Below are 136611 nucleotides of genomic sequence, written 5' to 3' on the forward strand. Positions count from 1 at the left end.
CTAGATGGATGAGGTCATCTTTAGAAAAATTTGTAACCAAAATGCTTGAATTTCAGTCCTGGTTCTGACATATCTCAACTGTATTAGTGCTTTAAATCATTTAAACTCTTAGAACTTAAATTCTTACATTTGTAAAATAGCAATAACTACCTTACAAGGATAACTATTAGGAAAGTGCTTCAAAAACTGTTTTAGGAATCTAAAATGGGTTATATTTTTTATTCCTCTAAAACTAGTAATGATCTTTCTCTTTTGGATTCTACAACATTCCTATCCCTCTAATAGCCCTTTATTGATGTATATTTACCATGAGACCTAAAGAAGGAGCACCATGAATTTCACGTTAGAGTCAATACTTCAATCTGGAAGTCAATCTTATTTCTATACTAACAGTGTGACCCTGGACAAATTATACTCCAGAACGATATTTTTTTTCCAGTGTAAAATGCAGGAATGGAGCAGACAAATTCTACAGACCCTTTTAAAGCTAGTATTCACTTCCCCTACTTAACAGTTCAAAATGTTTTCTGTTTCTACCTCCTTGGGGAAGTTGTATTTGCATTTTTTTTATTTGTTTTGTTTTGTTCTTAAGAATTAAGGGACTGGGAGTCATGGAAGCTTCTTTGAGTTTTTGGAGGTCTCACATGGAAAATATTAAGGTTATTTTATATGGACTCAGTAGCCAAGAGTATAAGTTGCAAAGAGGTAAATTTATGTTGCTATCAGGGTAACTTCCTACTTCAGAAGGGAATGACTACTCTTTTCTTGGAGGCCTTTGAAAAGAGATTGGGTGACTACTTGTCCCAGATGGTGTACTGCAGATTCCTTTTTGGATATCAATTGGATCAGATGGAAGAGTCCAACTTCATAATTTTGTGATTCTGCTGTTTAATGTAGCAAGAAAGGAAAAACCCATATGTATCTACAGCTTTAAATTTGTTGTTTATTGTTTTTAGATCTGTTGTTTTTTTTCTTACTTTGTTTTCAGAAAATATTTTGTTTTACAGAAAATAGTTGACCTTGGGATCCTGGATTAACTGGAGTTGGTGCCCCCCCACCTTTGCTTAATTTTATTGAAAGGGACGGTTGGGGGCGGCTAGGTGGCGAAGTGCATAAAGCACCAGCCTTGGAGTGAGGAGTACCTGGGTTCAAATCCAGTCTCAGACACTTAATAATTACCTAGCTGTGTGGCCTTGGGCAAGCCACTTAACCCCATTTGCCTTACCAAAAACCTAAAAAAAAAAAGGGATGGTTGTATATTGTCTCTGCTTGTTTTGAAATGAGAAGTATCAGTTCCTTTAAAGAGTTCTGTGGGTTTACTCTGATACAAAATAACATCATATGTTTTATAGAGCTGAAAGTGGACTTTAGAGGTGATCTTGTCCAGCCCCATCATTTTATAGATGAAGGTATTGAAGTCCAGAGAGGATCAAGGTTGTACAAGCATGGACCACTTAGGATTTAAACTGACTTCTCTGATTCCAGATCTATAAATCTTGTCATTATATCATACAACTACATCATATAATACATACATAGCTATTACAATAAATTTTTAAGTATCTACTGTGTGCACAGAACATTGTGCTAGGCACATGGGTGGGAATACAGAGCTGTATCCTAGATTGGTTGAAGGATTAGGATTATTTCAACTTTATATTTATAAAATTTATAATCTCTGAACATCATAAGTACAAAAATTTGAAAATAGAAGCACAAATGTAGAAGTACCCTGGTTTCTCTGAGCTCTCCATTTTGTCTAGCTCTTTGATATACCAGTATCAGCTATGATGGAAGTTACAGGGAGGGGAAAATAGAAAGCCTCTAAGAGCTCATTAATGTTTGTCCCAATCTGAATCTCAGAGGTCTCAAGCCATTTAGCTTTAGACAAAGGAACTCCTAACCTCTGCATTCATCTTTCTGGATTTCAGATTCTCCATTTGTAAAATAAAGGGATTTGACTAAATGGACTCTGACTCTTCTTTTCAACCCAAGATTCAGTGATCCTAGAGTTAATAGGTTCATTTGCTTAGACTGTGTATTGGGGATAAGACTTCTGTATTCTTGATCCTCTTATTCTCCATCCTCTCCTTCCCCAAATGCCTTTACCTCTTTGAACCTTAGTTTTCTTTTTGAGGAGATGTAACAGTTACAGTTCCCTTCCTTTTCCCACAAAATGGGATGATTTGAAATGAGATATTGTTCTGGGGAAGTTGTAAATAGCAGGTCACAATTTTTAGAATCCCTGCATTTCTGTATATTTTCCAAAATATATTCCTGGATATTCAGTAATACTTCAAAGGGATGAGAGTAGATACAGAGAAAAGTTTGCAGCTGGGCCTGGAATTGGGGTGGGGGAGAGGGAAAGGGAGTGGGAGAAAAAGAATTAACTAGTCTAATCTCATTTTGATGTCAAGAGGGGAAGTGTCCCATACAAACATAGAGCAGCAATTTCGTGGCATATCAGTGAGTTACAATAGCACTTGTCTCTTGACTCCAGGTCCAGCTGAAGGGTATTGTAGTAAGGGAAGAGATAGGGGTGGGGTAGGAATGGGGGAATCAGAATGTACTATACGGAAAATGCACCTACTAAAAGAAAATGGAAATGGTAGGAGGAAGTGGGGGAGTTAGGGTAGAAGGAAGCAGATTCTCTAGCTTCCTCTTTCTCCCTTTATCGCTCTCCCCAACAATAAACACTCTTTCGGGTTACCCCACCTTTCTATTCAAAAGTACTTGTGCCAGTGATCGGGTTTATCAAGTTCTTGGGATTTGGGGTGCCAGTTGTACTTTTACTTTGTTGGGATGAAGCCGTGAAAGTCTCTTTTCCAGTTATTTTCCCAGCTGCATCTAATCCGCGGACAGACATGGAGCGAGACTTTGCTGAGATGGGCAGGGAGGGGCTTGAATTAAGAAAGAGGGGCGGCTAGGTGGCACAGTGGATAAAGCACCGGCCCTGGAGTCAGGAGTACCTGGGTTCAAATCCGGTCTCAGACACTTAATAATTACCCAGCTGTGTGGCCTTGGGTAAGCCACTTAACCCCATTTGCCTTGCAAAAACCTGAAAAAAAAAATAAAAGAAAGTGGGCCACAGCAGGAATCCCAAAGTCCTGTAGAATAAAGACTGGGTTCCGCTAACTGGGGCCACTTTTCTCCCCGAGGTAGTGAGCACCAGCAACTTAAATTTTGTAGGGCGTGGCAGCAAGAAAGCTTCGGGTGTCCCGTCAGCTCCACTCCGCCCCATTCCGGGGCGAGACTCCACGGCTGGGTGGGGCTGGCCCGAGGCTACATGCCCCCGCCCCCCGAAATTCAGACTTAGCCGGTGGCAGTCGGCTGCTGTAGGAGTGCGAGGTCCGGAGTGGAGGTTCGGAGCTATGGTGGGGGTCCAAGCACAGCTACACAGGTAGTAACCAGACAACGAGCCGGGAGCTACGCCACCTCGAGGATGGGCAAAGTGCCCGGCCGGGGCAGCAGGTGTGTTGGGAGGGCGGCTGAGCCTAAAGCCTCGAGGGAGCAGGTCTTGGGGACGAAACGCGCGCGGGGTGGAAGTGGAGGGGGGAAGGCAGATGAATGCAAACAGCTTGGGGGGGTAGGGCAGGGAGGGGATAGAGGCTGGTGATACTAGAGGACTGAAGATTTAGGGCTTTTTAACACCCCCTCGTAAACTCACCTCCCCCCACTTAATTTAACCTCTATTTGAAATGTGGTCTGGGTATAGATATAAAGTTTAGCGATGTAAATTATTTGTATCAAACTTTCAAATTGATGAAACCCAGCGACCCAGGCCCCATGAACCCAGACTGAATGTATGGGTTCAGAAGGAAAGGGAGACTTAGGAAGAAAAAGGAAGAGGAGCTGAAAAGTACAGGATGTGGTCCAAAGTTAGTTAACAAGCCTTCAAGCTAAGTCAAGGAGGGGGAGGGGAGAGGAGGTGGGGGGATTGTGGGAGTGGAGGGGGGAAGTCTTAGAAGGCCAAATTTATCTTTAAAACTCCGTAGTTTTTAATAATCCACAACCAGCGACCCAGAGACTCCATCTAAATTTACTCCAACCCATTCCCTGAAATCCTAATTTTCAATTTAGAAAATAATCAGTTAAAAATGGCATGGGATCGTAGATCTAGACCTGGGAGCCCAAAGTAGTCCTAGTCATAAAATTAAACTTCTGAAACAGAATTTGAATCCAAACCCTGTAACTTCAGAGTTTTTACTCTCAGACTTGCAGCATTTTTATGAAATTGCAGACTGTACAAGCTGTTAAGAAACCTAGAGATCTTCTAGTCCAACACCATTTTTTGTACATGAGGAAACTGAGGCCTAGAACAGTGAAGTCCTCTCTGAAGTTCCTTTTTAAGTTCAGAAAAAAGCTGTAATTCGTAACTTAATTCAATGTACCCCAACCTAATGACATATGTATTTTAACTGAGATTTTCTGGAGATACAATTCCTAACTAAAGGGTAGCTATAGGTAACATGCCTAAGTAAGTCAAAGTTCCTCTCCCTTGATATAAGAGAAATTGTTGTTATTATTAATAACTAGCATTTATATAGCACTGAATTTGAAGTCAGAACACTAGCATTTATTAAAATGCTAGATGCTATCCTTACTAATTGTGCAAACATGCCAGAATCATCAGACAATTAACAAGTATTTATTAAGCTACTTACTATATGTAGGTATTATGCTAAAAACTGGAGCTATAGCTATAAATTAAAAACAGTCCCTGCTTTCAAGAAACTTCCATTCTAATTAGAACATATTCATAAATTGGGAAATACAGTTAATTAATAATAATAATAATAATAATAATAATAATAGCTGATACTGTTCAGTTGTTTTTCAGCTGTGTCCAACTCTTCATGACTTCATTGGGGATTTTCTTGGCAAAAATACTGGAGTGGTTTGCCATTTCCTTTTCCAGATCATTTTTCAGATGAGGAAACTCAGACAAATAGGGCTGAGTGACTTACTTAGGGTTACACAGCTCTTAAGTGTCTGAGGCCAGATTTGAACTCAGAAAGAAGAGTTTTTCTGACTCCAAACTCTGGCACTCTACTAATATGACAACTATTTATACCAAGTGTTTTTCAAATATTATCTCTTTTTATTCTCCCAATAGCCCTGGGAAGTAGATGCTAGTATTATTCTCATTTTTACAGATGGGAAAATGAGGTTAATGCAAAACAAGCAAACAGCAACACAGGATTACTATGGAAACCAATTATATTGAAACATATTTTGATTACATATATTAGATAAATACATATATATATTTCAGATATGATGAGTATATCATGAATATATAAAAAGAAGATTTGCATATACACTCACATACACACAATCCAAGTTCACAAACCAGAATTCTGATCCCTAGTAGAGGCAAAGGCACTAGTATAGGGAAAGGCAGACCAGAAATGCCTATTAGAGGAGCTGAATCTTTAAGTGAATCTTAAAGGAAGTCTTTTATTTTATAAGGTAGACATTTGTGGAGAGAAAGAGAATATTTCAGGTACAGGGGATGGCAATGGCAAGGCTTTCAGGTAGGAAATGGAACATTACTGGAGCACTATTTTTGAGGAAAAGCTGTTGATCATTCTTAAGTGTTTTTTTTTAGTTTTTGCTAGGCAATGAGGTTAAGTGACTTGCCCAAGGCCACACAGCTAGGTAATTGTGTGGTGAGGTCGGATTTGAACTCAAGTACTCCTGACTCCAGGGCTGTTGCTCTATCCACTGCGACACCTAGCTGCTCTCTTAAGTGTTTTAAATGTCAACTATAGGAGTTTATATTTGATATTAGAAGTTATAGAGAGCCATTGGAGTTAGCTGGGAGAGGTGGGGGGGAGACATAGTCAGGGCTGAGTTTTAGGACAATCACTTTGACAGTTGTGTGGAAAATGGAGGGGAGAGATTTGAAGTAAGGAATTTAATTAGATGGTTATTACAAAAGTTCAGGAGAGAAGACTGAGGGCCTGAACTTGGTGGTAGTAGCTTGTGGTCAAAAAGGGATATTTGGGGAAAAATTGCAGAGAAAGAAATTTCCAGATTAGGCATATATGCATATATGGTGTGAAGGAGATGACTAGAAGATGACACTAAGATTTTGACCTCAAGTGACTTGAAGAATAGTGGTACCTTTGACCATAAGGATTTTCACTCTAATAAGGCTGACAAATAGTCGTTTAGCCATTCTTGAAGCTCTCATGGGAAGGAGGACCAATTATCTCTTAGGACAGCTCATTTTACTTTTGGATATATTGAATTGTTAAATTTTTTTTTCAATTGAGTGGAACTAAACTTGCCTTTTTGCAGCATCTATCCCACAGTTCCTAGTTCTTCCCTCTAAGGCAGAACTTTCACATTATAGTACTTTGAATCCATGGAAACATCTTTTATGTCCTCTCCTAAATCTTTACTTCTCTGGGCTACTCATTCTCAATTCCTCCAACAGAGCCTTATATTTCATATTAACATGATTTCCAGGGTCTTCACATCCTGGTTGTCTTTTTTTCGTTGGTCTTCTTCATCTTGTCAATGCTGTTCTAAATTGAAGTTTCTACAAATGAACATAATGCTCCAGATGTAAGTGAATCAGAGAAAGAAATTACCTTAGCTTTTTAGCCTGCTATATCACATTGATGAGACATATATATCACCCCAAATTTTTTTCAGAGGAATTTCTGTATAGCCCTGCTACTTCCTCATCTTATACTAATAGTCAAGTTTTTTGAACCCCAAAATAAGATTTTACCTTTATCCCTGCTAAATTTCATCTTAATGTGTTGTTATTCATTTATTCAGTTGTATCCAGCTTTATGACATTACAGCATACTAACCTGTCTGTGGAGTTTTCTTGACAAAGATACTGGAGTGTTTTGACATTTCATTCTCTAGTGAATTAAGGCAAAAGAGGTTAGGTAACTTGACCAGGGCCACATAGCTAATAAGTGTCTGAATCTGGATTTGATTCTAGGCCCAGAGCTCTATCCATTGGGCTATCTAGTTACCTTTATAGTCTAACTTGTTAGAATCTTTTTTGGATACTGATTCAGTTATATGGTGTTTTTGCTATTCCTTTAAGCTTAGTGTCAACATTTTGATAATTATATATAGCATAAGGGCAAGTACAGATCCTTGGGGCACTCTTCTCACCAGATGCCATGCTCCTCTGTTCCGGAATCATAATTACGATAATTCTATCATTGCTTCATGTAGGGATGTATTTACTCTCCTATGACCTAATTCTTGTCACCAAAGAAACACTCCTTGGCCACTGCAGCCTCACGTGTATTGCCTTCCTACATTAAATTCTTCTGCAGTATATCTAAATGGGTATGTTACCTTAAAATTAAAGATAATGCTATAAAATTTAGAAGAGAAGTGATTATCTTTTGAGCCAATGACAAGATAAAATATATAACTTTGATTACAGGAAATTGAAAAGTTTCTTTCCAATTAAAATTAATACACCTATGTCAAGAGGGGAAGTAGTTAATTGGGAAAGAATCTTCACATCAAATTTTTCTAATAAGGGTTTGGTATCTAGGATATGTAAAAAATTAATGCATATGCATGTGACCAAAAGCCATTAGCCAGTACATAAGTGATCAAAGGATATGAAGAAAATTATGAGTTATTAACAGCCATATGAAAGAATTTTCTAAATGACTAATAATAAGAGAAATGCAAATCAAACAATCTGGGGCTTCATCTTATATGTTGTAAATTGGCAAAAATCACAAAAGATGGGAAGTCAGTGCTGTAGGGGTTATGGGAAAATAGATACACTAGTGTATTGTTGATAGAGCTGAGAATCAGTGCTACCATTTTGGAAAACAATTTGCAAATGTTTTTAAAAAGGGGATTAAAATGTCTATATCCTTTGATCTAGAAATTTTATTACTAGGCTCATATTCTGAGGAGGCTACTGATAAACAAAAAGCTCCATATATCAAAATTTTTGTGGCAAAGCGCTATAGAAAAAATACTGAATATAACTATTTTGAGATAATAAAGAACTGGAAATAAAGTAGATGTTCAATGCTTGGAGAATGACTCAACAAATTGTGGATTGTGGGAAATGAAATTTTATACTGTAAGAAATGATGTTTGAGGAATACAGAAAGATCTTCATGAACTAAAATACAGTGAAGTAATCAAAGGAAAAAAGAAAACTATACATAATGATGGCAACAATGTATATGGAAAGAACACAAAAATATAAAAAATGATTGTTTCAAAATTATAAAGAATAAGTATGGTTATAAATATACATATAACCATTCTTATTCCTAAGAGCTCACTGTGTATCAAGCACTCTGCTAAGCACTGTGGAAACAAAAGCAAAGCAAAAATAATATATTTGGAGAAAATCAGTTCTTTGATGTCTTGATTTTTTTATATCACCCTCTCCTCTCTGAGGGCTATTCCATATAACAAACAGTATTTTTAAAGACAGAGGAAAAAAATCAATATAACTTGTCAGTACATACAAGTCTTAATTTTTGATATTCACTATTTCCTACTGTGTAATAATATTCCATTCTATTCATTGAAGGAGGTTAAGAACTAGACCTTTGATTTCACCATGAAGGGAGCTACTCATAAAGTTTTTGTGAGAATCAAATGATGTAATATTTATAAAGTGCTTAGCACACTGTCTGGCACATGGCTTGTGCTTAATAAATGTTTCCTTCTAGCTTCTTCCCTCTTTCTTCCTGCTACTTCTTTCTTTCTACTTGTCCAAGATCACACATGGCCATGGGTTAGAGATTGATCTCCCTGGCTTCAAGAACATTCCTGTTTTCACTATCACATTCTACTCCATCTCTTCTCTTTGGTCCTAATCAGCTTTTTTCTGTTATTCTCACTTTTTTCCCCCTGCTCCCCAATCTCTTCCTCTCTTCTCCATACCAAAGAGGAGTTTGTATTATCTTAGCATCTATGATGTTTATTTACTTATGTAGGAATGAGATTTTATTCCTTAAACATTAATTCATGTATTCTACTTACTTCCCCCTAATTTTTTTCATTGCTATCTTTGTCTTCTCAATATCTCAATATGCAAAACGATTTTTTAAAAAGTTAAACTATAAATAGTAGGATTCCTCCAATCTTATGTTTGTGATTTTTTTCTGTCCCTTTTTGTTGTTATTTAGTCATTTCAGTCATGTTTGACTCTTCATGACCCCATTTGAGGTTTCCTTGGCAAAGATATTAGAGTGGTTTGCCATTTCTTTTTCCAGCTCATTTGACAGATAAGGAAACTGGGGTAGGCAGGGTTAAATGACTTACCCAGGATCACACAGCTAATAAGTGTCTAAGGCCAGATTTGAACTTAGTTCTTTCTGACTTCACTCTACATTATGTCTATGACCCCATCTGGGTGTCCTTGTCTGTTCCTAACTTCTTGAAAATGAATATTTCATTTCTTAGGGTTTAATTACTCTGAAGTATTTCTCTTGCTTCTATTTGGGCATTTTGTATGTTGACTTCTGTGTTTCTACATTTACAAATTCTCTTTGATGCCTCAGCTCTGAGGTATCAACAAAATTTTACTTTTTAGAATATCATATTCCAGTTGATGTAAACACAATTGTATTTTTCTTCATATAAACACTGATTCTTTTTGGAATATGTAAGATTTTTTTTCCTTGATTCCTATATAATTTATTTAGTATTGTAATTCTGAAGTTTGATTGTATTTCTTGTTGAGTTAAATCTGCTTCCAAAGTTTTTGGACCATTTCCTAATATGTTTCTTGAAGTGTGGTTTTCTTTAGGACCAGAATTTAAGAATATCTTGAAGGACTAAGACCATTTTTGCACTAATTGACATTGGTTAATTTAAACAATTGTTTTAAACGATGTTTTTCTTGGAAGACTTAATACTTCTTAGATTTCTTGATTGAATCTTATCTTTGAGTTTAGTATTATAGTTTTATTGAGCTAATTTTTTTATTTTTTAATTTTACAAATTTCCCCCTAATCTCGCTTCCTTCCCTCTACCCCCAACAGAAGGCAATCTGATAGTCTTTGCATTGTTTTCATGCTATACATTGATCTAAATTGAATGTGTTGAAAGAGAAATCACATCCTTAAAGAAAACAAATAAAATATGAGAGATAGCAAAATTACATAATAAAATACATTTTTAAAAAAATTAAAGGTAATATAATTAATAATATAATAATATAATTAATATAATTAAAGGTAATAATTCTTTCTCTGTATACAGATAGTATTCTCTATCACAGATACCCCCCAAATTGTCCCTGATTGTTACACTGATGTAATGAGCAAGTCCATTAAGATTGATCATCAACCCCATGTTGCTGTTGTGGTGTACAATATTCTTCTGGTTCTGCTCATCTTGCTCAGCACCAGTTCATGCAAATTCCTCCAGGCTTTTCTGAATTCTCATCCCTCCTGGTTTCTAAAAGAACAATAGTGTTCCATAATGTGCATATACCACAATTTGTTCAGCCATTCCCCAGTTGAGAGACATTTACTCATTTCCAATTCTTTGCAACCACAAACAGAGCTGCTATGAATATTTTTGTACAAGTGATGTTTTTACTCTTCAGAGTATAGACCCAGAAGTGGTATTGCTGGATCAAAAGGTATGTACATTTTTATTGCCCTTTGGGGCATAATTCCAAATTGTTGAGCTCATGTTTTATCTTATTTTTAAATCGTTTAATTGGTTTTTAATTGTTAATTGCTTGGCAAGTTTTAAATTATTTAATAGGTGATTTCAATTGTTTTTAATTGTTCTAATGATTTTATTTTTGAAATTGCTTTTGTTATTTTTCATCTATGAATATATTTATGAGGGGCCTGGAGTCAGGAGGATCTGAGTTCAAATTCAGCCTCAAACACTTAATAATTACCTAGTCACTTAATCCCATTGCCTTGCAAAAATTTTAAAAAAATGTTCTCATTTTCAGAATTTATCAAAAATGTTTGTCTTAAGGGGTGGCTAGGTGGCGCAGTGGATAAAGCACCGTCCTTGGAGTCAGGAGTACCTGGGTTCAAATCTGGTCTCAGACACTTAATAATTACCTAGCTGTGTGGCCTTGGGCAAGCCACTTAACCCCGTTTGCCTTGCAAAAACCAAAAAAAAAAAATGTCTGTCTTTTGTACTAAATTTTCTATTATCTTGTTAGCCTTTTTGAGTTTTTACTTAGGTTTAATTTTTGCCCTCATTTCTTTATGTGATTCCCACACACTCCCATCAATTCAGTTTTATTGTTCTTCTACATCTCATTCTGGAGGTTCTTGGATTTGCTGCTCTCTCATTGTAGAAGACTTTGCAGAATTTATTGTAAATAAAAAAATACCTTACTCATGGGAATTTTGACTCCATTTTCTTTGTTGCAAAAAAACTTGTTCATTGATATGGCTCCTTTTTTTTTAAACTTGTTCATTTCTTGTCCTTAGCTTTTATCTGTCTTTACCCATCTCTCTGTTGATATATCTATGTTTTCTTTGATATAAACATCATCTTGCAGGCAGTCATTTCCCTCCCATGAGCCAGAGCTTTTGTTTTTCTCCCTCAGCCCCTGCTTCCTCTTCTGTGTTTTTTAAGATCACAGAGGTTTGACATAATATGTGGCCCTGACAGAGTGAGAGTGACCTGTTAGAACACTGATCCAAGGAGATTGAGAGGCCAGTTTCACTCTTACAGTCTTTACTCTCTTTTCTGAGATTGACTTTTCATTTCGACGTTTTACTCTGGGGGGCCAGTCAGGGTTTTGGGAAGCATTGGAGAGAAAGAGAAGCCTCCGACAAGCCTTTGTAATTCCACCTTTCTTTCAGTATTTTGGGGATGTTTATTTCCTCCTGTGTAGTAATAGATCATTGTAACCAATGTTGTACTATCTCTCCCTCCTCCAGAATTTTGTTCTCCAAAGCAACCCCCTTTTACTCACCCTTTTCCTTCTCTAGAACCTTGGAATAGTTCTGAATTAAGTCTTCTGGGAATGAGCTCCCTCAGGACCCACACCTAAAGCTGCAGCTATTAAGAGGGTCAAGAAGGGCCCTACAATCCAGTGTGACTGTGTATTGTAGTGACAGAGATGAGGGGGAAGCTGGGACAAACAAGAGAGCTGATTTTAAGGCATTTCCCCCAAAGATTTACCTTGTTTCAGGCTCTTTAAGTTAACCAATAAGTATTTAACAACTGCTTACTATATATCTGGTACTCTATTAAGCATCAGGGGTTCTTAATATAAGGGTGCTTAAAAAACAAACATTCCCTGCCCTCAAGGAGTTTGCATTTTTGAAGGAGGAAACAAATACTACAAGATACATATAAAGTAGGTATAAGGAAAGTTACTAGCAACTGGAAGAATGAGTAAAGCCTGAGTTGAATCTTTAAAGAAGCCAGGGATTCCTAGAATTGGAAATGAATATGGAAAACATTCTATGGGTGACAGTTAATAGGCATGGAGATGAGAAATAAAGCATTGTTTGTGAAAATGGCAAATAGAATGCATGGATAGTAGGGTAGGAAAATTGGAGAGAAGAGAAGGGGATAATTGTAACATTTCAGTCTTCACTTTGGGAAAATTATTTTGACTTTGTTGGGGATAGGTGAAAGGATGAATTGGAATGAGGAAGGGCTTCAGGCAAAAATTTAGGTATCATAGTGGATAAGTGTACTGGGTTAGAGTGAGAAAAATCTAAATTCGTATCCTTGCTCAGACATTTCCTAGTTGTGTGACCCAGAGAAAGTCATTTAACCTCTGTTTCCTCATCTTAAAATGAGGGATCTGGATTTGATGGCATCTACAATCCTTTCTAGCTCTGAATCTGTGATACTAGATGATTAGGAAGTTTTTATAATGAACTAGAGAAGAGTCTATGTGATGATGAAAGAAGGGAATATACGTATGAGAGATTGTGCAGCTAGGAAAAACAAGATTTGATAACTTTTTAAGGGTGGCGAAAAAGGACAGCGTCCAGGATGATATTAAGGTTGTAAAACCTTAGAGACTAGAAGGATGATGATGCCCTTTACATGAATTAGGGAGTTTGGAAAGAGAAGTTTTGAGGGGAGTCTGTCTTATTTTGAACATGGTAAGTATGAAATGTTTATGGTTTATCCTTGAAATGTCCAATAGGCAGTTTGTAATGCAAGATTGAAACTCAGAGGAAAGATTGGGAATGTGAGTGTGTGTGTGTGTGTGTGTGTGTGTGTGTTCAAAAATGAGACAGAGACATATTTATAAGTAAGCAAAGGAACCAGTAGATATGTAGAGACTGAAGATTGGTGGGGGAGATGATAATGAAGGGAATAACCTGGAGAAGATAGGAGGGGACAAAAATAAAGAAAACAGAAAATTTGATCTTTTAATTTTCTCTTCATATTGTTGCTATTTTTGCCTCATTTGCAGACTTTTATGTATTTGAGCTGGTGAGGGATGAATTTCATCTCAAGTTAGCTCTTGTTATTCTCCATGTTCCTAAGATTCCCATATACTTGTGTCCATACAAACTGATCTACCTGCATTCTCCAAAGTCTATTTCTAGTCTATTTCTGTGTGCATTTTGATGCACAGATCTCTACACCTGGAATGTCTTCCTTTTTGCTTTTGCCTCTTAGAATTCTTAGTGTCCTTCAAAATTTAATTCAGGTACTAACTCTTAAATGAAATCTTTTCTGATTCCCTCAGTTGTAGTGTTCTCTTCCTGTTCAAATTACCTTCTCTTATTGTGAACAACAGTAAAATATAAGGTTGTTGATGGCAGGGCCTGGTTCATTTTTGTTGTTATATCTGAATGCTTTGTACAAAGCCTCTTATGTTGTGGTTTCTAATAAATATGTGTTGAATAAATGTGTGACTTATGTTTTAGGTGCTTGAATGTGAAATATGAGAATGTGAATATTTTATACAGAGGAAATATTTTAAGATAGCTGAGATTGCCAATAAGCAACCCCTGGATAAGTAACACTTTATAAAGGTTAAATTGAATAACAGGGGTGAATCAGAGATTATGCTGCTAAATTAGAGAAAAATATGGTTTATCTTGGAGACCTTCCTTCCCCAAGAAGTTATGACTTTCCACTGAATTAACAGAATGTTCTGAAATGGTGAAATTTAAGAGAGATTTAAGAAAAGGGACAGAGTGAAAGGAGAGAGAAAAATATAGTATATGGTAGTGGGGAAGTACGAATGGAGGGAGTTGGGATCAGCATTGTCAACGGTGGAAAAATATGGAAGAAACTTTTGTGAAGGACTGTCATAAAGAATGTGATCCACTTGTGACAGAGCTGGAGGTGTTGGAACACAGACTGAAGCACACTTATTATTATTATTATTATTATTATTATCATCATTATTATTATTATTATTTGCGGGGGGTTGCAGGGCAAATGGGGTTGGGTGGCTTGCCTGGGGCCTCACAGCTGGGTGATTGTTGGATGTCTGAGGCTGGATTTGGACCCAGTTGTTCCTGGCTCCAGGGCCAGTGCTCTGTCTGCTGTGCCACCTGGCTGCCCCTATTATTATTATTAGTAGTAGTAGTATATTTTATTTTGGTTTGGTTTTGGGGGGTTTTTGCTGGGCAATGGGGTTGGGGTGGCTTGCCCTGGGTCAAACAGCTGGGTGATTGTTGGGTGTCTGGGGTCGGATTTGGGCTCAGGTACTCCTGGCTCCAGGGCTGCTGCTCTGTCTGCTGTGCCACCTGGCTGCCCCTACTACTACTACTACTACTACTACTACTACTACTACTACTACTACTATTTTTATTATTATTATTATTATTATCATTATTTTGTTTTGGTTTGGGGGGGTTTTGCTGGGCAATGGGGTTGGGGTGGCTTGCCCAGGGTCACACAGCTGGGTGATTGTTAGGTGTCTGGGGCTGCATTTGGGCTCGGGTGCTCCTAGCTCCAGGGCCGGTGCTCTGTCCACTGCACCACCTGGTTGCCCCCTCAATTATTATTAGTATTATTATCATTATTATTTAATTTTAATTTTAATTTTTTTCTTTACTTTATTGCTCATGTGGGTCTATATTTTTTGGGGGTATTATGTTTACTCTTAATCAAGAATATTTTAGTAATGTATAAAAAACATCATTTGTATAAAAATAAGAATAAATAAATAAAAATTCAAAACTTTAAAAAAAATGTCTGTAGTATTCTGAGCCCTGTAGTGATTAAGCCTTACTTTTAGATCCTTGGGCATCTTCAGTTTCTTCAGGACTTCAGAAGTTCCTTCAATTTCTAGTCCTTAAGACCTATTGAATATAGATAGATCCAGATATGTCACTCTCCTGCTTAAGAAATCAGCCTGGATGATAAAATTTAATGCCTGGCTTTCAGAGTCTCACTATTTCGAGCCATCCTCGCTTTCTTTCCTACCTTCTCTTTGCATGCCATCTGTTCAACTTTATCTTCCCCCACTTCATCCTCCACTTGCTTCATGTCATTTGTTATACCTGAAATATACTTATTTCCCCACTTCTGTTGAATTCCCACCCAAATTTTTTTTTTAGGTTTTTGCAAGGCAAATGGGGTTAAGTGGCTTGCCCAAGGCCACACAGCTAGGTAATTATTAAGTGTCTGAGACTGGTTTGAACCCAGGTACTCCTAACTCCAGGACCTGTGCTTTATCCACTACGCCACCCCCCCACCCAAATTTCAAAGTCTGATCCTACCAGTTGAACTTTTCTCTCAGACTCACTAAGCATTTTGTTTTCACCTCTTTAACCATACTTATCAGGCAATCAATCAATCATACATGAAATGCATACATGCCAAGCACTATGCTAAGTGTTGAGATTACAGAAAGAGGTGAAAGACTATCCCTTCCCTCAAGGAGCTTCCAACCTCATGTAATGTTGTTTATTATAGTTACCTTTGTGGGTGTTGTATCCTTCAACTAAACTCCATGTCTTTATCAAGGACTTTGGATCATCCCCACTATCTAGCTGCAGAAAATTCTTAATATTTATTTGTTGAATGAAGGTAACAGGAGAGGCAACCAGCCACTTCTAGATACCATTATAGTTATTTGCTGATGGGCAATCAATATAGCAATCTACTTCATTGTTTTCTTTATGGGCAACCCTTTAAGAAAGCAATAGGATGGAGATTTTCCCTGTCCATTTTTGGCTGCCTCTGTTGTGTTCCAATGCCTTTGTCTACCTTGGCTGCTCTGCTACTTATCATCACTAAGCTATAAATCAAATTGTCACAGTAGGATTCAGAAAACTTGGTCTCAAATCCCAGCACTGTCTCAGACAACTTCGGTAGATTTGAGTGGTTCACTTCCCCTCTAAGAAGCCATTGTTTCTGCCTGTAAAATGAAAGAACTGAATTAGATGACTCAGAAGTTCCTTCAATTTCTAGCTTTTTTTTTTTTTTTTTGCCATGTCACTGAAACAATAAGAACACCTGCAAATTATTGGATAACTGAGGGTGGAGTTAAGTTGGGGCAAGGAGGTAGCAATGGCATTTTTTGTTTTGCATTTTTTTCTTTTTTTGAAGGGTGTTGTTGACCTAAGCAAATATAACTTCCTTGTGGGGGATGGGGTGAGAGAGGTAGTCAAGTATTGTGAGAGCCAGCAGTTGTTCTGTGACTCAGCCATGGACCAGGTTACTGAGATGGACCAGACTGTTACAGTGTAGCAGGAAGATTGAGATCATTTGAAAGAGTTTTGGGGTGATTCAGACACTCTTAAAGGATCCCTTCAGGATTTTGGAATGAAACTTCTTTGAAACTGACAAGCAAATGGAGACATGTGAAGAGCATTGAAATTGCCAGGAAATCCTGCTGCTGGTCACTTAGCATTTGTGACCAAGGGCAAGTGATTTGATTTATCTGGGCCTAATTTGTCCCATTTATAAAAGGAATAACAATACTTTTAGTACACATTTCACAGGTTGTAGGAATTACATGAGATAATGCATTTTTCAAACCTTATAGCTTTATGTGTCAATTGTAACTTTTTTTATTTCCTGAGGCCTAGGGAGATGGAATGATGCTTTTTTTTTCTCACAAAGATAGAGAATTACAGGGAGCAAGTTAGGTGGCGCAGTGCATAGAGTATCAGGTTTACAGTCAGGAGGACCTGACTTCAAATTTGACTTAAGATACTTACTAGCTATGGGACTCTGAGCAAGTCACTCCCATTTCCCTCAGTTTCCTCAAATGTAAAATGAGCAGGAGATACACTCTAACATCGTTGCCCCCAAATGGGGTTTTCAGACACAACTGAAATGACTGAACAACAAATAACTAAGAAATTTATGAAGCTAGTATTCCAACCTAAGTTCTCTGACTTAAAAGTCAAGATTTCTCCTAGACTACCATGCTTCTCTGTAAATTCCGTTTTACACTTGAAGAAAATCCTGTATTTCTCTATAGTGGAGATTGATATTATTTCCCTACCCCAACCAGAAACCATTCCAAGGTATGGAATTAGGGTTTGGTTTCTCTTATGTGGTCCAGTACTCTGAAACCTTATCCTGGAGCAGCAATGTGGCCTGAGGAAATAGGATTGGAGGAAAAGAAAGTTGGCTTTGGAGTAGAGGAGGTGAGAAGGGAAGTGGCAAAAGTTCAAATTATCTAAGTGGAAACAGTAAGGATATAAAAAACATCCCATCTGTACTTTGAAAAGAGTAAACAAAACACCATCTCATTTGAGTTTCAAAATAATACTGGGAGGTATGTACTATAGGTATTGTCATTCAAAATTCACAAAAATAGGAATTGTGGTTCCTAAAGTTTTATTTATTTTTCCAAGGCTACATAATTAATAATAAGATCTGGCTCTTTATCCATTATACCATTCTCTCCTAAAAGGGAAGCAGGGAGAGAAATGATTGCACATTTGAGAATAAAAAGACAGTTTTATTTACTGGTGGGTGGCCTTTGATTATATCTCATAATTTTATAACTAGAAGGGATCTTAGAGATTATTTAGTCCTATTCCTTCATTTTTTTAAGATAAGGAATCTGAAGCCAGTAGAGGTTGGGTAACTAGGGTCAGTAAGTTTTATCTTTCTTAGATTTCCTTCATGAAGATAGCTTTTTTACATTCTGTTTCTTTCAAACTATTCAGAACAATAACCCAGTGATGGTCTTCATGCCATGAAGTCTGTGATACTCACAAATCTCTCACCCTCGGTTTAGGATACCTGATTATCAAAACTTGGTCATTGGTATATAGATACTTGAGGCCATGGGTTTTACTCTTTGATTCTTTCTTAGATCCTTCTGTGACTTTGGGGCAGGATAGGATTTCAGCTGCTATTCTTCCTTCTTTGTGCTTATTTTCTGTAATATCTAACTTGGCAATACATATAGATTCAGTGTATGTGTATACATATTTACACAAATGTAATAATTTTATGCCAATCTTTGTTAGATGTACTCCTCTGACCTATTATCTGTCAACTCTGTTTTAAGGTGTGATCCAGAAATCTACATCCTGTTCTCAGATACCATATTCTTGGTCAGTTGTTTACTTCCCAAATTAATTTTTCTCTTCTGGATCCTTTTCCTTCAATGAGTGCTTACTTGAAGGGAGACATGAGGGTTTCCTTTATTTTTCCATAATGGTTCAGTTTTTTTTGGTGTTGCTTCTTGAAGCTACTCCTAGTAGTTTTTATCTCAACCCTAAACACTTGGCTAAATTTTTTTACAGTCAATTATGATGTCTTAATTACCTGACAACAGTCACTCAGATTTCTTCCTGTATTTCAGCAACAACTTCACAGTCACAATTATACTCACCTCCTCTTTAGCCTTCTACCAATTTTCTGAATATTTGCTCCTCCCTCTAACACAATTTATTTAACCCTCATATTTTTCCACTTACCCTTTTTACTTACCTTCTATCATCTTGCCAACTAGCTACTTCTTTTCCTTCTTGGGTCTGTTTATTCAGTTTTTACTTTCAATTTTCTTAAATCCTTTTCCAGCCCCCTTAATTTCCTTCATTTGTTTTCTCTTACAACTCAGAAGTGGGATCTGAATCAGTCTCAGACCTTAGATGCTATTTTTCAACATCCATTCATCCTGGACTTTGCTAAATTATTCTCCCGAATTCTACCTCTGACCAACTTCATAACACATTCCTTCAAGTTATTTATACAATTGTCTTCTTTGGTTCTAGTGCTTTCTTTTCCTCAAATAAAATAGTTAGGGGTAATTCAGGGAGAAAATGATGAATTTAATTTTAGGCATTTTGATTTCAAGACTTTGATGTGATATCAGATGAAGATGTTCAGCAGATAGTTGGGGACATGAGACTGTAGCTGCAGAATTGGGTAGGTTATTAGTTGTGTGACCTGCAGAGGTAGATTCAGGAGTCATTTATAATTTACATTTTTACAAACTTATTACCATGATGAAAGTTGAAACAGGGTGAGTTTGGGTTGAATGTATATGTAGGGGCTATGTCATGAAATGCAGTAGCTGACAGGCACATGAAACTCCCTCCTCCCAGCTTGCTCAGTGCCTTATTAATTCTTATTCTAGGTTCTGTGTGGTATGTGGTACAGTAGATAGAACACTGGGCCTGGAGTCAGGAATACTAGAGACACTAGATGTGTGTCTCTGGGCAAGACACTTGACCCCTTTCTAGCAAAATGACATAATAAAGTACTTTGCAAACTTTAAACTGCTATATCAAGGTTAACTAGCTTGGTGGTGATGGTGGTAGTAGTTAGGCAATCTAGAGATGTCTTCTGATAGTCTTCATAAATGAACAAAATTGCAGCATCTCTATAATTAATTTATCAGTGAACTCTGAACCCTATACAATTTATTAAATCAGAGAAACCTCTTTTCCTTTAGGCTTTCATCCATGTCTTTCTGATGATCAAACCTTCCCCCCTAAAAAAAATTCCTAGGCTTAAATAAAACATGGTTATTAACTATATATTATTAACTATATATATGTGTGTGTGTTTATCTATATATATCTATATCTATCTATCTATATATATATATATATATATATATTCATGATGTCAGCTCTGAGAACCATTATTGCCAGAGTACCCTTTGATTTTTTTATATAAATATTTTGTTTTTCCATTATATATACAATGATAGTTTCTACCAATGAATTTTTTTGCAAGGTTTTGAGTTTTAAAATTTTTCTTTCTCCCTCCCTTCTTTTCCCCCTTCTCCTAACAGAAGGCATTCTGATATAGGTTTTACATTTGCAACCATGATAAACATAGATCAAAATTGTGAGAAAAGAATAAGATCCAAAAGAAAGAAAGAAAACAATAGATACAACAAAATTACATAATACATAGGATAGCTTTTAAAAATTGAAGACAATACGCTTTGGTCTTCATTTAAATTCCACAGTTCCTTCTCCAGATATGATGGCATTATCTATCATGTCCCCTAAAATTGTCCCTGATTATTGCATGAACAAGTCCATCACCCCATGCTGTTGTTAATATGTATATTCTTCTGGATCTGCTCATTCCATCCAAGCATTAGGTCATGCAAGTCTTTCCAGGCTTCTCTGAAATCCTGTTCCTCATGATTTCTTGTAAAACAATAGTGTTTCATCAAATACATATACAACAATTTGTTCAGCTATTCCCCAGTTGATGAGCATCTCCTCAATTTTCAATTCTTTGCCACTATAAAAAGAACTGCTATGAATATTTTTTGTACATGTAGGATTTTTACCCTTTTCCATGATTTCTTCAGGATACAGACCCAGTAGTGGTATTGCTGGATCAAAGGGTATGCACATTTTTACTGCTCTTTGGGTATAATTCCAAATTGCTCTTCAGAAAGTTTGGATCAGTTCACAACTCCAACAATAATGTATTAATGTCCCAGATTTCCCATCTCCCCTCCAACACTGATCATTTTCTCTTTTTGTCATATTGACCAATCTGAGACGTGTTAATTTGTTTTAATTTGTATTTCTCTGATCAATAATGATTTAGAGTAATTTTTCATTATGACTATAGATAGTTGATCTTTGTCTGAGAATTGCCTTAGTATATCCTTTGACCATTTGTCAGGTACCCTTTAATTGTTGCTGCTATCACTGACATCTCTTCAATTCGGAAATTCTCTCTCAACATTCAGTTCTCAGTATATGGGTTAAAATATTCTCAAGAATTTATTCCATGTTTCTATACAAGATGTGTTAAATTCAGTTTATCCAGAAAATGTCTCTTCAAACTTTCTTCTTTAAAGGTAAATCTCTCAGTCTTTCAGGAAAGAAGATTTCTTAAATTTTTTCTATTCTCAAACAATCTCTCTAGAGCTGTGATAATTAAAACTCTGTTAGATAAGAATTATATTGCTAGTCTCCTCATAGACTGCTCATAGACAACAAAGTGTTGCTTTTCAAGATTCTCAAGAGGCACTGAGAATTGTCTTTAGGTTTAGGATGGATCGTAAGATGGAAAAGGGATTAGATTTGAACTTCTTGACTTGAGAATATGGAACTGGGAGCAATAGATAGAATTTGCTAAGAGGTAAATTTAGGTTTGATCTAAGGGAGGGAAATATAATAATAATTGTAATTATCCTAAAAGAGAATGGGCTACCTTGGGAGTTAGCAAGTATCCCTTAACTTAAATAAAAGTTGAATGACTTATTTTTTGTTTATTATTATAGAAAAAACTCTTATTCAGAGATTGGTTGAACCAGATGGTCTCTGAAGTCCCTTTCAACTAAAATTCTGGTATATTGAGGCCATCAAGTAGGAGGAAATCTTATGAAAATAAAGGAAAGGATGTTGAGCATTAGATAGTTGAAAAGAATTAGATGATGCCCTTATTGAATTATAGTTAGATATCTAAGTGGAAATTTCCTTTTGAGAGATGGAAATAGAGGTGATAGGCCAATTACCTGTCTTTATGTACCCACTTCACTCCCAAATAATTTTGTATTTATTTTGCATATATCCTATATTTACTTATCTATGAACATGTATTCCCTCTTCCAATTAGATATAAGCATTTTGAGAGTAGGCATATTTTTGCATTTCTGTTCCCACAATTTCTTTCATACTCACTGTGCATGTGTGAGCAGGAAGGGGTGCTTATGTGGCACTGAGGAAAGGAACTCAGCATCCAGGTTGAAATGTGGATTACTCAGTATGGGAGAAAACTAAGACCTTTTGAGATTCAGCCCCTAAAGAAACTCCCATTAGAAGAATAAGAGTTGGACAAAGAACAATAGGAGAGAATAAGGAGGTGGGGGGCGGGTGGGAATTACCAAAGATCTCAGGAAGAAAACTCAAAGACCTTAACCATAAACAGATAAATCAATAAAGAAAGCATAAACAACAAATGGAAATATGGTCTCCAAATTTCCATTTGGTTCAGACATCTATGAATAAATGCCTCAAAAAAAGGAAAAGAGATCTGACATTTGATAAGATAGAGAACTTCGTGGATTTTTAGAAGAACATAATATCATAATATGCTTTTCCTGAGTAGCTTAAAAGAGAAATAAGAATTATGAGAGAAGAATTTTTGACTTGCACAGCAAAAATTGTGACAGAATAGAAAAACTGGAATCCACAATGGTCTAGAATGCGGGTCTAGAGTTGAAAGAGAAACTTGGTGTGGCTAGGTGGCGCAGTGGATAAAACACCTCGACCCTGGTGTCAGTAGTACCTGAGTTCAAATCCAGCCTCAGACACTTAATAATTACCTAATTGTGTGGCCTTGGGCAAGCCACTTAACCCCATTGCCTTGCAGAAAACTAAAAAAAAAAAGCTTAGCATTAGAGATTGTTGTTGAAGGAAATCGTAAACATTATTCATAATTTTATATGTGAGTAGATTAAGCAATCCAATAAAATGAAGAAAGAACGATGGATTGGATAAGAAAACAAAACCCTACAATCTATCATTTACAAGAAACACTTTAAAAAAGAGACATTTACAAAGTAAAATTGAGGGGATAAAATATACTATATAGCAAATGAACTTTGCAAAAAGCTTTAAAGCACTTTACAAAAAATCATGCCAACAAAGCAAAAAAAATTTAAAAAATAAAAATAGGTAAATAAGGAATCTTAATCTTATAGAATCTTAGTCAATGAACCAATTAGTAATAAACTAATATGTCTTCAAAAGTCCAAATTGTACAAGAAACTTCTGAGCTTCAAGAAAATATAGGGAGAAACACAAGAGTATAATGGAATTTTCTAAATAAGATATATATATATATATATATATATATATATGTATATGTATGTATATCTCAGAACCTCATGAAACTTTTGCAAAAAATGACCATATAAGGATTTCATTGTTAACTCTCCATTTGAGCCTGTCTTTTGTTTATTATCCCTCTGATGACTATTTTTACTGCAGTTTGGTACAGAGAAAAGAGATGTTTAGACAAATGTAAAAGGGCACAAATAGTTAATAAATCCTTTACAGACCAAAATACAATAAAAATAGTCATTGGTTCAGGGATCACAAACAAAAGACATAGATTCAAATGGAGATTTAAGAATGAAATCCTGGGGACAGCTAGGTGGTGTAGTGGATAAAGCACCAGCCTTGGAGTCAGGAGTACCTGGGTTCAAATCCAGTCTCAGATACTTAATAATTACCTAGCTGTGTGGCCTTGGGCAAGCCACTTAACCCCATTTGCCTTGCAAAAAAAAAAGAATGAAATCCTAAAAAAAAAATGAGTAGATCAAAGAACAAATAATAGAAACAATAATTAAGTGGAAGAAAATTATTATGATGCAACCAAATTAAAATTTCTGGGATGCAGCTGAAGCTATCTTAAATAGAAGAAAAAAAGCAAATCTCTGAAAATATTATATTTTAAGGTTGCTTTGATTTCTGTATCTTTTAGGAACAAAATTGAGTATCTTTTCATGGGGGAGGGTGTTAACTTTACATTATCTCCATCATCTGCATTATCTCTATCCTTTGACCTTTATTTCATTGGAAAATGTATGGTATTCTTAGAGTTCTGTGCCAGTTAATTATAGATATCTTATTTTAAAAATCTATTTTTTTCTTATTCAGTTTTGGGGATTTCCTTTAAGAATTTTGCTGTAGAATTATTAAATGCATACATATTGAAAGTTGACATCATCCACCTATATCTTAATAATGAGGAAACCAAACTTTTAATGACAGCAATAAAATGATTTGCCTCCGTTCTCACAGTAAGTGACTAGGGTTGTATCTTTGTGTGATGGTATAATTGCCTCATCTTCTTTACATTATTTGGCATAAGGGAAAGTCACATGGTAAAGTTTAGATCAATCTTTTATTTTGAATCCGCTTAGATCTTTCTATATTAAATATGGTTCCTGAAAGCAACATTTTGTTGACTAATGCTTTTCAGTTCTTTCTGAACTGAATGAACTTATATTCATTCACCTAAGGAGTTAAGCTTTTTTTCATTTGGCTTCTTTCCTTTAGACATTTTAGTGGAAGGGAATATGAATCAAATTAAAAACATACCTCTTTATCATATTAATAACTAGGTAGGCCCATGAATCTTAATTTTATAAATGTTGAATTCCAATTTCTGTTACTATCCTTGTCTTCCTTGAATGGTCTCCTAGAATACTAATTATTAATCTTTGGTAAATGGTCACTTTTCTTCTGGTCACTTGTGGTATTTTTCCCTCTATTTTGTATCTTCTAGTTTATTTATGATATAATTAGTCCTATTAAATCTTGAGTTCTTTCTTGTGGATGTGCTATGGACTTTATAGTTGTATTTCATTGGGTTTTGCTAATTCTTAGGAATTTTCTTTTTTTTCCTGAAATATAGAGTGTAATTGAAAAAAATCCTAACTTGTCTGCAATGTTAATAGTACCAAAATTATTCCATCATGGCTTATTTTCCTTATCTGTCATTTGGGTATCTGTCTTTGAATTTTTAAAGTGTCTGTATTTGTTTTTTTTTTTGCACATGTATTTCTGGCTACTATGCTTTGTTCACATTTCTCTTTTCTGCTTTAGGAAGATAATTTATTATTACAGTAAATTTTCTTTGGAATTTTTGTTATTTCTTTTTTCAGTCTTTAATTTATTTAATGTTTGTTATTTCTTTTTTTCAATTTTTATTTAATTTATTTAATTAAAGCAAATTTTAATCCCTTTCAAATTTTTTAAGATCTTATGACCTTTTTAGCATTATCAATTAATGTTTATTTTCTGCAATGAACTGAAAAGTAATTCAAACTCCAATATCCCATACAATTGCTCATATAGCCTTTTATTGAAGACCTCCAATAATAGATGATCCCAATACTTTTGTGGTAGCTTACTTTACTCATTTTATTCTAATTAATAGGAAGTTTTTCCTGATACCTGAATTAAATTTGTTTCTTTGCATTTTCTACCTATTCTTCCTGGTTCTGTATTCTAGGACTGAACAGAACACACCTGTTTCCTCTTCTAAATATTTGAACCCAGGTTATCATGTCCCTTTTGCTTCTTCTCTATGTTGTACATTCCTAGTTCTTTCAGTAGATCCTCATGTGACATGAACTCAAGACCTTTTACCATCTTAATAAATTTCCAGCTCATCAATATCTTTCCTAAACTATAGTACTCAGGACTGTCAGGGACAGAATCCATAGATAATATAATATCTTTATTCCTGAAAGATATTTCTTACTGTTACCCAAGATCACGTTAGCTTTTATGGCTAACTGTAAATGGACACCATATCAAACTATGATTTTCCTAATGATGAATTTCTTTGGAGTCCTCCATTTTGGGGATGGGCCCAGGCTGGCCTCACTTCATTCCCCTCTTGGCTATGCTTTTTATTCTAAGGTCTTTCCCACCATGCCCTTGTCCACCTGGGCAAGGTATTCCTTACCTTACTCCTCAGAACCTTTTCCTAATTTGTCTTTCTCCACTGGAATGTAAGCATCTTGAGGACAGCTTCTCTTTGTATCTCTTATACAGACAGTATCTGGCAAAAAGTACTTTAAAAATGCTTGTCACTATTAAAATCCTCAGATTGTTTCCAAACAAACTGTTCTGTAATCGTGCCTCACTTGTCTTGTACTTATAAAGATGATTTTTAAAAACACGTCAGACTTTTTATCTTTTTTAAAAATCTTAATGTTTGAGGTTAATTTTCTAACTATTGAATTCCATTTTATTAGATTCAACCCAGTGCACTAGCCTGTTATAATCTTTTTGGATCCAGATTCTGTCATTCAATGTGTTAATTATCCCTTTCAGTTTTTTGTCATTATGCCAGTTTGATAAGCAAGTAATTAATAAATATGTCTCATGTAAAAGGCCAAATGCAGATATCTTGGGTACTCCACTAGAGAATTCCTTCCAAGATACCAATAAATAATTTGTTATAACTTTCATGTGATTGCAACATAAAATTGTCTATACAGTCAGTTCTCAACTTAAAGGTTGATAATTTTGCTAGAAAACAGCATGACAGTAAAAAGATCAATGTTGATACATTGAATCTATGAGAATTAGGGGGTGAGTTTCCCTTGATCAGCTAAAACTAATCTTTTGTTGGAGATTGCTGAAAATACACTTTTTTGCATATAGTTCTTTATAATACAGGATCATTAGATCTGAAACTGAGAGGGAATTTATGGATCACCTAGTCTTCCTCATTTTATCCATAAGGAATTTGAGACAGGGAGAAGGGAAGGGGATTGCTCAGGGTTACATAGATGTAGTTAAGCAGCAACCTTGAACTCAAACTCTTGTTCTCAGATTCCATTTCAGTTTACTTTGGTGGTAATGTAATTTCTTTCCTTGGATTAAAGGAGACAGGTTAGCCATTTATTGAAGATGACTAAGGGAGAGGAATGCCTAGATGACTTTTGAAGATGCTTTCTACTTTTAAGACCCTTCAGGTTGTTTACTGCCACATCCTGTTCCCCTGCTGAATATGGTAAGCTCTCTACAAGCAAAAGCCAGATGTGCAAATTCTGTGGCAGTGTATGAGGCTCAACATAGCACAGCTTTCTTTTCTTGGAAATCATTGGTAATTTGTTAGAACAACAGGAAATATTGGGCTGTCAATGCTCATTTTGACTTTTTTTTTTTTTTACTCTATCTGAAACCTGACTTGCTCAGGTCATAGTTATCCATTTTTCAAGCCTCTCTCTTTTTTTTTCATTTTTTTCTTCTCTCTTCTTTGCATGTGCCCCTCCATTCTCTCTTCCATCTTTAAAACTGTAAAGATGGACCTGGTCATTACAAATTAATAACTGTTCTTAAAATTTTAAATCTATTGAATATATTTCCATGTAAATATTTCTTTTTATTTATGATCAGGGCTAGCAAGGCAGGAGAGGTCAAAATTCTGTGAAGCAGAGTAGAACATACAGTAAAAGGGTTGCATGCTTCTGTTCTGTTGTTGATGAATCTTTATGATTTGGGGAATAGACCAGGGAAGAAAATTCACAAAACTTTGTCCCCCTTTCTCTGTTTTTTTTTCTATTCTGTTCAGATAAGGTAAAAATAAGCATCATAGAATTCCAACACTCTGATTCTATGATATCAGGAAAGTCACTTAATCTCTAAATCTTAATTTTCTCATCTTTAAATTCAGAGGGTTGGGCTGGATAACCTCTGAGTATTTTCTGTAATGTACTTTGGCTTTTCTCTAGTATTATATGTTCCTGTATGAATCACCATAAGTTACTTAATCTCTTAGAGCTTTGATTTCCTAACCAGTAAAATAGAGATAGTAATTCTTATCATAATCATAAGAGCTTAGAGTTGGAAGAGGCCATAGAGATCATTTAGTCCAACCCATATTTGAGGAGCTTCCAATAGGAAATTCACTACCTACCAAAGTAAAACTTTTGGGTAGCTGTAATTGCTAGAAAACTTTCCCTTAAATTAGGCTAAAATATACCTCGGACTTTTACCCATTTATTCTCCTTCTGCCCTTTGAACTCAAGCCCAGTAAATCTAGTCCCTCTTTCTTATATTCCTCGAATATTTGAAGAATACTTGATTCTCCTTCCTATTTCCTTCCTTTATTGTTCTTTTCTTCCATAGACTACATGTCCAGTTGCTTTAAAGGATCCTGATATGACAGTATTTCCAGTCCTCAATATTCTGGCCATTTCAAATCAATGCCCCTATTAAAGTATGGTGATTTTAATTAGGCAAAGGATTCTCCTATGGTCTAACAGCCTGTAATCTTGATACTTCACCTTTTCTTAAGGCAGTTCAAGTTCTCTTGTTCTCTCTGTACCATTTAGAAATGCTATTATTAGGTCCAATGAGATAATATATTATCTCCTAGAAATGGCAACTACTGTCATTATTGGCCAGGACTCTGCCTTATTTGCTTCGTAATGAAAGGAGGGAGTATTCACTAGTACCTGATTTTAGACTGAATGTGTTTGTTTTGTTAATTAAAGCCTCAATGAAGGTCATTCCTACAATCTCCATTCTAGAAATTTTCTAGTTTCACTTCTGTGCACTTAGGGCCCTTAAGGGCAGGCAGGATCAGTGAGATTTTCTGAAGCTAAATCTAGATTGACTCTAGGGTCACAGATATCTGATGCCTCTTGCCAAGGGTAGTATGGGAGGGGGGAAGGGGGAGAAGAAGAGGTATTCATTTGGTGCAATAACCGCAGCTTCTAGTTTGGGGTTTCCCCTCCATTCCTAAAGGGAGCTCTACTATAGGGCTTGCCTTTCTGAAGTCATATGAAAAGCTCAGTATGAGAAATTAGAAACTCCCTAAACCCATTCTTGGGGGCAATTTTATTTGTTTGTTTGTTTTAGGTTTTTGCAAGACAAATGGAGTTAAGTGGCTTGCCCAAGACCACACAGCTAGGTAATTATTAAGTGTTTGAGACTGGATTTGAACCCAGGTACTCCTGACTCCAGGGCTGGTGCTTTATCCACTGCACCACCTAGCCGCCCCTTGGGGGCAATTTTAAACAAAGTTTTATTGATACTTTTTGTCTTTACTTTGCATTCTTTTCTGCAGGAAAAAAAAAAGAAACCCTCCTACTCTATCAGTTTGGACTGTCCCTTGTGCTCTCTCGACCCCAACTCCTGCTATAGTGGTCACATCTGACAAATATATACAACATTCTGTTTTAGTCATCTCCCACATCTCTACTTTGAGGAGATTTGTTTCATTATATCTTTTATCAATTTTTCAGTTATTTAGAGCTGGACTTGCTAATAGTGATCTTTTCATCAGTGATATAGTCATTGGATAGATTGTTATTTTGTTTCAATATATTTAAATCTTTTTCACTTCATGTAAACTTTCCAATACTCCTCCATTTGTCATTTCAAACTGCCTGATAATTATTCAGAAATTTTTCGACCTTCTTCCAATCAACAAACACCTCCTTTGTTTCTAGTTCTTTGATACCACAAGGAGTGCAACTAGGAATATTTTGGTACATAGTATATCCTTGAATATAACATGTATCCAGTTAAGCAAATACTAAATATATAAAAAAGTAATACAAAGTAGCTTCAAGAGATGAGAACACCTAGGAGGATCAAGGAAAGTATCTGAATTGTTCTTTGAAGAAAGTTGGGAATTCTGAGAAGAGGAGGTAAGGAGGGAGTACATGTTAAAGGCATAGAAACAAGTCAGAATGTCAGGGATGGAAATGACTTGCTAGAGCACAGTTTGACCAGAATAGAGTATATTGAAGTGTAATAATGCAAGGTAATGCTGGAAAAGTAAAGCCATGTTGTTCAATGCTTTAAATCCCATGGAGAGGATGTAGTATTTTATCCTAAAGTAAAAACCATAGAAGATTTTTCAGTATATCTCCCCTTCAGGATTCTTCTACAATTGCATTCACAGGTTGACTCTCTAGAGGGTTAATGACATGGGTTCTATGCTATCCTGTGCTTTTGCTCTTCTTAACCTTAGGCTCAGGAAACTTCACCATTGTGCTTCCCCTTAACCATCACACAGCAGACATGACTGATTCAAAACAAAAGGATTGTCTAATGTTATTGACATTGTTCAGTTGTCTTAGTTGTGTCTGACTTTTCATGATCCCATTTGGGATTTTCTTTGCAATGATACTAAAATGGTTTGTGATTTCCTTCTCCAGCTCATTTTACAGATAAAACTGAGAAAAACATGCTAGTGACTTGCCTAGGAGTATATCCCTATTAAGTGTCTGAGGCCAGATTTGAACTCAGGAATTCTCAATTCCAGGTCTTATCCATTGCCCCACCTAAGGTAGTTTGTGGGGGGGGGGGGGAGGAAATGGGGGGAAATGAACTATAGTTAAAAAACATTCTCCCTCTAAACCTGGAGTACAGTCTCTCACTAATAAATATAGCTTCAGTGGGGAAAAATGGACTCAGACTTAGAATAGGATTAGAGATGTGTGTGTGTATAAGGGACATGCATGGTTCAGGCTACTCATTACTCCAGTACTGTAGGGCTTTAAATTCCTTTCTCTCCTAATAGAATTCTCTTTGAAATTCAAAGCTTCATTCCTAAGCATTTTCTTGAGTCCATATTGGGCTCTTTTCTTTGCTACCAGTCATTGCTGGCCTTTTGTAACTACCACTCTATACCTATTTCTGTTTGAAGTTTATGTCTATACTCTCTTAACTGTGCTTCAGGCTCTCTTAAACTGGCCTTCTAGCTGTTGGATACTTTCTTCTTCTGGCTAAGTAGTTCTGATGCTTGTAATTTGGCCTTTGGGGAAAGGGGGTAGAATATTCCCTTTCTCTCTTAAAGAGATTGTGGTATTTAAAAAGTTTGAGTGACATAATTTCTGGAAAATTTAATCATTTTCTTTATAAAGCCAGAATTTTAGTAAAGAGACTGGTGGTACTCTTGAATGGCAATGGGCTTTTATTTTATTATGGCTTGTGACTTTTGGAAGAGGTATGTTCCTGAGAGTGGCAATCAACTTTGATTGCTTAACAATTAATGAAATGTTACAAAGAGAAATGAGTTCACTCCAATGAGGGACTGAGAGTGACATCATTTCACTCTTTTACAGAGAAATTATTCTTAGCCTTTGGCAATCTAGACAAGAATATATATTCCTCCAGTGGAATAGACTAGGTGTAAAAGGCAGAGAGGATTATAGTAATCTGCTGTTTGATTAAACCCAAAGAGTCCAGCCATTGGGATAAAAACTCCCTCTTTGATAAAAACTGCTGGGATAATTGGAAGTTAGTATGGAAGAAACTTAGATTAGACCAACACCTCACACCCTTTACCAAGATAAGATCCAAATGGTTACAGGACATAGACATAAAAAACAATACTATAAGCAAATTAGAGGATCAAGGACTAGTCTACCTGTCAGATCTATGGAAAGGGGAACAGTTTATGACTAAGGAAGAGTTGGAGAACATCACCAAAAACCAATTAGATGATTTCGATTACATTAAATTAAAAAGCTTTTGCATAGATAAAACCAATGTAATCAAGATCAAAAGAAATGTAGTAAATTGGGAAACAATCTTTACAACTAATGATTCTGACAAAGGACTCATTTCTAAAATATACAGAGAACTGAGTCATATTTTTAAAGCAAAAAGCCATTCCCCAAATGACAAATGGTCAAAGGATATGCGAAGGCAATTTACAGATGAGGAGATCAAAGCAATCCATAGCCATATGAAAAAATGCTCTAAATCATTAATTATTAGAGAAATGCAAATTAAAGCTTCTCTGAGGTACCACCTCACACCTCTCAGATTGGCCAGTATGACCAGGAAGGATAATGATCATTGTTGGAAGGGTTGTGGGAAATCTGGGACACTATTACACTGTTGGTGGAGCTGTGAACTCATCCAACCCTTCTGGAGAGCTATTTGGAACTATGCCCAAAGGGCAACAAAAATGTGCATACCCTTTGACCCAGCAATACCACTACTGGGTCTATACCCTGAAGAGATGAAGAAAAATGGTAAAAATATTACTTGTACAAAAATATTTAGAGCAGCCCTGTTTGTGGTGGCAAAGAATTGGAAATCCAGTAAATGTCCTTCAATTGGGGAATGGCTTAGCAAACTGTGGTATATGTATGTCATGGAACACTATTGTTCTATTAGAAACCAGGAGGGATGGGATTTCAGGGAAACCTGGAGGGATTTGCATGAACTGATGCTGAGTGAGATGAGCAGAACCAGAAAAACACTGTATACCCTGACAGCAACATGGGAGTGATGTTCAACCTTGAAGGACTTGCTCATTCCATCAGTGCAACAATTGGGAATGATTTTTGGCTGTCTGCAAAGGAGAGTACCATCTGTATCCAGATAAGGAGCTGTGGAGTTTGAACAAAGTACAAGGACTATTCCCTTTAATTTAGGAAAAAACCAGATATTTTATTGTCTGATCTTGTTACCTCTGAGAATTCTGTTCTCTTTAAGCATATGATTTCTCTCTCATCACACCCAATTTGGATCAAGGTACAACATGGAAACAAAGTAAAGACTGACAGAGTGCTATCTGTGGGGTGGGGGGTGGGGGGAGGGAAGCAAGATTGGGGGAAAATTGTAAAACTCGAATAATATCTTTAATAAAAATAAATTTTTAAAAAAGAATATATATTCCTTACTCAAACCTGAGGTAGTTGGGTGGAAAAGCAGTACCCAGAATGAGGAGAATGTTCATCTTGTCTTGAGAATTTGGACAAGGAAATAAGACAGGCAGAAATAAGCTGGTGTCTCCCCAATTTGAATAACTGGTTATTAATATGAGAAAGAAATAATAATTTTTCATAAGATGAAAAGCTAATGTATTTCTTAACTGCTACTTCTCTATGGCTTTCCTGAACTGCTAACTATTGTGGGGTAGTACTATTGTGAAGTTTAATTTCTAGCGCTTAGCTATTTAAGATTCTCAGGAGTATGGGTAATTTTTAGTCCAGTAAATCTGGATTGCCCCTTCTGATTCATCAAAAAAGAAAGAAGTTCATCTTTTGTAAAAGGATTATTAGGAGGGCAACTAGGTGGTGCAGTAGATATAGCATTGGTCCTGGAGTTAGGAGGACCTGAGTTCAAATTCGGCCTTAGACACCTAATAATTACCTAGCTATGTGACCTTGGGCAAGTCACTTAACCCCATTGCCTCACAAAAAGCAAATTAAAAAAACCTAAAAGAATTATGAAGTGCTAAAACTATATTAACATATGATGAACATACTCTAGTTGGGATGGGAATCAACTTCTCCATTCCTTATATGAGAATATTATTTGGGCATTTGTGTAGAACAGGTCTAGCCAACCTTTTTTTTTTTTATCATAGGACCACATTAAAATAAAATAATTGTTCAAGTACTGCACCCAGAATAAAAAATATAGTATACTAATATAATAATTTGTAGTCTTACCTTAAGTTTAACAAGCACTGAGAAAGTTATAGTACTTTGAACTTATTAGAAAGTGGGGAAACAAGCTTCATCAATGTGCCTGGTGAAGGTGGGAAAGCAAAAGCTAAACAACAAAGTGACAACAAAGTAGTATCAAGGTAGATGCATACTGACTAGTCTGCATCCTATAGATGGAATGTATCCTACAGATCAATTGAAAATTCCATGCAACATATTCCATTGGTAATACTTTTTAAAAACACCAAAGAAAATTAACATCAATAAGATTATTTATTAGTGATGAAATTTAAAAAAATCTAATACGTATTACATGCAAATTATTTTCTGCTTGTGAAAATTAAAACTTATAGGTGGATTGCATAAAATAACACTGTGGGTGTCATTTTGGACAGACCTGGTATAGAGGACTGATTGAAGAGGAGAGAGATTGGAAGTAGGGAGATCAAAGAAAGTGGAATTTTTCCAGGAAAGAGCAGCATAAAAATAATAAATGATAAATGGATATACATAAGAAGTTAAAAAAAATAATAAAGCAATCTGTAAGCATTTATTAAGTGTTTACTATAGCCAGGCACTAGGCTGAGAATACTTGCTCAATAAATTTACATTGTTTTTGGAGACCTAGACAACTATATGATTATGCAAATCTGGCCAAACTTAAGGTCCATCCACCCTTCACTTAACAATTAGCATAAGTCAAAGAACAACAACCCCCTCCCCCACACCCAGTCAGGATATACTTCAAATATCCTTTTGGTTTTTTTAAGTAATTCTCAAAACACTGGTGGGCTGGGTGAGCCAACTTTACTAAATTCCCTCTGAATGTCACAGGACATAGGTCTTGAAGCATTGCAGTGAAAGCCCTAACTCCAGCTCCTGCTGCAGGTCAGGCTCATCCACTTCTAGACCCCTTTTTCTGCTGCAGCTGATTCACTAACCACACCCCCTTAAAGAACCCACACTTCCTTAAAGGGTCCATATATAGATGCAAAATAACTGCAGCCAGGCTTTCTATCTCCTGTCTTGACAAGGAAATTTCACCCACCCCCAGGCACCATAATTTCAATAGCCAGCTGGGTGTGGGCTCCTTTTCCACCATCTGGAAGAGGGAACTGGGGTACAGGGCCATCCCCTTATTTCTCCCAGTCTCCCTCAGGTTCCTGCATCCAGGCTTCAACCCTTAGGACCTTGTTCTGCACATCTTAGGGAATAGGCAAAGACATCAATCCCTCTGCCCTCAGCAGCAGCTTGAGTGTTGTACTTCTCCCTGGACTCAGGAAGGCCCCTGCATGCAATTTCCATGGAGGCAGGCATTCCAGAATCACAGTCCCAGACTTGGGGGTACCATATTTCATGAACCATTTATTTTATTAAAGATATAATTTGAGTTTCACAATTCCCCCCCGCCCCATCTTAATTCCATCCCCCAACCCCCCATGGAAAGCAATCTGTCAGTCCTTACTTTGTTTCCATGTTGTACATTGATCCAAATTGAGTGTGATGAGAGAGAAATCATATCCTTAAGGAAGAGACAAAAAGTCTAGGAGATAACAAGATCAGACAATAATATACCTGTTTTTTTCTAAATTAAAGGTAATAGTCCGTGAACTTTGTTGAAACTCCACAGCTATTTATCTGGATACAGATGGCACTTTCCTTTGCAGACAGCCCCAAATTGTTCCTGATTGTTGCACTGATGGAATGAGCGACTCCTTCAAGGTTGGACATCACCCCCATGTTGCTGTTACAGTGTTTTTCTGGTTGTGCTCATCTCACTCAGCATCAGTTCATGCAAATGCCTCCAGACTTCCCTGAAATCCTGACCCTCCTGGTTTCTAATAGAACAGTAGTGTTCCATGACATATATATATACCACAGTTTGCTAAACCATTCCCCAATTGAAGGATATTTATTTGATTTCCAATTCTTTGCCACCACAAAGAGAGCTGCTATGAATATTTTTGTACAAGTGATGCTTTTACCCTTTTTCATGATGTCTTCAGGGTATAGACCCAGTACTGGTATTGCTGGATCCAAGGGTATGCTCATTTTTGTTTCCCTTTGGGCATAGTTCCAAATTTCTCTCCAGAAATGTTAGATGACTTCAGAGCTCCACCAACAGTGTAATAGTGTCCCAGATTTCCCATAACCTTTCCAACAATGATCATTATCCTTTCTGGTAATATTGGCCTGTCTTAGAGGTATGAGGTGGTACCTCAGAGAGAAGCTTTAATTTGCATTTCTCTCATAATTAATGATTTAGAGCAATTTTTATATGGCTATGGATTGCTTTGATCTCCTCATCAGTAAATTGCCTTTGCATATCCTTTGACCATTCGTCAATTGGGGAATGGCATTTTGTTTTAAAAATATGACTTAGTTCTCTGTATATTTTAGAAATGAGTCCTTTGTCAGCATTAGTTGTAAAGATTGTTTCCCAATTTAGTGCATTTCTTTTGATCTTTGTTACAGTGGTTTTATTTGTGCAAAAGCTTTTTAATTTAATGTAATCAAAATCATCTAGTTGGTTTTTGAAGATGTTCTCCAACTCTTCCTTAGTCATAAACTGCTCCCCTTTCCATAGATCTGACAGGTGAACTAGTCCTTGATCTTCTAATTTGCTTATAGTATTGTTTTTTATGTCTAAATCCTGTGACCATTTGGATCTTATTTTGGTAAAGGGTGTTAGGTGTTGGTCTAATCTAAATTTCTTCCATACTAACTTCCAATTTTCCCAGCAGTTTTTATCGAAGAGGGAGTTTTTATCCCAATAGCTGGACTCTTTGGGTTTATCAAACAGCAGATTACTATAATCATCTCCAGCTTTTACACCTAGTCTATTCCACTGGTCCACCTCTCTATTTCTTAGCTAACACCAAACAGTTTTGATGACTGATGCTTTATAATATAATTTTAGATCAGGTGGGACTAAGCCACCTTCTTTTGCACTCTTTTTCATTAAGCTCCTGGCAATTCTTGACTTTTTATTTCTCCATATGAATTTACTTATAATTTTTTCTAACTCATTAAAGTCATTTTTTGGAATTTGGATTGGTAGGGCACTAAAGAGGTAGTTTAGTTTTGGTAGAATTGTCATTTTTATTATACTTATCCATGGGCAGTTGATATGTGCCCAGTTATTTAAATCTGATTTAATTTGTGTGAGAAATGTTTTATAATTGTTTTCAAAAAGATTCTGAGTCTATCTTAGCAAATAGACTCCAAGGTATTTTATATTGTCTGAGGTTACTTTGAATGGGATTTCTCTTTCTAGGTCTTCCTGCTGTATCTTGCTAGACATAAATAGAAAAATTGAGAATGTATGAGGGTTTATTTTATAACCTGCAACTTTGCTAAAATTGCTAATTGTTTCCATTAGTTTTTTGGATGATTTTTTGGGATTCTCTAGGTAGAAAATCATGTCATCTGCAAAGAGTGAGAGTTTTGTCTCTTCCTTCCCAATTCTAATTCCTTCAATTTCTTTTTCTTCTCTAATTGCTGACGCTAACATTTCTAGTACATTATTGAATAGTAGTGGTCATCATGGGCACCCTTGTTTCACCCCTGATCTTATTGGGAATGCCTCTAGCCACTCCCCATTGAATATAATGCTTGTTGATGGTTTCAGATAGATATTGCTAATTATTCTAAGGAACAGTTCATTTATTCCTACACTCTCTAGTGTTTTTAGTAGGAATGGATGCTGTATTTTGTCAAAAACTTTTTCAGCATCTATTGATATGATCATATGATTTCTGATAGGTTTGTTGTTGATATAATTGAGTATACTAACAGTTTTCTTAATATTGAGCCAACCCTGCATTCCTGGGATAAATCCTACTTGATCATAATGTATTATCCTAGTGATAACTTGTTGTAATTGTTTTGCTAAGGTTTTATTTAAGATTTTTTCATGTATATTCATCAGGGAGATAGGTGTATAATTTTCTTTTCTTTTTTCTTTTTTTTTTTAGGTTTTCGCAAGGCAAATGGGGTTAAGTGGCTTGCCCAAGGCCACACAGCTAGGTAATTAGTAAGTGTCTGAGACTGGATTTGAACCCAGGTACTCCTGACTCCAGGGCCGGTGCTTTATCCACTAAGTCACCTAGCCTCCCCCGTCTATAATTTTCTTTCTCTGTTTTAACTTTTCCTGGTTTAGGTAACAGCACTGTATTGGTTTCATAGAAAGAGTTAGACAGAGTTCCATCTTTCCCTATTTTTCCAAGGAGAATTGGAACCAATTGTTCCTTAAATGTTTGGTAGAATTCACTTTTGAATCTATCAAGCCCTGGAGATTTTTTCTTGGGAGTTCAATGATGGCTTGTTGAATTTCTTTTTCTGAGATAGGGTTGTTTAGGTATTTAATTTCCTCTTCATTTAACCTGGGCAACTTATATTTTTGTAAATAATCATTCATTTCACTTACATTATCAAATTTATTGGCATAGAGTTGGGCAAAATAATTTCAAATTATTATTTTAATTTCCTCCTCATTGGTGGTGAGTTCACCTTTTTCATTTATGATACTAGCAATTCTATTCTCTTCTTTCTTTTTTTAAATCAAATTGACCAGAGGTTTATAGATTTTATTGGTTTTTTCATAATACCAACTTTTGGTTTTATTTATTATTTCAAGTTTTTTTGCTTCCAGTTTTATTAATTTCTCCTTTAATTGTTAGAATTTCTAATTTGGTATTTAATTATGGATTTTTAATTTGTTCTTTCTCTAATTTTTTTAGTTGCATGTTTAGTTCATTGATTTCCTCTTTCTCCAATTTATTCATGTAAGCATTTAAAGCTATAATATATCTCCTGAGAGCTGCTTTGAGTGAATCCCATAGGTTTTGTTATGTTGTTTCATTATTGTCATTATCTTTTTTTCTTTTCTTTTTTTTTTTTGCAAGGCAAATGGGTTTAAGTGGCTTGCCCAAGGCCACACAGCTAGGTAATTATTAAGTGTCTGAGCCAGGATTTGAACCCAGGTACTCCTGACTCCAAGGCCAGTGCTTTATCCACTAGGCCACCTAGCCACCCCAACTACACCACCTAGCTGCCCCTACACCACCTAGCCGCCCCATTATTGTCATTATCTAGGATAAAATCGCTAATTCTTTATATAATTTGTTTTTTGGTCCACTCATTCTTTAAAATGATGTTATTCAATTTCCAATTGGTTCTGGGTCTATATCTCCTTGGCCCAATATTGCATATGACTTTTATTGCATTGTGATCTGAGAAAGATGTATTCACTATTTCTGCCTTTCTGCAGTTGGTCATTAGGTTTTTATGTCCTAGGACATGGTCAATTTTTGTATAAGTTCCACGTACTGCAGAGAAAAAGGTATATTCCTTTCTAAGCCCATTCCATTTCCTCCATAAGTCTACCACATTTAGTTTATCTAACAATCTATTTACCTCCTTAACTCCTTTCTTGTTTATTTTATGATTCGATTTATCTAGATCTTAGAGTGGGAGGTTGAGGTCTCCCACTAGTAGAGTTTTGTTATTTTTGTCTTCCTGTAGTTCTTTCAGCTTCTCCTCTAAGAATTTGGATGCTGTCCCATTGGATCATATCTATTCAGTATTGAAATAACTTTATTGTCTCTGGTACCTTTTAGGAGGATAAAGTTTCCTTCCTTATGTTTTTTAATGCTATCTATTTTTGCTGCTGCTTTGTCTGAAATAAGGATTGCTATACCTGCTTTTTTTTACTTCAGCTCCAACCTTTACTTTTCCAACCTTTACTTTTGCAACCAACCTTTTACCTTTACTCAATATGTATCTCTTTGCTTCAATTGAGTTTCTTGTAAGCAGCATGTTGTAGGATTCTGTTTTTTAATCCACTCTGCTATTCACTTACATTTTAAAGGAGAGTTCATCCCATTCACATTCAAAATTATGATTACTATTTCTTTATTGCCCTCCATGCTTTCTTCCCTCTGTTTATATTTTCCCCCTTTCCCCCCTTTATCCATATTCCCCAGTATTTTGTTTCTGAATACCACCCCATTCAGTGTGTTTGCTCTCCTATATCATCCCCTCCCCTTTCTTTCCCCTTTCCCTTTTTCTCTTTTCCCTTCCCTTCCTTTTGTTAGTTCCCCTTTTCCCCCCTCCCCTTCCCTTTCTCTGTCCCCCCTCCCCTTTTCCCCTTTTAATACTTGAAAGGTTAGATGTTTTTTTAAGTTAACTAAATATGTGTAAATTGACTTTAATCTAAATCTGATGAGAAGATTTGGTTGTTTCTCATCTCCTCCCTTCTTCCCCTCTATTACCCTAGACATTTTGTACCTCTTCGTGTAATGAGATTTACCCCATTCAATCCCCTCCCTCCTCCCGGCTCCTTCCTGTCCACCTTTTAAGGAGGTAGTGTTTTTAGATCATTCTATCTGAGTCATAGAAAATTCTGAGTATCTGTCACTTCTAGCTAAGTACATTCTATCTAATAGAGTTAAAATTCTTGAGAGTTATTAGAGTCTTTCTCCCAAGTGGGGTTAAAGCCAGTTGCATCCTATGGATAGCAGTCTCATGGATAGGTCATGAATGACCATCACTTCTGGCTAGGTATATTCTCTCTATTAGAGTTACAGTTCTCAAGATTTATGAGAATCTTTTCCCCCATGCTGGATTATAGCCAGTTTCAACTTATTGGATACCAGTTTTTTTTTCCTTTTACAGCCCCCCCACCGCTGCCTTTAACCTTTTCATGTGTCTCTTGAACCTCCTGTTTGATGTCCAGATTTTCTATTTAGCTCTGGTCTTTTCATAGGAATTTTTGGAAGTCTTCCATTTTGTTAAATGTCCATCTTTTTCCTTGGAAGAGAAGGCTCAGCTTTGTGGGCTAGTGGATTCTTGACTGCATTCCAAGTTCCCTTGCTCTTCGAAATATCTCCTTCCAGGTCCTTCGATCCTTTAATGTTGATGCATCCAGGTCCTGCGTAATCCTTACTGTGGCTCCTAGATATTTAAATTGTTTCTTTCTGGCTGCTTGCAGGATTTTCTCTTTTATCAGATAGTTCTGGAATTTGGCCACAACATTCCTTGGTGTTTTCATTTTAGGATCTTTTTCTGGAGGGGATTGATGTATTCTTTCAATAACTACTTTGCACTCTAGGTCCATGATATCAGGGCAGTTTTCCATCACTAGATCCTGCAATATTAAGTCCAGGCTTTTTTTCTCTTCAATGTTTTCAGGAAGTCCAGTAATTCTCAGGTTGCCCTTCCATGACCTATTCTCGAGGTCAGTGGTTTTGCTGATGAGGTATTTTACATTTTATTCTATTTTTTTCTATATTTTGATTTTGTTTAACTGGCTCTTGCTGTCGTGTAGAGTCATTAGTTTCTGCAGACTCCATTCTTTTCTTTAGAGAGGAGTTTTCTTCATTAACCTTTTGAAACTCCTTTTCCAATTGGTCTATTCTACTTTTGAAAGAGCTTTCCATTAGACCAATTGAGGTTTTGAGAGAATTATTTTCTTTTTTGCATTTGCCCAATTGAGGATCTGAGAGAATTATTTTCATTTTGTATTTGTCCAATTGATGATCTGAGAGATTGTCTCATTTTTTATTTGTCCAATTGTATTTTCTAAGGATTTGTTTTCTTGTTGCAAGGTATTAATTGTCTTTCCCAAATTTTCCAGTTGAATTTTAAACTCCTTCCTTATTTCTTCAAGGAAGTCTTTCTGTGCTGAAGACCAGATAGTATTCTCCTCAGAGGTTCTAGGTCTCTATGAGTTAGGGTCTTTCCCTTCCAAGAATTTTTCTATGGATCCATCTTTCTATTGACCCTTCTTAATTTTTCTAAGACCTTGAGTTGGGGAGGGGCTGGTTCACAGGGGCTTGGGATCACTAGAGGTTTTACTCAATGAGTGCAATTTCTCTGGCTGGTCAGTAGGAGGTGCTGGTTGCTTTCTCTGGAGTGTCTGTGACCTTGATTGAGGCCTTCTCCCTTAGCTTGAAGGGAGGAGTTGGAGATATTGAATCCTTTTGCCTTCAATCAGTGGTGGGCTTTACCCTGGGGTGATATGATTCCTCTCCCTATTGTCAGCTGGGCTGTTTCTTCTGCTCACACATCTTTGCCTGAGGCAGAAGTAGTCTGCTATTGTTTATTCTGGGAAGAGACCTCAGCTGTAATGGAGGTGTCAACTCAGATTTCCTCAGACCAGAGGAGTCCAGGGATGGTGTGTCTGCAGTTCTCCTGCACTCAAACTCTGCCTCCAGCCCTGTTGGCAAGCTCCAGAGGGCCAGGGTGCCTCTGCTCCCTAGCTGAATCAAACCCCTGCCCTCTAGCCCTACCGCTGATCCAGCAGATCAGCCCCTTAGGCCCTTATACTCCCCAGCTCCAACTTGGCTGCCAATCTGGCTGATCCAGGTCTGATCTGCCCTCCGTGCCCAGACCCACCCACCCAATCTCGCCTAGTGTTGCTGTGGGAGACAAATCCTGAGGTAGATCTTCTTTCTCCTGGCTTTTCTTTCTGGGTTTTGTGGGTCAGATTTCTGGTAAGAGGTTTGTTTCATATGATAGATGGGGAAAGATCAGGAGACTTTAGAACTGTGCCTGTCTTCTCTTCTCCATCTTGGCTGGAAGTCACAAACCATTTTCAAGCCATTCCTTCACTTCCCTCTCAGCATTCATATTGGCCTGAGCTGAAATGCTGTGATACTACACCAACTGAAAGTCTGGAGTTTTTCCTCCTAAGTGCAGATTCTGAATTTAGAAAGACCAAAGAAATACTGGCAAACCAGAGGGGAGTTGATTCATAATATGGATTTTGCTATTCTGATGGCTGCAGGAGAAATGCAGTCTCACAAATCTGCCCATGCCTCAATCATAAATCCAGAAGTCAATCTGTTAATCAAAAAAGCTTGCTCTCAGGGCCAGGGTTTTATAAGGGCCTAGAACACAGCCTGCTCTATTTATCTGAGACCAGTTTTGAGGGCTATAAACAAACAATTACCAAGGTAAATTCACATTTGGACCCAATATGCCTTGGTTTACCATACAGAAATGATGTACCTGTACTTAGTTTCTGTCAGACTACTTTCTAGTCTTCTTAGCAATTTTTTGTTGAATAGTGAGTCTTTGTTCCCCGAGTTGGGATTTTTTTTGCATTTATCAAATACTAGATTTACTATGCTCATTTGCTTCTATACATGGTATACCTAATTGATTTCACTTTTCAATCTGTTTCTTACCCACTACAAAACTATGATATTTATAGTTTTTCTAGTATGGTTTGATATTGCTTACCATTAGGCCTCCTTCTTTGCCACATTTTTCTTTGATTTCCTTGACATTCTTGTCCTTTTGTTCCTCCAAATGTATTTTTTTCCTGTCTCCATGAAGTAATTTTTGGTAGTTTGATGTGATATTGAATAAGTAAATTAATTTAGGGTAGATTGTCATTTTTTTTATTTTTCTGACTCAGCTTAACCATGAGCAATGAATTTTTTAAATTAATATTTTATTTGTTTTCCAAATATATACAATAGTAGTTTCTACCCATCATTTTCTGTAAGGTTTTGAATTTTATAATCTTTCCTCCACCCTCCCTTACCTCTCCCATCCCCCCACAGAAGGCAGTCTGGTAATCTTTACATTGTTTTCATGCTATACATTGATCAAAATTGAGTATGTTGGGAGAGAAATCACATCCTTGAGGAGAAAATAAAATATTGGAGAGAGCAAAATTATGTAGTATATAAGACACTTTTTTATAAAAAAAAAATTGAAGGTAAGGACTTTGGTCTTTGCTTAAAATCCACAGTTCTTTCTCTCTGGACAGATGGTATTCTCTGTCACAGGTGCTCTAAAATTGTCCCTGATTATTGCATTGAGCAAGTCCAGTAAGATCACCCCCATGTTGCCATTAGGGTGTACAATGTTCTTCTGGTTCTGCTCATCTCATCATCAGTTCATGCAAGTCTTTCCATCTTTCTCTGAATTCCTATCCCTCTTGGTTTCTAATAGAACAATAGTGTTCCATAACATACATATACCACAGTTTGTTCATCCATTCTCCAATTGATGGACATTCACTTGATTTCCAATTCTTTGCTATTACAGACAGGGCTGCTATGAATATTTTTGTACAAGTGATGTTTTTACCCTTTTTCATAATCTCTTCAGGGTATAGAACTAGTAGTAGTATTGCTGGATCAAGGGTATGCACATTTTATTGCCTTTTGGGCATAATTCCAGATTGCTCTGTCCCAGATTACCCACATTCCCTCCAACATTGAACATTGTCCTTTCTGATCATATTGGTCAATCTGATAGGTATGAGATGTTATCTCTGAGATGCTGTAATTTGCATTTCGGTAATCAATGATAATTTAGAACAGTGTTTATATGATTATGGATAGCTTTGATTTCCTCATCTATAAATTGCCTTTGCATATCATTTAACCATTTGTCAATTGGGGAATGGCTTGGATTTTCTTTTATAAATTTGACTCAGTTCACTTTAGAAATGAGTCCGTTGTCAGAAATACTAGTTGTAAAAATTGTTTCCCAATTTACTACATTTCTTTTGATCTTGGTTACAGTGGTTTTGTTTGTGCAAAAGTTTTTTTAAATTAATGTAATCAAAATTATCTAATTTGTTTTTAATGATGTTCTCCATCTCTTCCTTGGTTATAAACTGCTTCCCTTTCCATAGATCTGACAAGTAGACTTTTCCCTGATCTCCTAGTTTGCTTATAATATTGATTTTTATGTCTAAATCCTGTACCTATTTTGATCTTATCTTGGTATAGGGTGTGAGATGTTAGTGTAATCTGAGTTTCTGCCATACTAACTTCTAATTTTCCCAACAGGTTATATTGGAGAGTTCTTATTCCAAAAGCTGGACTCTTTGGCTTTATCAAACAGCAGATTACTGTAATCATTTCCTGCTGTCTCTTTTGCATCTAATCTGTTCTACTGATCCATCACTCAATTTCTTAACCAATACCAGACAATTTTGGTGACTGACTGATGGTTCATAGTATAATTTTTGGATGTGGTAAGGCTAGACCACCTTCTTCTGCACTGTTTTTTCATTAAATACCTGAATATTCTTGACTTTTTGTTTCTCCATATGAATTATGAATTTAATTAAAATTACTTCTAGCTTATTAAAGTAATTTTTATGGAAGTTTGATTGGTAAGGCACTAAATAAGTAATTTAGGTAGAATTGTCATTTTTATTATATTAGTTCAGCCTATCCATGAGCAGTTGCTATTTGCCCAGTTATTTAAATCTCATTTATTTGTGGGGAGAGTTTTATAGTTGTTTTCATAAAGTTTCTGAGTCTGCCTTGGCAGGTAGACTCCCAAGTATTTTATATTGTCTTAAGTTACTTTAAATGACATTTCTCGGGGCAGTTAGGTAGTGCAGTGGCTAGAGCACCCATCTTGGAGTCTCCATATATATATATATGGCATTTCTCTTTCTAGCTCTTGCTGCTGCATATTGTTATCAATATATAGAAATGCTGAGGATTTATGTTGGTTTATTTTATATCCTGTGATTTTGCTAAATTTGCTAATTGTTTCGAGCAGTTTTTTAAGATGATTTTTTAGGATTCTCTAGGTATACCATCATGTCATCTGCAAAGAGTGAAAGTTTTGTTTCTTCCTTTCCAATTCTAATTCCTCCAATTTCTTTTTTCTTCTCTTATTGCCAAAGCTAACATTTCTAATACAATATTGAACAGTAGTGGTGTTAATGGGCATCCTTGTTTCACCCCTGATCTTATTGGGAATGCCTCTAGCTTATCCCCATTGAATATAATGCATGTTGATGATTTCAGATAGATACAGCTTATCATTTTAAGGAACAATCCATTTATTCCTACATTCTCTAGTGTTTTTAGTAGGAAGGGTGCTGTATTTTGTCAAAGGCTTTTTCAGCATCTATTGATATAATTACACGATTTCTGTTAGGTTTGTTTGTTGGTATAGTCAATTGTACTAACAGTTTTCCTAATCTTCAACCGACCCTGCATTCCTGGGATAAATCCTGCTTGGTCATAGTGTATTATCCTAGTGATAACTTGCTATAATCACTTTCCTAAGATTTTATTTAAGATTTTTCTTTCTCTGTTTTGACTCTCCCTGGTTTAGTTATCATCACCACAATGCTGTCATTGAAGGAGTTAGGCAGAGTTCTATCTTCCATTGTTCCTTAAACACTTGATAGAATTCACCTGTGAATCCATCTGACCCTGGAGATTTTTTTCTTAGGGAATTCAATGATAGCTTGTTGAATTTCTTTTTCTGAGATAGGGTTATTTAGATATTTAACCTCCTCTTCATTTAACCTGGGCAACTTATATTTTCATAAATATTCATACATTTCACTTAGATTATCAAATTTATTGCCATAGAGTTGGGCAAAATAACTCTGAATTATTACTTTTTTCCTCCTCATTGGTAATGAGTTCACCTTTTTTCATTTATAATACTAGAAATTTGTTTTTCTTCTTTCTTTTTTAAATCAAATTAACCAAAGCTTTATCAATTTTATTAGTTTTTTCATGAAATCAACTCTTGGTTTTATTAATTAGTTCAATAGTTTTCTTGCTTTCAGTTTTATTAATTTCTCCTTTAATTTTTAGAATTTCTAGTTTGGTATTTAATTGGGGGGGGGATTTTGATTTGTTTTCTCTCTAATTATTTTAGTTGCATGCTTAGCTCATTGATTTCCTTTTTCTTTATTTTATTCATGTAAGCAATTAAAGATATAATATATCCCCTAATAGCTGCCTTGGCTGTATCCCAATAAGTTTTGGCATATTGTCTCATTATTGTCATTATCAAAGATGAAATCATTAATTCTCTCTATAATTTGTTGTTTGATCCACTCATTCTTTAAAGTGAGGTTATTTAGTTTCCAATTAGTTTTAGTTCTGTCTCTCCATCACCCTTTATTTTATTGCATGTGATTTTTATTACACTATGATCTGAGAAGGAAGTATTCACTTTCTGCCTTTCTGCATTTGATTATAAGGTTTTTATATCCTAGTACATGGTCAATTTTTGTGTAAGTATATATGTTGCAGGAAAAAAGTATATTCCTTTATCCCCATTCAATCTTCTCCAAAAGTCTATTATGTCTAGGTTTTGTAAAATTCTGTTTGCCTCTTTAACTTCCTTCTTGTTTATTTTATGGTTATATTTATCTAAATCTGAGAGAGGGAGGTAGAGTTTTGCTGTCTATGTTTTCCTGTAATTCATTCAACTTCTTTAAGAATTTGGATGCTATAACACTTGGGGCATACATATTTAGTATTGAAATTGTTTCATTTAAAAGGATATAGTTTCCTTCCTTATCTTTTAATGAAATCTATTTTAGCAGCTGCTTTGTCTGAGATAAGGATTGCTACCTCTGCCTTTTTCATTCAGCTGAATCAAAATATATTCTGCTCCAACCTTTTACCTTTACTCTATATGTATCTCTCTGTTCCAAATGAGTTTCTTAAAAGTAACATATTGTAGGATTCTGTTTTTTAATCCACTCTGCTATTCACTTACAATTTATGGGAGAGTTTATCCCATTTGGAGTCAAAGTTATAATTACTAATGCTTTATTGCCCTCCATGTTATCTTCCCTCTGTTTGTATTTTCCTCCTTTTTTTAACTTTATCCATATTCCCCAGTATTTTACTTCTGAATACCACCACCTTCAGTGTGTTTGCCCCCTTATGTCCCCCTTCCCTATATTTCTCCTCTCCCTTTGCCCCTTCTTCCTTCCCTTCCTTCTGTTAGTTTCCCTTTCCCTCCCCCTCCCCCTTTCCCCTTTTAATATTTGAAAAGTTATTAAGTTTCTTAAGTTAACTGAGTGTGTGTATTTTAATCCTTCTTTGAGCCAAATCTGATGAGAGAAAGATTTTGGTGGTTTTTCACCTCCTCCCTTTTTTTCCCCTCTATTGCAATAGGTCCTTTGTACCTTTTCATGTAATATGATTTTTTCCCCCATCCATTCTCCTTCTTTCTCTTTACTGCCCCACCTCTTTTCAATGAGATATTGTTTTTAAATCATTTTGAGATATAGACAAGTCATGAGTGTCCATTACTCCTGGCTAAGTATATTCCCTCTATTAGAATTACAATTCTCAAGAATTATTAAAATCTTTCTCCCAGATGGGGAGATAGCCTGTTTCATCTTTTTGGGTAGCGATTTTTTTCTTTTCCTTTTTTTACATTTTCATGTGTCTCTTGAGTCTCCTGTTTGAAGTCCAAATTTTCTATTTAGCTCTGGTCTTTTCATCAGGAAAAGTTGGAAGTCTCCTATTTCATTAAATGTCCATCTTTTCCCCTGGAAGAGAAGGCTTAGTTTTGCAGGATAGTGAATTTTTAGCTGCATTCCAAGCTCCCTTCCTCTTCAGAATATCATATTCCAGGCCCTTCTATCCCTTAATGTTGATGCAGCCAGGTCTTGCATAATACTTATTGTGGCTCCTTGATATTTAACTTGTTTCTTTCTGGCTGCTTGCAGCATTTTCTTTTATCTGATAGTTCTGAAATTTGGCCACAATATTTCTTGGTGTTTTCATTTTGGGATCCCTTTCAGGAGGGGATAGATATATTCTTTCTTTCTTTCTTTCTTTTTAATGTTTTTTTATTCTCATTTCATACAAATGTTTTTTTTTTACATTAATAAAATATACTTGTTTACAAGTAAACAAAATACCCCTCCACCCATGAATATAGATAGACTTGCTTGGGTGAAAAAGTAAAGGGGAGAGAAAAAAAATTAAAATAAAAAAATAATAGTAATAATTGTAGGTATGGCCAGGTGGTGCAATGGACGAAGCACCAGCCCTGAAGCCACGAGCACCCGAGTCCATATCCAGCCTCGTAAACCCAATAATCACCCAGCCATGTGACATGCAAGCCACCCGATCCCCACTGCCCTGCAAAAACCAAAAAGAAGAAAGAAAAAAAAAGACCCAAAATAAAATAAAATAGTAGTAATAGTAGGGGTGGCTGGGTGGCAGACAGAGCATTGGCCCTTGAGCCAGGAGCACCTGGGTCCGAATCCGGCCCCAGACACCCAAAGATCATTCTGCTATGTGGCTCCAGGCAGGCCACCCAGCCCCACTTGCCCTGCACCATACCCCAAATAATAACAAAAAATGTGCTTCAGTCTTTGTTCCAACACTATCAACTCTGTTGTGAGTGGATCACATTCTTTATGATAAGTCCATCACAAAAGTTACTTCCATATTTTTCCAACATTGCCATTGCTGATCGCAACTCCCTCCTTTCTTATTTCTCCACTACCGTGTACTATATTTTCTCTCTCCTTTCACTCTGACTCTGCTGTAGGGTCGCTGAGTGGCACAACAGACAGATCCCTGGTTCTGGGGCCAAGAAGCCCTGAGCCCCCATACCATTCCTCAGGCCCAGAATTCACCTGGCCCTATGTTCCTGGGCAGGCCATCCAATCCCAGCCCCTTGCAAGAAGTAAAAAAGAAAATGTGTTATATCTGACCACTGTCCCGCCATGGTCCATCCTCTCCTCCTTTATTCACATCCCCACCCCTTCCCCCTGCTCCTCCCTCCTTCTTACTCTAGATGTCTATACCCCATTGAGTATATTTGCTGTTTCCTCTCCTAGCCATCTCTGATGAGAGCAAAGGTTCCCTCATTCCCCCTTGCCTCCCCCTTCCATATCATTGCAATAGCTCATTGTAATAAAAAAAATCTTATTATGTGAAATATCTTGGACTATTCCCCCTCTCCTTTTTCTTTCTCCCTTTCCATTTCCCTTTTGTTCCCTATTGACTCCATTTTTACACCATATTTTTAGATGTATTCTTTCAACAACTATTTTGCCCTCTGGTTCCTTGATATCAGGGCAATTTTCCTTTAAAAGATTTTGAAATATGGAGTCCAGGCTTTTTTTTTTTATTATTATCAATGTGTTCAGGAAGCCCAATGATTCTTAAGTTGTCTCTTCTGGATCTGTTTTCTAGGGCAGTAGTTATGCCAATGAATTATTTTACATTTTCTTAATTTTTTCTATTTTTGGTATTATTTAACAGATTCATGTTGTCACATGAAGCTATTAGTTTCTACAGATTCCATTCTTTTTCTTTTTTTAAGAGAAGAATACCACCACCTTCAGTGTGTTTGCCCCCTTATTGTTTGCCCCTCTTCATCTACCTTTTGCAACTCCTTTTCCAATTGGTCAATTCTGTTTTTGAAGGAGTTTTCCATTTGTCCAAATGTGGTTTTGAGAGAATTATTGTCTTGTTGTGAGATGTTAATTTTCTCTTGAGTTTCTTTTCCCAATTTTCCCAGTTTATTTTTAAACTCCTTCCTGATATCTTCTAGGAAGTCTTTCTGGGCTGGAGACCAATTCATATTCTCCTTAGAAGTTCTAGCTCTCTCTGAGTTAGGGTCCTTTTTTCCAAGTTTTTTAAATGGACCCCCTACTGATGGCCTTTCTTCATTTTCTTAGAATCTTTTGTTGGGGGAGGGTCTGGTTCACAGATCTTTGATTTTGAAAATCCTAGAGGCTTTGTTGATAGGGTTTAGTAACTCCAAGTGGGCCAGCTTCTAGGGAGTGCTAGAGACTCTCTCTGGAGTGTCTGTAAACTTGATTTGTTGCCCTCTCCCTAGGCCTGGGGGGTGGGGGGAGTGGCAGGGTCTGAATTATCCTTGAATAATGTGGGCTGGGCCCTTAGGCTATGTAGTTAATCTTATTATTCACTCTGTACTGAGAGAGATCTGATGGACACACCTGAGCCTGGGGGTGGTGGGAAGGTTGTTACTGTGTTTGTTCTGGGAAGAGTCCCTTTCTCTCACAGGGATTGGGAGGGGGGCTCAACTGGAAACATGGGGGACTCCACTGAAAATACAGGGCCTGGCCCTGGTCTTCTAGCCCAGTGGAGCTGACTGGATTGATGTCTAGCTGTGCTGGAGTTCTCCCATCCACTGCTCCTTGCTGGAGCTCTCCTGCCTAATTACAAAGCCAAAAGCTTCCACAGCTGTTCTGAAGTTAATCTCTGCTTTCTTTCCCAGCCTCACCAACATGTTTCCCTGAGACAGACCTTATTTGTAGATGTTCTTCTCCTTTGTTTTTCTCTGGATTTTGTGTATATGAATTTTGTTAAGAAGCTCATTTCATATTAATTCTAAGGGAAACAGCATAGCACAGTGCCTATCTTCTCTCTGCCATCTTGGCCCGAAGAGCAGTGAATATCTTTTTTGTCATTTAGACCTAACTTTATTTGGATTTATTTGGATTACATTTTGTAATTGTGTTCATTTATTTACTATGTATGTCTTGGCAAGTAGATTCCCAAGTATTCTATGCTGTCTATAACCATGTTAAATAGAATTTCTCTTATCTGTTCCTGCTACATTTCGCTAGTAATATTAAAAATTGCTGGGGGTGGCTAGGTGACACAGTGGATAGAGCACCAGCCTTGGAGTCAGGAGTTCCTGGGTTCAAATCTGACCTCAGACAATTAATAATTACCTAGCCATGTGGCCTTGGGCAAGCCACTTAACCCCATTTCCTTGAAAAATCTAAACATAAAATTGCTGATATTTGTGTGCATTTATTTTAGATGCTACAACTTTGCTAAAGTTGTTAATTATTTCAATTAGTTTTTTAGTTTATTCTCTAGGTTCTCTAAGTAAACTGTGATAGGGTGGAGGGCTAGATGGCATAGTGGATAGATTACCAGCCCTGGAGTCAGGAGGATCTGAGTTAAAATCTGGCCTCAGACACTCAATAATTACCTTAGCTGTGTGACCTTGGGCAAATCACTTAACCCCATTGCCTTGTAAAAAAAAATGATAGGTTTTTCCCTCTTCACCTATGCTTATTCTTTCTATCTTATCTAGTATGATATTGAACAATAATTATGTTAATGGATATTCTTGTTTTATCCCTAATTTTATTATAGATTCTATTATAGATAATGCTTGCTCTTAATTTTAGATAGATATTCCTTATCATTTTAAGTAAAGTTTTGTTTTAGTGTTTTTTTTTGTAAGGCAAACAGGGTTAAGTGGCTTGCCCAAGGCCACACGGCTAGGTAATTATTAAGTGTCAGAGACCAGACCGGATTTGAACCCAGGTACTCCTGACTCCAGGGCTGGTGCTCTATCCTCTATGCCACCTAGCCGCCCCCATTTTAGTGTTTTTAACAGAAATGAATGTTGTATTTTGTCAAAAAAAATTTCTGCATATATGGAAGTAGTTATATGATTTTTGTTGGGTTTGTTATTGATATATTTAATTATGTTTATAGTTTTTCTAATACTGAACCAGTCCTATGCTACTAGTATAAATCTAGCCTTTGTCATAGTATATAATTTTTGTGATAAAGAGCTGTAATTTTCTTCTTAGAACTTTATTTAAAAGTTTCCATCAATATTTATTAGGGAAATAGAGCTATAGTTTTCTTTTTCTGAGTTGACTCTCCCTCATTTAGATATCAGAATGATAACTGAGTCAATAGGTAGGATTCCTTTATGTGTGTGATAAAAATATACTAAACAAAAACTTCAGGGACTGGTCTATGCAAAAGAAAATTTTTATTTGCTTTTCTAAAGAGAAGGACAGACTCATGATCAAAAAGCTGCCAACAAGATTCAAACCAAGCAAGATTATATACGTCCTAACACAGGTTCCCCCTCCTTAAACCCATTGACTGGGTTTCTAGAGGTACAATCTTATTCGAGGAAAATCTACACCAGCAACCAGCACAGAGAAAAGAATAAAATATTTTCATAATATTTTTCCTATCAGATAGTGAGGTAACTTGGGACCTTCATCACTACTTTCTTTTAAATTAAAAAAATTTTTTAAGGTTTTTGCAAGGCAATGGGGTTAAGTAGCTTGCCCAAGGCCACGCGGCTAGGTAATTATTAAGTATCTGAGACCAGATTTGAACCCAGGTACTCCTGACTCCAGGGCCTGTGCCACCTAGTTGCCCCTCCTTCATCACTATCTTAATGAAGCAATGTCTATGTCTGTTCTTCCAGTTTGCAAAAATAGTCTTTTCATAAAGCAGGTGGCTCATGAGCTTCTCTTTTGGAATGCAAGGTCTTTCTAGGAATAATGGTTTGTTTTTCTTTTTTTTTTGCAAGGCAAATGGGGTTAAGTGGCTTGCCCAAGGTCACACAGCTAAATCATTATTAAGTGTCTGAATTGGGATTTGAACTCAGGTACTCCTGATCCAGGGCCAGTGCTTTATCCACTGCACCACCTAGCTGCCCCTAGTTTGTTGTTATTAATATTTCTTAACCCTGAGAGGACTTCACTTGGAATATTAACCCTATGAGGGTTTTATTGGGAATATTCCACTCATTTATATATATTTTTGAAACAGTTTGTATTGTATTAGAATAAACCATGTTAGAATTAATTTATAAATCCACTTTGTGTTTGTGCCTTTTTTTTCCATTTTACTAATTCTGCTTTTCAAGGTCTTCTCCTGAATTTTTGTATTTCTTTTATCATTTGGCCTATTCTATTTTTTAAGGTGTTATTTTCTTCACTACTTTTTATATCTCCTTTAGGACTTGTTTTTCATGATATTCTTCCATTACTCTCATTTGTCTTCCAATTTTTCTTCTACCTCTTTAACTTGATTTTCAAAATCTTTTTTGAGCTCTTCCATGACCTAAAACCAATACATATTTTTCTTGAAGACTTTGGATGTTGGAAAAAACTTTCCAACTCATCTTTGTTTTCTTCTGAGTGTGTTTTTTTGTCACCATAGTAACTCTCTGTGGTTAGATTTTTTTTTTCTGTCTGCTCACTTTTCCAATTTGTTTCTTGACTTTTAAATCTTTGTTACAGTGGGACTCTACTTCCAGTGTGGAGGGTGCACTGTCCCAAGCTTCAAGGATTTGCTGCAGCTGTTTTCAGAGATACTTCTGGGGATCTGTAAGTTTTCAGTACTTCCAATGTGGTATGATCTAAGGAGAGGTGTTTACTACTCTCATGGCCTGCAGTCTGGTCTATGAGTGACCATAATGATTTTTTTTTTTTGCTCCACTGAACCTGCAAGCTCTGCTGAGCTAGTGTTCCTCCTTACCCTGGAATTGCCACCTAGGACTTTGACCTAGGTTCAAATATGGGCAAAGCAACAAAGTTGTGCAGGATTTTTTTTTTAGGTTTTTGCAAGGCAAATGGGGTTAAGTGCCTTGCCCAAGGCCACACAGCTAGGTAATTATTAAGTGTCTGATACCGGATTTGAATCCAGGTACTCCTGACTCCAGGGCCAGTGCTTTATCCAATGGGCCACCTAGCTGCCCCAGTTGTGCAGGATTTTGCTAGCAAAAAGACTACTTAAATCTCCTTCTTATCAGTTATTTAGCTATTTTACTATCTGTGGGTTCAGGCCATAATTTCATCTTCTGAAAATACTATTTTGGCTCATCTAGGGACCAGAAATGTAGATTTGGGGTTGTCCAGAGGTGGTGCTGTCCTCTCCTTCTATGTATAAATACACAGAATGTGTCATTTTATAGAGTGACTGTCTTTTCCTTATTTGCCAGCTTTTGAGTAGTTAGAGGGTCTTGCTGGCATAAACTCATATGTGTTAAATGTTTATTATTATTTATTATGACAGCCCTCCCTACCTGGTGCAGATTCATTGCTCCCTAGTTCCTAGTGTTCTTCTTTGAAAACCCTCATAATTTTGGTTGATATTTGAATAGGCAATTAATCTGTATAAAGTGACAAATAATAAATTACAAATTTCACCTTGTTTTTTTCTAATCTCTTGGATAAACAGCAGTTCCTGATCATTTATTTAGATTTAGTTCGTGCATTATATGACCTTCATGACCTTAGGAAAATCATTTATTGTTGAGCATTCTGTAGTATGTTCTTTCCTTTTCTGTCTCCCCCAATACCCTCTTCCCCATACTAACTAAGCCTGTAACCTTGATGCCTAAAAGAAAAAAACCAAATACAAAAAACCAGAGGAGAAAATTAATCATCATCAGGGAACAAAGCTCCTTCTCTGGTGGAGGCTCAAGTACATCAGAGGAATAAAACTTTAAGGTCTATTATTATTTAATAGAGGCCACATTGACATTTTTTTCTTTGTTGAAGTTTATTAGTGTTTGAAGTGCTGGATTCTCAGGCAGATAATACCAGGGTTTGAATTTTCACTCTGCTCCTTTCTATGTGAATTAGGGAAAGGTATGACCCCCTCTCATTCTCAGCTTTTTAATCTATAAAAAGAATAGACTAGGTTATCTTTAAAAGTTCCTTTCATTAGGCCCAGAAGAATCTGGATTCCTAATAATTTTGAGGGGGGGATGATGCAAGGGAAAAATGAAGAGAACTGTGAATACAGAAAGTGGGTGGAGATGTAAATTGACTACCACCTATTCTTGAGATGTAAATTGACCTAAGTGGAAGTAAGAGAATTATGACTGTAACAGAAACAATTTGTAATCTCCTCAAATTGGGTGGAGATCCCCATTAGCATTGATTCATTGTTTAATGTAAAATTTGTATCCTTATCTTTTTAGGCTTTAGCCTCTACCTACTTCCTGGTCCAGTAAGAGAAGGGGAGTTTGGGGGTGGCTAGGTGGCACAGTGGATAGAGCACCAGCCCTGGAGTCAGGAGGACCTGAGTTCAAATCTGGCCTCAGACACTTAATAATTACCTAGCTATGTGGCCTTGGGGAAGCCACTTAACCCCATTGCCCTGCAAAAAAAAAAAGAAAGGGAGTTTATCTTTTGCCCTCTGGATGAGAGGCAAGACATAAAAACCTGGGTTGGACTCCAACTCAGGGCCACAGTCTTTTGATGATGGCCCAGCCAATGCTACTTGGCTGTTCTTTTATCTGTTTCTCTATCTCTCCCTATTCCTTCCTATCTCTTGTAACCTTTTTAATAAATTTTTGTTTTATTTTTCCCAAAAAAAAATTTCCTTTCATCTCAAAATCCTATGAACCTCCAAAGTGTAATAAAGTACTTGAGGAGATGGTTAATGCATATCTATGTTCCAGGCTTAATTTGAAAAATTAGATCTATGTATTATGGACAAAATAGAAGCATTAAACAAAGATGAGTAGATAAAATATTGTTTATATGCATGCAAAGATGCAAATAAAGTTTCCCTTGTGACCTCTTTGCCAAAATTATAGATTTGCATTCCCTTCATTTTGTTGTCTTGGGAATATCCATAACTTCCCTAGGATTTTTGCTGGTAAATTGGTCTTTGAAGAAGGAAAAGGAGTTGGATTATTTCTTTTGTCCCAGAAAAACTCCAAGGCTTAATGTTACTTTTTCCTTGCTCTCCCTTCCAGTCCCCTATCCTCCACCCCTCCTTGAGGTATTTCCTAGTCTGGGTAGGGACCATTTTGGTGGTGGCTGGAACATATTTGCCTAGAAGAGGAACTGACTGGGGGGAAGGGAGGGGGGAGGCACTCCCCATGCCTAGGTAGTTTCAACATTGTTCAGACCTCACAGAGAGAGACAGAGGCATTCCTGTCAGTGGTTCTAAGTTTCATAATCACTATTCATCTTCTGACTGGGGAGGGCATAGAGAAGGCAGGGAGAAACCCAGGGACCAGAAATGTAGACTTGGGGTTGTCCAGAGGTGGTACTATCCTCTCCTCCTTTCTACACAGAATGTGTCATTTTATAGAGTGACTGTCTTTTCTTTCCTACATAGGATGTGTCATTTTATAGAGTGACTGCACTTATTTGCCAACTTTTGAGTAGTTAGAGGTTCTTGTTGACATAAACTCATATGTGTCATATCACGTATGTGGTGACAATTGCTGATGAGTCTTGAAGTATATACTTTTTTTTTTTTTTAACAGAAATCAGCATGATGAAGGCCACCTTGGTAGCTTAGGAATTAGAGCTTACAGTATATTGTTAACCTGCAGAACACAGAAAACTTTACTGGCAACTCAGTTTTACAGTACACAACAAGCCTTTGGCTTAGTGACAGATTTTATAACCAAAGTGAGTGCAAGCTGTCTTTTTATGCCTTGAGGACTTTTAGACAAAATTATCTCCATTTAATACATGATTATCTTCGTTTAATAGACAAAAATATCTGAGGCACAGAGGGAAAAAAGAGGAACGGGGGAATTTAGGAAGGAAGTAAATGCTGCTAGAACTAGCTGTAGGGGAAGAGCTGGGAGCAGTTTCTGTTCATAATTACCCACAGAAACTGAAAGAAAAAAAATAGAGACAGTGTTGTTCATTGAGAATAATAATTTGCATCCTTTTTTGCATAAATTTGTGTGGTTGAACTAGAGAAGGATGTCACCCATCTCCTTGTGAGGCAGATAAATTTTTTGCACACACGTGTGTGTGTGTGTGTGTGTGTGTGTGTGTGTGTGTGTGTATTTGTGTGTATAGAGATATAAAGTTTATAATACCATTGCCTTGAAACCAGGATATTCAGGCAGTTGTTTTGAATCTCAGTTTTTCTTTTTAGAAGCTTGAGTGATCTTGGCTTCAGTTTCCTCATCTGTAAAATGGTGAGGCTGAACTAAATAATTTTGAAGGTTCCTTCCTATTCTGTTTTCTATGATATTGTTCCCATATTTTATGTATTTGAAAAGAGAGACTCAAAGAGGTGAAATAACAAGCATGGGATTATCAAACTGGTGTCAGAGCTAATATTTCAACTTAGATCTCCAGACTCAATGTCCAAAACTCTTTCAGCCAATCAATCAATATTTATTAAGCACCTAAGCTATATGTCTGGAGTCAAGAAGACTCATTTTTGTGAGTTACAATCCAGTCTCACATAATTACCAGTTGTGTGACCCTGGACAAGTCATTCAACCCTATTTACCTCATTTTCTTCATCTATATAATGTGCTGGAGAAAGAAATGGCAAACTACTCCAGTATCTTTGCCAAGATAATCCCAATGGGGACACAACAACAACAATAAATGATCTTAGCTACACTTTGTTAATCATTGGGGATTCACAGTAAGAGATAAAAGTCAATTCTTGCACTCTAGGAGTTTACAATCTAATGGGAATAATAATAAAAACAAATATATATATATATACAACAATACAGGATAAATAGAAAATAATAGAGGAAAAGCATTGGAATTAAGAAGGGATAGAGAAGATTTCAGTAAAACAAGGAATTTTTAATCAGGACTTATAGGAAACTATAAGAAAATCAATGTGTAGAGTAAAGGAGGAAGGGCATTCCTGGCATGGGGAAAAATAGAAAAAAATTCCCAGAGCCAAAAGATACTCCACTGTCTTGTTTGTGTAACAGCTTGGAGGTCAGTGTCACTGAATTGAAGAGTACTTCCAAAGTTCACATATTCAATAAGTAACAGATATGTATCCTCCCACTCAAAATCTAGTATTTTATGATCTGTTCCTTGCTACCTCCTCCTTCATAGCCTATCAAATTAATATTAATTTATATTTCTAAAGTAGGTTAATTTCAAAAAGTTTAAGTGTCTATCTACTATGAGCAAGGCATTATATTCTATGGAATCTTCATTTCTTTAAATGATCTGAACCAGCCTTCTCACTTTTTTCTTTTTCTTTTTTCTTTTTTTTCTAATTTTTTTATTCTCATTTCTTACAAATGTTTTTTTTTACATTAATAAAATATACTTGTTTACAAGTAAACAAAATACCCCTCCCCTCATGAATATAGATAGACTTGCTTGGGCGAAAAAGTAAAGAGGAGAGAAAAAAAATAGTAATAATTGTAGGTATGGCCAGGTGGTGCAATGGATGAAGCACCAGCCCTGGAGCCATGAGCACCCGCGTCCATATCCAGCCTCGTAAACCCAATAATCACCCAGCCATGTGACATGCAAGCCACCCAATCCCCACTGCCCTGCAAAAACCAAAAAGAAGGAAAAAAAAGACCCCAAAATAAAATAAAATAGTAATAATAGTAGGGGTGGCTGGGTTGCAGACAGAGCATTGGCCCTTGAGCCAGGAGCACCTGGGTCCGAATCTGGCCTCAGACACCCAAAGATAATTCTGCTATGTGGCTCCAGGCAGGCCACCCAGCCCCACTTGCCCTGCACCATACCCCAAATAATAACAAAAAATGTGCTTCAGTCTTTGTTCCAACACTATCAACTCTGTTGTGAGTGGATCACATTCTTTATGATAAGTCCATCACAAAAGTTACTTCCATATTTTTCCAACATTGCCATTGCTGATCGCAACTCCCTCCTTTCTTATTTCTCCACTACCGTGTACTATATTTTCTCTCTCCTTTCACTCTGACTCTGCTGTAGGGTCACTGAGTGGCGCAGCAGACAGATCCCTGGTCCTGGGGCAAAGAAGCCCTGAGCCCCCATACCACCCCTTAGGGCCAGAATCCACCTGGCCCTATCTTCCTGGGCATGCCATCCAATCCCAGCCCCTTGCAAGAAGTAAAAAAGAAAATATGTTATATCTGACCACTGTCCCCCCATGGTCCATCCTCTCCTCCTTTATTCACATCCCCACCCCTTCCCCCTGCTCCCCCCTCCTTCTTACTCCAGTTGTCTATACCCCATTGAGTATATATGCTGTTTCCTCTCCTAGCCACCTCTGATGGGAGCAAAGGTTCCCTCATTCCCCCTTGCCTTCCCTCCTTCCATATCATTGCAATAGCTCATTGTAATAAAAAACATCTTATGTGAAATATCTTGGACTATTCCCCCTCTCCTTTTTCTTTCTCCCTTTCCATTTCCCTTTTTTCCTATTGACTCCATTTTTACACCATATTTTATCTTCAAATTCAGCTTTCTCCTGTGCTTCAACTATAAAAGCTCCCTCTACCTGCTCTATTAACTGAAATGGTTCATATGAATATTATCAGTATCATTTTTCTATACATGCAGTTCATCCTCATTAAGTATCTCATATTTCCCCCCTCTCCTCCAATCTCCATGTTTCACCTGAGTCCTGTATCTGAAGATCAAACCTTCTGTTCAGCTCTGGCCATTCCAAAAGGAACCTTTGAAATTCCCCTGGTTCATTGAAAGTCCATCTTTTTCCCTGGAAGAGGACATTCAGCCTTGCTGGGTAGTTCATTCTTGGCTGCATTCTAAGCTCTTTTGCTTTCTGGTATATTGTATTCCAAGCCCTACGAGCTTCCAATGTAGATGCTGCTAAGTCCTGAGTGATCCTGACTGCAGCTCCACGATATTTGAACTGTGTCCTTCTGGTTGCTTGTAATATTTTCTCTTTGACTTGGGAGTTCTGGAACTTGGCTATAATATTCCTAGGGGTTGGTTTTTTGGGATCTCTTTCTCGGGGAGATCGGTGGATTCTCTCCATTTCTATTTTGCCTTCTGCTTCTAGAATATCAGGGCAATTTTCCTGTAGTAATTCTTTGAAAATGATGTCAAGGCTCTTTTCCTGATCATGACTTTCAGGTATTCCAATAATTTTCAAATTATCTTTCCTAAGTCTGTTTCTCATATCAGTTGTTTTTTCAGTGAGATATTTCATGTTTTCTTCTAATTTTTCATTTTTTTGGTTTTGAAGTATTGATTCCTGATTTCTGGTAAATTCATCAGTCTCCCTGAATTCTGTTCTTTGTCTGAAGGATTTATTCTCCTCAGAGAGTTTTCTTATCTCTTTTTCCATCTGGCCAAATTTGCTTTTTAAAGCATTCTTCTCCTCAATAACTTTTTGAACTGTTTTATCCATTTGACCTAAGCTGTTTTTTAGCATGCCATTTTCTTCAGCATTTTTTTGGATTTCCTTGACTAAGCTGCTGACTTCATTTTCATGTTTTTCCTGCATCTCTCTCCTTTCTTTTCCCAGTTTTTCTTCCAACTCCCTCATTTGATTTTCAAAGTCTTTTTTGAGCTCTGTCATAGCCTTAGCCCAATTTCTGTTTTTCTTGGAGTCTTTAGATGTAGGAGCTTGTGCTTCCTCATCTTCAGACTGAGTATTTTGATCCTTCTTGGGCTCATTTGCAAAATATTTCTCAATGGTCTTCCTCTTATTTCTTTGCTTGTTCATTTTCCCAGCCTAAGCCTGTTTTTTGGGGGTGCTTCCTGAGCTTTTGGGACACTCCCACAAGGGTCTCAGTGTGTGAGGTTCTGTCCTCCCTCCTGGTCTGTGAATGAACATAAGTGCCCCACTCTGCCACGGGGCTGAGGTGGGGGGGCCCCTGCTGTTCTCTGGGGGGCCTAGACTGGGATCAGGATCTGAATATGGTCAGAGCCCCAGAGTCCTGTTCCAGAGGCAGAGGACAGAGCTGGGCAGTCTCTCTCTCTTCACTCCCCTCCCTCAGCTCAATGGGCTCATGCCCTGGGGGCTCCTGCTTACCAGCTCCACCTGCTTCTGTTTCCTGGATTTGGGCTGAGGAACGACCAAGCTGCTCCCTGTGTGCCCCGAGGGCTGGGCTCCATGTGCTCGCTCTGGCAGAGGTCCCCCACTGTTCCCCCACTTTGTGCCAGTGCTCCCCAGGGTGCAGCTCAGGAGACTCACCCGCTGCTGCCTCCGGGAGGCTGAAGTTCTTTGGCTCTGGCTGGCCACCCCTCTGGCGGGCCACCCCTCCAACCCCGGGGAGCAGAGCCTTTCTGCTCTTTTCCAGGTTACCTTGAGTAGGAGAACTGCCTCACTGGGTCCCTTTGTGGGTTCTGTCTCTTGAAAGTTTAGTTAGAGTCCTTAGTTTATGAGTTTTTATCAGAGAGCTCCTAAGACTCGATCCCTTCATGTCGCCATCTTGGCTCTGCTCCCCTCTCACTTTTTTTTCCTAATAAAATATAATTTTAAAAAATCTCTCTGGCACTAGAGATGATATTTGTAAATGGAAATAGTGTGAATATCAATGCAGTACTCTGGGCTATGCTTTTATCACCTCTCGTTTTCACTACATGGGCCAGACCACCTCCTTTTCCAGTCTTCCATGTCATTGGCACTGTCTTTATTCATAATAGGTTAAAAACCTACTTATATACATCATTCATTTTCCATTTCCATTTTTATCCCCTGGATTCTTCTGAGATTTTGTAGTTCTAAGGTTTTTCCCAATTCAGCTAGTAGATTAAAGATTTTTAAAAATAGGAAACTTTTTAATAGTGAACAATTTGAGATTATTGAAAGTATCTTGAAATTTCCTAAATGTAATCTGATCTTCTTTCATCTTACTACTCCATTCTGGGTTCACCACATTGCAGTCTAAGATATATGTTTTGATGGCTTAATTCAGGTGTGTTACTTATCCAACTTATATACCTAGCTAATATGTATTATTCATTTACTTAGTTTTTCCAGTAAATTACTAAGTCATTTTCTTTTGAGTGATTGTGGATTCCATTGATAAAAAGCCTGTGTCATAGGCTTCAGTGCTATTCAGGAATGATCTTATGAAGAACTTTACCTTAGAATGAATGATGGATTCATTAAATGCTTACTATGCAAAGTGCAAAACACTAGGCTAAACTCTAGGAATACAATTAGTCAAGGAGGTTTATTTCTGCTTTCCTTGGGTATAGGATCATCTTCATGACCTCAGATACTTACTAGTTGTATGACTAGGGGCAAGTCATTTAAATCTGGATGCCTCAGTTCCTCATCTGTAAAATGAGCTGCAGGGGCAAATCACTCAATTATCTTTGCTAAGAAAACCTCAAATGGGGTCATGAAGAGTTAAAAATGACTGAACAATAAATCCCTGTTCTTCAGGAGCTCACAGCTTTTTTTTTTTCTCAGTAAAGATTAAGTGAAAAGGGAGAGAAGATGACATGAGAAGTTTGAGGAGAGAGGAAGTTTGGCATAACCATAATGGAATGTGATAAACTGTCAGCCAAGAGAGAGAATAAAAGAATGCAATAATTTAGAAATGAGAGCCAAATAGAGATTAGCTAATAAAACTGTTCAGTGAACCTAATCAGCATGTTTGTGTAACTTTCCCTAGGTGCATTCAGCAGTGGGAATAAAAAAGGAAAAGGCAAGTATTGGGAGGAATCTAGGGTTAAGATTTGGTTGAGGAAAAAAGGATGAGAGGGTCCAGCATTCAAGGAATTATGATTGAACTGATCAACCATGGGGAAGAAAAGGGAAGGGAAGCCAGAGAAATTGTGGTATACTAGAAGAGTAGAGAGAAGTGGAGTACTAGAGGTCATAAAGAGACTGAGGAGGGGTAAATTCCCTACCCACAAGCCCTATAAGCCCTTAAGTCAGTAAATTTGTAAACATTTGTTAAACACCTGCTACACACTAGGTATTGATACAAATAAAGTCAAAATAAAGTCACTGTTCTCAAGGAGGGCACAGACTGAAGAAGGAGACAATAGGTAATCAACAATGTGTTGATAAGCCATACTCAGAATGAACTAGAGATAGCGAAAAGATGGAAGTCACTAGAATTAAGGGAGATGAGTAAATGATTCCTGTAGAAGACTGAAATTTAGCTGAATTTTGAAGGAAACGAAACCATGGAGAAGAGGAGGGAGATTATTTTAGGATGGGGAACAGACATAAAAATATCCCTAGTCAGAAATTGTAGTACCATGTATGAAGAATAGCAAATGGGCTATTGTTCCTGGATCTCAGAATACAAGGCAGGGTATATAGAATAATGGAGGGGTATATACTTTAGTGTATATTAAAGACTGGAATAGTAGTGGGGAGGATAGATTGTAAAGGGATTTGATTATCAAGCAGAGGATTTTATATTTAATCCTAGAGGTGATAGGCAATCATTGGAGTTTATTGAGTAGTGGGTATGATATGGTCAGATTTGTACTTAAGGAAAATTACTGTGACAGCTGAATAGAGGATGGATTAGAGTGGAGGGAGACTTAATGGCAGGGGGATCAGCCAGAAGGTTCTTGCAGTAGACTAGGCATGAGGTTATAAGACCCTGCACCAGGATGATGGCATTATGAGAGGAGAGAAGGGGAAATATGTGAAAGATATTTTAACAGTAAACTAGACAGACATTAGCAGTATGGGGAAGGGAAGAGTTGAAGAAGACATCTAGGTTGTGGGAAGATGGGTATGCCCAAAATAGTCAGAGATGTTAGGAAGAAGGGAGCGTTTGAGGGGAAAGAATTTAATTTTGGACATGTTGAACTTTAGATGTCTATAGATTCTGTGACAAGAATGAAATAACTTTCAAAGAGTCATTATCAAATAAGCTTTTGTTTCTTGAAAGGGTTTTCCTACATTCCCTTATGGGCCCACTCACTATCTCTGCATAGTTTTCTTCTTTGACTACTACTCAATATTGTGTGTGTGTGATTGACCCTTTCCTCCCATTAGTCTTTAAGATCCTTGAAGATGAAGAACTATTTTTGCTATTTTGTTGTTTTTCTGGTGCTTAGCAGTCCTGGCACTTGAAAATTGGTGGTGGTGGGGGTTTCTGGCATGCATATTCATTCCAAACATAATGGACAATCCCATGAAAAGGTATAGAGAATGTTATTTACAAGGAATAGCAAATAATATAAATTGATGAAAATGTGAAGGGGAACAATGTATAAATAAGCTTGGAGAGAGTCAAACTGGAGCCAGATTGTGAGGCTTTTAAATGCCAAACTGAAGATTTTGAATTTTGTTCTAATGGCCATAGATAATCACTAAACCTTCTTGATCTAGGGAAATAACATAGTCAGGGGGCAGCTAGGTGACACAGTGGATAGAGCACCTGCCCTGGAGTCAGGAGTACCTGAGTTCAAATCTGGCCTCAGACACTTAATAATTACCTAGCTGTGTAGTCTTGGGCAAGCCACTTAGCCCCATTGCCTTGCAAAAAAAAAAAATAACATAGTCAGATATGTGCTTTGGGAATATCAATTTTGTAATTATGTAAAAGATGAACTGGAGAGGGAAGATAGTGGAGGCAAGGAAATTGGAGATAGAGAGAAAAATATATGTATTCTCCCAAAACTATTTATTGATGATGAAAAGGTGGAATTGATAAAACTTGGTAATTGATTGGATATTGGTGTTGAGGAACAGTAGAGAATGACTTAAAACAAACTTGCAAATCTGGTTGACTCAGTGATAGTTCCTTCTGTAGAAACAGGGAAGCTAGAAAGAAGGGTATATTTGAAGAGGAAAGTTTTATTTTATTTAGAGTTTGAGATGCCTATGGGATAATCACTTAGGAATTTCCAATAGGAAGATTCTTGAGGCACAGTCATAGTTAGGAGGCATGACATAGATGACGGTCTAATAAAGGGGTATGATGCCAATGGCCAGACAGTCAATAGAAAATCTCTCAAGAGATAATCATGTCACAAAACCCAGCAAATGCTAAAGAGAAGTCAAGAAGATGATGATGTTTGCTCTTTGTTTTCAAAGGAGACCATGATATCAGGGAGTTGATGCCATGACAAACAAGTGAATTGGATTTGAGTATGGTGCTGTGCAAAGTCACCAGCCTCACTTTCTCCTCCAGAGTCCTTTAGGTTCAGTGGTCAGAGAAGTCAAGACTCTAATTCTAATAAACTAGTCAAGAAGAGTAATTAAGGACTGAGAAAAGGCTATCGCATCTGGTAATTATTAGGTCATTAACAGAGCAGTTTTTAGTTGACTATAAAGTCAAAAGACATTGCAAAGAGTTTTTGAAGTAAAAGGGAAAGTGAATATCCTTTTTTTAAGGGATTCAATGTGAAAGGGAATAGAGTTATAAGACAATAACTTGAGGGGACTGTAGTATTAGACAAGGGATTGTGTGTGTGTGTGTGTGTGTGTGTGTGTGTGTGTGTGTGTGTTTTGTTATTAAGATGGGGGAAAACTTGTTTGTAATAGACCAGAAAGAGATTAAAAGGATGAAGAGGAGAGGGTATTTCCTGAAGCAAAATGCCAAAGGGACTGGTAGAGGATAGGATCGAGATAATTAGGGTACAAGTATAGAGTTTGCCTTGACTAGAAAATGGCCTATATCTAATTAGAGAAGAATAAAAGAAATAAAAGAATTGCCTTGTATCAGCAAGGGCCCAATTTGCTATTAGATAACATAAATTTGTTTGCTATCTACAAAAACAGGCAACATAGTTATATGACTTCCACCATTGCTATGAAGTAGCACATGTATAGAAGCCAAGACAGTTTGGAGATGGTACCTTAAGATTTGTATTTGGGGAGGCTAGGTGGCATAGTGGATAAAGCACCGGCCTTGAAGTTAGGAGTACCTGGGTTCAAATCTGGTCTCAGACACTTAATAATTACCTAGCTGTGTGGTTTTGGGCAAACCACTTAACCCCATTTACCTTGCAAAAACCTAAAAAAAAAGATTTGTATTTGGCAGGGGTTAATAAACAATAGGACAGATGTTCTGGGTTAGAAGTTAAACCTAGGGTCAAGATTGGGAAGGGAAGAATGGTGAGAAATGGAAGAAATGGAAGATAGATTCAGAAAAAAAGAAATTTTAGAGGTCTTGAACAAGAAAATGGAACATCTATGTGTGATGATATTGATACTGTCTGTGCCTGAGTTGGAGTGAAATGTGGGTGATTGGAATTATGAAAATTATAGCATAATAGAATTCCATTGCATTTATATATACCATAATTTTTTCAACCATTACCTTTTTTGGGGCACCTGGGCACCATTTTAGGGCTTTTAAGTATCTGTCCTAAAGGAACATTCAAACTTAAAAAGGAACTTACAAACTCTGGTCTTCAGGCTAGACTTGAGTGGAGGACATTGTCTTTCTCTTTTATACCTTTTGTTGACTTGATAAAAGAAGGAAAAAGAAGTACTGGAGTTTTGGGGCAATCCTGTGATATCACAGCTAGCTATGGAGTCTGGATCATAATGTAGGCCTGATTCTCTGAGAAAGCCTTAGCTTGGCTGGTGTAATTGTAGGGTATCCGGCACCCTCCTAACAAAAAATCTCCAGGGAGGAAGCACTTCTAATGATATCTCTCTTCTCCATTTAGGCAATGATTCAGAATGCAATCAATGGCCACAACATGCACGGAGGACAGGATCCAACATGCCTTAGAACGGTGTTTGCATGGGCTCAGCGTCAGCCGGGGTACTACCACTTGGACAGGTACCTGTATAGGGAGGAAGGAGACCAAGGAAAAATTGGGAGTCTGGGATTGTCCTGTTTCTTACATGAGGTCTTACTAACCATCAGTTAGGGGCTAGGCCATTCCCTTCCATAATCTCCTGCTCTTAACTTTGAGCTGCTATCCTAGTGTTTCCTTTGGAAAGAGAGGACCTCAAAGAAAAACTTGTATCCTGAAATGAGGGGTTGAGATTACAGAAAACATTATTAACAAAATGCTTGGAAAAAATGACTATTGAAAAACCATGGAAGGAATGGAGTTCCAGAAGTTGTATAAATCCAAGGATTCATTTACTTGGAGAACATTCATCCTTTTGGTTCAAAAAATATGCAGAATATGACAGAAAAAGGAAGAGTGGTATGCTAGTGTCAGCAGCCTTTCTTGTAGATGGAAACGCCAGCATCCCATGGTGCTTGGCACAGCCAGAACTTGCATGGTACTTTCCATAAACATTATTATATGCCAACTACAGCCTTCATTTCCTCTGCCTTTTGATATCAGATTAGGTATAGAATACCTATGGTGGCCATCTGAGAGAAAAGTATGTGAAAATACAGGTGTTTTTATGAAGGTATGCACTGTAATGACAAAGTAGAGGGAGAGAAATGGATGGGTCAAAAAGGCTGACCTCATTCTTCTCCAAGAAAGAGAAACTGGGGACCCCAGGGACTGATGTCCTCCTGTACCAGGTAGAGCTTTTGTTAAGGGAGATCCCAGTGGTATCTTTGGTTTTGCTATCTTAAAGCTTTTTAGTGAGTGGATATCATTGGGCTACTGTGACACAAAGGAAAACACAAATTCTGAGATCAGAACTGTATTTGAGTTGTGGCTTTGCCCTTGAATAGCAAGGTGTCTTTCAGCAAAAATGCTTCCTCTGCAAAATGGAGATAAGAATATTATTATTATCTGTTAACTACCAACCCTGTTATCAAATCCTTTAAAAAGTAAAACCTAATATTAAAGACAGGAAGAGGGAAATTAAACCACCCTGTCCATGGAAATGGGGAAGGTGACAAAGACTTTCTTCTGGCAGAATTACCTATAGCTTAAAACCACCATTTAGCATATTTTACCAGCCCCTGGCCATAGGTGTTGTACCACAGGAATTCTAGGCCCAGTTGATACTGAATCTACCAAGCAAAGAAGCACAAAAGGCTGTCCTCTACAACTACCTGTTTGCCTGCCTGCTCTCCACTGAAGCAGAAACCTGAGGATTAGCCCAATAACAGGCCAGAGCTAGAGAGGACCTTGGATGGTACCATGAATTAGAGTGCTGGGCTGAGTCAGAAACCTTTCAGTTCAAATCCTTCCTCAAGACATACCTACCAACTATATGAGCCTCAGTCGACTGATCTCTAAAATGAGAGGGACTGGATTCAGTGGCTTCTAAGGGCCCTTCCATCTCTAAATTGTTATTTTAAGATATGATATAGGGTTATAGATTTAGACCTAGAAGAGATCAGAGATCATTTAATCTTATTTCCTCAGATAATAAATTCATAAATTTAGAGCTGGAAGGATCCTTTCCAGCACAACTCCCTTGTTTTATAGAGGAGGAAACTTAGATCAGAGACTTTAAGTGAATTATTCCTATTCACACAGCTCATGAAGGAGACAAAATTTGAATCTAAATCCTCCATCTCTGCTTCCAGTGCTCTTTTGTTTGGACTTTCTTTTGCCTTATTTTTTCAAGTCCAGGCCTCCATGTGACTTCCTAGTGGTCTTCTTTCTTTCCCTGGATTTCTACCCTACTAGAGGACTTAGACTGTCCCTGGGTCCCCTAATGCTTGTTCAGTTTTTGCCTTGGCCTGTGTCCTTTCTGAGTCATCTCTTCACCATGACCCCAGACAAGTACTTTCCTTTCCTAGACCCCTACCAGCATTCCTTTTTGTTTTGTCTTCATTATAATTTAAACTCCTTGAAAATAGAGGCTGTCTTACTTGGTGGTATCTGGCTCCCCAGAGCTCAGCACATTTCCTGGCACCTAGGAAGCACGTGAAAAATCTATTTTTCCATTGGCATGATATCTTGGCAAACATTCAGAGAGACTGACCTGCCCAAGCTCATATAGACCATAAGTGTCAGTTAGTATTTGGACCTAGGACACCTTGATTCCAAATTCAGTGTTCTTCAGACATGCAGCCGCAGTCATCTAGTACAACCTATGCATATAAAGGAATGTTCCATAACACTTTCAATAAATGGTCATTCAACAAATGGCTTTGCTTAAAGACAATGATGAGTAACTCATTACCTATTGAGACAACCTGTTCCACTTTTGGGCTGTTCTAATTTTTATGAAGTTAATCCTTCTTTTGAGCCAAAATCTGCTTCTCTTCAATTTACACCCATTTATCCTACTTATGTTCTTAGGGGTCAAGCAAAAAAGACTAATCCCTCTTCTATGTGATAGTCCTTCAAATCCATGAGTTATCAGGTCCCCTTCAAGTTTCCCTTCCAAATTAAACAAACACAGTTCCTCTTGCACAGAATAATTTCTAGTCTCTTCAGAACTTCATAGTGCAATGGAAAAGAGTTATAGTTATGGGAGAGGATGCTGTTTTGGTCTACCCAAGGAACCACTGGGTAAAATATTTTTGAAACTAGCTTCTTTGAAACTTTTATCATTCGCCATGGAGCCACTAAGAGAACTGGAAGTAGCAATAATGGAAGGCTATGGGGAGGGCAATTGGTGAGACTAAGCATATATTTGAGAATTTTCTAGTTTGGAAACTGGCCAGCAAAAAAAAAAAAGACTTAGAGATTATCCTGTGCTAAGTCCCAAAATAGAAATATCTTTTTATAACAGATCCCATATGTCAATTAATAAAATAAAACATATATGTTCATTAATAATGCTAGAAATGGCTACAGAATGATATTGAGCACAGAAATGGAATGCATTTGAAGTGCTACAAATATTAGAATTCTGATGAGAATCTCAGAGTAGGAAGGGTCACAGAGGCTTATCATTTTTTTTTAGGTTTTTTTTTTGCAAGACAAATGGGGTTAAGTGGCTTGCCCAAGGCCACACAGCTAGGTAATTATTAAGTGTCTGAGACCGGATTTGAACCCAGGTACTCCTGAATCCAAGGCTGGTGCTTTATCCACTATGCCACCTACCTGCCCCGAGGCTTATCATCTTAAAGAAGCCAAGGCCCAGGGAGGTTCAAGATCACAGAAATATTAAGGATCAGACTGGGGCTAGAAACCAGATCTTTTTCCCTTTCCATGCTGCCTCCAGGACAGTTGTAACTTGATCAAGGGTGAACAGTAAGCATCAAAATCAGAATTTGAACCCAGATCCTGTGATCTCTGAATCAGTGTTCTTTCTATTGTACTGACTGTGTGAACCTGTCTCCTCATCTGTATAATGAAGACTATAATTAGCTTGTACTATACCTACCTCAGTGAATGATTGTGAAGAAAGTATTTTGAATTGTGAAGTTCTTTTTTTAGAGATAGCTAACTGTGAATTAGGGCACCTAATTTTTACAGTGGATAAAGTGCTAGACCTAGAGTCTGGAAAACTCATCTTCCTATGTTGAAATAAGACCTCAGACACTCACTAGCAATGTCAACTTAGGCAGATCACTTAAGCTTATTTGCTTCAGTTTCCTCATCTAAAAAATGAACTGCAGAAAGAAATGTCAAGCCACTTCAGTATCTTGCCTAGAAAACTCCAAATGGGGTTATGGAGAGTCAGACATGACCAGAACGATTGAACAGCACCAACAAATGTGAATTATTTCCAATTTACGTTTTTAATCAACATTCATTTTACTTTAAAAAATATTTTCAGTATCTTTTTTGATCCTTAGAACAATATCATATAGTTGATATTGTTATCTCTCTGTTTTATAGATGAGAAAACTTAGGCTCTGTGGAATCAAATAATTAGCTTGAGGACTACATAATTACTAAGTTTCAGAGTCAGGACTGAAATTCAGGTTTTTTTGACTAACAACTGTTTAGTCTTTTTAAGAGAATGTATGTCTTATAGGAGCTTTCTCTAGAGAGAGACTAAGGAACAGGGCTGATGGAATGCTAAGAAGGAATTGAGAGGATACCTTGTATTCCAAAGTCATTCATGAAAATCTAAGTTGTATTAAATTAATATTCCATAATGACTTCCCATCCCTCATGTTCCATACAGATTTGTTTGGTGAATTTGTTTGATGAATGAAAGTTGGGTGGGTAGTGGTAAAATTGAGCTTAGGGTGTCTTAAGCTTTTCTTCAAAGTTTCTATTTGGGCTCCTAGTGTTTTTCCCCTTCTGTTACTTTGAAGAGGCCCATAAGTGACCTCTTTCCCTCTCTTTCCCTTTCTAGCTGGGCTATGTCTAAACTGCTGGAGCCTGCAAGAGCTTGTCAGTAGGGACCCAGACAACTTCCTTATCCTCCTGGAGCAGATCCTGCAGAAAACCACAGAGGTAAGACCTGGCCCAGGGTTTGGCAGGGGGTGGGGGTGGGGGGGACAAACAGGGATGAAAAAACATACAGTGAGTTGGAGGAAGAGGTGTAAAGAAATTAGGGAGTGAAACTAGGATGTTAGTATGAATTATGTAAACCTCAATCTTGAAAGAGACATCAACAGCCATTCAATTCAGTTCAGAAATGATTTTTTAAGCACCTACTACTGTGACAGACTAGGTACTAAGAATTAAAAAAAAAAAGGAAAAAGGAAACAAAACAGTCCCAGCCCTCAAGGAACATACTTTCTATTGTATGTACATAGGAAAACAAATGGTGTGTTTGTATGTGTAAATACACACACATACACATATATAGATAAATCTGTACAGGTTTATGTCTATGCAATATCAATCTCCAGTAATAACTGAGGCCACTAGATGGCATAGAGGATACGTCTGAACCTGGAGTCAGGAAAACCTGAGAGTTCATTGCAGACTCAGATACCTCTTAGCCTTGTAAACCTGGACAAATCCCTTAGTTCTACCTGTTTAGTTTCCTCAGCTATAAAATGGGGATCATAATAAGCATCTACTTTACAAGGTTATTATGAAGATAAAATGAGGTGATATTTGTAAAAGTGCTTACAACAGTGAACATAGTAGGCAACATTTGTTAAGTAATAAATGCTTTTTCCCTTGCCCTTTCTCCATTGAAATTGAACAAGAATGAAATAAATCATCTTTAGCCTCTTTAGGAAATTTCTGTTGACAAAAAAGAAAAAACTAATAGAAAAACATGGCAGTAGATTTTATCATGGAGAATAACTTTCAAACTGCATCATAGAGACATAGGCTTAGGTGACCATCAGTATTACTAACTAGTCCAATCTTCTATTGGGAATCCCTCCCATAGTTTCCCTGAGAAGTGATCGTCCAACCTCCAGCATAATTTTCTAACCACCTTCCCTGTGCAAATTTTTTCCTGATTTAGAAGAAAGTAGTATTTATCTAAATAACTCATGCATTGGTTTCTTTAGAGGTAATTGTGCTTCTTCTGACTCAAACTGTGAAAAACCATTTATTTGTTAGTGATATTATTATTTTAAAATATTTTCTAGAGTCAGTCTATGATAATTGAGTTAGAATTTCTTTCATAATGTTTTTCCTCCCTCTGCTCCTTGAAATGTGCTTATAGGTTTTTGAGAATTAAGTTTTCTGTATGATCCTCTCCTTAAGTGGGGGGTGGGGGTGGAGGAGGATCATCTTTTAGGGATCCAAAAGAAGTTTAAACCTAGACTTTGAAACATGAATCTATGTATATAATTATTTTTTGCAAACCTGATTTGCTTTGCACAAAGAATAAGACAGATGTACCTATAAATAAATCAGAAAACAAAACAAAAACAGCAGAGTTGATGCTGAAAGAATAGAGAAAGTTTATGAAAAAGAGGTTTCTCTGGTTTTTATAAACTGGAGTGGGAACTCAAAGCTCCCATTGTGCATTTCTATTAATTTATGGAGAATTATCAGAATATATAACTTGTTTGCTTTAGAACACAGATTGAAAATTAATAAGTAAATAAATCAGGAGCACATAGTAAGGGGCAAGGGTTGATGTGATTGTCAACTAGGGCACACATAGTTCATTCTATGAAAAGATGGGGACCATAATTTTTTCTTTTCCTATTAATATTCTGTCTCTTGTTTTATTATTTTATCTAATACATATTAATTACATATAATTTTTTTATTTTTCTATATTTCCACCAAAATATATATTATATATTTTATATTATTTTTATAACTTTATTTCTCTGTTTACTTCTATATATGCCATATATTCAATGTTTAATTATTGCTTTTCTAAATATAATTTTAATTTATTGAATTTAATTTAAAAAATGGAAACTTTTTTACTAAGTATTATGAATTAATGGGTGTTGATTTTCTTGATCTTAGGAATTAATCCTAAGTATAAGATTGAGGACATTATATTATTTAAATGAGGTGAAAAAGCATTGGAGTGATATAAAATAACTAGTAGCATAAGACTGAAGCTATTCAATTAGTATTTTGTGAATACTACTACTACTACTAATAATAATAATATTAATACTAATACCAGACTCTAATGACCACTAAAAAATTGCTGATAACAGCAGAAGATAGTATCTAGAAATTAAAGCTACCCTTTTAGGAGGAGGAGTAGTTAAAAAAACAATAAGTTGGAAGCTTTCACTCACAAAGGTTTGCCAGTAGAAAAATTGAGAAGTATGTTTAAACTGAAAGATGCTTCATATGTAGATAATGAAGAGTATAGCTTTCTATACCACTAAATTATCATACACCCACATTAGTAATCTTTTCAAAATGGAATTTTTCTTCTCTAGAAGTCTGGATTGAATTTAGTATAGCATTATAAAAAGGTATTTGAGATACACAAATTATATTATTTAATAGAATATATGAGAGAGCTCCATTTTGAATTAATGAGGTCTCCAAGAGCAGAAAAACCTGAAATCATCTTTCAACAATACTTACTAGAGCTAAAATTGAATATAGGCCTTAGCCTGACTATAGTGGCATTTACTAGGTTCAGCAATTCCATTCAACACCAGGAAGAATCTCCATCTGAAATGATGATGCAAGTGGACAGCTAAGTGACCTGGTTTAAATGCCTTTTAATCTTTGAGGACTTTTTGAAAGTCAAATTTTGGGGGCAACTAGATGGCACAGTGGATCAGATAATTAACAATTTTTTAACTGTGTGACCTTGGGCAAGTCACTTAACCCTATTGTCTTGCAAAAACCAAAAAAACAAACAAAAAAGAAAAATCATGCTTTTGAGAAACAATCTCCATTTCTATTTAATTATTTTAACAGTTATTTTCCAAAAATCTTCATTCCCAATCAGGAGACACTTAAACAAAACCAACCAGAGCAGTGACCTCTGTTACATGTAGGGAACATTCTGTATCTGTAGCTCATGACTTTGTCCCTTCACCCCCCCCCCCCCGCCACCCCCAGCTTCTTAGTTTACTTCATTTTTTCTTTGTTTTTCTTCTTCCTTCTCCTCCCTTCCTTATCTTTCTTCCTCTTTCTTCTTCAATTCTCTCCAGACTCCCCCTTCTCTTTTTTTTCCTCTCTCTTACAGGTTTGGCTAACTTTCTGTCTTCCCTGTTTCCTACAGGTCCAAGAGAAATGCAGTTATGATCTTCTGGCTCCCCTGGCTCTGCTTTTCTACTCTACTGTCCTATGTGTAAGTTCTGAGGAAGGTTAGACTAAAGCCTCTGAAATCTGGTTAGAATTCTGCTAGCTCTAGATCCTGCCTCTTCTATAAAGGAATAGTTAACAATTCATTGACTATTCATTGACACTCACTTCAAAAGATGTTTTGGGTTTGTTCATTTCTTTGCAACAATCAGAGTTTTTGTGTTTAAGTGAGAAGAGCATCATCTTTCAGAAGCAGTCCATATGTCTCACCAGTGTTGTTGCTCAGAACACACTTCTCTTTATGGAATTACCTTCAGCAATGGGGGGGAAATTAGTCTTATAAATTTATAATCACATCTCTTTTCCACCTTTTGACCCTGCTTAGTTGTGTATTGTATTTATCAGCCTAGTCCTTTAAACTCTTGCTAAAAATAAAATCCATTCCAAGAAGGTGAATATTTGTTTCTTCTGTTCATTCATTCAACAATAATTAAGCACTCAACTATATGTTGGGGATTCAAAGCTAAAAAAACCAGTAGGCTGATTGCCCTCATTGAGCTTTCAGGGTAATAAGAGATATATATTTAAAATGTAGTGGAAAAAATATGAATATGTATTTAAAAGACTTCAGTGCAGATCCCAACTCTGAAACTTAATACATATGTGGCCATAGTCATTTATTTAACATCTTTGAACTTTAACACTTGTCACCCATTACTATATGATGCAGGCTTTGAATACAACTCCTAGACTACCATTATAACATTTGTAATATATTGTATGAGGACCATACTCCAGGAAAGAGGTCTTACTGGTCTCTATTTTATTTGCCACTTCTTGGTTTACTACATCCCTACTTCTGAGGTGACTCAAATTTCCTGGTGCTGTGTATTTGTTCTTTTGAGGAACCAGATCTCTTCTCCTATATTATGCCATTGTCTTCTTCCACACTCACACTGTGTTCCAATTCTGACTCTGTTCTTTGCTTTATTTCTATGTCTCTCACCCAGACTCCACACTTCCCACCAGATTCTGACCTCCTTCTGAAAGCAGCTAGAACCTACCACAGATTCCTGACCTGGCCCATTCCTTACTGTAGCATCTGTCAGGAGCTTCTCACCTTCATTGATGCAGAGCTCAAGGTGCCAGGTATGTATGTATGTACCAATGCTCTAAAATGGAAAGCAACAGCAAGAAAAGCATGCCAATAAAGATGTTGATAGGCATTCATATTTTAGCTTTGGAAATAGCATCCTTTGTTCTTATTAGCCAGTTGCACGCTTCAGCACCTTCTACAATTTTGAGCCTGAATGGGAGTTTGTTTTACTTAGCTTTTAAAATATATTTTAATTTTTATTATATTTTAAAAATATTTAAAATTTATTTAATATTTTATTTTTCCTCAACTACATGTAAAAACAATTTTTAACATTCATTTTTAAAATTTGAGTTCCAACTTCCCTTCCTTCCTCCCATCTCCATCTTTGAGAAGGCAAGCAATTTACTAAAGGTTTTATGTATGCAGTTATGCAAAAGAAAACATAAACCCCTTCCACCCCCCAAAATCCAAATCCACAAAAAATTAAGAAAGTTTTTAAAAAAGTATGCTTTGATCTGCATTCAGGCTCCATCTGTTATTCTCTGGAGATAGATAGCATTTTTAAGCAAAAGCCCTTTGGAATTGTCCTGGATCATTATATTGCTGAAAATAGCTTAGTCATTCACAGCTAACCATTGCACAATATTGCTGTTACTTTGGGATAGTATTCTCCTGATTCTGCTCATTCGACTTTGCATCACTTCATATAAATCTTTACAGATTTTTCTGAGAGCATGCTGCTTATCATTTTTTTAATTTTTGAAAGATTTTATTTATTTTGAATTTTCCAATTTTTCTCCTAATCTTGCTTCCCTCTCCCCACCCCTCACAGAAGGCAATTTGTTAGTCTTCACATTGTTTCCATGGTATGCATTGATCTAAGTTGAATGTGATGAAAGAGAAATCATATCCTTAAGGAAGAATAAAGTATGAGATATAGCAGAATTACATACTAAGAAAACATTTTTAAAAATTAAAGGTAATAGTCTTTGGTCTTTGTTCAAATGCTACAATTCTTTCTCAGGATACAGATGGCATTCTCCACACAGATATTCCAAAATTGTGCCTGATTGTTGGAATGAGCAAGTCCATTAAGCTTGATCATCACTCGCATGTTGCTATTAGGGTGTACAATGTTCTTCTGGTTCTTCTCATCTTGCTCAGCATCAGTTCATCCTGCTTGTCATTTCTTATAGTACAATATAGTACTGTAATATAGTACAATGTAGTATGTCATAATGTTATATCACCTATCATTTTCCAGCCATTCCCTTACTGATAGATTTCCAGTTCCTAAGCACTACAAAAATAACTGCTATAAATAACTTTGTACATGTCATCCTTTTCCTTCTTTTTTTTAAATCTCTGTGAGATATAGTCCTAGTAGTGATATTGCTGGGTCAAAGGGTATGGTAGAATTTTGTAGAATTTTGGGCAAAGTTCCAAATTGCTCTCCAGAATGATTGATGCAGTTCCCAACTCTACCATCAGTGCATTAGTGCCTCAATTTTTCTACCTTCCCTCCAACATTTGTCATTTTCCTTTTTTTTGGTCATATTAACCAATCTGATAGGTGTGGGGTGTTACCTCAGAGTTGTTTTAATTTGCATTTCTCTGATAAATAGTGGCGTAGAGCATTTTTTTTTTATTTTTTGAATTTTTTATTTTTAGTTTTTGCAAGGCAACAGGGTTAAGTGGCTTGCCCAAAGTGGCAGGGCTAGGTAATTATTAAATGCCTGAGGCCAGATTTGAACTCAGGTGCTCCTGACTCCAAGGCCAGTGCTCCATCCACTGCACCACCTAGCCGCCCCATAGAGCATTTTTATATGACTATAGTTAGCCTTGGTTACTTCACCTGAAAACTTCCTTTTCATATCCTTTGACAATTTAGCAAAATTTTTACATATCTGACTCAGTTCTCTATATATTTAAAAAACGGACATCTATCTTGTTAAACTTACTATAAATTTTTTTTTAATTTCCAAGTACTTTATTGTTTCCACAATTTTTGGAAGTTTCATTGATGAACTGTGAAAAAAATGTTACTTCCTTCATAATCCTGTTTAGCTTCTGGATCTTGATTCTTGCAGACATATCAGCATATTTCTCTCCTATACAAACAATCATTCCTCCCATGATTGAAGGGGCAGTCTTAACTTCCATTTTCACAACCTGACCTTTACTTAAAAAGCTGTTCAGGGCTGTTTTTAATTCTGAAAGAGTTGCATCATCTAAAGTAGAGGCAGTAGTAATTGAGCACTGTACTTCTCCACAATGCACACTCATCATGGTAGAAAATTCTGAAATGACTCCTGGGGTACTGTTTAAGTGACCATTTTCAGCAAGCAATTTCATGAGGTTGGTTGTGGTGGGGGAAAACTTTTCTTTTGCTATGATTTCACTTAGGGTTTTTATCTAGAATGTTTTATATGCGGATCCATAATAGAGCCAACCATTTTGGGATCCTTCAAAAGGGTTGTTACTCTGAGCTATTCCTTTTCTACCACATCCAGTTTATTCTGCTTAGATGCAGCAGAAAAAAGGGCAGTGGCATATCGACCTTCTAGACCATATACTTGAATTGGAGGCCTGACCAATTTAGCAAATGGTCTGCCCACTGAAGTGTGAAGTGGCGTACCTGCTGGATCATCTTAGAGGCACTGGGTGCAGCCAACTTCTCCTGTGGCTGCTATAGATCAAACAGGATCTCGGCAGGGGGAATCTGTAAATTTTTTTTCACAGATATGATTACTATTTATTTCCCTCCATCCTAATTTTTCTCCCTGTGTATTCTAGTCTCTCCTTTTATCGTATCCCTCCTAAAAAATGTTTTCTTTCTGACTACTACCTCTCTCCTATCAGCCCCTCACCTTCTTGTTTCCCCTTTCTTTCCTACCTACCTATAGGGTAAGATAGATTTCCATACCCAATTGAATGTGTATGTTATTCCTTCTTTGAGGCAATTTTTATTACATTAAGGTTCAAACACTCTCCTACCCCTAACCATCCGCCTTCATCTTTCCTTCTACTGTAAAAGCTCTTTTGCATCCCTTTCATGGTTAAATAATTGATCCCATCCTACTTCCTTTCCTCTTCTAGTGCATTCCTTTCTCTCATCTCCTAATTTAAGTTTTTTGGATATCATCCCATCATGGTCAACATATACCTATCCTTCTAAATGTTCTAATAAGTTCTTAAGAGTTATAAGTAGATATGATTAGGAGTGGAGCCAAGATGGTGAACTGAAGCTAACATGCTTCTGGAGCTTTTCCCTACCAAAAATAAACACTTGCACTATTTCTTTCTTACTGCTTGTAGTATTTTCTTCTTGAACTGGGAGATTTGGCTAGAATGTTCTGATAAGTTTTCATTTTAAGATCTCTTTCAGGAGGTAATTAGTGGATTCTTTCAATTTCCATTTTACCTTCTGGTTCTAGCATACCAGGATGTTTTCTTTGATAACTTCTTGACAGATATGCCTAGATTCTTTTTTTGATCATGGCTTTCAGGGAGTATAATAATTCTTAAATTATTTCTCTCAATCTATTTTCTAGATCAATTGTTTTTCCAATGAGATATTTCACATTTTTTCTATTTTTTCATTCTTTTGATTTTGTTTTATTGTTTTTGTTATTTCATGATTTATTAACTTCCACTTTCCCAATTCTGATTTTTTAAGGCATAGTTTTCTTCAGTAAATTTTTTTTAACCTCCTTTTGCATTTGGCTAATTCTGATTTTTAAAAGAAGTCTTGTCTTCAGTGAATTTTTGTGTCTCTTTTGACCTATTCTGTTTTTTTGAGTTGTTATTTTATTCAACTTTTTTTGGTGCTTCTTTTAACAAGCTGTTGTGTCTTTCTTTCATCATTTTCATTTCTTTTCTCTATTTTCCCACTGCCTCTCTTATTTGAATTAAACTCTTCTAAGACCTGAGACCAAGGTTACATTTTTCTTTGAGACTTTGTATATGTTGTTGCTTTCAACTCCTCAGAATGTTTGTATATTGATATTCCCTGTCACTTTAGTAACCTTGTATGATCAGGTTCTTTTATTACTCATTTTCCCAGACTTTTTTTTTTAACTTTTAACTTTGTTAAAGCTATGCTCTACTCCTTGGGTGGGGGAATCACTATCTCAAGCTATTGTCTCTTTTTTGTTCATTTTATAGATGACGAAACTAAGAATAAACAGTTTTAAGTAGCTTGGCCAGAAATACCATTACTAGGTCTGTATTCCAAAGATATCTAATAAAAAGGAAAAGGGCTTATATGTACAAAAATATTCAGAGCAGCTCTTTTAGTACTGACAGAGAATTGGAAATTGATGAGATGCCTAACTACTAAGGAATGACTGAACAAGTTGTGGTATATGATTGTGATGGATTATTATTGTGCTGTAAGAAATGATGAACAGAATGGTTTTGGAAAACCATGGTAAGACTTTTAGGAACTAATGCAAAGTGAACTTAGTGGAACTAGAATAATCTACTCAGTAATAGCAGTATTGAGATGATGATCAAGTGTAAAAGATATAGCTATTTTAATCAATATAATAATCCAAGAAAGTACTATTTCAACCCATGATGAAAAATACTATCCACCTACAAAGAAAGAAGTAAAGAAGTACAGATTCAAGCATACTTTTATCACTTTCTTTGAATTTTTTTTCTACTTAGCTAATATGGAAATGTGTTTTGAACATTGGGGCTGAAGGGAGGGGGAGAACTTGTAGCTTAGCATGCTAAAAAAAAAAGAATGATAAAAATCAAATAATGAATTCTACTACTAGCTCCTTCCCTGCTATCTGAAAATATACCCAACTCTTTCCAGTCCTTTAAAAACTTTTGGACCCTCCTTCAAACTATAATCCAGTATCTCTCCTCACTTTCACAGTCAAACTTTTAAATGGAAGATATACATTTCACATATATGTGGGCATCTGTTTTTGATATATACACACACACACATATATTTGTGAAATGTATATGTATAGCTTCTCTATGAGTATGTATTTATAGATTTATATATCATTTTCTTCATTTTCCCCCTCAAGTTCACTTAACTAAACCTTTACAATCTGACTTCTGACCACATCTTTTTTTTTTTTTTGCAAGGCAATGGGATTAAGTGGCTTGCCCAAGGCCACATGGCTAGGTAATTATTAAGTGTCTGAGACTGGATTTGAACCCAGGTACTCCTGACTCCAGGGCCAGTGCTTTATCCACTGCAACACCTAGCTGCCCTTGACTGCATCTTTCAAATGAAACTATTCTTTTTTTTTATTAAAGATATTATTTGAGTTTTACAATTTCCCTCCCATCTTACTTCCCTCCCCCCAACCCCCATGGAAAGCAATCTGTCAGTCTTTACTATGTTTCCATGTTGTACATTGATCCAAATTGAGTGTGATGAGAGAGAAATATCCTTAAGGAAGAGACAAAAAGTCTAAGAGATAACAAGATCAGACAATAAGATGTCTGTTTATTTCCTAAATTAAAGGGAATAGTCCTTAAACTTTGTTGAAACTCCATGGCTCTTTATTTGGATAGAGATGGTACTCTCCTTTGCAGACAGCCCAAAACTGTTCCTGATTGTTGCACTGATGGAATGAGCGAGTCCTTCAAGGTTGAACATCACCCCCCAGGTTGCTGTTAGGGTATACATTGTTTTTCTGGTTCTGCTCATCTCACTCAGAATCGGCTTATGAAAATCCCTCCAGGCTTCCCTGGTTTCTAATAGAACAATAGTGTTCCATGACATACATATACCACAGTTTGCTAAGCCATTCATTCGCCAAATGAAGGACATTTACTTGATTTCCAATTTTTGCCACCACAAGCAGGGCTGCTATAAATATTTTTGTACAAGTGATATTTTTTTCCCTTTTTCATCATCTATTCAGGGTATAGACCCATGAGTGGTATTGCTGGGTCAAAGGGTACGCTCATTTTTGTTGCCCTTTGGGCGTAGTTGCATATTTCTCTCCAGAAATGTTGGATGAGTTCAGAGCTCCACCAACAGTGTAATAGTGTCCCAGATTTCCCACAAACCTTTGAACAATGATCATTATTCTTTCAGGTCATATTGGCCAATCTGAGAGGTGTGAGGTGGTACCTCAGAGAAGCTTTAATTTGCATTTCTCTAATAATTAATGATTTAGAGCAATTTTTCATATGGCTATGGATTGCTTTGATCTCCTCATCTGTAAATTGCCTTTGCACATCCTTTGCCCATTTGTCAATTGGGGAATGGCTTTTTGTTTTAAAAATATGACTCAGTTCTCTGTATATTTTAGAAATCTAAATTTAGAAATTCTTTGTCAGAATCATTAGTTGTAAAGATTGTTTCCCAATTTACTATATTTCTTTTGATCTTGGTTACAATGGTTTTATCTGTGCAAAAGCTTTTTAATTTAATGTAATCGAAATCATCTAATTGGTTTTTGGTGATGTTCTCCAACTCTTCCTTAGTCATAAACTGCTCCCCTTTCCATAGATCTGATAGGTAAACTAGTCCTTGATCCTCTAATTTGCTTATAGTATTGTTTTTTATGTCTAAATCCTGTAACCATTTGGATCTTATATTGGTAAAGGGTGTGAGGTGTTGGTCTAATCTAAGTTTCTTCCATACTAACTTCCAATTATCCTAGCAGTTTTTATCAAAGAGGGAGTTTTTATCCCAATAGCTGGACTCTTGGGGTTTATCAAACAGCAGATTACTATAATCATCTCCGGCTTTTACACCTAGTCTATTCCACTGGTCCACCACTCTATTTCTTGGCCAATACCAAACAGTTTTGATGACTTCTGCTTTATAATATAATTTTAGATCAGGTAGCGCTAAGCCACCTTCTTTTGCACTTTTTTTTCATTAAGCTCCTGGCAATTCTTCATTTCTTATTTAATCCATATGAATTTACTTACAATTTTTTCTAACTCATTAAAGTAATTTGTAGGAATTTGGATTGGTAGGGCATTAAACAGATATTTTAGTTTTGGTAGAATTGTCATTTTTATTATATTAGCTCTACCTATCCATGGGCAGTTGATATTTGCCCAGTTATTTAAATCTGATTAAATTTGTGTGAGAAGTGTTTTATAATTGTTTTCAAAAAGATTCTGAGTCTGTCTTGGCAAATAGACTCCCAAGTATTTTATATTGTCTGAGGTTACTTTGAATGGGATTTCTCTTTCTGGCTCTTCCTGCTGTATCTTGCTAGACACATATAGAAAAGCTGAGGATTTATGAGGGTTTATTTTATGACCTGCAACTTTGCTAAAATTGCTAATTATTTCCAGTAGTTTTTTGGATGATTCCTTGGGATTCTCTAGGTAGAAAATCATGTCATCTGCAAAGAGTGAGAGTTTTGTCTCTTCCTTCCCAATTCTAATTCCTTTAATTTCTTTTTCTTCTCTAATTGCTGACACTAACATTTCTAATACAATATTGAATAGCAGTGGTCATAATGGGCATCCTTGTTTCACTCCTGATCTTACTGGGAATGCCTCTAGCCACTACCCATTGCTTGTTGATGGTTTCAGATAGATATTGCTAATTATTCTAAGGAACAGTCCATTTATTCCTTCACTCTCTAGTGTTTTTAATAGGAATTGATGCTGTATTTTGTCAAAAAGCTTTTTCAGCATCTATTGATATGATCACATAATTTCTGATAGGTTTGTTGTTGATATAATTGAGTATACTAACAGTTTTCCTAATATTGAACCAACCCTGCATTCCTGGAATAAATTCTACTTGATCATAATGTACTATCCTAGTGATAACTTGTTGTAATCATTTTGCTAAGATTTTTGCATGTATATTCATCAGGGAGATAAGTCTATAATTTTCTTTCTCTGTTTTAACTCTTCCTGGTTTAGGTAACAGTACCATATTGGTTTTATAGAAAGAGTTAGGCAGAGTTCCTTCTTTTCCTATTTTTCCAAAGAGTTTATATAGAATTGGAACCAATTGTTCCTTAAATGTTTGGTAGAATTCACTTTTGACTCCATCAGGCCCTGGATATTTTTTCTTAGGGAGTTCCATGATGATTTGTTGAATTTCTTTTTCTGAGATAGGGTTGTTTAGGTATTTAATCTACTCTTCAATTAACTTGGGCAACTTATATTTTTGTAAATATTCATCCATTTCACTTAGATTATCAAATTTATTGGCATAGAGTTGAGCAAAATAATTTCGAATTATTACTTTAATTTCCTCCTCATTGGTGATGAGTTCACCTTTTTCATTTATGATACTAGCAATTTGGTTTTCTTCTTTTTTTAAATCAAATTGACCAGAGGTTTATCAATTTTATTGTTTTTTTCATAATACCAACTTTTGGTTTTATTTGTTATTTCAATAGTATTTTTGCTTTTGCTTTAATTAATTTCTCCTTTAATTTTTAGAATTTCTAATTTGGTATTTAACTGGATTTTTAATTTGTTCTTTCTCCAATTTATTCATGTAAGCATTTAAAACTATAATATATCCCCTGAGAGCCACTTTGAGTGAATCCCATAGGTTTTGGTATGTTGTTTCATTATTGTCATTATCTAAGATAAAATGGTTAATTCTTTCTATAATTTGTTTTTTGGTCCACTCATTCTTTAAAGTGAGGTTATTCAGTTTCCAATTGGTTCTGGATCTATATCTTCTTGGCCCAATATTGCATATGACTTTTATTGCATTGTGATCTGAGAAAGATGTATTCACTGCCTTTCTGCAGTTGATCATTAGGTTTTTATGTCCTAGTACATGGTCAATTTCTGTATAAGTTCCATGTACAGCAGAGAAAAAGGTATATTCCTTTCTATACCCATTCAGTTGCCTCCATAAGTCTACCATTTCTAGTTTTTCTAACAATCTGTTTATCTCCTTACCTTCTTTCTTGTTTATTTTATGACTTGATTTATCTAGATATGAGAGTGGGAGGTTGAGGTCTCCCACTAGTAGAGTTTTGCTATCTATGTCCTCCTATAGTTCTTTCAGCTTCTCCTCTAAGAATTTGGATGCTATCCCATTGAGTGCATATATATTTTCAGTATTGAAATAACTTTTATTGTCTATGGTAGCTTTTAGGAGGATAAAGTTTCCTTCCCTATCTCTTTTAACGCTAACTATTTTTGCTGCTGTTTTATCTGAGATAAGGATTGCTAACCCTGCTTTTTTTTTACTTCAGCTGAAGCAAAATATATTTTTCTCCAACATTTTACCTTTAGTCTATATGTATCTCTCTGCTTCAAATGAGTTTCTTGTATGCAGCATATTGTAGGATTCTGGTTTTTAATCCACTCTGCTATTTGCTTATGCTTTAAGGCATTCAAAGTTATGATTACTAATTTTTATTGCCCTCCAGGCTGTCTTCCCTCTGCTCCTATTTTCCCCCTTCCCCCCTTCATCCATATTCCCCAGTATTTTGTTTCTGAATACCACCCCCTTCAATGTGTTTGCCTTCCTATATCACCCCCTCCCCTTTTTCCCCTTTCCCTTTTTTCCTTTTCCCTTCCCTTCCTTTTGTTACTTTCCCCTTTTTTACCCACTCCCCCTCCCTTTCTCCATCCCCCCTCCCCTTTTCCCCTTTTAATACTTGAAAGGTTAGATTTTTTTAAGTTAACTATGTAGAAGTTGACCTTAAGCCAAATGTGATGAGAAGATTCAAGTGTTTCTCATCTCCTCCCTTCTTGCCCTCTATTACCATAGGTATTTTGTACCTCTTAGTGTAATGAGATTTACCCCATTCAGTCCCCTCCCTCCTCCTGTCTCCTTCCTGTCCCCCCTTTTTAAGGAGGTAGCATTTTTTAGATCATTGTATCTGAGTCATAGAAAATTCTGAGTATCTGTCACTTTTAGCTAAGTACATTCTACCTAATAGAGTTAAAATACTTGAGAATTATTAGAGTCTTTCTCCCAAGTGGGGTGAAAGCCAGTTACATCCCATTGGATAGCAGTCTCATGGATAGGTCATGAATGTCCATCACTTCTGGCTAGGTATATTCTCTCTATTAGAATTACAATTCTCAAGATTTATGAGAATCTTTTCCCCCATGCTGAATTATAGCCAGTTTCAACTTATTGGATAGCAGTTTTTTTTCTTTTACCACCCCCTTTTTTTTACCTTTTCATGTGTCTCTTGAACCTCCTGTTTGATGTTCAGATTTTCTATTTAACTCTGGTCTTTTAATCAGGAATTTTTGGAAGTCTTCCATTTTGTTAAATGTCCATCTTTTTCCTTGGAAGAGAAGGCTTAGCTTTGTGGGCTAGTGGATTCTTGGCTGCATTCCAGGCTCCCTTGCTCTTCAAAATATCTCATTCCAGGCCCTTAGATCCCTTAATGTTGATGCAGCCAGGTCCTGCGTAATACTTACTGTGGCTCCTTGATATTTAAATTGTTTCTTTCTAGCTGCTTGAAGGATTTTCTCTTTTATCAGATAGTTCTGGAATTTGGCCACAACATTCCTTGTTTTCATTTTAGGGTCTTTTTTCTGGAGGGGATCGATGTATTCTTTCAACTACTTTGCCCTCTGGTTCCATCATATCAGGGCAGTTTTCCATCACTAGCTCCTGTAATATTAAGTCCAGGTTTTTTTTTTCTCTTCAATGTTTTCAGGAAGTCCAATAATTCTCATGTTGCCCCTCCTCAACCTATTCCCGATGTCAGTGGTTTTGCTGATGAGGAGGTATTTTACATTTTCTTCTATGTTTTCTCTTTTTTGGTTTTGTTTAACTGGCTCTTGCTGTCTCATGGAGTCATTAGTTTCTGCAGACTTCATTCTTTTTTTTAGGGAGGAGTTTTCTTCATTAACCTTTTGCAACTCCTTTTCTAATTGATCAATTCTGTTTTTGAAATATCTTTCCATTTGACCAAATGAGGTTTTGAGAGAATTATTTTTTTTTGCATTTGCCCAATGTAGGATCTGCGAGAATTATTCTCATTTTGTATTTGTCCAATTGAGGATCTGAGAGATTTGTTCTCACTTTGTATTTGTCCAATTGTATTTTCTAAGGATTTGTTTTCTTGTTGCAAGGTATTAATTGTCTCTCCCAGATTTTCCAGTTGACTTTTAAACTCCTTCCTTATTTCTTCAAGGAAGTTTTTCTGTGCTGAAGACCAGATAGTATTCTCCTCAGAGGTTCTAGGTCTCTCTGAGTTAGGGTCTTTCCCTTCCAAGAATTTTTCTATGGATCCACCTTTCCATTGACCCTTCTTAATTTTTCTAAGACCTTGAGTTGGGGAGGCGCTGATTCACAGGGGCTTGGGATCACTAGAGGTTTTACTCACTGAGTGCAATTTCTCTGGCTGGCCAGTAGGAGGTGCTGGTTGCTTTCTCTGGAGTGTCTGTGACCTTGATTGAGGCCTTTTCCCTTAGCTTGAAGGGAGGGGTTGGAGCTATTGAATCCTTTTGCCTCCAATCAGTGGTGGGCTTTATCCTGGGGTGAGGTCATTCCTCTCCCTATTTTCAGCTGGTTCTTCTGCTCACACACCTGTGCCTGAGGCAGATGTAGTCTGCAATTGTTTGTTCTGGGAAGAGGCTTCAGCCACAATGGAGGCATGGACTCAGAGTTCCTCAGGCCAGAGGAGCCCAGGGATGGTGTCCACAGCTCTCCTGTACTAGAACTCTCCCTCCAGCCCTGTTGGCAAGCTTCAGAGGGTCAGCACCAACACCAGTGCCTCTGCTCCCTAGTTGACTCAACCCCCTCTGTGTAGCCCCACTGCTGATCCAGCAGGTCTGGCTCTTGGGCCCTCAGACTCCCTGCTTCCAGTTCAGCTGCTAATATGGCTGATCCAGGGCTGATCCACCCTCTGTGCCCAGACTCACCCCACCCCCGGAATTCGCCCAATGCTGCTGCAGGGGACAGATTCTGGGGTAGATGTTTTTTCTCCTGGCTTTTCTTTCTGGGTTTTGTGGGTCAGATTTCTGTTAAGAGTTTTGTTTCATATGATATATGGATAAAGATCATGAGACTTTAGAACTGTACCTGTCTTCTCTCTGCCATCTTGGCCGCAAGTCCTGAAACTATTCTTTACAGTTACCAATGATCATTTAATTAGCCAATCCAAGAGCTGTTTTCTTAATCTTCATCTTTCTTGACCATTCTATATAACATTTACCATTATGAATGATGCTTTTCTCCTAGCCACCCTTTCTTCTCTCATTTCTTTGTTCTCTTCCTGATCATCTAAATAGTTGTCCCTTCTCAACCTCTTTTGCTGGATCATAATTTATATCCTAACTGTGGATGTATGCTGTACTCCAAGGTTCATCCTGTGCTATCTTCTCACCTTTTTCTAGACTTAGTGACTTCATCAGCTCACATGAATTGAGTTATCATTCCCATACATGATGAATAATATCTATATCTACATCTATATCTACATCTATATCTACATCTATATCTATATATCTATATCTATATCTATATCTATATCTATATCTATATCTATATCTATATCTATATCTATATCATCTATATCTATATCTATATCTATATCTATATCTATATCTATATCTATATCTATATCTATATGTAAAACCTTAATCTCTCTGCTAAGCCCCAGGTCTGTATCAATAAAAGCTATATATGTTTATATATATATATATATATATTATATATATATATATATTTATATATGTATAATGGTGTCTACTTTATGCCATTCACTGCTGAATTCTTTACAAATTCATTTTATCTTGACAAAATCCTAAGAGATGGATGCTATCATTATTCTCGTTTTGTAGTTGAACAAATTCAAGTAAATAGAGGATAAGTAATTTGCCTAGGATCATGGGTTAGTAAGTGTTTGAGGCAAGATTTGAACTTGATGTTCTTGACTCCAGGCTCAGGTCTCTGTCACTGAACCACCTAGTCCTTAGGCATTTCCACCAAAGCCCACATTTCTTCCTAACTTCCCCATTTCCATCCAGAAAATCCATCATCCTTGTATTCAAGCAGGTACAAAATCTCAAGAGTCGTCCTTAATAACTTACACTCCAACCCCTCCCATGTCCCACATATCCAAACAGTCTTCTAATACTATTGATTCTCACTTTCCATATCTTGCACCATTTCTTTTCTCTCCCCTCACTATCCACTCTTACCACCCCTTACCTGTATTTTTCCTATAAGTTCCTTATGTTCTTCATTCAATTCATAGCAACTGCCCAATTTATATAGCTAAAGAAAAAAACTCCAATGGCTCTCTGTTGCCTCCATGACAAAATGTAAACTCCTCCATTTGACTTTTAAAACCTGGCACTAGTCCTACCTTTTCTTATTGCTTCTCATCACATACTCTAAGGTCCCAGTCTGAGCTAGCAAGTTGAACAGCTATGCATTATCATCAAATTCTTCCTCACATCTGAAATTCCATTTTCCATCTCTATAGATTTGTACAAGCTTCCCCCATAGGCTGGAATGCACTCCTTCTTCATCTGTAATTCTTAGAATCATTGTCTTGAAAGATTCCCTCAGGAGCTGCCTCCTACATGAGGTTTTCCTGGTCTCCTCAATGATTAACACCTCTTGCCTCATTCAATACTGCTTTGTATTTACTTTTTTATATTTTTCTTTACTCTTCTTTGTACATGATACTTCCTGTGTTAGACTATAAGCCAATTGAGGGCAAAAACTGCTCAATATTTATCTTTTTATCTCTTGGGCTTAGCACTTAATAAATGCTATTATGATATCCATATTAGAGCTCCATGATCTATTCCTAGATAACAGGGATGAGTTGTGGCCAGACCATCTTGATACCAGGTATCTAAACTGAGGGTTTCCAAATTGTGAGACCTCCTTGTCCTTCATTCCCTGATATTAAAGTCCCCTTTCTTTTCCCTCCATTTTCTTAGTAATCTTCTGAGGTTTTCTCCCCTTTCTGTTATCAGAGAACCCTGAGATACCTTGGAGTTTGGAGGACTTGACAACATAGTCCTTTGCAAAGAAAGAATGTCCTTTCTTGCATTTCTTTTGAGCTAAACAGTTTTCTTTCTCTCTTTTTTTAAAATTTTGCAGGCATCAACTACCAGAGACTAGTGAGGGCAGAACAGGGACTGTCCATCAGAAGTCACCGAAATTCCACTGTGTGAGTACTCAGAATGGAGGTATGGGAACAGATAGAGTCTAGATACTTTGAGACCCAGTTGATTACTTCTGCAACTCTAAAAAGCAAGAAACGAAGCTTGGTTGAACAACAGAAGGAAGGGAGATTTTGTCATTATTCTTTAATACTCTGCTATACTATTTCGTACAGGGTTGAGTCTTTCTGGGCCCCTTGGGGATTCATCAGCATGGTTAGTTTGAGCCTTTCTTAGGGTTCTGCTGTTTCAAAATAAGTTGGCAGGGTAAGTCCATGGATTCTTTGCAAGGCTTACTCAGGATTCTCTTAAGGGATATAAGTAAGGTATAAAATACAAAGTACAAAAACAGGGCAGAGGGTATCCTGGACTGAAACTCAGGTTTCCCATAAAACCTGAACTTATTGTCTCATTTGTCCCCAGCACTGTACTACTTCTGAACCCTTTGGAGGTACAGACTGAGTTCTTATCTGTTGCCAATAAGATGAGTTTCCCAGAGCCTTCTCCTCACAGTGCCTATATCACACTGCTGCAACATGCTTACCAGGCCACTTTTGGGGTATGCTGTGACCTGTCCCGCCTACACCACATGCTTCAGGTACAAATGCCAACCTGTCCTCTTGAAAACTAGGAGAATGGAGCTTGCAGACATCCTATTTCATTAATATTTAGTACGGGGGGGAGGGAGGGCGTGTATGTCTGGGTGTATAACTATTTAGTGAATCCTTCACCCATAAAAATATTCAAACAGATCAAAGATAATGTAGAGAAAATTTCTGTACTCTGGGAGAGAGGGACAGAGGGATTAAATGATCTCAGGGATCCTTTCCATGTTTATGATTCTTTGATCATGGGAGCCATTCCTGTGGCAGGTACAAATATATGAGTCATTATTCTCTCTTTTACCTTTGTCTGTCCAGAGCAGGGTCATGACACCTTAAATCAGTATCAGATCATATCAAATAGCTGTAATCAGATCATATCAAATAGCTGTGGACAAATTACAAATTCCCTGAGCTTCCTGATATCCTAATGAAGGAAATAATATTTGTAATAATTCCCTCACAGGATTGTGATGAAAAGAGAACTTTGTGAATTGTAAAGATATATATATATTGAGTCTTTTTAATCTTCTGATGAATGGGGGGGCTGTTAACTATGGCATGGGAGGCAGGAGAGAAGTACTAAAAGGGGAAGATGCTGAGATTTATCTTGATCAGACTTTCATTATGGATCCTGACCAATATCTTTTTAGGTTCATTTTGGTTAGGTAGGAACTAAGGAAAAATGCTAGAAGTGTTTTGAGGTTGTTTATATTGTGTAGATATGAGACAGAGCCAGAAAGACAGAGACAGGAAAAAGAGATTATAGTGTAATGGAAGACTCCTTAGATATAGAATTGGGAGAATTAAGTTTTGGTCACAGTTCTAATTATCTAAGAGTATGACATGGGAAAAAAGCTGTTTCTTTTCTTTAGGACTCAGTTTCCTCACCAGAAAATTCAGGAATTTAGGTGATCCTTTCTAGCTCAGATGGTCTATTCCTCTTTCTGCACCTCCATTCGGGGTTACCCAGTTGTGGGAGTAAGGGTTGCTTGGTCAGTGAGTTAAGAATAAAAGAATCAAATGATGATGGGCTTGAGAATGACTCCTAGTAAGAACTGGGAAATGGACGGGGGTGACAAATGAGTATGAGTACAATGAGTACATGAGTACAATGTCAGACCTCATCTATTCTTTGGGGGTGTTTTTAGTCCAAGACTCTAACTGAATTGGAGGCCATCTTTGAGGAGATTACAGAGGCTCAGGAACTAGCATCTACCATCAGAGACCCTAAGGAGGCCCGACAGTGGCTGAAAGCCAAGCTGAAGGCTGTAGGAGAAAAAGCTGGTTTCCCCTACATTTCAGGTAAGGCTTTGGGGAAAGGAAGATGTTTGCAAATGGACTTTGCAGATTTAAAAGTAACAAAATTTCCAAAATCTTATTGAGTACTGAATATTGTACACTTCTACAAAATTCTCACCAAGGGGAGGTGACCTGGGGTCCTCAAATGATGTGCCAAAAGAGCACAAGATTCAGCAGGTTTTATCAAGGTGGGAAGCTCCTCAAAATGAACATGATGACAGGTTGTACTTATCATTTGAGGATCAGCATTTTACTAATGCTCATTACCTTCTACCTGTATACTTGGAAAAAATATTTATGGTAGATGGGAATGAAGTTTTTTTAATCTTACAGATTGACTGGTTTTTTTTGGGGGGGTAGTTTTGAGAATCTTGTCAAATTCTTTGTAAAATCTCACTATAATTTGGCCAAGTGTTAAAAGGAAGGTGGTATGGGTAGCTCTGGTATGATACTGTAATGATATGAGACATTCCTACTAGATCATTCAACAGTTAATTTTTAAAAAAGCAGTTTGCTTAACTATAGTATAGAAAAGATACTCAAGATTATAACACTTAGCTCAAACAAACATGGCCTCTCTCACTCCCATATAAAAAACAGAGAAAGCTGTAATGATTTGGAGCATCCACCAAGTCAAAAAGGCCCTGGCTTCACATAGGTATGTCTCTTTCATGTTCTTGAATGACCAAGAAATGACCATGATTATAACTTTAGCTCTCTGTAAATCAAGTCTTGTAAATACATTCCTTGCCTTTTAGTGAAAGAAGTAACCCAACCTTCATGAAAGGTGGAGAAACCTTGGTAAATACTGATTAAATCTTATCCCATGAAATGATGCTTTTTGTTACATTTGGGCATGCAATTAAGTCATTCCTGCCAATTCTTTTAGTTACTTCAGCTAAAAGAATTTCTGAGTCATCGTTTCATTTCATTGCAACCTCTATTTCATCTGGATTAATTTATAAAAAGGATGTTATTGTAGATGTGCTTCATGTCCTCCAATATATCAACCTTTTTCCTTGGGAAAATGTCACCCATTTATGTTTGTGTGTGGCCTAGCCCCTTTTCCATTATTCCACCAAAATCCCTGTAATTGCTAAAAGGGACCACACAGAATTGAGGGCCATTTTTAATTTTCATCTATCTTATAAGTTGCCATATTCAAATAATTCATCAGTGAGTTTTCAAACTACTATTGATGAGCCTCTCTAAGTTTAGCAAAACTGGTGCCTAGAAAACAATCTGGTTGGGCTCAAACCCAAATCCTTTCTAGATTGGTGTAAATGAAGCCTGGTATAAATGAAGCACTAGAAAGACACTTAGAGGACTTCTAGGATATGATGAGGATTCAGAGGAGGTCTTTCATGGAGCAATACTTATGAAACTCAAAAGTTAACTGACAGTGCAAGACATCATATGATAAATGCCACAAATGCTTATGGAAGTTCAGATGGGAGTAGTTATTGTTTCTTGATGTGGGGGCTTCATGAGGGGGATCTGATCTGTTGGCTTGGCAGAAGTTTTACATTAAAAAGGGGGCCAGTGGAGAATTTATTGTCTCTTACTTGGGAGGCACATGAGCAAAAAAAGGGTAGGGGAACTAGTAACAGATTCTAGTGACTAGGGTGAGAGGTGTGGGATGGATGGTGGAAGAGAAGGAATGGAAAGAAATATAATTGATTCCCAAAGCACTGGTGGATTATAATAGATAGACAGACTTTTGACTCAGGAAAATGTGTTCAAATCCTACGGCATTACAGGCTGTACGACCCTGGACAAGTCACTTTGCCTCAGGTAGTCATCCAAAACTATACGTTACAGACCAGTTTTTGATTTGTATTAGTAGAAGGAGTTTCCTTATTAGGAATATCATTGAAATCATAAGCACAGATGGTAAAAACAAAACAAAGCAAATAATTAGCTATACAAGAGATTATTCTTGTAATAACAGTTCTGACTCATTGAATAAGCAAATAATGTTTTTTTTTCTAGGCTTCTCTGTCCTCCCCTGGATAATGAGTAGTTTAGATTTAGAAGATCTCTAAGGTATTTTCTTCCAGCTCTGAAAGTTTGTTCTTCTTATTTCTACAGAGACAGCTCAGCCCTGTAAACTATATACCATCCCCATTCCAGTAGCCAGGTGCTACACCTATAGTTGGAACCAGGACAGCTTTGGTAAGAAATATGTGTAGCAGTTCAACAACTGATGCCAAAGAAATTGTATCTGTGGTTTTCTTCCCACCTCTGTTTTAGCTTTAGCTCCTTCCTGACTCCTATGACAGCCATCTATTATTCTGGGTTCTGTGGATCTCTCACTCTCCCCATAGTTTTCAGAAGTAGCTCATTTCAGTGAAACACAAAACCCTTAGAATCAGCAGCAAACTGGTGGAGTCATTAGTGTTTGGGTTAGTTTTGGAGGTGGGGAGCCTTATGATCCTATTGCAATCCTCTCACTAAAAGATGATGTTTCCTGATAGACATTTTTGGCTTGCTTCTTCTCCTGCAATAATGTGGAGAGTAATCCTTGCTTACATTCACTCTGAACATCTTTTAAAAGGGCTAGGAAAGAGTGTAAAGGTTTCTAAGTTTCTGAAAAGAAAATCTCTAATGGTTAAATTTAATTCGGAAATTATTTGTGTGACACTAGAAGAACTATACAATTTAGATAAGATATGCCTCTCTAGAGCTTACAGTTTAGGGAGAGGGGAGAGACCACTGACAATGTAGATAAAACATATCATGTATGATCCTTGTATAAGAGAGATACAGCTGAAGCTCTATCACTACATAAGATGAGAAGTTTTTTTTAATAAACTTATTTATTTTGGATTTGCTGTGTTTGTTTGCTTCTGTATGTTGTTTATTTAATTTGTTTCATTGCTGAACCTTTCTAGTTTTTAACCAATATTGAATCATTTTAATGACAACTGCTTTAAAGTATCTAGTATTGTTTGATCCCTTTCCTTCCTACTTTTTTCATATTATCCTTGAGATTCTTGACCTTCTGTTCTTCCATATGAATTTTGCTATCATTTCTATAGTTCTATGCACAGCACTGAGTAAGCAAATTAATCTATATAGTATTATCATTTTCATTATATTGGCTGCATATGAACAAAGTTGGATTAATATAGTTCCTGAGTGCAGCATGGTAAATATACTGTCAAATATTTTTTTAGCTTTGTAACTATTTGGGATGGAATTTCTCTTTTTAGGTTTTCGTCATGGGTTTTATTGAAAATATACAAAAGTGCTGATGATTTATGTGAATTTATTTTATATCATATAACTTTGGTAAAGGAATTGTTTTAGTTAATTTTTGTTGACTTTTTTGGGTTTCTTAAGTACATAATCATATATGTGGAAAAAACAATAATTTTGCTTTTTTTGTCTATTCCTGTGTCTATTGCCTTTTATTGCTACAGTTAACATTTCTAGTACTATGTTAAATAGCAGAAATGATAATAGAAATCCTTGCTTTGTCCTCAATATTATTGGAAGGGCCTCTAAATTTCCCTATTATATCTATTTATTCTTAACTTCATATAGATAATATTTTACTATATTAAGGAAACTATTCATATGCTTTCCAGAGTTTTTAATAAAAATGGATACTAGATTTTATAAAAAGTATATATTGAGATATCCTTTTTATTTTTTAAATTTTTTTTGTTTTATATTGTTTTTATTGTTTATATTATTAATATATCATATTTATAGTTTTCCTTATGTTCAACCAACCCTATGTTCCTAGAAAAATTTCACTTTGTCATCATGTATAATCTTTCTTATATGTTGTTGTAGTCTACTTATATTTTTTTGAAATTTTGTATCAATGTTTATCAGGGATGATGGTCTGTAATTATTTTTTTTTTGTTTTGTTTTACCATGGTTAGGGTATCAAGATCATATTTGTATTGTGCAGACTTAACAAGTGCCTTCTTTTCTTAATCCTGAAAAGTTTGTCTAATATTAGAATGATTTGTTCTTTGAATATTTTATAAAATCCATCTAGTCTTAGATGTTTTTTCCTTGGTAGTTCACTTTTTTACTTGTTCCCTTTCTGTTTCTGATATTGGGTTGTTTAGAAAGGTTCTTTTGCCAAAGTATTTTATATTTTTATAAATATTCATCCATTTTCTCTAAACTGACAATTCTGCTAATATATAATTTGGACACTATAATTTATAATGTCCTTTCTTTCTTCTTTGGTTTTTGTGAGTTTTCATTTTTATACCAACAGTTTAGTTTTCTTTTTTTTAAAAGATCAGATTAATTGAGTTTATTTTATTAGATTTTTTCTTTAAAAAATCTGCATCTAGCTTTACTTATTAATTCAATGACTTTTGTTTTCAGTTTTATTAATCTCTTTTTTAATTTTTGGTATTTCTACTTTGTTGTTTGGTTGAGGATTTTGAAAATGTCTTCTTTTTCACATTTTTTAAATTGTATACTCAATTTAATGATTTTTTCTCCTTTTTTCTTTTTTGTTTATAAAAGTTTTTAGAGATACAAATTTTTCTCAAAGAAATGCTTTAGGTACAAGCTATAAGTTTTGGTATATTACTTCACTATTGTTAATATCTTTAGTAAACTTTCTATAATTTGCTCTTTAATCCAACAATTCTTTAGAATTACATCATTTAGTCTCCAATTAATTTTTAATTTTTTAAGTTTTTTATTGAATATAATTTTATTGCATCAAGATCAATAAAGGATGTTTAATATTTTTACTTTTCTATATTTTAGAGAGAGATCTCAACACCTAGCCAATTTTTGTGAAAGTATCACATGACTGTGAAGTATGTAGATCACTTTCTGTGATCATGCAGTAATTTTTAGAGTACTCTCATCACTATTTTTCCTAAAATCATATTCATATTAACTTGTTTTATCTTTTTTTTTGGCAAGGCAGGGGGTTAAGTGACTTGCCCAAGGTCACACAGCTAGGTAATTATTAAGAGCCTAAGACCTAATTTGAACCTCCTGACTCCAGGTTTGATGTTTTATCCACTGTGCCACCTAGCTTCCCCTTGTTTTATCTTTTTTGTTAAGTTTGCCTAGATCTGAAAAAAGATACATTAATATTCCCCACTATTAGAGTTTTACTATCTATTTCAAGAAGAAGTTGTTAGTGAGGTTTTTTTTTTGAGGGGGTTGAATGATAGCATTTTAGAGGAAGTAGCTTTTAAACTGAGTTTTAAAGATGGATAAAGAATTCAACAGGAAGATAATGGGAGCTATTATAAAAATAAAGGAGTGATATAATTGGAGACTTTGGAAAAAAGGAAGTCATTATTTAATTAGAATATAAAATTATGGAATGCAGTATGAGATAAATCTGGAAAGATAGGAGAGGTTTAGATTTTAGAGAGTCTTGAATGTCAGGGTAAGAAATAGGCTTTAGGATATTTTTAAAGGGATTTAAGTAGAGTGATTTAAATATAATATTTGATATTTATGTAACTCTTTCAAATTGCAAAACCCAATTTATTTGCATGTTAACAACAACTATAGAGTGACTATTAAAATATTATTTCCATTTTTTACAGATAAAAGAGACTGAGGTTCAAAGAGCTTAAATGACTTACTCTGTTTCATATAACTAGAAAATGTCAGAGGAAGGATTAGAACCTAGTTCAGTACTTTATCCACTATGCCATCTTGATTCTTCTATGGAAAATTAAGTGTGATAGATGAGGAATTGAAAGTGGGGGAGAGAAGGAAAATGAAAGTAACTATAAATTATTGTAGTAGTTCAGAACCTATGGTAGGGTGGCAGAGAAGAAATATTGAGAAATATCAGAAAATTAGAATCATTAGGTCTTGGTAACTGGTTGAATATGAGAGATGGAGAGGAGAGAAAAGAAAAATCAAATTTTTTTTAATGTTTTTGCAAGGCAGATGGGGTTAAGTGGCTTGCTCAAGGCCACACAGCTAGGTAATTATTAAATGTCTGAGACCGGATTTGAACCCAGGTACTCCTGACTCCAGGACCTGTGCTTTATCCACTACGCCACCTAGCTGCCCCCAAAATCAAACTTTTGAACAAGATGATGGGTGAATGATGTTGCCCAACATATTTTATGAAGTTAGAAAGAGGGACAAGTTTTGTGGGAAAGGTGATAAGTTCGTTATTATTTTTGGGACATTCATAGAGCAGTGTCCAGAATGTATTTAGAAATAGCTGCATAAAGATGATTGTAAAACAAGAGACAAGATACGTTCAGAAAACCTGGGTTCAAATGCTGACTCTGCAACCTGTAACTCAGGGACAAGTAACACATTTCACACAATTTCACACATTTCACATACAAGATACACAAGTCATTTGTAACATGAAGAGATTAAACCAAGTGACCTCTAAAGTCTCTTCCACTTGTACATCTATGCTGTAAGACATGGAAATAAATGAGACTGGGGAAGTAATAATTAACATTTATATAGCACTTTGATGTTTGCTGAATGCTTTACATATATTAGCACTTTAGATTGGAGAGAAAGTACTAAGAATAGAATATTGGAACCTTTACCTTAAGGTCTCAGGAAGAGTATAACCGTATAGATAAGTAACAGTAAGGTTGGAAGAAAACCAAGAGAATTTTGTACCTCAAAAGTCAAAAGTATGAGAATACCAAGAGAATGGGATGGATGTAGATAAAAGGCAATTAAGTCATTAGAGAACATTCAGAGAATTTTCAATAAGATTGTGGGCATCTATTCACTAACAAACATTTAATAAGTATCAACTATGTGGTCAGGCACTATGCTGTGTGGAAAGAGCAAGGGAGAATAGGTAATAACAAGGGAAGACTTTATATATAAACATCTTTTTCTTTTCATTTTATTAAAAGCAACTATTTCAGGAGACAATATGGTACAGTGGAAAGACTGCTGGACTTGGTATCAGGAAGAACCAAGTTTAAATCCTAACTGTCATTGATTAGATATATAATCTTAGGCAACTTATATAACCTCTGTAAGCCTCAGTTTACTTATCTTCAAAATGAAATAGTAATTTTCACATTGCCTACCTTTTTGAATTGTGAGGAAAGTGTTTTGCAAAATTTAAAGTATCATATAGATATTGGTTATTAAGCAATTTGTCCAAGAAGGGTAGGAGAGAATTAGGCTAAATAAGTCAATAATCGCACACAATGACAAGGCATTTTATATTTTGTTTGTTTTCTGATTGGGAAGACCTGAACATGTCTGGAGAGGAGAAAATAAAAGGTGCAAGAAAGAGAAGGGTGCATTACTGATTCAAAGACCTATGAGTCTTTGAGGGGACATAGGATCAAAAGCACATGGAGAGAGACTAGTTTTGACTGGGATTTAAGATACCTCATCCTTTGAGACTGAAGGGAAGGAGGGGAGAAATGTGTGATGATGAGAAGTCATGAGAAGCAGAAAGGGGGCATTCCTACCATATAGTCAGAGAGTGGGGGAGTTTATGAATAGAAAGTATTAACTTCTCTGGGTCCCTTCTGCTAAGTTTTGGGCTAAATATGACTTAGGATCTGAGCAGCACTTATGGAGATTATTCCTTGCTTTTTTATAGACATCCTAAATGAGATCCTGATTAAAGAAAGACAGTTGTTCCAGCCAGAGACCCTTGAGGATGAAGAGGAAGAGGAAGACTTGGAGGCAGTTGGATGCTACACTGAACGGGACTCCCTACTCTCTACTTCTGTGGCATTCAGAGACCTGACCAGGTCAACAACGTCACTGCCAGCCTCTGTTCCTGGCATCTCAAACCACCTATTCACCTCTTTTGTCTCAGGCCTCTCAGACTACATGGACAGTGGCTACATGGAAGACAGTGATGAAAGTTCCCCTGATAGACCACGGAATCCAGAAAGTCAAGAGGAACAAGAATTTCAAAGACCTAGGAAAAAGTTTAACAGAATCTATAAACTCTTAAAGAGCAAGAGCCATATGGTGCTTCGGAGAGACTCCCAGAGCCCCATGAAAGGGACTGGCTCAGGGACACTCCCTCTTCGGCGGACAGGGAGTCTTTGCAGCCCTTTAAATATACCTTCACCACCCTCTTCCTATTCCCAGCGTTCCCAGTCCCTTCCGCAACACACACTGGAGAGTCAGCTTTCAAACTGGCTCCACTCCAGTGCCACACATCGACATCGGAGGCCCTTTCTTAGTGGTGATGAGGACTCCAAGGCCTCTACCCTGCGTGTTGTTGTCTTTGGCTCAGACCGAATATCAGGGAAGGTTGCCCGTGCTTACAGCAATCTCCGGTAAGGGATGGGAGAAGAAGTACTGCCATATAATACCCATTCAGACCTTTTATGGTCAGTCTTGTTAGTCAAAAGACAAAGTAGTTGGGGAGAAAGGGGTTGTTTTCTTGTTGGTAAGGCAGTCATTATGATAGTTTGTCCATCTAGGTGCATTAAGATATCCTAGGCTGTCTCTCAGGTACAGTGAGTGGGTCTCACAGATGGAGAGTCAGAGGATGAAAGGAAATAGGGATGAGGGAGGGTGCCATTTGTTCATTTTATCACTTGTCTTATCCTTGTTCCAGGAAGTTGGAAAGCAGTCGCCCACTCCTAACACGTTATTTTAAGCTCCAGTTCTTCTATATCCCCGTAAAAAGAAGTTATCAGCCTCCATCTAATACCTCTCCTGCTCATCTGAACCAGTCACACCTCATGTCCACAGATTCCCTGAGACATCTGACTTCAGTGGTATGTGCTGAGTCGCAGAGAAAGAAAACTGGACAGTACACCAACACATAATGCTACTTACTTAATAACAAAAGGACATCCTCACTTAGAGAGGAGTAGGATAGGGAGAGAGAAGAAAAAGAATGGGAATGTAAGGAGGGAGAAGATGGAATGGAAGCCTAACTTTTGAATTGTATATTTCTGAGGTAACCTAATTAATTGTCATTATCAATTGAGATCCTAATGTGTAATAGCCATTGCTAGTAGGTTCTATAGGATGTATAAAGAAATAAAAGACATTGTCCTTGCCATGCAGTACTGTAATTGGAGACAAGTATAAACAGAAAGAGTTAAAAGAATTATATAAGTGGATCCAGAAGAACTGTTGTGAAGAAAATAAATGTAAACCTTACAATAGGATGGATATGTGAGAAGTTGGATGGAGAGCTAGCCTGAGGGTCAATTAGGAAGATCTTGGTTGAAGTCCTCCCTTTGTCACAGTCTAGCTGTGTATTCAAGCATATGTCATATAAATTCTTAGTGCTCCAGATAGCTCATTAAGTCATTTTCAGTTTCCATACTGCCTACAAGTTCTTACACCACTAAAATCAAAAGTATTTTTTAAAAACCATAGTAGAAATGAGAGAGAGAGAGAGAGAGAGAGAGAGAGAGAGAGAGAGAGAGAGAGAGAGAGAGAGAAAGCAAGCAAAGATTTGGGTTTCAGGAGTAATTGTCTAGTTCCATCTCTTGACTGTTGATTCTGACGTCTCTTGGGTTAGGAATCTTGAGCTTCCCCCTATATACCTCCTGTCTCTATTCCCTCTACAGGACATTCCCCTGGCTTCATGGGAGGACAGTACAAATGACATTTCCCATTATCTTGGAATGCTGGATCCTTGGTATGAGCGCAATGTCCTGGGACTGATGCACCTGCCCACTGATGTCTTGTGCCAGGTAGGCAGGTCAGAGAAATAGGGGAAAGGGAAGGAGGATTTTGCCAGAAGACCTAGATTTGGGGATCCCTTACTCTACTTGGACTCAGGCTTCCCTGAAACCAGGAAGACCTCTGACATACTGGCTGTGAAACCCTGGGCATGATTTTTAACCTCTCAATGATCCAATAATTCTCCTAAGACTGTAAGTTGCAGAGATAGTATTATCTTCAATAGTCAAAAGGTAGTTTTCCCATCCAGGAATTTCATTTTCCAAAGGAAACAACAGCTCCTGTCCCTATCCCTTCAATTTGTCTTTTTGTAGGCAAGGTTTGAAACTGGCATCTCTTCTCCATGTGGTCTTCTCCACTCTGGGAAATTCACTATAACATTCTCAACTTGACTTTTCATCAAATAAATGCCTACAGACAACACAATGCAATTTGTTACTCAAAAGGCATGCATTTAATAGAAGTTTTATTTGTAATATCCTGTGTTGTACCCTATTGTGTGTACCATTCCTTAGGTGACTGCCTCCTCTCCCTATCCTTAGTCCTGTCCATATAAATTAAGTGGAAAGGAGTAATGATTTAATGGTGGGAATCAGGGGAAATCAAAATCCAACTGCATTCAGGAGCTGTGGCTGGGGATACTCCAGCCTTATATTATGGGTTTTTTTTTTCCTCTCTGGTGTCTTATTTGAGTACTGGGCACAATTCTGGCAACTCTCATAATTTCTCCTTCCAGCTTTCCTTTATTTCCAAGAACTGATACTTGGAAGCTATGCTTTTTTCCTATCTGCCCCTTTCCTTGATCCATTCCCTTAGAGGAACATTGGAAAGAAGTGAGAGAACATAGACCCAACATCCCTGCAAATTATCCCTTTGACTCATCCTCCTCCTTTAATGTTACTTGTTTCACATTGTTTATGCCTAAACCACCTCTGTCTTGGATATCTCTTTGCAGCAGACTTTGAAGCCTGAGGCTGGGCCACTGGAGGATGCCCAGGAGCAATTGCCCATCCTGGCAGACATGCTGCTTTATTACTGTCGCTTTGCCACAAGACCAGTCCTGCTACAAGTCTATCAGACAGAGGTATAGACAGAAGTTAGAGTGGGGATTTTCCCTCCTCTTTTCCTCCCTACTGCTTTTTCCCCACACCATTATTGGTTTTCAAATTGTCATTAACAACCAACTCTTTTGTAGTATCTGATAAAACAAATTATACAGTTAAGATTATCTGAATGAAGAAATAACAGAAAAAGGGAAAGGGGAAGGGAACAGCGTTATTAAATTCTCTCTGTGTACCAGTAAAATATGAATCGCTTTCTTTTTTAGTTTTTTTTTTTTTTTTTGCTAGGCAGTGGGGTTAAGTGGCTTGCCCAAGGCCACACGGCTAGGTAATTATTAAGTGTCTGAGACCGGATTTGAACCCAGGTACTCCTGACTCCAGGGCCGGTGCTTTATCCACTGCGCCACCTAGCCGCCCCTTGAATCACTTTTTAAATATTATCTCACTTAATCCTCACAATAAGTGAGATAAGTGCTATTTTACATTTATTTATTTAGATGAAATTGTGGTTAAGTGACATGTCCAGGTTCACACTAGTAAATGACTGAAACTGGATTTGAACTCGCATCTTCTTAACTCAATCCACTGTATCACTTAGCTGCCAAAAGTTCTGCATTACGACTGGGTGACATTGGGTAGATGATTTATCTTCTCTTAGCCTTAATTTCTTCACCTGTAAAGTGAAGAAACAGAATTAGATGGTTTATTAATAATGTTCCTTCTATTTCTAACATTCTAAAGCCTATAAAGAGAAATTGCATTCTTGGGGAAACAGAATGAACTTAAAATTCATTCTATATAGCTTCTCCCTCTCCATAGCCTCTTTGGCATACTTTAGGATTAAAGAATTTAGAAGAAGGGAGGCCAGAATGTAAATAGCACTTTTTGACTCCCTGTGATCACAGACATTCTTTTCTGTAGTTGACCTTCATCAGTGGGGAGAAGACAACAGAAATTTTTATCCACTCCCTGGAACTGGGTCATTCGGCAGCTGTCCGTGCTATCAAGGCTTCTGGTAGGTACCTCCTATTTAAGAAGCCCAGGAAAGACATGGTATGTAGGGGCAATAACCTTAGCATTCTCTCTTTCTTCCCACTTCAAAAGAGAAAATGGTGTGTCAGAGTACTCATACATCTTCAGCTCAGAGCACTGCACTGTTGGGTCTGGAGAAGCAAAAGGCATTATGTACAAGAGGGAAAATACATTAACACAATGGGAGTTATACAGTGAGATAGTTGGACTAGAGCAGCTCTTTCATCTCTAGTATTCAATGGAAAAACTGTCTTCTAGAAGAAGTTTTGTATTCAAAACTATGTTAGGAAACTCAGTAAAGGTGGACTCATGTATCCTTTCAAAACAATGGAAAATATGCCAAAAACTGTAAAACACAACAAACTAAAGAAGTGAATGGAAAGAAATACAGGAAAACAAAAACCCGAAAAACTGAATAAGTAAGGGAATTCTGTACTACCAAATAAAATCAATAAATGCTTTAAGAAAGTTTTAAATGACAAAAATTGTAAGATATTAGACCTCTACAAATCAAAATAATAGAGTTCTATGAAAATAATCAAGAATTATCCTTCTCTCTGAAAAAACATATGAAGTTAAAAAAAAAGGCTGAATGTCAGATTCCAGGAAATCATTGAAGGCAATTGCCCAGAATTCTAGAGTACAGAACACAAATCAATAGGAACAAAAAGGCATCATGTTTAATGAGGAAAGAACACTAATATTTTAGAGTATAGAATGCAAAAACCATAACACTCCTCCCTTCAAAGAGCTTGCATTCATCTGGAGGACTGAAAAGGAAGGGTGAGAATAAAAGTGAAATGATTTTTCTTGAAATTATTTGTCAAAAATAAAAAATTAATCCAATCTAATCAAAATTTATTAAACATCTACCTAAGTTAGAAGCTGTGCTAAGCAGAATATCATTAATAAAAAGAAAGATAATTCCTGCTCTCGAGGAGCTTACAGTCTAATGGGGGGAGGGGGGCACAACAAAATAAGATAGGAAAGCTGGGAGGAGGAGGAAGAGAATTGGGTCTGGAGGAATTGAAACTAGGTAGAATAGCAGATGTGAGAGTGAGCCAAAAGACCTTTTATAAAGGAAGACATTGGAAGCAGTTTGGTATTCTCCAGCTCTCCCATTAGAATCCATATGAAGCAAGGGAGGAGATGTCAATCAAGGCTTGAGTAAACAATATATTGATGAGATTAGAAGAAATAAGCTTAAACTGGAAGAGACATCTTGTTCTATGGAATTAAAATTTGGCAGAGTAATAGATGCAGAGTGAAAAGCATTTTGAGAAGGAAGAGGGAGCTTCCTAAATTATACTCTTGTTTGAGATACACAGAAAAAGGTAAGCAAAAAAAATCAAAATATTTTTATCAGTAAAAACAGAATCTTGGGATGGTTTTTTTGGTGTGGTAGAAAAAAAGGATAGTGAAAAGTCAAAGCTGACTTAGAGATTGTGATTCTGAATGACTGGAAGAATAAAGATGTCCAAGACAGAAATATTTGTTCAAGATAGAAATGATATTTAGGTAGAGGAGAAAGGTTTATAGTTCTATGAACTGTTTTCAAAGAAAATAGGCAAATTATCCACTACCATATAAAAGATTGTTCTCAATAAGTATTGTCAGACTCAAATAGAAATAGAGGCCATTCATATACATAAGGATCCCTTACATATTGGCTTAGCTTTAAAATGTTATCTGCTTTATTATATACATATATGTGTAAATATACAATTTTGTTAAGGACTTCCCCATTACATTTTAATCTGGTTTTGATCTTGTTTTGGAGTGTTGTAGACATGTTTGACACCTCTGTTCTAAATTACTTGCAAGTACACACAAAATATTATAAATTCAGAGAATGCTGCCACCCTCAAATCCAATAAACAATTTAAACAGAAAGGACTGAAATTTCACTCATATCCTTTAAATTAACAAAAATGTCAAAATATGGAAACAATGAATTTAGAAAGAACTGTAACAAGATAGGCACATTAACACTATATTGGTGAAACTGAATTGGTCTGATCATTCTGGAAGGCAATATGGATTTATTCAAGAAAAAAAAATCACTTAACTTGACCATACCTTTGACCCAGAGAGCCTTCTGTTGAGTTTATACCCCAAGGAAGTCAAAGCTATAAAGAAAAGCATCACATATTTTGACAAAAAAATAAGAAAATGTCAAAACGACTTTTGGTATAAGAATACAATGAAATACTATTTCCCTTTGAGAAATTATGCATATGAGGGGAAATATAAGGAATGGTATGGACAAATTAAAAGTGAAGTAATTGATTATTTATTAAGTACCTAGTATATAGTAGATGAATTTATAACTAGACAATATAAAATCATTTTTAAAATGCTACTTCAAGTATATAAAAAGTTTTTGCATTAATGAAAGAATATATATTGAGGGGGAAAACTGCAAAAAATCTTACAAAGTTTTGATATCTCATTTGTACAAGGAATTGTAATATATTTATTATTTTGTATCATTCTCCTGCAAATAAGCAATCTAAACAAACTTCTCAAAAGAATCTAAAAAAGCTTCTCAAAATTGGTAATCATAGAAATCGAATCAAAACAATCTAATATCTCATTCATAAGAGATTGTCAGAGATAGAAACTTAATTTTGATAAGGGTATTGTCAAGCATATTAAATCACTTTAAATGGAGGCATACAACTAGTACATAAAACAATTTTGTAAGACAAATTTTATAAGACAAATTGCAATTTTTCTAGAGCAAGTTACAAAATTATTCAAATCAAATAAAAAACCCAGTTGTTATTTTGGATATATCCTAGCAGGTTATCTAATTCTATAAAAATATCTAATATCTAACTCTAAAAAAATATTCATTGCATCACTTTTTATAATACCAAAAAATTAGAAACACTGTATCTGATGATTGGAGAGTGAGTCTACAAATAGTGGTGTATGAATGATGGAATATTGCTATTCTGTAAAGAATGATGAATATAAAGATTTCAAAGAAATATGGAGTGATACAAAGTGAAATAAAATCAATAGAATGTTATATTTAATTACCACACCTATGTAAATAAAGATATCTTCAAATAGCAACAAAACAGATCAAAAATCTTTATAGATCAAAAATATTTATACTTTTTTCAATTTCATATACTTTATAAATGTGTAATCATAGGAACCATTTCCATAGTAGTCATATTGTGAAAGGAAACACAAACCCCTCGCCCATAAAAGAGAAACCTCAAGAAAAATAATGTAAAAAAATTCTTTAATCTGTATTGTGAAAATTATCAGCTCTTTCTCTGGAGATGGATAGCATTCTTCATCATAAGTCCTTTAGAGCTCTCTTGGGTCATTATATTACTGCCAATAGTTAAGTCATTCACAGCCGATCATCCTACAATATTGCTGTTACTGTATATGTAGTACATTTCATTTTGCATCAGTTCAGGTAAGTCCAAGTTTTTTTTTCTGAGAGCTTCCTACTCATTTCTTATAGCAGAATAGCAGTTCATCATAATCACACACCACAATTTGTTCAGCCATTCCCCAACAATTTCCCTACAATTTCTAATTTTTTGCCACCAGAAAAGAGCTGCCAGAAATAACCTTGTACATATAGATCCTTTTCCTGTTTGTTTTTCATCTCTTTAAGGATATAGACCTAGTAGTGGCATTGCTAGGTCAGAGGTCATGAATGGTTTTATAGCCTTTTGGATATAGTTCCAAATTGCTATGCAGAATGGTTGAATCAGTTCACAACTTGCCCAACAATGCATTAATGTTTCATCTTCTCACATCCTCTCCAACATTTGTCATTTTCATTTTCTAGTCTCAGAATTGTTTTCATTTTCATTTCTTTAATCCATAGCAAGTTAAAACATTTTTATATGTCTATAGATAGCATTGATAACCTCATATGAAAACTATGATCATGGTACTAACTTTTAAAAGACATCTCTCCTTTCATGTTTAAACAAATGAAAAACTATCAGTATGTAAAGTTGCATGTTTTATCAGCCAAATTTATTATTTTATTTTATTTTGGAACTTTGCACATTCTAAGGATTCAGTTGGTTTTATACTCAGGGTATAAATGATGTTTTGAAATGAATTTTATTGGTTAAAATTTTTTAGCACATAAAATACTAGCTTGTGCAGAGAATACACCCGCCTTCCCAGGATTCAAATAAATAAATATGAAGAGGAAAACTTCAGGGATGAGGTCATCTTTCAACTAGAATTAAGTTTTTCCTGACCTCTAGTCTTATTTCATTTGGACAACAACTGATTTTCTTTAGGTTCTGTGTCTTTGAATTCTTTTACTCACAGTTATTCTCATTAGCTGTTCTTAATGGTGAGACTTTGAGACCAAATAAGTGAGTAATGAAATCTCCAAGGGAATGCCTGGAGTGAGATGACCTGTCCAGATCTAGCTTGGTTTTAGCCAAACAAAAACAATTCCTTAAAACAGAGAGTTTTTATTGGGCATGAGGTATGACTTCTTGATAATAAAAAGGGAAAAAGAGGGTTAGTTTTAAGAGGAAGGAGTTGTTGAGACCTGGAGTTGAGAGATATAAGGAAGGAGAGTTGAGTAGCATTATGAGGCATCTCTGGTTTTGACTGTGGAGAGAAGGGAAAAAGGATGTTTGTATTGAAAAGTTTGTATCTCTCTCATATAGGACCTGGCAGTAAACGGCTGGGTATTGATGGAGACCGAGAAGCCATCCCACTTACACTACAAATTACCTACAACAAGGTAACGGGTGACTGAAATCTTGTCCTCTCTCTAAACAATGAGCTAGAGCAAGACTTGGGAAGTACTTTTCTCTCTCTGGCTTTTCTTTTTTGAAAAGAGATTTTATCCTGGGCCATGTCATTTGGTTTTTCTGAATCTTAGTTCCCGAGTCTAGAAAGTTCTAGTTCCATCTTTACATTTGTGACCTTTCCAAACAAACATGTCTGGGTCTAATTTTTCATCTGTATAAAATGCAAGAGTTAGTCTAGATTTGTCTCTAAACTTCCTTCAAGTCATTACATTCTGTAGTTATATTATTGAGATAATAATGACTGAAGAAAATTATAAAATAATATTAATGTACATGACTGAAAAATTAAGTATATAAGTGCTTAGAAAAGAGACATCAGACAAGAAAATCTTGCTGTAAAAATATTACTGGCTTAAACCACTTACCTGCATACACTGTAATAGTCAGGATCTTTATCTCTGCATGTTAATGCTAACTGCTGATAAGGGTGTACATTTGGAGCAGCACTGTAGAGCCTTCTTGGACATGAGCTTGGTTCCCTTTATCTGGTCTTACAGGGGGCCATTAGTGGGCGGAGTCGCTGGAACAATATGGAGAAAGCATGCACCTCTGTCAACCTTAACAAAGCCTGCCGGAAGTTGGAGGAACTAGGTAAGTGAACCCAGATTGAGGTGGGGGAGGAAAGGGTTATGTACTTGGTAGGGTCAACTCCTCAGTTCTCTGGGAGCCAGTCCTAATGCAGAGGGTAACTCCAGAGCCTGCGCTCATGAATTAAGATTTCTGTCTTGTTTAGATTCTAACATGGAATCTTTGAACTTGACCCTGACTGAGGTGGTGAAGAGACAGAACTCTAAGTCCAAGAAGAGCTATAATCAGGTATTAACATCCTTTGTCTCCTTGGCCTCCACTCTCCCTCTCATACATAGCTGGCTAGCTAGCAATGTCTTTTGGTGGACAATAGACAACCAAGTGAGATAAAGGAAATGAAGTCAGAGTCATATGTGTAGAAAGGGAAATGTAGGGGCATGTGTGGAGAAATGATTTGTAGGCTGAAGGGAGTGTCAGATTTGTTAGAAAATCCTTGGGTCAGAGACTATAGAAGCTTAAGATTAGGGAATTTGGGAAACTATGGTCAATTCCAATTTTCTGTTTTCTTGCCTTTCTAAAGGGAAGGCACACCAGGCAGGACCCAAAAGCAGAGAAAGAGACCTGGGCTTTGAGTCAAGTTGTCAGTCTTATTCTTTCTGGCCCAGAGTCTTTGAATTGTTTGCCATATAGATAGACAAGTCCAGGCTTCTATAAGTTAGGCAGATGCTCATACAAAAATTAGGGGACTTTGAAGAAAAATCAAGGATCCCTGATCAGTCTTTAGTAATTCTATCTCCCATTCCCCTGACCCCTGGCTTAGTTATTGGGTCACTGATCCAACATTTTTTCACAGATCAGCACATCACAGATTAAAGTGGACAAGGTACAAATCACTGGCTCCAACAACTGCTCCTTTGCTGTTTGTCTAGATCAAGATGAACAGAAGATCCTACAGAGTGTAGTCAGGTAATGGAACAAAAGGTCCATAAATTTGCCCCAGGAAAAACTCCAGTGGGGTATTGGGGGAGGGAGTGGGTAGCATCTGCCCTACATCTCTCAGAACTGAGTTGGAAGGGAGGTAGGACTGGAGGATGTTAATGTCAGATCCTTTCCTGAGCCAAGGCTTCCTCAACAGGTGTGAAGTCTCTCCCTGCTACAAGTCTGAGAACAGCAGCCTTTGCCCACAACCCCAGAGACTTTCCTTGCTACCATCTCAAAATTCATCTGATCTATGCTCCTTCCTGTGTTTACCCATCATGACCTTCAGTGGAGCTCTACCCTAATACAGAAAACTCAGGTTCTTCATCTGGATTTGATACGTCACAAGGAAACATGGATCCCAAAAACCAGTGACCTCCCAATCCAGAGAACAAAGACTGGTTCTTCCTACATAGGATGGAATTCACTATCAATTAACCAGTTTCCATATGGGATACTGATGACATTTTTTTTTCTCTCAGCAGGAAAAGGGCAGACACCTTTAGCCCTGTAGGGAAAAATTGTCTTTTGCTCACATAAGTATGCTCTATATGGGAGGTGGGGAGAGAGAGTGTGAAGGAGGTAAGGGGACATGAATTAATATAGATGAGTAGTATTAGGCAAATCAGTTAGCTTCTTTCTGAGCCTTAATACTCCCAGCTATAAAATGGAGAATACTTTACCCCCCCTAAAGCCAGGCACCTGGAATATATAATCTGCCTTTAAAATCTATTTTGATTTTGTCTTAGGACTTGGCTGTTATGTGCCTTGACTGTTGTCAACCTTTGATTGCTAGTCCTTTCTCCTTTCATTCCAGACCTTGAGTTAAGAGACTGGGAAGAGAATGGAGAACAAAGGGAGTAGGGGATGAAGTGGGAAGGGGATTGTGTCCCAGAATTCAGGTCCTATCCAATTATCTTTTCAGCACTCTGTTCTCTGAAGAGATGCACATTAAGGTTTTAACAGGTGCCTAGCATTATTATTTTAAAGGTTGGAGAAGATATGAGATATGTAAGTCATATGTTTGGAGAGATGAGATAATACATATGACACACTATGTGCAATGGTAGTTTAATAATATGGTTAAATATTACTTAATAATTAAGATTATATTGAACAATTAATGGTACCTCATTCTAACTGTAAACAACTCATTTATAGTGGAGAGTTTAATTTAAGGCAGCTCAATCTTGGCCTGATCGAAGGGGATTTATTAGAAAAAAAAAATCTTGCCATACTGTTTCACCTGTATCATGGTTCCAAAGTATTTTGTATTTAGATTCTGTTGTATGTACAAAGGGTCTGCATAATATACATTACATTCCATGCCCATAGACTCTCTTGGTGGAAAGAGGACTTCAAACCAGGATGGTTAGCCTGTAGAAAAGAACTATTTGAAAGACTCTCATGTGAAAAAGGTTTGGAGGGACCAGCCTTATTTTGTTTGAGCACAAAGGCAGAATTAGGTGAAATTGATAGAAGTTGTTCCAAGGTCAATTTTAGCATGATCTGAGAAAATGTTTCCTAACAGAACTCTACATACAATGGGTACATAATAGTGTTGATTTTATTTCATTGTATATACTAGAGTCAGGGAGACCTCCATTTAAGTTCTACCTTTGATATATCCTGATCATATGACCTTAGCAAATTATTTAATCTCTCAATACTCCCAGGCAACTTCTAAATCTCAAATTGCAGAACTGTTGTCAGTCTTCAGGTATTTAGGGAATTTACACTTGAGTTCCCTACACCAAGGAGATCACAGATCCATTAAACAAACAAAAAAAAAAACTGTCCAGAAGCAAAGTAGACTTACTGGGGGTGGTAGGGACTTTTATATCTCTGGTGGACTTCATTCGGAAGCTACGTAACCACTTGTCAGAGATGAGGTAGAGGATATTCTTTCCTGGGTATGGATTGGACTATAGCTAGATGACATTCCATTTCACTTTGGAAATTCTGCAAATTCTGAAAGAATTTCAAATTAAAAGTCTGTCCCTAAATTGAGGAGATAAATCTTGAAGGTTTATAATGTGAGTAATAATCAGGTTCAGGATTTCTTGAATTTTGAGCAATTTTTATGGCTGTTTAATTCAACCACTCTTTATTAAAGTGTCAAGTTTATACTAAGAACTGTACTGGTGCTGGAAATATAAATATGGTATGAATCTGACACCCACTGTCTTCACCCCTCTACCTTTCTCACTCTCTCTGGGCTGTCTCATTCACCATTTGCACTCATTCTGGACAGGTTTGGCATTCCCAGAGGAGCAACCCACATCACTCTCTCAGGACTCTAGAGGTTACCCTGATTGGAATATATTCCTACTGTACACTATAGCTTCTCAGCTCCCACCATGGTGCTTTCCATTTAACAGCAGTCAATTTAATTTCATTAACACTTAATTAGAAGTACTTACTAAACCAAAAATGAAGCAGGAATTATATAATATTTCACCAAGGAATACAAAGTGTCCTTGTCATGGATACTGCCACGGTGAACACAAAGTTAAAAGAACCATATCAAAGAGACACTGGTATAGGAAATTATTGTGCCTGGTGTGACTAGTAATTCTGGACTTCAGGAGTTTTCTCTTTTGGGGACAATGCATACAATAATTCATTGATGGGTCAAATGAGCTGCTCAAATGAGGCTGCTCCATTTGAATTAGTCCTCTTCTGGACTCCCTAGTTAGTGTTATGTTCTTTCCCCAAAAACAGAGATCTTGAGCCTGAGATCTTCAGAGCTTGTCTGGTCTCTGAGGATTTTTCATCTACCAGGCAGTAAGGGACAGAGCAGAAAAAAGCAAAGCCAAACTAAAAATTTTTCTTTGTTGAATTTGCCCTTCCAAACAGTAGATGAATGAATGAATGAATGAATGAATGAATGAACAAGTGAATGAGTAAATAAAGCATTTTTAATAAGCATTGCATGCAAAGCACTATGCTAAGTACTAGGAATAGAAAATTAAGATAATGTAAGTAAGTAATAGAAAAGTGTGGTAGTCCCTGTTCTTAAGAAACCTAACATTCTACCTAAGATGGCAGTACAAATTCTAGGGTTTCTTCCCAGACACGACTAGGAGTGCCTCCCAAGTTACTAGTTCAAAGCAGAGCATTAAGATCATTAAGATCACTTCCTATCAGACTAAACCAAAATCCCCATTTCTATCATCTATAATACCATAACTAAGGAATATGCTTTTATCCCAGTGTCACCAAGTAGTCACTAACAAGATTTACATTTAATGTCCTCAGGCTAGTTATGCAAATTAGATGCTGGAAAACCCAGACACTGCAATCATCTTATATATGCCTTTTCCGCTGTGGGGCTGCTTTTTAAAATGCTTATCTTAGAACTGTCTCAATCTGAAAGAGGTATGCCTTTATGCAAAATTTAAAATTACAATCTATATTGAAGGTACTTATAACTTGGTGTGGGTGGGAACAAAGGATGTCTTCTACTAAAAAATAATGAAAAGGAGGGATATTACGGTGTAGATAATGAAATTCAATCAAGGAAAGATCACTTAAGTATGTGTGTTAAGGTTGGAGTTGGGAAATTTTAATGGATAAAACTTGAGTTAAAAACCTGAGTTAAGAGAGAGGGATGTATATAGGGGGATGAAGGGGACTGCCTTGTAGACAAAAGAGATTGGCTTATGCAAAGGCACAGATATGAGAGAAGATTGGATCTGATTGGAGAAGAGATCAGTACATTTGGTCAACATATTAAGTGTACAAGGTGGTACATCTCTGTCCCTCTCTTCTCCCTTTGTTGTTTTGATAAGGTACCAAGTGCAAAGATACTACCTGAAGTTCTCACAAGCCTAGGATTCAATGTCTGAGAAAGATACTCCTGAGAAGGTTGCTTTTGAGATAATACTAGTTAAATTACATCAAATCCACTCCTGGAAGATGAAGTATACAGAGTATATTATATAAAGAACCAGGAATGATAGGAAAAAAGAAAAGAATTCTGATGTGCTATGTTTCCGCCTTTGCCTCAACTCCAAACTCATAAGGAAGCTATCATCTTAGCTTCACACAATGGTCCCCAGGGTTTCAGGAATAAAGTCTTAGATTGATAACTTCTGAGGCAGATTTTTTTTCCCAGCTAGATCCTGCCCTTTTTGGCTGTCCAGTCTTGTCCTGTAACTGAATTGGGACCCTTCTATTCTTGGGCAACCTAACTGACCCCTGAAAGACTGCACTGGAACTTTGAGATTCCAAAGAGACAACATGGTTTAATAAAAAAGAACTCTGAACTTGGAATCCAAAAATTCAGTTTTAAATATCAGATCCATTATTTGCTAGCCTTGTGACCTTTCTTGAATAATTCAGTTCATCTCTTTGGACTTCAATTTCCTTGTCTGTAAAATAAAATAATAATATTTACGGGGTGGCTAGGTGGCTTAGTGGATAAAGCACTGGCCTTGGAGTCAGGAGTACCTGGGTTCAAATCCGATCTCAGACACTTAATAATTACCTAGCTATGTGGCCTTGGGCAAGCCACTTAACCCCATTTGCCTTGCAAAAAAAAAAGATAATATTTACACTACAAACTCAAGAGGGTTGTTGTATACAAAGAGCTAAACTATCTTCTTCCAAGATCAAGAAGGATCAAAAACCCTTCTCTATTCATGAGTGTTTTGTTCCCATCACTGATGAGAGTGTTATATTTCACCTATCCCTCAGAAAAGTGAAAAGAAAGAAGGTAAAAGTTATTCAGAACCACTCTCCTACTCTTATTTCATCAACATTCCATTTCACATGCAATGTGTTATGGAAAAAAACAATAACTCTTGATTCAGAAGATATGTTCAAATCCTACCTTTCATGGTTACTATTTGTGTGACATTGGGCAAATCCCTTTAACCTTTCTTGGCTTTCAGTTTTGTTAGGTAAAATTGAAGATGACTGATTAGTTGGCCACTGAGGTCCTACCACTCTGTATGAATTGTAAAGCTGTTCCAGGCCAAAGTTACTAGCCAGAATGGAATTATGGTCTTGCCCTGAATCTCTCTGCCCCTCTAGATCAAAACTTCTAACTTGAACTGTGCTATGGTGATGTTTCTTCTTTTTCTTTTTGGTGGTGGTGGTGGGGGGAAGTTGTGAATTTGAAGTTCAGCTATGCTACATGAAAATATACATAGAAAAAATAAAATTTAAATTCAGATAGGCATAATAGATGATAATTTGGCATAAATGGGAAGTAGTTTGCTTACTTCAGTTCAACAGTCACTTATTAATCACAGTCATAAGCCATTTCACAACCTCTGCCATCAAGCTATTTATGGTTAATTGGAGAAATGTAACATGCACATAAATATACAAAATAGATTGTAATTAGTGGTAACAGAAAGATCTAAAATATTCTAAGAAAATTTTGAGAAAAGAGATTTAAAAAAAAATTTCACTAGGGTGGGGTTGGGTTGTTGATAATCGTCACTAAAGAAGGCTTCATAATGGAAGATGGTGTCTGAGCTAAAAGAAGAATATCAACCAGACAGATGAGGAAATATTCCATTCACAGAATGTGGCCATCAATTAAAGTAATGAATCTGGAAAATGCAAGACAATGTCAAGGAAGAAACTGCTAGTTTAGCTATGATAGAAGATAGAGTTCCTAGATAGAGTTCATAAGGATGAATAATCAATCATTAAACATTTATTAATCACCTACCATGTGTCAGGCTCTATGCTAAGCCTGAGAGATACAAAAACTACTGTTTTCATTAATGGTTCACAACACCATCCGCAATCCTAATTCAAGTTTTTGTCACATTTTGCCAATCTAATAGACTCTTAACTGGTCCTCGAGTCTTCAAAATCTTCCAGTCTTTTAATTCAGTTAATCTTCCTAATGTACTGATCTCTGATAATGTTAATCTGGGACTAAATATTTTCAAAGGCCTATTGCCTACTCATTAAATTATAACTCCCAACCCCCACCATTCTTACATTATTGGTCCTCATTATTTAAGCATAACTCACATTTTCTACCCTTTCTCATTTTGATTTGAATCTTCACATTTTATTCCAGTCAAACTGAACTGTTCTGCATCTTCAGTTCTCTTTCTACCCCATTCTCTCATTGAAAAAGGCCCTGTCCAACTCCTTTCAAAGCTCAAATCAATTTCATGGGGTCTCCCTTTAGCTCAATGGAAGTCATTCCTCAAAAATCTGAAAAGCACTTTATGGGAACCATTCCTTGACATTTACCTCACTTTTGTATCATATTTATATCTTATTCTGATTCCCTTTTAGATCATAACTGAGAGTCAAGTGTGTTTCTATTTCCAGAATTTACAACTTCTCATACATGAATAATTAATAAATATTCATTAAATTAAATTCAGTGTTCAGTTGTGTAATGAATGCACAGTCCAGTAGGCACATTGAGTGAATGAAATCACTCTCATTGGTACTGCTCAGGTCTCCTGCCTTTCAGTTGTATCATTCTCACCCAAGGTAGCAGAAACCTTTTTCATAGCCTATCATGCTCAGGAAATTTCAGTGGCCACCTTTTTTTTCTGACATGCATTTTACCTATCAGTTATTATCCTAACCAAAGCCAGCAACTGAGTTCAATTGACTATTCAGAAGAAAGTAGATGGAGAAAGAGAAAGGTCAGATAAAAGAAGCTGTAACCACACTTCTAGGTGTCCTAAATATGAAACTGCAGAGCTACAGATAGTTTGGTTCCTATCACTATGCTTAGGGTGTGATAAGAGCAATATCTACCAAGGTTCCTTAGTTGATATGGTGGTAAACCTGAGTTCCTGGATGATGATAGAAAGAATTCTTATCTAACCCCTGTAAAAGAAGGGTTTAAGGCAGTCCCTTTTGTAACATCATTGGTACTAGAACAGGCTTCATGAAAAATAGAAATGACTTGTTAGCTACCTTACTACAGATGATCCTGATCCATGATGATGCCATCAAAGATGTCATTGCCTGGGTCATAGCCTTGATATTCCTGGTGCAGTTGTAGCTGCTCATTGCCACTGGCTTATATCAGCAGACTCAATGTGTATTGGAAAGATGAAGAACATTGAGATCCAGGGTTCAGTCCTTCCAAAGAAGAAACCAGGAATTTTGAACTTCATTTTCTGTCACATTCAGTCATTTCTTCAGGAAGATGTCAAATGTTTTGTTTGGTTTTTACTATTTGTTTTTAGTTTTATTCTTTTTCCTCCTAAATCCTAATTCTTTCCCTTTATTGATTACCTCCATTTTACTCTGACTATATCTTGTAATACAATTAATTGCTTACATGTGACCTCCCTCATTAGACTGTAAGCTCCTTTGGAGCAGGAAGTTTTTTTAATCTTTGCTTTTCCAATGCTTGGTACAGTGCCTGGTACTGTGCTCAGGTACTTAAAGCTACTCAATAACTTTGCTTGACTGGCTACACCATGTCCACTACATCCCTGAGATGAAGGCTGGGGAAGATAGGTAGTTAAAGTGCTCCAATGAGAACAGGGTGCTGGATTTGGAGTTAGAAAGAGCTGAGTTCAAATTCAACCCAAGACACTTATCAATTGTGACCCTGGTCAAGTTTTTTACCCTTTCTCAGACTCAGTTTCTTCATTTATAAAAATCAAGATAATAGTAACACCTACTTCATAGGATTGTTGTGAGGGGCAAATGAGACAACATGTAAAATGCTTTGCAAACCTTTAAGCACTATAGAAATACTTAGATTATCATTAGAGTTATCCAGAACCCACCCCAAAGTCATTTATATGATAGAAGGAATTCTAGAACAGAGGTATCCACACACAGCAACACTTAATAAAACGGACTGAACCAGATTAAAATGTATTTGGAATATTTAAGAAAATAAATAAAAATACAATAAAACTGACATTACAATTTAAAACTAATTCAATATGCAGACAACAAGGATTGTATTAACACTAGTTTCTATTTGAGTTGAATACCACTGATCTAGAAGACACTTAAAACTTTGTCTACCAGAGACTGTCACCCCCTCCCCCATAGACACACTATCCACCATGTAGAGTAGTCTATTTCTTTCTCTAACAGGTAAGGAAGTTATCTCCAAGGTTTGATTGATCCAGAGGACTGAGGTTCAAAGGCATAGGGCTTCTGGTTGGGTTGATGTGTCTTTCTGTGGCATAAAAAGACAACCATGAAGTCAGTCAAGGCCCATCATATTTGGCAAATGTCCCAAGACATTCCCCTCTCTTCTCTCTTCTCACCCCCAGAAATTTTGGGGGTGGAGAAGTCATGGGAAGGGTGATTCATCAGGTCTTTATTGATTGTCCTTTTCTGTGTTTTAAGTTGTTGTTTGTCTTTAATTTTCAAAAAAGACCATAAGAGAGGTGATGTCTGTCATGGCAAAGAAGTGAATTGAATTTGTATGAGGGGGTGCTGCATTAAGTTGCCTGCCTTAATTTTTCCTCTGGAGCCATCTGAGGCCAGTAGCTAGATATGACTTAGAATGATGGAGCTAGTCCTGGATGTGAGGCAATGAGGGTTAAATGACTTGTCCAAGGTTGTTTAAGAGTCAAGTGTTGGAGATTTGAATTTGAATTCAGATTTGAATTCAGATCCTCCTGACTCCAGGCACCATGCTCTATCCACTGCTCTACCTTGATGTTCCTCATTCACTGTTGAATGACCTAATGGATCTAAACACCCAAAGAGCAGTCTGAATCATATCTAGTCTACAATAGCTTGAGTTTGCATTTTTCTTTCTCAATCCTTTTTGAGTTTTCATATATAGTCAGAAGTCAGTTTTTTGCATTCTTAAAAAAATGTGCGACACTAAATTTAGTCCTAATTCTTTTTGATTCCTGAAGTGGAGGCTACCCCTGAAGCCTCAGTTTCTTCCTTGCTAAGTCCATACAATGCAAGATGTCCCCACAGAACCAACTTATTGCCATAATAGGTCATTGTCTCTCCTCCCTCTCACTACTATTCTGACCTACTAGTTTTTAATTCCCTGAATGAATAGACTTAGAATTTAGCATTTAGTCTTCCCCAGTGTGAGGACTACAAAGCCTAAAATGCTCAGCAGGCAAAACATTGGCAGGCCATAAGCATTTATATGCTAAGCACTGTAATAAGTGTTAGAGATATAAATATAAGCAAAAAGGAAGTCCTTGAAGAGGGGAAAAGTATGTAAAAGGGAAGCTAAAAAGGTACTTATGCATATAAATATATGTTATATGAAATCCAGAGAGTCAAATAAGTAGGGAGAAGGAAACTAGCAGGACAGATGGATGAGGAATTGTCATAGTGGTGAAGTCTGGAGCCAGGAAGAGGATGTAATAATATAAATAGTATTATTATAATTTCACAAATGTTTTATATGTTGATAAGGTTTATGTGTCAACCAGGAGAGTATGGCAGTAATTACAAATTAAGTTTTGTAACTATAGATATTTATAAATAATTATATAAATACATATAAAAGGATATATTAATATGTTGATATCATTTTAAGTCTTTATCAATGAACATTTATGAATATTTTGTATTTATCATTTTTAGTGGAGTAGGCCAAAAATACCCATCTGATAACTTATATAATACTATATTAGTTTTTAATATGTATCTTTAATGATACATACATTTAAAATAAAATAAATATTTACTGATGTGATAATTTATATTTAATACTTTCCCCCACTTTGGAGAGACCCAAGACATGAGGAAAAACCTAACCTTTAACTTATTTTTCTCTGGGGCTCTGGGGTGGGGATTCAAATTGCCAAAGATTTGGGGGAAGGGAGGAAATTAATCCCTCTCTGAAGTTAGATGCTCCCAGGAAAGAACACAGTCTAACTATAATTGTGGATATAGAGAAAAGGGACCCCTGATTGGAGGAAAGGACCTGATGTAAATGTATTACTATTAGACATGATTGTCCTTATTTGTGACTGTGGAGGGTTCTGCTTGGGCAGGGAGATGGGGAGAGTGACATTGAAATGAGTGATGTGAAAAATAGTGTCAATGAATTTTTTAAAAAAAAATTTCTTTATTGAATGTTTACAAGATAGAGGCATCAGAGAAGAATAAAATGATTATCATGGAGCAGTAGGCATACCTAGTGGAGATTACATAATAGCATAAAATTAGCATGAAATTATAGGATTTAGATCTAGGACCTTCTGGGTTTAAATTCCAATCTAAATCCAATTCAACAAGTGTTTCCTAAGCATTTACTATGAAGCATACTGTGCAAGGTGCTAGAGGTTCAAAGACAAAACAAAAAATAATTCCTGCCCTCAAAGCATAAAATCTATACATTTTTCTTATATATGTATCTAAAATAGATATAGATATATGGTATTTCTCCATGTATAAGATGCACCTTAACTTTGGGGCCTGAAATTTGAAAAAAAATGTATTATATAAAGTTGCTGAACTCAAGTTTTATTCATCATGAAATTCAAGGACCTTCTGCTCATAGCTTTCAGCCATCTCTTGGGCAAGTCTGGTGTGTGTGGACAGATGCTTAGTCCATTCCGTTTCATGAAGCTGAAGTAGCATTTGTGTCCTTTGTAATCAGTTACTTCTTTTTTACCAACAATTCTTCTTGCCTCAAGGTGAACTATTTTTGTGGACACTGGAATTTCAATTATCCTTTGGTCTTTTATCCATAGCTTCAATTGCTTCTTTAAATCACGCCATTTTGCTGCCTTGGCCTATCATAACCTTCTACTGTGGTGTTTTCATGAGGGTTTCTTCTTCCCGTAGCCAGTCTCAGATTGTTTTCTCAGTTGGAGGAGGACCAAACTTAGGTTTGGCAGCACAATTTTCATTCATTTTTGTAAACTGAATCACTTTAAACTTTAATTCAGCACTGTACAAAAATCTTTTCTGAGCCACTTCTGGGGAAAACCTGGAAAAATGTAACCTAATATACCGATAAAAATGAGAAACCATGTGTGCAAAGACAACAAACCTGAAAAAGTGGGAAATGCAAGTAAAAAAATCTACAACCACTGTATAAGATGCTCCCAGTTTTTTAGACCCCAAATTTTTCGAAAAAGGATGTGTCTAATACATGGGGAAATATGGTATATACTATAACTACATACATGAAAATTTTAGGAGGAAGGAGTGAATACTAATAACTAGGAAGGTTAGAAGGACTTCTCATAGTGAATGACACCTGAAATGAATGATGAAGGAAGCTAAAGATTCTAAAAGGTGAAGGTGAGTAGCAGGTGCATGCCAGTTGTGGAGGATAAACTATTTGTGTTTAGAAACAAGAAATGGACTTCCAGCCAAGATGGAGGAGAGAAGACAGGCACAGTTCTAAAGTCTCCTGATCTTTCCCCATCTATCATATGAAACAAACCTCTTAACAGAAATCTGACCCACTAAACCCAGAAAGAAAAGCCAGGAGAAAGAACATCTACCTCAGGATTTGTCTCCCTCAGCAGCACTGGATGAGTTTGGCCTGGTGAGTCTGGGCTCAGAGGGCAGATCAGCCCTGGATCAGCCAGATTAGTGGCTGAATTGGAGCTAGAGAGCCTGAGGGCCTGAAAGGCAGACATGCTGGATCAGTGGTGGGGCTACATGGTGGGGGTTAAGTCAACTAGGGAGCAGAGGCTCCCTGACCCTCTGCAGTTTGCCAACAGGGTTGGGGGGGGGAGTTCTGGTGCAGGAGAGCTGTGGACACACCATCCCTGGATTCCTCTGGTCTGAGGAACTCTGAGTCCATGCCTCCATTGTGGCTGAGGCTTCTTCCCAGAACAAACAATTGCAGACTACTTCTGCCTCAGACACAGGTGTGTGAGCAGAAGAAACAGCCCAGCTGACAATAGGGAGAGGAATCACCTCAAGCCAGGGCAAAGCCCAAAATTGATTGAAGGCAAAAGGATTCATTAGCTCCAACTCCTCCCTTCAAGCTAAGGGAAAAGGCCTCAATCAAGGTCACAGACACTCCAGAGAAAGCAACCAGCACCTCCTACTGGCCATCCAGAGAAACTACAGTCAGTAAGTAAAGCCTCTAGTGATCCCATGCCCCTGTGAACCAGCCCCTCCCCAACTCAAGGTCTTAGCAAAATTAAGAAGGGTCAATGAAAAGGTGGATCCATAGAAAAATTCTTGGAAGGGAAAGACCCTAACTCAGAGAGACCTAGAACGTCTGAGGAGAATATTATCTGGTCTTCAGCACAGAAAAACTTCCTTGAAGAAATAAGGAAGGAGTTTAAAAATCACCTGGAAAATTTGGGAGAGACAATTAATACCTTACAACAAGAAAACAAATCCTTAAAACATACAATTGGACAAATACAAAATGAGAATAAATCTCTCAGATCATCAATTGGATAAATACAAAATGAGAATAATTCTCTCAGATCCTCAATTGGGCAAATGCAAAAAGAAAATAATTCTCTCCAAACCTCAATTGGTCAAATGGAAAGCTCTTTCAAAAGTACAATTGACCAATTGGAAAAGGAGCTGCAAAAGGTTAATGAAGAAAACTCCTCTTTAAAAAAAAGAATGGAGTCTGCAGAAACTAACAACTCCATGAGACAGCAAGAGCCAGTTAAACAAAAACCAAAAAAAAAAAAATAGAAAAAATAGAAGAAAATGTAAAATACCTCATCAGCAAAACCACTGACCTTGAGAATAGGTTGAGGAGGGGCAACATGAGAATTATTGGACTTCCTGAAAACATTGAAGAGAAAAAAAACCTGGACTTAATATTACAGGAGCTAGTGATGGAAAACTGCCCTGATATGATGGAACCAGAGGGCAAAGTAGTTATTGAAAGAATACATCGATCCCCTTCAGAAAAAGATCCTAAAACGAAAACACCAAGGAATGTTGTGGCCAAATTCCAGAACTATCTGATAAAAGAGAAAATCCTGCAAGCAGCCAGAAAGAAACAATTTAAATATCTAGGAGCCACAGTAAGGATTACACAGGACATGGCTGCATCAACATTAAGGGATCGAAGGGCCTGGAAGGAGATATTTTGAAGAGCAAGGGAGCTTGGAATGCAGCCAAGAATCCACTAGCCCACAAAGCTGAGCCTTCTCTTCCAGGGAAAAAGATGGACATTTAATGAAATGGAAGAATTCCACAAATTCCTGATGAAAAGACCAGAGCTAAATAGAAAATCTGGACATCAAACAGGAGGTTCAAGAGACACATGAAAAGGTTAAAAAATGGGGGGTGGTAAAAGAAAAAAACTGCTATCCAATAAGTTGAAACTGGCTATAATTCAGCATGGGGAAAAAGATTCTCAAAAATCTTGAGAATTGTAACTCTAATAGAGAGAATATACCTAGCCAGAAGTGATGGACATTCATGACCTATCCAATGAGATGTAACTGTCTTTAACCCCACTTGGGAGAAAGACTCTTATAATTCTCAAGAATTTTAACTCTATTAGATATAATGTACTTAGCTAGAAGTGACAGATACTCAGAATTTTCTATGACTCAGATAGAATGATCTAAAAAAAACACTATCTCCTTAAAAGGGGGACAGGAAGGAGCCGGGAGGAGGAAGGGGATTGAATGGGGTAAATCTCATTATACTAGGAGGTACAAAATACCTATGGTAATAGAGGGGAAGAAGGGAGGAGATGAGAAACACCTGAATCTTCTTCTCATAAGTCAACTTACACATACTTAGTTAACTTAAAAAACATCTAACCTTTCAAGTATTAAAAGGGGGAAAGGGGAGGGGGGACAGAGAAAGGGAGGGGGAATGGGGAAAAAAAGGAGGAACTAACAGAAACAAGAAATGGAATTCAGAGTTCAAAGGCCTGTTTGACTGGAATACAGAATATACAATTTAGAGTATAATGCCTGAAAAGATAGGCTAGAACATTTATAAAGCGCCAGAGAGGAGTTTATCTTTGAGGCAAAAATGAGTTATTAAAGCTTCATGCAGAAGGAGGTGACATAGTTAGACATACTTTAGAAAGATTATTTTGGCAATTAATGGAGGGTGGATTAAAATAGGGAGATATCAGAAGCAAGGAATTACATTAAAATGCTATTTCAGTAGTTCAGGCATGAAAAAGGATTGTTATCAATATGAATAAAAAGAAAGATAATAAAGATGTGGGGGTAGAATCTACAAGACTTGAAAACTAATTGGATAGGGGCATTAGTATTAGTATTACAAAGGGAAGAGACAAGGATGAGTAGAAAGATGGTGGTATCTTCCATAGATGGAGGAGAGATGGATTATGGAGGAAGATAATGAGTTCTGTTTTGGACGTGATGAATTGAAGAAGTCCAGAAATTGAAAATGAAGGACTTGAACACAGGAGGAAAGAGTGCAGATAAGTGAGCCCATGAGAAATGAGAAGAGGAAGAGAGCCTAAGACAGACCTCTCATAAGAAGAACATCCATGATTACTAGATTGTTGGACATGAAATAAAGAGTTGGACTGGTGGGTGAATCAGGACAGAACAATGTTATGAAAATCCAAGAAGGTTAAAATGTTCAAGAAGCAGTATCAATGCTACAGATATAAAAAAAGAAAACAATTAAGAAAAGGCATTCATTTATGTGAGCACATGAATGTGCATATATATATATATATATATATAGGTACATACATATCTATATGTATATACACATGTATCTGAAATTCTAGGCATTGAAATAAGACAAAAATTAAAGGCATAAGCATCATATGACAAAAGCAAAAGAAGAAACAAAACTTTATCTATTTGCAGACAGTGTTATTGTTTTCTTAGAAAACCCCAGAAAATCTGCCAACATACTATTTACTAGTTTTCCTAAAATATCAGGTTACAAAATAAATTCATAAAATCATAACGATTATCTACAGCAATAAGAGAATACCAGGAGGAAAAAAAAAGCTCAATTTGCATTCTAGATTGCTGCAGTCCACTGGCAGACATCTCATTTCCCAAATCCCAATTTCCATTTCCCTTTTATTTTTTGTCTTCCCCTATTAGAAGGTAAGCTCCTTGCAAAAAGGGTCTTTTTTTTGTTTGTTTTTGAACCACTAGGACTCAGGAAACAGTAAATATTTGATAAATGCTCTACCCATCTATCAATCTATTAAGAAATACCTTTCAATATAATTTCAAATTGCATAAAATATTTGAGCAGCAACAAATCAACACATTTAAAATATTCTTTATAAAAATAAAATTTTAATAAGATGGTTATTCATTGCTCATGGTTGAGCTACCCCAATATAATGAACATGCTAACACCTAAATTAACAATAGATTTAGTGTCAGTACTTATTAATCTATTTAATAAAACTAGACAAAATAATAACAAGATTCATTTAGTGAAACAATAATGAGGATCAGGGAAAGGAATGAAGAGAACTCAGTACTTCTAGACCTCAAATTATTTTATAAAGCAATCATCATCAAACTTATTACCACTTTTTAAAAAATGGAAAAGTAGATTAGTGGGAGAGGCAAAATAAATGAGATTCAGAAACAACTGAATTTAGGAACCTAATGATCAATAAAAACCAAGAAACTACTAGCAGGAAAGACCCTCTCTAACAAGAACTACATGGAAGAATGAAAAGCTATTTGGCAGAAAATATATTTAGATCAGCACTATATACTATAGCAAATTCTTTGTATAGGTACTCTGACTGGGGTGAATGCTTAGCCAAACAAGAGATAGAGGTTTATAATAAAAAAGAAAAGTAGATACTTTTAACTAAATATTTTAAACTTTCACATGAACACAATTAGTCTAGGTTAGGGTAAGTGAAGAAATTGTTAAACAGAAAAAAAAATTGATAAGAAAACAAGTATTTCTACTAGAAGTTTAATATCTAAAATATACCCAGAATTGACAAAAAGACCATAAGTCATTTCCCAAAAGATAATTCATCAAATGATCTAAAAAGTTTTTAAAAGAATTATAAATTGTTAACAATCATATTAAATATCTTCAAATCATTAATAAGAGAGATGCATATAAAAGCATCTCTGAGGCTTTACCTCATACCACCATTAATAGGACTATGGGAAGTTAGGCAAACCAATATTATGTAGGTGGGGCTATGAATGGATCTGATTATCCTAGAAAACAATTTGGAATAATGTGAGAAAATTCACCAAATTTTCATGCCCTTTGACATTATTCACCATAAATTCTACCACAAGAAAATTTTGAAAGGCCCAAAACATATCAAAATATTCATAGCAGAGCCTTTTGTAGAAGCAAAGCAAAACAAAAGACTGGAAATAAAATGGAAAATAGACAAACAGGGCAGCTAGGTGGTGCAGTGGATAGAGTATCAGCCCTGGAGTCAGGAGTACCTGAGTTCAAATCTGGCCTTGGACACTTAATAATTACCTAGCTGTTTGGCCTTGGGCAAGCCACTTAACCCTTGCTAAAAAAAAAAATAGATGAGGGGTGGCTAGGTGACGCAGTGGATAAGAGCACTGGCCTTGGAGTCAGGAGTACTTGAGTTCAAATCTGGCCTCAGACACTTAATAATTACCTAGCCATGCGGCCTTGGGCAAGCCACTTAACCCCATTGCCTTGAAAAATCTAAAAAAAAAATAGATGAACAAATTAATATGCTAATATTATTGATGTAATAGAATATTTTTTCAGTATAAGAAATGATGAATAGAGAATTTAGAAAAATATAGAAAAGACATGTATGATGCAGAGTGAGATAATAGAACTAAGAAAACAATAAACACAAATGACTACAATAATATAAATGAAAAGAACATAAAAATTAAGCTGATAACTAATTGTAATGACTAATCTTCCTAATGAATAGGTCTATTTCATCCCCCCTCAACTCAATAAACTCCACTGACTTCCATCCAGATCACTTCCAAGATCAAATATAAAATTCTATTTGGTGTTCAAAGCTTTTCATAATCTTCTCTACAGTTTCTCAGTCTTCTTACACCTTACACTACCCTTCCCTTTATCACCCCCCTCCCCTGCCCCAAGATTATGTGATTCCCAGAACTTGTCCTTGCTGTTCCTCCAACAGGTCATTCCATCTTTTAACGTTTTTACAGCTGTCCCAATACCTAATATATTCTCCCCTCTTATATCTCCCTACTGGCTTCCCAGGCTTCCTTCAAATCCTGGCTAAAATCTTACCTTCTACAAGAAACTTTTTTCAACCCCTCTTAATTCTAGTCTTTTCCCTCTGTTGATTATTTCCAATTTATCTTGAATATAGTTTGTTTGTACATAGTTGTTTTCTTCATTAGCACAGATATTTTTACCTTTATATCTCCAGGGTTTAGCATAATGCCTGTCCTACACTCTCTCCCCCTCCCCCACAATTTCCCACTCTCCTCTCCCTACACTCACACACTCAAACTATAGTGACTTTTTGTAATCTTGGGGATCAAATATAATATTCCATTTGTCATTCAAAACTCTTCATAACCTAGCCCTGCTTTCCCTTTTCCCAGGCTTATTACATCTTTTCCCCCAAAATAGACTCTTTGATGCTATGACTCTGGCCTCCTTGCTATTCCATAAACAAAACACTCCATCTTTGACTCAGATAATTTTCTTAGGAGGTCTTCCACATTTAGAATACTCTCCTCCCTCATCACCATCTCCTGAATTCCAGATTTCCTTCAAATCTTACCTTCTAGAAGAAGTCTTTCTTAACCCCATTTAATTTTTTTTTTTTTTTAGTTTTTGCAAGGCAATAGGGTTAAGTGATTTGCCCAAGATCACAGAGCTAGGTAATTATTAAGTACCTGAGTCCAGATTTGAATTCAGGTACTCGTGACTCCAGGACCTGTGCTCTATCCACTATACTACCTAGCTGCCCCCAACCCCACTTAATTCTAATGCTTCCCCATTGTTAATTATTTCCTATTTATCTTGAATATAGCTGAATTATTCATATTTATTTGCTTGTTTCCTCCATTAGATTGTGAATTCCTTAAGGGCAAGGACTGTTTTTGCCACTTTTTGTATTCCCAGGGCATAGCACAGTGTTTGCCACATACTAAGTGCTTAATATTTACTTAATTATTGACTGGCATCTAGTAGGTGTTTAATAAATATTTATTGCCTGACTGAAGAAAATATGGGGAACTAGCACCCCTATTTCAGTGAAGAAGTGAAGGACTTTGAGTGCATAAATGCTTTATATACTTCCAGAAGTATTGATTGTTTCAGTTGGATTTATTGATTATCTTAGTTATAAGAGGTTTGTTTATTGGTAATACTGGGTATGGCTATGGTGGGGAGAGTGGAAAAAAATACCTGAAAAAATATTAAAATAAAAGGCTTCAGTAAAAATGTTAAAAAAGAATTTAGAAGCAGTGGAATCAAGACGGTGGAGTAAAGGCAGGGATTTGTCTGAGCTCTCCCAAATTCCCCTCTAAACAATGTTAAAACAATGTCTCAAAAGTAATTCTGGGGGTGGCTAGGTGGCGTGGTGGATAGAGCATCGGCCCTGGAGTCAGGAGTACCTGAGTTCAAATCTGGCCTCAGACACAATAATTCTCTAGCTGTGTGGTCTTGGGCAAGCCATTTAACCCCATTTGTCTTGTAAAATCCTAAAAAAAAAGTAATTGTGGAATAGCAGAACCAATAAAAGGATGGAGTGAAACAAATTTCCAGCCCAAGCCAGGTAAAAGGTCAGCAAGATAGATCTATCTCATTGAAGTGAGGAGTGCAGTCCAGAGCAGGCTATATACCCTAGCAAGCCACTGGGTAACTTCTGTAGCATTGGGACATCTCAGCCAAAGAGAGTAATCAGATCAAAAAACTGGTCAGGAGGAGATTACAGGGGACTTTTTGCTGGCACTATGTGCAGAACTGTGTTGCACTGACTATATATGATATTCTGGGTTGCAGTCCCAGAATGATGTAAAGGTCTTGAAGTAGCAGGGACCCTCATCATAGTTCCAGGGTAGAAAAGAATACTTATCATCATTCACATATGGGAGGATGGGCCAGGAGAATATTGACTACATTTCTCCTTAGATCATACAATCTTGAAACTTACAACCCCCCAGAACTAGCTCTGAACACAGTTGGTAAAGCAGAACACAGCTATAATATAAAGTTAAAAGTTAAAAAAAAAAGGAAAATGAGCAAACATTAAAGAATCTGACCATAGAAAATTACTATGGTAATAGGAAAAATTAAAACAAAACATTCAGAAGAAGATAATGACATAAAAACAGCTACATGCAAAGCCTCAAAGAAAAACATGAACTGGTCTCAGGTCTTAGAAGAACTGAAAAAAGAATTTAAGAAAATCAAATAAAAATAGGAAGAGATAAAGTGGAGAAATGAAATGAAAATGATGCAAGAAATAGCCAACAGCTTGGTAAAGGAGGCATTAAAAATACTGAAGAAAATAACACTTTAAAAATAGGTCAAATGTTAAAAGAGACCTAAAACTCCACTGAAGAAAAGAATTACTTAAAAAGCAGAATTGAACAAATTGAAATATAAAAGTTCACTGAAGAAAATAATGCCTTAAAAATCAGAATTGGAAAAGTGGAAGCAAATGACTCCATGAGATATAAAGAAACAATCAAATAAAATCAAAAGGATGAAAACAATCAAAGAACATGTGACATATCTCATTGGAAAAACAACTGATCTGGAAAATAGATCGAGGAGAGATAAATTAAAAATCATTGGACTCTCTGACAGCTATGATCCAAAAAAAAAGCCTAGATATCATCTGTCAAGAAATTATCAAAGAAAATTCCCTTGATATCCTAGAACCACCAGAGGATAAAACAGAAATGTAAAGAATCCACCAATCAATTATAATAGATTTCAAAATGAAAAATCACAAGAATATTACAGCCAAATTCCAGAGCACCACAGTCAAGGAGAAAATATTAGAAGCAACCAGAAAGAAACAATTTAAATATCATGGAACCACAATCAGGCTAACACAAGATTTAGTGGCTTTTATATTAAAAAATCAGAAGGCTTGGATTAGGATATTCTAGAGGGCAAAAGGTTTAGAACCAATAACCTACCCAGCAAAACTGAATATTATCCTTCAGGAGAAAGAATGTATATTTACTTAAATAGAGAAATTTCAAACTTTCCTACTGAAAATCACCAGTGCTGAATAAAAAAATTGACTTTCAAATATATGACTCAAAAAAAGAAACATAAAAAAGTAAACAAAAAAGAGAAATCATGAGAGATTCAATAATGCTAATCTGTTTATAAGCAATGTGGGAAGATGATATGTGTAACTACTAGAACCTTTTTCTTATTAGGGCAGTTAGGAGAGTTATGTAGAGAGAGTACATGTGTATGAGATGACTATGACAGGATATTCAAAAAATAAATTAAGGGGTAAGAAAAAGGGATCTACTAGGAGAAGGGGGGAGGGAAAGGTAGAATGTTGGTAAATTGTCCAACATGAAAGAGGTGCAAAAGAGCTTTTACAGTAGAGTGGAAGATGGGGGGAGGAGTACTGGCCAACACTTGAATCTTACTCTCATTGAAAGAAGCTCAAATTGGGAATAGCATACATACTCAATTGGGCAGAGAATCATCTTACTCTACAGGGAAGCAGGGGAAGGGGTGATAAGAAAAGAGGGAGTTGATAAAACTAAGTGCAGAGTCAGAGAGGTCAGAAGCAAAACATTTTTGAGAAAGGACAGTGGAAAAGAGAGAGAAGAAGATACAGGGAGAAAAAGCTGGATGAAGGAAAATAAAATGAAGTTCAGAAAAATGTAATCATAAGTGTGAATGTAAATGGGATGAACTTACCCATAAAATGAAAATAGCAGAGTGGATTAATCAGAATCCTACAAAATGATGTTTCTAAGAAACACTCTTGAAGCAGAGACACACAGAGCAAAGTTAAAGGAATGGAGGGGAATCTATTAATATTCAGCTGAAGCCAAAAAAAAAAAGCAGAAAACAAAGCGCAAAGGGAGAACTAATTAAAAGAGACAAGAAGACAAGCTACATTTTGCTAAAAGGTATCATAGACAAGTAAAATACTAAACATATAAGCACCAAATGATATAGTATACAGATTCTTAAAGGAAAATTTAAATGAGATAAGGATGGACTAAATAGTAAAACCATATTAGTGGGAAATCCTAATTTGCCTTTTCAGAGCTAGATAAATCTAACCAAAGAATAAAAAATTTAAGGAAATGAACAGAATTTTGGTAGAGCTAGATATGATGAATTTAAAAACTGAATAGAAATAGAAGGACCATGCCTTTTTCTTAGCAGTACAAGGCATCCACATGAAAACTGAACATGTATTAGGGAATTAAAACCTCATAACCAAATTCAGAAAAGCAGAAATATTAAATACATTCTTTCCAGAGCATAATGTAATAAAAATTACATTCAATAAAGAACCATGGAAAAATTAAAAAAGTAAGTGGATTGCGGGAATATATGACAAAGATGATGATATGATCAGGTAGGACTTATAACAGGGTTGTAGGACTTATACCAGGATTCAGTATTAGGAAAATTGACAGCATAATATGTGAGTAGCAAAACTAACAGAAATTATATTATTAGATCACTAGATGGAGAAAATTCTTTGATAAAATATACCACTATTAAAAACATTAGAAAGCATAAGAACAAATGGAGCTTTCCTTAAAGTAATAATTAGTATCTATCTAAAATCATCAGCAAACATTATCTGTAATAGGGATACGCTTTCCCAATGAGGTCAAGGGTGAACTGAGGATGCTCATTATCACCACTATTATTCAATATCATACTAGAAATGCTAGTTGCAGAAGAAAAAAGAAATTGAGGGAATTAGAAAAAGCAATGAGGAAACAAAACTATCACTCCTTGCAAATGATAGGATAATATACTTAGAAAATCAACAAAAAATTAGTTGAAATAATTAACATTAGCAGAGTCATAGAATATAAAATAAACTCACATAAATCATTAGCATTTCTATATATTACCAACCAAGTACAGCATCAAGAGATGGAAAGAGAAGTTCCCTTTAAAATAATGGAGGACAATAAAAATATTTGTGAATCTACCTGTCAGGACAAACTCAGGAACTACATGACTACAATTAAAAAACACTTTTCACAAAACTAAAGTCAGATCTAAACTGGAAAAAATATTAATTGCTTATGGTTAGGCTGAACCAATATAATAAAAATGATAATTCTACCTAAATTAATTTAATTACTCATTGCCATACTAATCAACCTATCAAAATTCATTTTATAGAACTACAAAAAAATAATAACGAACTTCATATGGATGAATAAAAGATCAAGAGTATCAAGAGAATTAATGGGGGAAAAGAGTGAAGCAAAGTGACCTAGCTATACCAGATCTCAAACTGTATTATGAAGCAATAATCATCAAAATATCTGGTACTGGCTAAGAAATAGAGTACAAGTGGATCAGTGGAATAGATCAGATGTATAAGATATAATAGTAATGACTGTAGTAATCTAATATTTGATAAACCTAAAGATTTTTGGGGGACAACTCACTATTTGACAAAAATGATTTGGAAAACTGGAAAAGTTTGGCAGAAATGAAGAATAGACTAATAGCTCATATATTATACCAATATAAGGTCAAAATGAGTATATAAAGATATCAAAGACAAATTAGGAGATCATGAAATAGTTTGCCTGTCAGATCTAAGGATAAGGGAAGAATTTATAACCAAATAGAAGTTAGAAACAAAATTACAAAATGTAAATTGGATAATTTTGGTAAAAGTAAAAATCCTTTTTATAATACAATCAAGATTAGAAGGAAAGCAGAAAGCTGGGGAGGGATTTACAGTAATTTTTTTTTAACTCTCTGGAAGTCTTTAGTTAAGGCTCATAGCATATGGTGCTTTCATAAACTTGGAAGGACCAAAGATTCTCATCTGCACAAATTAGGAAAACAGGGAATATCCATTGGAAGAGACTTGAGAGCAATGCAAAATGAATACACCAACATCTACACACAAACACACACACACAGATCCTGCCTTCTCAGCCAGAGGACACAGAATATTACCTGACCTCTGCCTGAGGAGTCACCTACCCACCTTCCTAAGCCTTTTTCTTCATCCAGAATAAGGTCCTAGCTCTACTATCCTATCAGCCCAAGGTCAATCACACAGCTGAGACCTCAGAGTTACACTCCTGGCTTCCATTCAATGCCTGCTCTCCTAGACTTTTTAGTTTTAGTTCAGAAGGCTTTGTCTTCAAATTCTGGTCATCACTTATGGCTTCCTTCTGCAATTTAGCTTAAACAGTGCCATCTTCCTCAACCATCATTCCTTTGAGCACTGGGACTGTTTGGTCTGTCCACACTATCTAAAGCAAGAGGATATAGGCTTTTCCATGAGTCTGAAGGGACAGCTTGTGTAAAATTTAGTATGAATTCCAGCTAACCTTTTTCAGCTACTCTAAAGTTTTCAACTGAGTTCTGTAGAGAGATTCTTGGATAAAAAGACATTTAGGGGGGTGACTAGGTAGCACAGTGGATAAAGTACTTGCCCTGGATTCAGGAAGACCTGAGTTCAAATCCAGCCTCAGACACTTAATAATTACCTAGCTCTGTGACCTTGGGCAAGTCACTTTACACCATTGCCTTGTAAAAAAAAGATATTTAGGGAATTGAGGTAATTCTACTTTCCAAAGAAGAAAATCAAGATCTAGCAACAACTCCCAAGAAATTTGTCCTGAAAGTCACATGTCTCATGCAAAGATCATTTAGGCCAAAATTGCTTGGCCTTAATGGGTGATTATTTATAATTGCTCTGGCAAGGTGCACTTTAAACTGAGTGGGTATGCTACAAGGACAAGACATGATGGCCATGTCTCTGCTATTCAGTCATCCTCTCCTAGTTCTGCCAGAGAATGAGGAAATTGAAGCAGGGCTTCAGCTTGGTCCAAAGGCAATCAGAAATCTTCAGCCTCTCCAGGGTCAGAAGTTCTTTATAATACAATTCACCTATAATTTCCATAGGGAATCTCAGTCCTGGAGAATACTTAGTATGGATGGTAACTGTAGCTGTAACTTTGTCCCAGGCTGTATCAAAGGCCTGAAATCCTTCACCAGAGTACTAACTGTTTTGAGGGATTCCAAAATGGTTTGGTGGTACTTGACAACTTTCAATTGGATCAATTTTTTCAAATATATAGAGAACTGAGTCAAATTTATAAGAACATAAGTCACTCCCAAATTGAAGTTATGAACAAACGATTTTCAGTTGAAGTAACCAAAGTTATCTATAATCATAAGAAAAATGCTCTAAATCACTACTGACTACAGAAATTCAGACTACAACAACTGAGGTACTGCCTCACACCTAACAGACTGGCTAATAAGACAGAAAAGGGAAATGACAAATGTTGGAGAGAATGTGGAAAAATTGAGACATTGATGCATTGTTAATGGTATTGTGAACTGAACCATGCTAGAGGACAATTTTTAAGTATGCCTAAACTGCTATAAAACTGTGCATACTCTTTGACCTAGCAATACCACTATTAGGTCTGTATCCCAAAGAGATTTTTAAAAAAGTGAGGAGGGGGTGGAACCAAGATGGCAGCATGAAAACAGCATTTCCCAGAAACTCCTTCACCCCAAAACTCCAAAAGCCATCAAATTATGACTCTAGCCAAAATTTAGAGGGGCAGAACCCTCATTCTTTTGATTGAGTGATACATTTTCCCAGTCCAAGATAACTTATAAGTTCCACAGGAAAGGTGTGCTTCACCAGGACCAGGAATTGGAAAAAACTCCGGGCCACAGCCCATCCCATCCCAGGAAACAGCTTGAAGGGGCAGTGAGAGAACTCTGCTACACCAGAATGAGTGTGGAGTGAGGAGCACTGGCCACAGAACCTGCAATGAGAATTGAGGGAAACCAGCCTGCACCTCCAGGGCATAGCCCACAGACAGTAAGGAGGTCAGGAGAGACCACAGAAATCTCTGCTCTCCTTGGGTCAGGACTTTGCTGTTTGCCCACACTCAGATCCAGGCTGCAGTTTGGCCTTGCATACTAAGATAGCAGGGAACCTCCTCATAGCTCCAGGGCAGAGGGGAGTAACTGTGGTTATCTACATATCAAAGCATAGGCAAGAGAGCACAAAACCTTGGAGGAATAAATGTGCCAGTGGGGTGTCCCAAAAAACAAACCCCAAACCTTGGAAGTGCGGAAATTAGTCTTGGCTGAGGAAATGAGTAAACAACAGAAAAAGAAGAATCTGGCCATTGAAAATTACTTTGATCTCATGGAAGATCAAAACACATACTCAGATGATGACATAATTGAAGCTTTCATATCCAAAACCTCCAAGAGATAGAAAATGGACTCAGATTATGGATAAACTCAAAAAAGATTTTGAAAAGCAATTAAGGGAGAGTAAAAATTGGGAGGAGAAATGAAAGCAATGCAGAAAAATCATGAAAACAAAATCAGCAGCTTGGTGAAAGGAATACAAAAAAAATACTAGAAAATAATGTTAAAAACATGTTTAGGGAAAATGGAAAAAGCAAAACAAAAAGCATATAAGGAGAATGACTTAAAACACAAAACTGAAAGCTGAAAAAGGAAATAAAAAAAGCTCTCTGAAGAAAGTAACTCCTTCAAATGCAGAACAGAACTAAGAAAACAAGAAGAAATGAAACTTTTCCAAAAAAAAGCTGAAAATATGAACTATCTCACTGGAAAAAACAACCAACCTTGAAAACAGATCCAGAAGAAATAATTTAAAAATTAATGGGCTACCTGAAAGTCATGACCAGGAAAAGAGCCTAGACTTCATTTTTCAAGAAATAATACAGAAAAATTGCCCTCAGACCCTAGAAGCAGAGGGTAAAATAGAAATTGAGGGAATTCACCAGTTACCTCTTGAAAAAGACCCAAAAGAAAAACTTCCAGGAATATTATAGCCAAATCCCCAATCTCCCAAATCAAAGAGAAAATACTAAAAGCTGCCAGAAACAAACAATTCAACTACCATGGCTTCATAGTCAGGATTATACAGGATCTGGCAGCATCTACATTAAGGGCTCCATAGGCATTGGAATATGATATTCTGGAAGGTAAAAGATCTTGGTTTACAACTGAAAATCAACTACCCAGAAAAAGTGAACATCCTCTTTCAGGGGAAAAGATGGACTTTCAATGAAACAGGGGACTTTCAAACTTTCCTATTGAAACAACCAGAAAGTTTGATCTTCAAGTACATGACTCTAGTGAACCATAGAAGTGGAAGAGAAGTACTAACTATGAGGAACTTGATGATATTTAACTGTTTGTACTCCTGTATGGGAAGAAGCTATTGATAACTCATAATGAACTTTCTCATTTATAAGAGCTGTTAGAAGGAGCATATATAAGTAGGGCACAGGAAGGGGTGGAATATAATGGTAATATAATATAATATAATATAATATAATATAATATAATATAATATAATATAATATAATATAATATAATATAATATAGTAAAAAAATGGAGTCATTGGATGATCAAGGGAAGTACTGGGAGGAAGAGAAAGGAGAGGAAGAAGGAGCTAGGATATTTCACATAAGAGTCAAGAAAAAGCTTTTCAATGGAGTGGAATGGGGGAAGGCAAGGAGGAATGAGTGAGCCTTCATTCTCATCAGAAATGGCTCAGAGAGGAAACAGCATATACACTTAATAGGGTATAGAAATATATTTTACCCTAGAGAAAAATGAGAAGGGATGGGATAAGGGGGGAATGGGGGGAAGGGAAGGGGGGAACAGGCGATAAAAGAGAGGGAAGACTGTGGGAGAGACTACTCAGATACAACACATTTTTGGACAGGGACAGGTTGAATGGAGATAACAGAATAAAGGAGAGTGGGGAGGAATAGAGTGGAGGGAAATACAGCTAGTAATAGCAACTGTGGGGAAAATATTGAAGCAACTTCTCTGGTGGACTTATGATAAAAAAAAGGCAACTCACCCCAGAGACAGAGCCATTGGAATCTGAACATAGACTGAAGTACATTTTTTTCTGTCTCACTTTTCTTGAGGTTTCTCGTCTTCTTGGGGGGGAGGGGGATTATGTTTACACTTATAACAAAATTACTGTAATGATATAAAATAAACCAAAAAAACAAAAAAAGAACTAGGAGGAGGAGGGAGGATCCACATGTACAAAAGTACTTATAGCAGCTCTTTTTGTGGTAGCAAACAACTGGAAATTAAGGGAATGTCCATCAATTAGGAAACAGCTGAAGAAGTTGTGGCAGATAACTGAAATGGAATATTATTTTGATAAAAGAAATGATGAGCAAGATACTTTTAGAAAAACCTGGAAAGATGTAAAGAAAATGATGCAAAGTGAACTGAGCAGAAACAGAACAGCATACACAATAAAAACATTGCCCCATGATCAACTTAGTGAATGACTTAGCAATTTTCAGCAATACAATGATCCAAAACAATTCTAAAAGACTCATGATGAAAAATATTATCCACCTCCAGAGGAAGAACTGATGCAGTTTAAATAGAGATCAAAGCATACTGTTTTTTACTTTATTATTTTCGTGGACTTTTAGTGTGTGTTTTCTTTTACTACAAGACAAATGTGGAAATGTTTTGCATAACTGCATATGTATAAACAATATATTTCTTGCCATCTCAGGGAGAGAGAATTTGGA

The 136611-nt window shown here is 36.5% G+C and overlaps 1 protein-coding gene, 1 long non-coding RNA gene and 1 pseudogene across 4 annotated transcripts; 1 reads left to right on the plus strand and 2 right to left on the minus strand.

The window, feature by feature from the left end:
• Window positions 1–3289: 3289 nt before the first annotated feature.
• On the plus strand, window positions 3290–118385 carry PIK3R5 (phosphoinositide-3-kinase regulatory subunit 5). 3 transcript variants are annotated; one of them, XM_074225610.1, is made up of 20 exons: window positions 3290–3471; window positions 53100–53186; window positions 66120–66235; window positions 70585–70685; window positions 73858–73926; window positions 74891–75029; window positions 88994–89063; window positions 89479–89653; window positions 90809–90962; window positions 93051–93134; window positions 98521–99214; window positions 99499–99661; window positions 100469–100594; window positions 101539–101667; window positions 102566–102659; window positions 107350–107426; window positions 107994–108087; window positions 108230–108312; window positions 108878–108990; window positions 109160–118385. In XM_074225610.1, exons 3-20 carry the CDS (start codon window positions 66133–66135, stop codon window positions 109305–109307), a joined length of 2616 nt encoding a protein of 871 aa, XP_074081711.1. In that variant the 5' UTR covers window positions 3290–3471; window positions 53100–53186; window positions 66120–66132; the 3' UTR covers window positions 109308–118385. The 3 variants fall into 3 exon arrangements, with proteins under 3 accessions (XP_074081711.1, XP_074081713.1, XP_074081712.1); XM_074225612.1 differs by having other exon boundaries at window positions 101542–101667; XM_074225611.1 differs by lacking the exon at window positions 53100–53186.
• On the minus strand, window positions 76954–77754 carry LOC141510879 (ATP synthase peripheral stalk subunit OSCP, mitochondrial pseudogene; annotated as a pseudogene).
• Window positions 99772–109035, minus strand: LOC141514641 (uncharacterized). Its single transcript, XR_012476074.1, has 3 exons — window positions 107862–109035; window positions 104756–104805; window positions 99772–102317 (listed from the first exon to the last, which is right to left on the minus strand). It is a non-coding gene; the product is annotated as an uncharacterized LOC141514641 (long non-coding RNA).
• Window positions 118386–136611: the final 18226 nt, after the last annotated feature.

This window comes from Macrotis lagotis, chromosome 2 (genome assembly GCF_037893015.1).
Source record: "Macrotis lagotis isolate mMagLag1 chromosome 2, bilby.v1.9.chrom.fasta, whole genome shotgun sequence".
Taxonomy (NCBI): domain Eukaryota; kingdom Metazoa; phylum Chordata; class Mammalia; order Peramelemorphia; family Peramelidae; genus Macrotis; species Macrotis lagotis.

Bases quoted from the DNA above. Each gene is read 5' to 3' on its own strand.
- PIK3R5 (XM_074225610.1), top strand. From the start codon at position 66,133: ATGCAATCAATGGCCACAACATGCACGGAGGACAGGATCCAACATGCC. The intron at 89,064-89,478 runs GTGAGTACTCAG...ATTTGTCCCCAG, and splicing joins AGTCACCGAAATTCCACTGT to CACTGTACTACTTCTGAACC. The intron at 93,135-98,520 runs GTAAGAAATATG...GCTTTTTTATAG, and splicing joins TTGGAACCAGGACAGCTTTG to ACATCCTAAATGAGATCCTG.